The sequence below is a fragment of the Leucopleurus acutus genome (genome assembly GCF_964270905.1).
Source record: "Leucopleurus acutus genome assembly, chromosome: 6".
NCBI classification, from domain to species: Eukaryota; Metazoa; Chordata; class Mammalia; order Artiodactyla; family Delphinidae; genus Leucopleurus; species Leucopleurus acutus.
The window spans coordinates 118759804-118900149 of record NC_139149.1 but is presented as its reverse complement, the minus strand read 5'-3'; the positions used below and the strand labels follow the sequence as shown (position 1 = coordinate 118900149).

Sequence of the window (140346 nt, the reverse complement as noted above, 5' to 3'; positions counted from 1 at the left end):
GGCTGTCCTTAACAAAGGCCCTCAACTTATCTTTAACTGAGGCCCTGAAACTCTCCATAATTAAGGACTGAGACTGTCTCTAACTAAGGCCCTAAGTCTGTCTTTAACTAGTGGCCTCACTCTTTCCCTAACAAAGGTTCTGACACAGTTCCTAACTAAGACCCTGATATGGTCCCTATAACTTCAACTGTCCCTCATTAATGCCCTGATGCGGCCCATAAATGATGTACTGAAGACAGCACTAAGGTCCAGACAATGTCACTAATGACCCAAAATGTCTCTTACTAAGGCCCTCAAATTACCTCTAACTGAGGCCCTAATGATGTCCATAACTAAGTCCCTGACACTATCTCTACCTAAGACCCTCAAGTTATCTTTAACTGAGGCCATGACAGTGTCCCTAATGAAGAACCTGACACTGTCTCTAACTAAGGCCCTGAGTCTGTCTTTACCTAACAGCCTCACTCTTTCCCCAACTACTCCCTGACGCTGCCCCTACCCAAGGCCCTGATGGTGTGCCTAATTGCCTGAGCTGTCTTTCACTAATACCCTGACCCTGTCCATAACTAACGCCCTGATGATGTCCCTAACGAACAGCCTGAAGTGTCTCTTACTAAGGCCCTCAAGTTTTTCTCTGAGGCCCTGACACTCTCCCTAATTAAGGCCTTGACACTGTCCGTAAGTAATGGCCTGATGCAGCTCCTACCTGAGATGCTGATGCTCTCACTGAGACCTTGAAGTCTCTAGCTGAGAAGCTGACACTGTCTGTAACCAATTTCCTGACTTTTTCCTTAACTAACATCCTAATTTTGTCCCTAAATAATGCCCTGACACTGGTCCTAACTACGGCCCCGACGCTGACCATATCTAAGGCCCTGACAATGTCCCTAATACACTTAGATGTCCCTCACTGGGGTCCTGATCCTGTCCATTACTAAGGCCCTGAATATGTGCCTGAGGACGTCTCTGACCCTGTCCTAAGGCCCTGACCCTCTTTCTTACTAAGGGCCTTGATGCTGTCTCTACAGAAGGTCCTGACACTGCCCCTAAATAACAGCCTGACACTGGTCCCAAGTATGGACCTGATCCTGTCCATAACTAAGGCCCTGAAGATGTCCCTCATTAAGTCTCTGACACTGCCCTTAATAAGCCCCTGACACTGTCCCTAGCTAATGGCCTAAGCTATAACTTACAAAGTCCCTAACACTATCCCCAAGACGCTGACACCCTCCCTAACTTAGGCTTTGATGCTGTCCCTTAGTGCCTAAGCGGTCACAAAATAACACCCTGATTCTGTTCCTAAAGCCCTGAATATATCCCTAAGAAAGTCTCTGAAGTGTCCCTAACTAACAGCCTACACTGTCTCTTACAAAGGCCCTCAAGTGATCTCTGAGGGCCTGACAACACTGTCCCTAACTAAGGCCCTGTTGCTGGCCCTAACTAACATCCTGATGCTGAACCTAACTGAGGCCCTGATGCTCTTCCAAACTAAGGCCTTGATGCCGATTCTACCTGAGGCCCTAAAACTGTCTGTAACTAATGACCTGACTCTTTCCCTAACTAACACCCTAATTTTGTCCTTCATTAATTCCCTGACACTGGTCGACACTACAGCCCTGATGTTGGCCCAATCTAAGGTCTTGACAATGTCCCTAATAGCCTTAGAGGTCCCTCACTGTTGGCCTGACCCTGTCCCTCCCCAAGGACCTGACCCTCTTCCTAACTAAGGCTATGATGATGTCTCTACCTGAGGCACTGTCACTGTCTATAATAACGGTCGATTCTTTCCCTAACACCCTGATGCTGTCCCTAATAGCCTCATGTATCTCTCAATAACGCCCTGATCCTGTCCATAACTAAGGCCCTGAATATGTCCCTAAGTATGTCTCTGACGCTGTCCTTAACTAAGGCCCTGATGCTTTCTCTACCTAAGGCACTGACACTATCTATAATGGCCTGACTCTTTCTCTAACTAATACCCTGATGCTATCCCTAATTGAGGCCCTGAAGATGTCCCTAATATCCTTAGGTGTTCCTCTGTATCACCCTGATCCTGTCCATAACTAAGGCCCTGATGCTGTCCCTAGGTAAGTCTCTGACGCTGTCCCTAACTAAGGCCCTGATGCTGTCTCTACCTCAGAATCTGAAATTCTAATGTCCTGACTCTCCCTAACGAACATCCTAACGCTGCCCCTAAGTGAGGCCTCGACACCTTAACTAAGGACTTGCCGCTGTCCCTACCTAAAACCCTGACACTGTCTGTAACTAATGACCTGACTCTTTCCCTAACTAACACCCTAGTTTTGGCCCTAACTAACGCCCTGACACTGGTTCTAATTATGGCCATGATGCTGGCCTAAGGCCCTGAAGATATCCCTAAGTAACAGCCTGAACTGTGTCTAACTAAGGCTCTCACATTATCTCTAAGTGAAGCACTGACACTGTCCCTAACTTAGGCCCTGATGCTGTCCCTTATAGTCTAAGCTGTCACTAAATAATGCCCTGATCCTGTCCATAACTAAGGCCCTGAATATGTCCCTAAGTACATCTCTGATGATGTCCTTAACAGCCTGAACTCTCTTCAAGTTATCTCTGAGGCTCTGACACTGGCCCTTCCTAAGGCCTCACCCCAGGGTTGTCCCAGGCTGCTGGGCAGTTTTCTCTTGTCCGCATCTCTAGCTAGCTGCCTGCCATTGGCCACTCTAAGATTCTGCGATACAGTGGTCCCACGTGGGATGTGCCTGTGTAGGCTCACCTGCGGGAGGACAGTCATGGCCACTCCACCCTCCAGGGGACTGCGGCTCAGGGTAGGAATCTCTCAGCCAGTGTCTGGACACAGGGTTCTGTGTCCTTGTTTGTTCTAAATCCCTTGGAGTTACCTCTAACATTTTTTAAATGGATATCCCCCCCTCTGCATATTTATAATATAAATTATTTACCACACTAAAATCCAGGAATGACATTCTTAGAATGAGCAGGAGAACACTGGATGCCCCCTCCAATGATCTATAACTTGGAGGATTTAAAATTCTAATGAGAAAACACTCACTCTCCTCACCCTCTTGCGCATCAGCACAAGGCGGGAATCAGCTGCATCCTTTATTTATCCCTCTGATTTTCCAGGACCTTTCCTTCCAGGAGAAATCTCTGGGCTCTGCGGGAGCTGTGAGTGGTGGCCGTCAGGTAAACCTGAGACTGAAAAGCAAGAGGAAAAGAGACAGAGGAGGAGATGAGAATCGGTGACGGGGAGAAGCAGGGGCGTCCACGTTCAATCGCAGGCTGAGAGTCTGGGTTAGTCTCCAGCGAAGCTAAGGACCACCAGGTTCTGGCCCCACTGGCCTTGTCACCTGGGGTGGGGACTGGGGACAGCCAAACCCCCATGGCCACTCTCAGAGAAATCAGGGAGGTGGGAGGGCACCCCTGAGAGCCAGATGGAAAATGGCCATGCTGTGAAATAATAAGATGCCCTTTCAGAAAAGTGAAGATGGTTCTCTTGGTTCTCAAAGACTTGCAAATACTCTGTGTCCTTCTGGAGGCATGCTGAAGCCTTCAGCCTTTGAGGGCAGTAATGGGAGGGCATCTGGGCTCAAAACCATCCAGCACTCCCTCCCTGAGGGTGCTGAGGATGACCCGTGTCCACCCCTCGGGTGCTGTGGGGCCTGAAATCCCCTGATCACCGAGGACGGGAGGGACCGCACAGACACTCCACTGGACCACGGGGGGCTTGGCTGCTGGGCTACAGTCCTTTATCAGATACATGGTTTGCAAACATCTTGGGCCATTTTGGATGGTGGATTATCTTATTCCTTGCTCCTTTTATACACAACTGTTTTTCATTTTGAGGAAGTCCAATTCATCTATTTTGTCTTTTGTTGCTTGTGCTTTTGGTAGATCTATGAAATCATGACCAAATCCAAGGTCATATAGATTTACTCTCATGTTTTCTTCTACGAGTTTTATAATTTTCGTTCTTGCATCTAGGCCTTTGGTCCATTTTGCATTGATTTTGTATATGGGGTCGGGGGAGGTAAGGGTCCAACTTTACTCTTCTGCATGTGGGTATCCAGTTGTTCCAGAACCTGTGCTCACTGTTTGGGAGAAAATACCTGCAAATGATGCGACCAACAAGGGCTTAATTCTAAAATATACAAACAGCTCATACAACTCAAAAAAAAAAAATAGGCAGAAGGTCTAAATAGACATTTCTCCAAAGACATACAGATGGCTAATAGGCACCTGAAAAGACACTCCACATCACTAATTATTAGAGAATGCAAATCAAAACTACAGTGAGTTACCACCTCACAGTGGTCAGAATGGCCATCATTAAAATGTCTAGAAATAAATGCTGGAAGGGGTGTGGAGAAAAGGGAACCCTCCTACACTACTGGTGGGAATGTAAATTGATGCAGCCACTATGGGAAACAGTATGGAGGTTCCTCAAAAACTAAAAACAGAATTACCATATGAACCAGCAATCCCACTCCTGGGCACACATCCAGACAAAACTATAATTCTAAAAGATACGTGCACCCCAGCATTCACAGCAGCACTCTTCACGATAGCCAAGACACGGAAGCAACCTGAATGTCCCTCAACAGATGAATGGATATAGAAGATGTGGTACATATATACAATGGAATATTACTCAGCCATAAAACAGAATGAAATAATGCCATTTGCAGCTACATGGATGGACCTAGAGATTATCATACAAAGTGAAGTAAGTCAGACAGAGAACAACAAATACCATATGATATCACTTATATGTGGATTATAAAATGAGACCCAAATGAACCTATCTACAGGACAAAAACAGACTCACAAATATAGAAAACAGACTTGTGGTTGTCAAGGGGAAGACAGGGGAGAGGGATGGATTGGGAGTTTGGGATTAGTAGATGCAAATTATTATATATAGGATGGATAAACAAGGTCTTACTGTACAGCACAGGGAACTGTATTCAATACCCTGTAATTAGCCATAATGGAAAAGAATATGAAAAATATGTATATATGTGTGTATGTACATATGAATCACTTTGCTGTACAGTAGAAATTAACACAACATTGTAGGCCAACTATACTTCAGTATCAATTAGTTTGAAGGCACTTTTATAAATCAGGTCTTATTTCTCTTGTCCTTTCATCCTGGGACAAATGTATAACAGAAACTAACCTGGATTACTCCGGGATGAACTCATATCACGCAGAACTTTAATTGTTGAACAAACCATGAATACCAGTTACACCATGGGAGGTCCTGATCCAATATGAAATTTGTAAACCTTGTATCAAGCCTGCAGAATCCACTAAATTTGGAAATTCAAACTGAAATGAAGCCACCTATCCCATGACTTCTCCACAACTAGTTATACACCATCAAGTGGAAACCATATACAATCAAATGAATGTAGACAGAAACAACTATAGCCTTCCTGTTTATTCCTTTTAGATGGAGACGGTATTTAAGGTGATGTCTTGGGCCATTTCAGGGTGTTACTCAATTTCCTGGGCATCTGCCATGCACACAGGAGGTACACATGTTAGTTAACTTGCTTGTGCAACTATATGAAGGTAGTTAATACCACAAAACTGTATACGTAAAGTGAATTAAATGCTAAAGTCGTGTTTTGTATTTTTAATGACAATGAAAAAGAAGTGCAGCGCTGATATTTGTTACAAAAATGAACATTAAAAACATTCTTAGTGAAAAAAGCCATACAGAAAAGGCCACCTAGATCCCATATTCATCTTGTCTGCTTCAAATCTATCACGGTTGTCCAAATGAGGGAGAAACTCAGTAATGGGTCCAGAAAAAGAAAACCGGATCAGGATGGAAAAAGACATCTTCATACAGTTGGGACAGCAGGTGAAAGTTGAAGTGGGGCTGAGTATTAAATTATAATGTGGACATCAGGATTTCTTCATTTAGGGGTTATGTGCTGGTTCCTTGGGCAAAACACACTGAGCATTTTGTGTGAAGTGGCAAACGTGAGTACTTTTTGCCATTATTGCAACTTTTCGGTACATTTTAAATTACTGGAAACTAAATTACTTTTCTAGACAACCATGTCAGTATCATGCCAGAAAATCAGATAAGACAGACATCAAATTTTGTTATAGAGGACAAGACTTACCCAGACCACGTTCAACCAAAGTTGTGATACTTATTTCCCTTGTAGGAGTCCGCATGGTATGAAGAGGCACCATGGGAGGAGTATATTAGTAGCTACCATCTCTTGGGTCCTGTGGATTACCTGGAGTACAGTAGAAACTGTGAGATTTTAGTATTGCAATTTTTCACATTACTTCAAAAAATATGCTAAAAAATAAATTCAGTAAAGTTGCAAAATATGGAATCAATATACACAAATCACTTTTGTTTCTATACACTAATAATGAACCACCAGCAAGAAAAATTAAGAAAACAATCCCACTGACAATTCCATCGAAAAGAACGAACTATTTAGCAATAAATCTAACCAAGGACATCAAAGACCTATACTCAGAAAAATATAAAGCATTCATAAAGAAACTGAAGACACAATAGAAAACAATACTCCATGCTCATGCATCAGAAAAATTACTATTATTAAAGTGTTTGGGAGAGGGGGAAGATGGCGGAAGAGTAAGACGCGGAGATCACCTTCCTCCCGACAGATACACCAGAAATACATCTACACGTGGAACAGCTCCTACAGAACACCTACTGAACGCTGGCAGAAGACCTCAGACCTCCCAAAAGGCAAGGAACTCCCCATGTACCTGGGTAGGACAAAAAGTAAATAAATAAATAAACAGAGACAAAAGCATAGGGACGGGCCCTGCACCAGTGGGAGGGAGCTGTGAAGGAGGAAAGGTTTCCACACACTAGAAGCCCCTTCACGGGCGGAGACTGCAGGTGAGGGAGGCGGAAACTTCAGAGCCGAGGAGGAGAGCGCAGCCACAGGGGTGCGGAGGGCAAAGCGGAGAGATTCCCGCACAGAGGATCAGGGCCGACCGGCACTCATCAGCCCGAGAGGCTGTCTGCTCCCCCGCCAGGGTGGGCGGGGCAGGGAGCTGAGGCGAGCGCCGGGAGAGGACTGGGGGTGGCGGCGTGAACACAGCCTGCAGGGGGTTAGTGCGCCACGGCTAGCCAGGAGGGAGTCCGGGGAAAAGTCTGGAGCTGCCGAAGGGTCAAGAGGCTTTTTCTTCCCTCTTTGTTTCCTGGTGCGCGAGGAGAAGGGATTAAGAGCGCTGCTTAAAGGAGCTCCAGAGACGGGCGCGAGCCGCGGGTAAAAGCGCGGACCCCAGAGACAGACATGAGACGCTAAGGCTGCTGCTGCCGCCACCAAGAAGCCTGTGTGCGAGCACAGATCACTGTCCACACCCGCCTTCCGGGGAGCCTGTGCAGCCCGCCACAGCCAGGGTCCCGGGATCCAGGGACAACTTCCCTGGGAGAACGCACGGCGCACCTCAGGATGGTGCAACGTCACGCCGGCCTCTGCCGCCGCAGGCTCGCCCCGCATCCGTGCCCCTCCCTCCCCCCGGCCTCAGTGAGCCAGAGCCCCCGAATCAGCGGCTCCTTTAACCCCGTCCTGTCTGAGCAAAGAACAGACGCCCTCCGGCGACCTACATGCAGAGGCGGGGCCAAATCCAAAGCTGAGCCCTGGGAGCTGTGAGAACAAAGAAGAGAAAGGGAAATCTCTCCCAGCAGCCTCAGGAGTAGCGGATTAAAGCTCCACAATCAACTTGATGTACCTGCATCTGTGGAATACCGTAATAGACAACGAATCATCCCAAATTGGGGAGGTGGACTTTGAGAGCAAGATTTATGATTTTTTCCCCTTTTCCTCTTTTTGTGTGTATGTGTATGCTTCTGTGTGAGATTTTGTCTGCATAGCTTTGCTTCCACCATTTGTCCTAGGGCTCTATCCGTCCGGTTTTTTTTGTTTGTTTGTTTGTTTGGGGTTTTTTTTTTAAATTTTTTTCTTAATAATTATTTTTTATTTTAATAACTTTATTATATTTTATCTTACTTTATTTTATTTTACTTTATCTTCTTTCTTTGTTTCTTTTTTCCTTCCTTCCTTCCTCCCTCCCTCCCTCCTTTCTTTCCTTCTTTCTTTCTTTCTTTCTTTCTACTTCTACTAATTCTTTCTTTCTACTTTTTCTCCCTTTTATTCTGAGCCGTGTGGATGAAAGGCTCTTGGTGCTGCAGCCAGGAGTCAGTGCTGTGCCTCTGAGGTGGGAGAGCCAACTTCAGTACACTGGTCCACAAGAGACCTCCCAGCTCCACGTAATATGAAATGGCAAAAATCTCCCAGAGATCTCCATCTCAACACCAACACCCAGCTTCACTCAACGACCAGCAAGCTACAGTGCTGGACACCCTATGTCAAACAACTAGCAAGACAGGAACACAACCCCACCCATTAGCAGAGAGGCTGCCTAAAATCATAATAAGTCCACAGACACCCCAAAACACACCACCAGACGTGGACTTGCCCACCAGAAAGACAAGATCCAGCCTCATCCACCAGAACACAGGCACTAGTACCCTCTACCAGGAAGCCTACACAACCCACTGAACCAACCTTAGCCACGGGGGACAGACACCAAAAACAACGGGAACTATGAACCTGCAGCCTGCAAAAAGGAGACCCCACACACAGTAAGATAAGCAAAATGAGAAGACAAAAAAACACACAGCAGTTGAAGGAGCAAGATAAAAACCCACCAGACCTAACAAATGAAGAGGAAATAGGCAGTCTACCTGAAAAAGAATTCAGAATAATGATAATAAAGATGATCCAAAATCTTGGAAATAGAATAGAGAAAATGCAAGAAACATTTAACAAGGACCTAGAAGAACTAAAGATGAAACAAGCAATGATGAACAACACAATAAATGAAATTAAAAATACTCTAGAAGGGATCAATAGCAGAATAACTGAGGCAGAAGAACGGATAAGTGACCTGGAAGATAAAATAGTGGAAATAACTATTGCAGAGCAGAATAAAGGAAAAAGAATGAAAAGAACTGAGGACAGTCTCAGAGACCTCTGGGACAACATTAAATACACCAACATTCGAATTATAGGGGTTCCAGAAGAAGAAGAGAAAAAAGAAAGGGACTGAGAAAATATTTGAAGAGATTATAGTTGAAAACTTCCCTAATATGGGAAAGGAAATAGTTAATCAAGTCCAGGAAGCACAGAGAGTCCCATACAGGGTAAATCCAAGGAGAAACACGCCAAGACACATATTAATCAAACTGTCAAAAATTAAATACAAAGAAAACATATTAAAAGCAGCAAGGGGAAAACAACAAATAACACACAAGGGAATCCCCATAAGGTTAACAGCTGATCTTTCAGCAGAAACTCTGCAAGCCAGAATGGACTGGCAGGACATATTTAAAGTGATGAAGGAGAAAAACCTACAACCAAGATTACTGTACCCAGCAAGGATCTCATTCAGATTTGATGGAGAAATTAAAACCTTTACAGACAAGCAAAAGCTGAGAGAGTTCAGCACCACCAAACCAGCTTTACAACAAATGCTAAAGGATCTTCTCTAGGCAAGAAACACAAGAGAAGGAAAAGACCTATAATAACAAACCTAAAACAATTAAGAAAATGGGAATAGGAACATACGTATCGATAATTACCTTAAATGTAAATGGATTAAATGCTCCCACCAAAAGACACAGACTGGCTGAATGGATACAAAAACAAGACCCATATATATGCTGTCTACAAGAGACCCACTTCAGACCTAGAGACACATACAGACTGAAAGTGAGGGGATGGAAAAAGATATTCCATGCAAATGGAAACCAAAAGAAAGCTGGAGTAGCAATTCTCATATCAGACAAAATAGACCTCTTTAAAATAAAAACCATTAGAAGAGACAAAGCAGGACACTACATAATGATCAAGGGATAGATCCAAGAAGAAGATATAACAATTGTAAATATTTATGCACCCAACATAGGAGCACCTCAATACATAAGGCAAATACTAACAGCCATAAAAGGGGAAATCGACAGTAACACATTCATAGTAGGGGACTTTAACACCCCACTTTCGCCAATTGACAGATCATCCAAAATGAAAATAAATAAGGAAACACAAGCTTTAAATGATACATTAAACAAAATGGACTTAATTGATATTTATAGGACATTCTATCCAAAAACAACAGAATACACATTTTTCTCAAGTGCTCATGGAACATTCTCCAGGATAGATCATATCTTGGGTCAAAAATCAAGCCTTGGTAAATTTAAGAAAATTGAAATTGTATCAAGTATCTTTTCCGACCACAACGCTATGAGACTAGGTATCAATTACAGGAAAAATATCTGTAAAAAATACAAACACATGAAGGCTAAACAATACACTACTTAATAACGAAGTGATCACTGAAGAAGTCGAAGAGGAAATCAAAAAATACCTAGAAACAAATGACAATGGAGACACGACAACCCAAAACCTATGGGATGCAGCAAAACAGTTCTAAGAGGGAAGTTTATAACAATACAATCCTACCTTAAGAAACAGGAAACATCTCGAATAAACAACCTAACCTTGCACCTAAAGCAATTAAAGAAAGAAGAACAAAAAAACCCCAAAGTTAGCAGAAGGAAAGAAATCATAAAGATCAGATCAGAAATAAATGAAAAAGAAATGAAGGAAATGATAGCAAAGATCAATAAAACTAAAAGCTGGTTCTTTGAGAAGATAAACAAAATTGATAAACCATTAGCCAGACTCATCAAGAAAAAAAGGGAGAAGACTCAAATCAATAGAATTAGAAATGAAAAAGGAGAAGTAACAACTGACACTGCAGAAATACAAAAGATCATGAGAGATTACTACAAGCAACTCTGTGCCAATAAAATGGACAACCTGGAAGAAATAGACAAATTCTTAGAAATGCACAACCTGCCAAGACTGAATCAGGAAGAAATCGAAAATAAGAACAGACCAATCACAAGCACTGAAATTGAAACTGTGATTAAAAATCTTCCAACAAACAAAAGCCCAGGACCAGATGGCTTCACAGGCATATTCTACCAAACATTTAGAGAAGAGCTAACACCTATCCTTCTCAAACTCTTCCAAAATATAACAGAGGGAGGAACACTCCCAAACTCATTCTACGAGGCCACCATCACCCTGATATCAAAACCAGACAAGGATGTCACAAAGAAAGAAAACTACAGTCCAATATCACTGATGAACATAGATGCAAAAATCCTCAACAAAATACTAGCAAACAGGGCTTCCCTGGTGGCTCAGTGGTTGAGAGTCCGCCTGCCAATGCAGGGGACACAGGTTCAGGCCCCAGTCCAGGAAGATCCCACATGCCACGGAGTGGCTGGGCCCGTGAGCCATGGCCGCTGAGCCTGCGCATCCAGAGCCTTTGCTCCGCAATGGGAGAGGCCACAACAGTGAGAGGCCCACGTACCGCAAAAAAAAAAAAAAAGAAAGAAAAAATACTAGCAAACAGAATCCAACATCACATTAAAAGGATCATACACCATGATCAAGTGGGGTTTATTCCAGGAATGCAAGGATTCTTCAATATACGCAAATCAATCAATGTGATACACCATATTAACAAATTGCAGGAGAAAAACCATATGGTCATCTCAATGGATGCAGACAAATCTTTTGACAAAATTCAACACCGGTTTATGATAAAAAGCCTCCAGAAAGTAGTCATAGAGGGAACTTTCCTCAACATAATAAAGGCCATATATGACAAACCCACAGCCAACATCGTCCTCAATGGTGAAAAACTGAAAGCATTTCCACTAAGATCAGGAATAAGACAAGTTTGCCCACTCTCACCACTCTTATTCAACATAGTTTTGGAAGTTTTAGCCACAGCAATCAGAGAAGAAAATGAAATAAAAGGAATTCAAATCGGAAAAGAAGAAGTAAAGCTGTCACTGTTTGCAGATGACATGATACTATACATAGAGAATCTTAAAGATGCTACCAGAAAACTACTAGAGCTAATCAATGAATTTGGTAAAGTAGCAGGATACAAAATTAATGCACAGAAATCTCTGGCATTCCTATACACTAATGATGAAAAATCTGAAAGTGAAATCAAGAAAACACTCCCATTTACCATTGCAACAAAAAGAATAAAATATCTTGGAATAAACCTACCTAAGGAGACAAAAGACCTGTATGCAGAAAATTACAAGACACTGATGAAAGAAATTAAGGATGATACAAATAGATGGAGAGATATACCATGATCTTGGATTGGAAGAATCAACATTGTGAAAATGACTCTACTACCCAAAGCAATCTACAGATTCAATGCAATCCCTATCAAACTACCACTGGCATTTTTCACAGAACTAGAACAAAAAATTTCACAATTTGTATGGAAACACAAAAGACCCCGTATAGCCAAAGCAATCTTTAGAATGAAAAATGGAGCTGGAGGAATCAGGCTACCTGACTTCAGACTATACTACAAAGCTACAGTAATCAAGACAGTATGGTACTGGCACAAAAACAGAAAGATAGATCAATGGAACAGGATAGAAAGCCCAGAGATAAGCCCACGCACATATGGTCACCTTATCTTTGATAAAGGAGGCAGGAATGTACAGTGGAGAAAGGACATCCTCTTCAATTAGTGGTGCTGGGAAAACTGGACAGGTACATGTAAAAGTATGAGATTAGATCACTCCCTAACACCATACACAAAAATAAGCTCAAAATGGATTAAAGACCTAAATGTAAGGCCAGAAACTATCAAACTCTTAGAGGAAAACATAGGCAGAATACTCTATGACATAAATCACAGCAAGATCCTTTTTGACCCACCTCCTAGAGAAATGGAAATAAAAATAAACAAATGGGACCTAATGAAACTGCAAAGCTTTTGCACAGCAAAGGAAACCATAAACAAGACCAAAATACAACCCTCAGAATGCAAGAAAATATTTGCAAATGAAGCAACTGACAAAGGATTAATCTCCAAAATTTACAAGCAGCTCATGCAGCTCAATAACAAACAAACAAACAACCCAATCCAAAAATGGGCAGAAGACCTAAATAGACATTTCTCCAAAGAAGATATACAGACTGCCAACAAACACATGAAAGAATGCTCAACATCATTAATCATTAGAGAAATGCAAATCAAAACTACAATGAGATATCATCTCACACCAGTCAGAATGGCCATCATCAAAAAATCTAGAAACAATAAATGCTGGAGAGGGTGTGGAGAAATGGGAACCCTCTTGCACTGTTGGTGGGAATGTGAATTGGTACAGCCACTATGGAGAACAGTATGGAGGTTCCTTAAAAAACTACAAATAGAACTACCATTTGACCCAGCAATCCCACTACTGGGCACATACCCTAAGAAAACCATAATTCAAAAAGAGTCATGTACCAAAATGTTCATTGCAGCTCTATTTACAATAGCCCGGAGATGAAAACAACCTAAGTGTCCATCATTGGTTGAATGGATAAAGAAGATGTGGCACATATATACAATGGAATATTACTCAGCTATAAAAAGAAATGAAATTGAGCTATTTATAATGAGGTGGATGGACCTAGAGTCTGTCATACAGAGTGAAGTAAGTCAGAAAGAGAAAGACAAATACCGTATGCTAACACATATATATGGAATTTAAGGAAAAAAATGTCAAGAAGAACCTAGTGGTAAGACAGGAATAAAGACACAGACCTACTAGAGAATGGACTTGAGGATATGGGGAGGGGGAAGGGTAAGCTGGGACAGAGTGAGACAGTGGCATGGACATATAGACACTACCAAACGTAAAATAGATAGCTAGTGGGAAGCAGCCGCATAGCACAGGGAGATCAGCTCGGTGCTTTGTGACCACCTAGAGGGGTGGGATAGGGAGGGTGGGAGGGAGGGAGATGCAAGAGGGAAGAGAGATGGGAACATATGTATATGTATAACTGATTCACTTTGTTATAAAGCAGAAACTAACACACCATTGTAAAGCAATTATACTCCAATAAAGATGTTTAAAAAAAGAAATACGTGGTGCCTCATGGTCGTCAGACGTGGCAGAGCGAGGTCGGCATCCAGCCGCCTCACACATCTGGGGAGAGCCGGCCCCAGGAGATGGGCGCTTAGGAGGCTGAGGCAGCGGAGGGGTCAGTATTTCTGTGCTTCGAGGGCGGCCCCTGAATCTGCCTTGAGAACAACGTGACATCATCTGGCTTCGCGGAAGTTTACATTTTTCCCTAATATCCCCCAAGTCTGGATAAACAGTGTTTCTATTTCTTCCCTTAGAAAGCAGTTGATTTATTTACCTACAGCAATTAATTTCATTTAAGGGGGCTGATAGAAATACTTATGATGTATCAGGATGAAAAATTAATGGATGAAAAAATCAGAGTAGGGCTTCCCTGGTGGCGCAGTGGTTAAGAATCCACCTGCCAATGCAGGAGACACGGGTTCGAGCCCTGGTCCGGGGAGACCCCACAGGCCGCGGAGCAACTAAGCCCATGCGCCACAACTTCTGAGCCTGCGCTCTAGAGCCCGCGAGCCACAACTACTGAGCCTGCGTGCCACAACTACTGAAGCTTGCGTGCCTAGAGCCCGTGCTCCGCAACAAGAGAAGCCACTGCAATGAGAAGCCCGCGCAACACAACGAAGAGTAGCCCCCGCTCACCGCAACTAGAGAAAGCCCGCGTGCAGCAACAAAGACACAACGCAGCCAAAAATAAAATAAATAAATTTGTTTAAAAAAAATCAGGGCCAAAGGAAAATAAAGGCAGATCAGTTTGGAGAAGATGGCAGTCTGATTTGATTCGTGGATGAAATTCAGATTATTTAGAATGACGGTAATAGTCAGATTACTCCCAATAACGTTTTCGAAACACATGCCTCAGGGTGTTGATAGGGTTTCTAAAAAAATAGAGGAGGGTCCTGTTATCAAATACATTTGAGAAATGTAGAGTCAGACAGAAAAACAGGGGCCACCTGCCCCAGAACCCTTTTTCAGAGGATTCTCACACCCTTCATGCAATCTTCCTGAATAATGAGCATATTAAAACAATTAAAACAACAAGATCCACCATCACCACATGCAGAACCCCTGTTCATGTGCCACTCATATGTTCACTCAGACCCCTTTGTGCCCATTGCACAGATGGGAAACTGAGGCCAGAAACCCCTCCCCAGCCCCGGGTTCCAGGAACTCATCCTTGGTCAGAATTGGCCAGGAGAGTGTCAGCCACACCTTCTGACAAGAGCCCTGAGTGAGGGGTCTGTGCTCCTTCGTGGGGGGCAGCCCCCCTCAGAGTCAGCCCATTGAGGCTGGGACCAGGCCCTTTATCTCAAGAGGGGTTCCCAGGGTCCACTTCTCACCACGGCTGAGCTTGTGCACATCAGACCTGCCGGCCCCCTGCATCCTCTGGGCAGACAAGCAGCTAACCAGCAGAACACACTGGCAGGCTGGGCAGACTGAGGAGTCGGTACGTGGAGGGGAACATGTGCGTGCGTTTCCCTCATCAGGGCCTTTTGCCTGAGGGAAGTTTGCCCCATTCAGGTGGGCAAAACCTCAGGAGGAAAACCCACGTCCACTGGTGTGAAGACCCAGAAATGGCTGGGTGACCACAGCAGCTGGAGACCAAGGAGGAATCCCAGAAAGGGGAGATCTCACCCCAAATCTCCCACTGACCCCAACACATGTGCAGGACTCCAAGTGGCCATGAGAAAACCTGTCAGAGATGGCAGGGAGACAGAACTTGGGGTTTACCTGATTGACCTGATTAAACAAAAATCCAGACACTCATGGTGGGAGGCAGGATCTCCACAACGCATTGTCCAAGATGTGCAGGATGCAATCTAAACTTACTGGACATACAAACAGAGGGAAAACTGTGGCCTACCATCTGAACAGACCTCCAGCCCCAGTGACCAAGGTGACCCAGGTGATGAAGACAGCAGTCACGGACTTTAAGGGAGCCATTCAATGTGTGCTCAGGTAAAACGTGAAAGAACATGCTCACCTTGCATGAAAAAAAGGAAATGTCAGCAGTAATAAAAAAAAACTGTAGAACATAATCAAATAGAAACTCTAGAGCCAAGAAATACAGTATTCAAAATAAAAAAACTACTGTGCACAACAGCAGATTGGAGATGATAGAAGACAGAGCTGGTGAACTACAGAACAAATCAGCAGAATTTATCCAACCTGAAGAAGAGAGAAAAGGAAAAGAAGTGAGCAGAAGCCCACTGACCTGTGGGCCAAGAACCAAAGATCCCGCCTGTGTAATCAGAGTCCCGGAGGAGAGGAGAGAGGGGCTTGGGGGAAGCACTTAGAATAAACAGCAGCTGCATTTCCCGTCTTGGCGAGTTACATGCGTTTGCTGAGGCGCACAGAGTGGACAGAGCATCAGGGGACCTGGCTGCCCAGGGGTCCCAGCGGAGGCGCCAGAGGGGCTGGACCCTGATTACCCTGGGCTCAGAGCAGAGTCAGCCGGGCTGTGCCGGAGGTTAGCAAATGCTCCAAGTGGGCTCCCCAGGACGAAATGCACCTGGACATGCCTCCTGCACCATTTCCGTCTCGAGGCACCCTGCTGTCCGGGACCTACGAAGAGCATCCAGCCCAAGCTTCGAGGTGAGCCACTGTCCCCGGGGCCTGGCCGTCCACCCTCAGGGTTTCCCTGCCGGCCTGTCCTCTGCGAGGGGCACACGCCTCCCCCCAGGAGCCAAGAGCCGAGCCCGAATCTGGACCCGGCCCCGGCCCAGGAACTCTTGTCCCACCTCCCTCCCAGTCACTGCAGTGTCCACCTGGGGGTCCCCCTCCCGCCCTTCCCTGCCTCCTGCCCTGCAAAGGCCACCCCAGGAGGCACCTTATTTCCCTGGTGAAGGGCTCCTGGGGCCAATGTACACGACCACACTCAATATAAAATTCCCACGATGAGCTAAGAAATAAGAAAAATGTTACTTATGGCTGAGTAATAGTCCACTGTATACATGTGCCACATCTTCTTTATCCATGCCCCTGTGGATGGATATCTAGGTTGCTTCCATGTCCTGGCTATGTACATAGTGCTGCTGTGAACACTGGGTTGCATGTTTCTTTTCGAATTGTGTTTTTCTCCAGATGTATGCCCAGGAGTGGGACTGCTGGATCATATGACAGCTCTATTTTTAGTTTTTTAAGGAACCTCCATACTGTTCTCCACAGTTCACATTCCCACCAACAGTGTAGGAAAGTTTCCATTTTCTCTACACCCTCTCCAGCATTTGTTATTTGTAGACATTTTGGTGATGGCCATTCTGACCGATGTGAGGTGATACCTCATTGTAGTTTTGATCTGCACTTCTCTAATAATTAGTGATGCTGAACATCTTTTCATATGCTTGTGGACCATGTGTACGTCTTCTTTGGAGAAATTTCTATTTAGGTCCTCTGCCCATTGGGTTGTTTGGTTTTTTGGTATTGAGCCACATGAGCTGTTTGTATATTTTGGAGACTAATCCCTTGTGAGTCGCATCTTTGCAAATATTTTCTACCATTCTGTGGATGGTGTTTTCATTTAGTTTATGGTTTCCTTTGCTGTGCAAAAGCTTTTAAGTTTAATTGGTTCCATTTGCTTATTTTTGTTTCCTTTTCATTACTCTAGGAGGTGGATCCAAAAAGAATGAAATCATGCCATTTGCAGCAACACGGATGGACCTAGAGATGATCACACTAAGTGAAGTAAGTCAGACAAAGACAAACATCATATAATATCACCTATATGTAGAATCTTAAAAAATGATACAAATGAACTTATTTGCACAACAGAAACAGACTCACAGACATAGAGAACAGATTTGTGGTTACCAAAGTGGTAAGGGGGGAAGGGATAAATTAGGAGTTTGGAATTAACAGATACACACAACTATATATAAACTAGGTAACAAACAAGGACCTACTATTAGCACAGGGAACTCTACTCAATACTCTGTAATAACCTACATGGGAAAAGAGTCTGAAAAAGAATGGATATATGTATACGTATACCTGAATCACTTTGCTGAACACCTGAAACTAACACAACATTGTAAATCAACTGTACTCCAATATAAAAGAAAAATTTTTAAAGAACGCTATTTACAATACGGCTGCCTTACTATGAGCGTAATCATGTATTGTTTGGAGGCCTTCCTCTCATACATCTTAAGATAAAGGGGGTTTGATGCCAGCAGTTTTTTTTTTTAAACCTCAGCCTACGAGGCGTCTCAGGAGCAGCCCATCCGGAAGAGACGGCGGTGATTTTGGTAACACTATCTTGCCAGGAGCCAGCGAGCAGGGAAGACTCCCCGGGCTGCCCTCCGGTTTCTGGCCGAGCAGCCGAGGGACGCGTGCCTGCCAGGGCCTGCGGCGGGAGCCCATCGTGTCTCCAGGGGCCGCCAGACTGAAGGCAGCTCGTCTTTCCGGCCTCTGACCGGACGCCAGGCACGGTGTCACCAAGCCCGTATAAAAGCGAGGGGCAGGCACAGTCCAGGCGCGCTGGGGACACGGGAGGACACCTGCCTAAAGAAGCTGCGCCGACCGGCCTGGACAGACCTCAGAGTAAGCCTGGGTGATGCGACCAGGGGGCTGGGCCGTCCGCGGGGTGCGGGAGCCAGGGCCGCACACTGGCGTCTTCTGGGGATTTAACTTTGTTAGCAGCTTCTGCCATTCAGCCTTCCGGTGACAAAGCCCCGGATGGAGACCGAGCCGCCGGCCCCCTCCCCCTTCCTCCCACCCCCGCAGACTGCGGGGACTGTTTCCACTGTCCGCTGCTGGCTTTCTGGTGCCCCTTGGCTGGCTGGCTGGCTGGCTGGCTGGCTGTCCGTTGTTTCTGCTCCGTGAGGGTTTGAAGGGCTGCACTGCAGGGCTGGTCTTCCCGAGAGTAAAAGCTCTGATACCCCGTGTCTCTGGGAAGCCCCTCAAGGAGAACAGCCAACTCACCTTAAAATGTCAACTTTTCCCTCGGTCAGAAGGAGTCCAGTGCCAACCCCTGGTCCCTCCCAGAGGCAAAACCCTTGAGTGGATGCACCCCAGCCCCACACACACAGTCGCCCACGTTTTCACTCTTTTTTTTTTTTTTTTTTTTTTCGTTTTCACTCTTTTAGTTCACCGGCAGCACTGCCAGCAAGGATTTGGCCCCTGGGGGATAAACTGCGGCGTTTCTAAGTCCTCTGGTCTACGGGGGGCTCCCTGGGGGGATAGGAGGCTCTCCAAGATCAGCAAGGGGTCTGACCCAGGCTCCTTCAAATTACTGCCGCTGCCCTGGGTCTTGGAGTGCGTGAGATTTTGCCTTTAAGAGCAGAGTCTATTACCCACAGCCCTCTGGCTCTCTTGAAAGTAAGACTCGCTGGCCTTCAAAGCCAGACATTCTGGGGTTCATCTTCCTGGTGCAGGACCCCCAAGCTGGAGAGCTAACTGTGGGGCTCAGACCCCTTGCTCCTTGGGGAGAAACTCTATGATCGTGAAATCCCTCCCATTTGTGGGTTGCAGACCCAAGGGTGTGGGTCTTGACTATACTGTGTCTCCGCCCCTCCTACCTGGCTGGTGGTGGTTCCTTCCGTATATCCTCAGTTGTGGAAGGTCCTGCCAGTCTTCTGGTCACTCTCACTGACAGCTGCCCTGTGAGTAGTTAGAATTTGCACGTGCTCACAAGAGGAGGTGAGTTCAGGGTCTTCACCATCTTGACTCCTTCCCCATCATTGCTAATTTTGGAGTTAACAGCCTCCTTTCATGGAGTTCACTTATTTCTTTATTTGCTCTGCAAATATACGTGTGTATCCTGGTGCCACAGGGGGCCTGCGGTCACCTGGAGACACACCGAGGCCCATGGGACCCAGAGGAGGGGCCCTGCCTGATTGTCAGGGGAGGCTGGGGTCCTCAGAGTGTGGACATGACAGCGGAGTAGGGCTCATCCCTGGAGGCTGGGGAGGGGCTACATTCCAGGACGAGGGACAGACAGCCACGCAGTCACACAGAGTGAGGAGGGGTCTCCCCTCATGCCCTGGCATTCTGCAATTTCACTGTCACAGTAGACCCTGTCCCCAGCTGGGCTGCATTGCTCCCAGATCCAGCCTGTCCCCACCTCCTTGGTGAGAACATGGTGAAGACAGCCCAGCCCCACGTGCCAGGGTGAGGACCAAAATAAACGATGGCCCTGAAAGATGGGTTCATGGCAGGCTGTCCCATCCCTCGGGCTCCTGGCGTGGAGAGCAGTGACCAGGAGGAGGGTGGCTCACCCCGCGGCTCGGACAGGACAGCCCTCCCCGCCGTTTCCCCGCCTCCCCCGCCCTCCTGCCCAGACCCTCCCTGCCAGCTTCACCCTCCGCCCTTGAGGCCTGCAAGTGTCTTTTTTGTTTCTCCTTCCGAATCCACAGCAGGTGCAGGCTTGGCGCTCTGGGGTTAGTCACGCAGCCGCGTAAACCCCGACCCAACAAGCCAGCAGCCTCGGAGATTTAAAGTTGTTTTAAGGGATCTGCTGCCGGTCTCCAGGCTCTGTGGTTTCTTCTTTAGTTTTTGTAAGCATCCTGCACCTGAGATGTTTTTAGACTGTGAAGCGGGCGGCTCATCATTCTTCCTCTCTCCTCCCGGGCTCCTGCACCAGCGTCATCTCCTTCTCCCACACTGCGCCCTGGGTCCAGCTCTGGCCACAGATGTGAGCAGCTGTCCCTATGGCCAGCCCTCTGTCCCGAGGGTCAACCAGTGTCCAGAGCACGGAAGTTGCTCCCCAGTACTCACGCCCATGCACACAGGCACGTGTGCACACGTGCACACACATGCAGCATGTGTTGACAGGCTGGCACTGGACCCCTTCTTCACTAGAAGCTGTGGACTAGACGCCGTGCAGGTGGAGCAACAGAGGAGCCAGCGCTGTGGGGCTGAGGGCTGGGCCTCCCCCCCGCTGCCCCCACCCCGCTCCCCCTCTGCCAGCAGGGAGCAGCCTGGTTGGCCCTTCAGTGCACGGCCTGAGGTTTTAACAGCAGCCAACTCTACATGAAAAACAAAAGCTCATTCTGTCCCCAGAAACTTACCTTGATTTCGATTTCTAATTAAGCTGGAGGTGCCCTTCCAATGATCTCGGCTTGTTTCAGGGGTCCACTGGGGTCCTGGAATCTCCCACCGGGCTTCTCCTGACCCAGTGTCCACCTGTGTGTTCTGAAACATGGGGTCTTGATAGAACACGTGGGGTGCAGCCAGGCCAGCAGGTCAGGCTGTGACTGCCGTTGAACAGACAGTTTGTCACTCATGGTCCCCAGAGGAGGGGGCACGCCCCACACTGCATGGCCTCCCGGGGAGCGGCAGGGTCAGCTGGGGGGCAGGGAGAGAGGGGGCTGTGATTTCCATGGGAAGGCCCAGATGAGGCAGGGCAAGCTGAGGAATTCCAGTGGCCCGGGGTGCAGGGCTGTCCCTGGTTTCTGGTACCTGGTCCTGGGTGATGAGGGCAAGTGGATCGTGGCCCGGAGTGTGGCAGCCCACAGAGGGAGCCTCTGGATTGGTTGGGGTATGTTTGAAAAGGCACCCAGGAGACAGGAAGCCCAGGCACAGCACTGGGACGTCCAGAAGAAGGCGTGTCAGGGTCGTGTGTGCAGGGTAGACACTAGGGCCCCGAGCTTACAGAAGCTGGAAACCTGGTCATGCAATGAGGTGCTGGAAGGTACCACAGGCTGAAGCAACAGACACTGAACGTCTCCATCCTGGAGGCTGGACTCCAAGAGCCAGGCGTGGGCAGCGGGGTCCCCTGAGGCCTCACTCCTTGCCGTGTGGACGGCCGCCTTATCCCCGGGTCTTCATGGGGCGCCCCTCTGTGCGTGTCTGTGCCCTGACCTCCTCTTCCTACAAGGACCCCAGCTCTACTGGGTCAGGGCCACCCTAGTGACCTTTTCTAGCCTTAATTACCTCCATCACGTTCTGCAGTCCTGGGGGTTGGGACCACCTAGGACTTGGAGGACACGGTTCAGCGACAGCTCAGGGTGCTCAGGAAGGGACACCTGCCACGGGGAGCCATATGAATTGCTAGCCGTCCTCACCCAAGACCACCTGCATGAAACATCCAAAGACCCAAAATGGGATTTGCCATCAGCTGCTACTTCCTCTAATACAGGAAACAGTTCCAGAAGGTGGCAGGGCCGCTGGTCTTAGGCCATGAGGGGCTGACAGTCCAACTCCCCAAAAAGGTGTACAGGGTGCCTGGGAAATGTCTGGGGCCAAGCCAACTTCTTTGTTGTTAACAAGCTGGTTTCATGTGCTCTCGCACCAACACGGCAGAAAGTGACTGAGGTCCTGTAATTCTCCTTTATCCAGAAAATGAGTAAAAGCTACACCTTGAAGAATCCGGCAAGGGTGTCCTACGATGCTGGAGTGATAAAGATGTTTTGGGAGAAAAAAATCGAGCTTCACACTAAACAGCTGCAGAACGAGGACATGAGGATCCGCAGGAGTGCCCTGGACAGGTGAGCACAGTGCCAGCGACCTGGGGGCACAGAAACACACCTGCACCAGGGTTGCTCAGCCCTCAGGATGCAGACGTCCACAGACCCCACCACCACCACCCGCTTCCTCTCCCCAGATCAGTGTCACAGGAGAAATGGGTACAAAACACTGAACACCAGCCACGTTAACTCAGATTCAAAATCACATTATTGAATCACTAGTGGGAGAGAGGAACACCCCATCCCTCCCTCCCCCCATCCCACCATCACCCCATCCCTCCATCACCCCATCCCTCCTTCACCCCATCCCACCATCACCCCATCGCTCCTTCACCCCCTCCCTCCATCACCCCGTCCCACCATCACCCCGTCCCTCCATCACCCCGTCCCTCCTTCACCCCGTCCCACCATCACCCTGTCCCTCCTTCACCCCCTCCCTCCATCACCCCATCCCTCCATCACCCCGTCCCACCATCACCCCATCCCTCCTTCACGCCCTCCCTCCATCACCCCATCCCACCATCACTCCCTCCCTCCATCACCCCATCCCTCCTTCAGCCCCCCTCCATCACCCTGTCCCACCATCACCCCCTCCCTCCATCACCCCGTCCCACCATCACCCCATCCCTCCTTCACCCCATCCCTCCTTCACCCCCTCCCTCCATCACCCCGTCCCTCCTTCACCCCTCCCTCCCACCCCATCCCTCCATCATCCCATCCCTCCTTCACCCCCTCCCTCCGTCACCCCCTCCCTCCATCACTCCGTCCCACCATCACCCCCTCCCTCCATCACCCCGTCCCTCCTTCACCCCTCCCTCCCACCCCATCCCTCCATCATCCCATCCCTCCTTCACCCCCTCCCTCCATCACCCCCTCCCTCCATCACTCCGTCCCACCATCACCCCCTCCCTCCATCACCTTATCCCTCCTCACCCCGTCTCTCCATCACCCCGTCCGTTCATCCCCACTCTCCTGAGGGTCTTGTAGGAAGCTGTCGCCCAGGATTAGTCTGGCTTTGTCTGTTTTCTGACAGTTGTTCCCACTGAGTTCAGGATAAAACAACGTGTCCCTTCTACTCCTTCCTGCACATTTGCTTGACTTGCAGATACAAAGCCACCTCTTTCTTTACTGGGTGGACTCCAGGGGCCTGTGAGTGCTGAGGGCATCTCCCCGAGCTCAGGTGACCCTGAGCAGACCTGGGAGTGACCGCTCGTGGACAGCTAAGACGGCGTATTAGCACCTAGACAAGGATTCAAATGGCCAGAAAATTCCAAAGTGGGCGCAGCCTTAGCCCCCAGATAGCACCAGCAGCTGCCGCCCTGGAAGCTGGGCTGGAAAGGAGGATTCTTGGGGGCCGCGGCGGGACCAGGCTTGCACTGACCTTGTGAGCAGCCAGAGGTCTGGTTGGCGCGCTGGGCGCCCCCCACCCCCTGTCGTCCAAGGCTTCTGGCCACTCGGCACAGGCATGGGGGCCATGACATCTCCTGTCCTCACGGTGAAGGCCCCAGAGCTGGTCACTGCACCCACCTGGCCTCCGGGGGCAGGGGTCCTGCACGGAACCGTCACACGAATGGTTCCCCCCCACCCCAGGCTCCCTCCTGGGTCTCCGTGGCCTTGTCCCTGTCTTTCATGTGTCATCAGGCCCTGGGATGTTCTGGGTCTTTGGCCCATGGAGGCAGGTCCCAAGAGTGGGCCACGGGTCAGCACCGGCCCGGTTAGTCACCGAGGTCCTGGACTGCTAGGGGCCAGACTGGGGAAGGGGGTGACATCTTCGCCTCTCTGGAGAGAAGTGGCTGTTACGGAGCCTCGGACCCCTGCCAGCCCACACCTCACTCCTGGCCGGCAGCAGCTCTGGGCCACGTCCCCAGGGCCACCACAGCCTGGTAAAGGGCAGGAGCGTGGCCGAGGCGCGGGGCCCGGCTGTCCCAGCCTCTCCATGGGCTGCTGGGAGGCACCCTCCTCACCTAGGTCCCTGGGCACTGGGACAGGTGTCTGCGGGGACTCTCGTTACCAGTCTGCCCGCCAGCCCTGGAGGTCAGTCCGGGCCAGGCGCCCCCCAGCCTGCCTCCCTCCAAACCAAACCACATGCTCACATGTGGCCCACAGGCAGGTGTGACCCCTTGGCCAGGCCGTTCCCGCCCGGGGCACATCGTGTGTTGTGCTGTGGTCACCGCAACAGGCCACCTTCCCAGGAAGGGACCGCCCAAGGGGCCGGCGTGAGGGCGCATCCAGGCCTTGGGAGCACAGGTGACTGCAGTGATGGGCGCATCCCCAGGTGCGAGTCAGGACGCAGCTGGATCCCTGCTTTCCCTTCTGGGAGGAGCCCGAGTGAGACCCTCCGTGGCAGGCAAGGCCTGAAGCGCGGGCACCAGCTGGCAGGGAGGGGGCAGCTTAGCTCGCACGCGGCCAAGGTGCCAACACACGGGCCCAGCTGACCCCAGCCCTCCCTGAGCCCAAACGGTCGCCTGCCCCAGGCTCCGCAGCGAGTGGGCTCGGAAGCTGGAGAGGAGGAACCAGATGATGCTAAGCAGCCAGGAGGCGCCCCCGGGGCCCACCCCGCCCGGCACCCCCGACCAGCCCGCAGCCTGAGGCCCGACCTGCTTCCCCCGACGCTCCCGCCGTGGCCCCCGCGCCAGCAGAACCGCTTTGTGGTTTTGCGTCTCTAGCGTGACGCAAGCGCCCAATAAAATCTAAGATAAGTGGATGTTTTGTGCACATTTGTCTTTGTATCTGTAAAATGTACACAGATTAAAAGCGACAGTGATGCTACTAACTTACAACAAGCCACAGAGAGAAGCCACTGGGCTGCAGGGACTCGTGCAATTTAAACACAGTTTCACTCACCTTTGATCAAAATGTGTGCAGAAGCTCAGCCTCAGGATGATGCCTGACGTGAAGGTGTGTAGGGCATGTGCTTCCCCAGAATTCCTTCACACTCTTTACTCATTACCAGGAACATCTCAGGAAGCTAAGCAGTCCTGTCCTCACAGTCAGAAATTTCACTCGGGTCTGGAGGCACCAATCTCCTAAGTCCGCAGAGGCCATCCGAGCCGGGATTCGGTGCTTCGGGTTCAGTCGTGCCCCCCCCGAGCCCCCCAGCGGGGGCTGTGACCACCGCAAACGGGCAGGAGGACCGAGCATGCAGCAGAGGCGGGGCCGCAGCAGGAGGACCTGGTCTGTCTCATCTCCTGATGAGGCCCAGACACCAGCTGGTGCCTGACCCTCTCCGCCAGCCTGCCTGTGTGCGCCCAGCAGTGGCCACTGCGGCCCCTCGTTGGCGGTGCAGGACTGCCGGTATGGGGCTGGGGTCTAGCTCACGTCACCTCTCCAGATTGAGTAACAGGGAAGGACAAATCTGACTCGATATTGGGTCTGTTTCTTTAACTTTTGTATCTTATTGCTTTTGCTACAAGTTAATCACTGAAAGAGTGTTGCCTATAACCTGAAATATACAGGGTAGCCCATTCTCAAGGCTCTGACCTTTAAGGGTACAACACTTTTCATTCATATAAAGAGAAAAATTTGCAGGACAGAGAATACCACTTGTCTTGTTGGAGGTTTACAGGAACATCCTGACCTGACCTAGGTGGACAGCTGCAAGAACAAAAGATGCTGACACGAAGAAGTCTGCAACAACCAGCCACGCCCCTCCCCTTTTAGTATAAAAGAAGGCTGAATTCTGACTTGGGTGAGACAGTTCCCTGGGACATGCATCTACCATCTTCTCGGTCTGCCGGCTTTCCTAATAAAGTCCCTATTCCCTGCCCCAGCACCTGGTCTCTCAAGTTATTGGCCTGTCGTGCAGCCAGCAGTGCAAGCTCGGACTCAGTAACTATTGGGTTTGGATTCTGTTCTGTTCTGACCATCTGGTCCAGTTGGCAAGCAGAGGGGAAGGAGCATGGCTTCACCAGTTTTGGGAGCCTCTCCAGAGACTTAACCAGACAAAAAACGTTGACACCAATGGCCACGTGACACCCTGTGACATCCACGTGACATCCTGTGCTGAACACAGATGCCTTGTAGGGCGTTTCCAGAGCTGACCACACAGAGTGGAAAGGCAAGCGAAAGTCCAGCAGGAAAGGCCCAGAACCTGACACAAAGCGTGGATGCTTAGCTCCCCAAATGGCCCAGTGGAGAGAACCTAGCAAAGGTCCCTTATGACACCAACTTGCAAACACATGTTCCTTGGGTCACCTCGTGGGCTGTCCGTCATTGCTCGTGACTCAGGACATTCCATTGATAAACATGCTGGGAACGTGGTGATTAATTGCCCTAAAAATAGTTGGAGAACAAAAGTCCGTCACTAAGACTCACAAAGCCCCAGGCTGCTGGAAGGTAATTTCATCTGATGATGGGCTTAGAGCTCCAAGCTGTCAACACTGACAAACAGAGCCATCAGCTTGGACCGTTTGGGGTGGAAGGGCGTGTCGGTGCAGCAGCCCTAGTTGTGAGGCTGTGCGCAATCTCTGTCCTCACTGCCTGTCATGCTGTGGTCACTCTGCAGTGACCCAGTGACCTTCCCTTCGTGGCAAAAGCCAAAATGGCATGGAGACAAGGCTCTTCACCAACCGCATCTACTCTCTTTATCGTTGATCTTGGCCTCAGGCGAAGCCAAGCTAGACTCTGAGGTCAGAAGGCACTCGGTGAGGGAGAGGGTGCTGCAGCGAGGGCGGGCGGGCAGGACCCCAGCCCTAGGGGCCCACGTGAGGGCTCAGGACCGAGCTCTCCTCACACCTGGCTCTTTTGTAATTTTCCACGTGTGCAGAGCATGTTTAGGGGCTGAATTCCAACAGAATATCCACTCCTTCCTCTTCTGGAGGAGAATCTGAGACACAGAGAAGTGGGGATGGGGCCCCAGCCACGCAGCCCGGAGAAGAGAGCAAAGAGAGCCTTTCTCTTCTCTCCACAAGCCTTCGCCCCTTCCCGGCATCGGGAGTAACTGAGGGAAGGGCCGTGATGGCAGAGGGTGTGGGGTCACCCGGGCTGCCTGATGTGAGGGGCGCCCCTGAGCCCGAGGCACTCCCGCCCTCAGGTTGGGCACAGACACCTGCTCCCAGCGGGTCTGTGCAGGCACCTGCCGCTCTCGGACCCCCACGGGGCACCTGGGGTCCGTCCACTGTGCCCATCAGCTCTTCCCCAAAACAGCATTGCCGCTCAGGTCTGACGTTCATCCTAGCACAGCAGGATAACTCCCAGTGGCTAGTTGGGTTTTTTCCTGCTGTATCATGGAAGGGTTTCCGAAACTCACACCACGTTTTGCCGAACTCATTAAGGCCGAGCAGAGCCACGCGCTCTGAAGAGTAACTGTGACTCTGAGTCCACGGCTGCCCGTCCTCCAGAACCAAGCTGGGGTCAGGCAGTTAGGTGACGGTCCGGCAGAGCCTCGTAGGGCCGCCCGGGCCCCCAGCTTGCTGTGCTGTTCCTCACCCGTGAGTCCCTTGCTCCACCTGCATGGGACTCAGTCCCAGTTCTAGCAGGAGCCACAGCCCACAGCCCAGAAATTGCTGACACCTGTGGTCAAGCATCTTAATGTTTCTGCCGGGAAAACACAGGGAAGTTTCCTCTCAGTGTAATATGAGAGCGTCTGGCTGACAAGTGAGCTACAAAGAAAGCTTCTACTTTTCAGAGCTATTTGGACCTGGGCACTGCAGACAAGGGACAGAGGGGCTGTCATTGCGGGAAGTGAAGCCGCCCACGCAGGGCTGGCCTCCGAATTGGAGACCCCGTGGCTCGAGACCCCATGGGCGGCACCCATGGAGGCTCCCTGGAGGAGGGTCCCCCCTGCAGAGCAGTGATGCTGGGGCTTGCCAAACCAAGAACAGGGCTCATTAAACAAGGAAGTTAGTCATCCTTAGCGGTGGCTGGCCGTGTACCGTTTCTCTTTCCCTCAGCACACGTCTTGTAAGAATAAGAGCGTTTCTCAGCCTAGGCAAAATTAAGCTACTTAACAAAAATGTGTAAAGATTCCTTGACACCAGTTAATGCTGAGTCCTTTTTCGAATGCACCCAGTTACCCCCAAATTCCTGTGACAGGTTTGTGTGAACAAGACTCGCATTGAGCAGGTGACTCTACTTCCGGGGGGAGACCAGCATCCTGGGGACTGTCCCCCAACCCCGTCGTGAGGGGCCCCTTCCTCGTGGTGTCATTTGTCTGCTTCTCTATCCTCTTAAAGATGGAAATTCCCTCCAAGGGCTCAAGAGGCTCGAGCTAAACATCAGGGCTACGTCACCTCCCTCCCAAAGACCGGCACCTGGGCGTCCTGTGCATGAGGCTGAGTCTGAGTCTGCGTCCGGGAGACACGTGCCCCTCGTCTCTCTGACGCCAGGTAAGCCCAGGCCCCCAGCAGACACTCCTGAGGATGTGACCACAAATCCCCACCTTGTCCAACCGGTCACTTCTAGAAAGCTGACAAGGGGGACTTGCTCATCTGTCACCACTTTTATGTCCACTGGACAACATCCCTTTTTCAAGTGGGTTCTTCCTTGTGAGTGGCGTGGTTTGGTTAGACTGCCCCTCATGAGTGCAGAAAGCAGGATAATGTTTCATTTTCCCTTTGCCACCAATATTCAAAATGAAAAGTTGGCTTAATATCTACCTTGGATCTATTTCTCAGGCTTTCTATTGAGCGTCACCATGGATTCATGGATTTACATAGACTGGATGCAGTCAGTCAACTCTGAGCACCACTTTAGATGCTTGAATTGTCACAGATTTGACCAGTGGGGCCTTTCAAAGGATTTTCCACTCATCTTGAAAGTTCCCTTGCTTTCTGAAACAACAAAAGGTCCTAAGCTTGTGTATACCGCAGCTGCCCCAGAACAGAAAATGAATAAACAAATTGTGGTACATTCAGTAGTAAAATAATACGAATAAAAAGTAACAAACTGCGGATACGTGCACCGAAGTGGCACGTGTGGTAAAAGGAGATTGGCGTGTGATAAAAACATGCCCATCCTGCAGGTGACATCCCAGAAGGGGCAGAGAGAGTCAAGGTGAAAGCGGGACTCCGGTCCCCTCTGGGCAGGGAATCATCTCTGAGCAGCTCAGGGGCGGAGTGGGGGTGGAGATGCTGCAGAGCTCGTGCGGGTGGAGGTTACATGACACACAGTCCTCACGGCGCCTGGAGCTGACCCTTGGGTGGTGCACTTTACTGCATGGGAATTTCATCCCAGTAGAAAAGGTTTACAGTGAAGGCTCAGGTGCACCCCACCTCTGCTGCTGACCGGTGGCGGGGGGGCACATCCCATCTGAAGGGACGCGTTGCCCCCAGGGAGAGGCCACTCCACCCCCAGGGAGGGCGAGTGCTGGGCCCTGATGGGGGCGGGGGTGCTTATCCCACCCAGGGATCTCAGGTCCCCGGTCTCATGCGTTGCCCACCAGGATCCACTGTCCCTCTCCTCCCAGTCGGACCCTGACCTGGGCAGGTGCTCCTGGGACCGCTGAATGGCCCTTGGGTTCAGGATGGGGGAGGGGAGGGTCCTCCTGGCTTCACACGCGGCCTTTGACTGACGGCGCCTCGTCCAGCCTCGTTCTGTCCCTCTCCAGCCATCTCACTGCCCGCACACCATCCACCAGCCCTACTGTCCCTCCCTCGCCTGGTCTGCGCCCGTCAGCATTCACTTCCTGGACCCCAGCCCACGGCAAGCATTTGTGGGGTCCCCTGGTCCTGGGATGGAAATGCCACGAGGGGTGGGTCCTCACTGCCAGTCCCAGGGGCCTGGGCTGTGGGATCCCAGGGGCAGACAGGGGCCCCATTAGAGCAGGGTGAAGGCTGCTGCCAGGGGGCCCTGGAAGACGGGAGGTCGGCAGGGCTGTGCAGGGGAGACATGGGGCCGTGACCAGTCCCTGAGGGGCTCTGAAGACATGTCCAGGTGAGCAAGGGGCCGGGCCTTACACTCGTGCAGAGGGCGAGGTCCAGGCCAGGGCGGCAGTTGGAAAGGGACGACGGGGGAGGGGCAGCCCTGCACTGGCCCCACCCAGGGAGCAGTGCTTGACGGGGCTGGGCGTGCAGCCCAGTGGTCACTGCGTCCCTCATCAGCTGCTGCAGAGAAGGCCGGTGTGAGAAAGATTAATAACCCAGGCTAGAGCCAAACCAAGGGCTATAAATAGACTTTTCCCAACCTGGGGAAGACAGAGACTTTGTGCAGAGTACAGTGTTTTGTGAGCTGCTAACTGTTCAGGGCCATCTGACTCGTGCTGTTGTCAGCAGGACAATGCTGCCCCCGATATCCACGTCCAAATCCCCAGAACCTGTGCATTATGTGACCTTCATACAAAGCGACTTCTCAGATGTAATTAAGTTAGGGGTCTTGAGATGGGGGATTATCCTGGGTTATCCAGATGGACCAATGTCGTCACATGGGTCCTTATAAAAGGGAAGCTGAGGATGTGGGGGCAGGGGGTGGCGCTGGCCTGATTCCGGCTCCTGGATGCCTCTCTCCCTCGAGGTGCATCTGTGGGCCACGCATGGGCGCAGCTCATCCTTCAGGGGTAATCGACTTAGAAACACGTTTCAGAAAATCCATAAACAAAAGCAGTTATTCCTGCGCACAGAGGGGAGAAAATACAATGGGCCGTTTTCCCAGCTCTGCACAGAGACCTCCGGGCAGGTGGCCAAGCCTCCAGCGCACCCGCCCCTCGGATTCAGCCCAACCCCCTTCGCAGCACAAGCTCAGGGGACTCCTGTCCCGAGGACCTACCCGCCCCCCAGCGCCCCCAGAGATCCAACAGAGCCGTTCACCATGAGACCTGAGGACAGGTGATGTGGAAGAGCACGGAAGCTTGACCTTTATCAGGAAGAAGTGACAACACAGGGCTTGGGGCTCCGAAAGCCAGGCGTGAGGGTGTCTGTGAAAAGCCATAGCGCACCTCCCTGCTTGCATTGCAGGCCCCAGAACAGAGACCTGCCCTCCCTGCCAGGATCCTTCTTGGGTTAATCCCGATTCAGGTGAGAGGACCCGACTTCTAGTTCACGCGCTGGTAGGGGTGCTACCTAGGAAGGACCTCGAGGGAGCCGCTGAGCGTAGGAGCTCCCGCCCGGGACAGCCCCATCTGTGGATGAGAAGGCAGAGCACGCAGTGGCCGGGCTAGGGGACAGTGGCCCTAGGTCAAGACCGCCGGTGGTCACCAGGTGGACGGCCACCTGGGAAGCCTTGACTCCTCTTATCTCCCCGCGTGTGGGTTTATCGCCCTCTCCGAGGGTCTAGCCACCCAACACCAGCCCATGTGATTCACCCCCGACCACAGCCCTGCATGAACGCCCCGAGTGCCCCCCGCTGCAGCCCTGATCGTCTCGAATCCTTTGAAGCCCAGGTGCATGATTTCCTGCCCAGCACCCAGGCTGGGCAGCTCATGGCTGCAGCTTTGAAAGACACGCTCAGAACGATGCCTAAGAAAGTGGGGCATCGCCAGAGAGGCCCCCATGAAAGGTGCTGAGCTGGCCCAGGAGCCCAGAGGAGCCGTGACCTCACTGAGACCAGCACCAGCGTCCCGGCCTGCAGACACTCCTGGGAGCCGCAGCACAGGGCACGAACAAGAACCGCCACGCCCTGGAGCAAGGCCCACAAGGGGACGAAAATGGAACTAAAATGGACCCGACAAGCAGCAGACCAGCCTCCTCACCAGTCAGGGCAAAACTCAAGCTCCGAAGGAAGGCAGTGGATTCTCGGCCCCAAACCTGGCCACCATCAGCAGCGTCAGGACCCCAGGACGGGTCGCCAAGGAAACAGGGATATGTCAGTATTTTGACTGTTAAAAACTACACCCCAGGGCTTCCCTGGTGGCGCAGTGGTTGAGAGTCCGCCTGCCGATGCAGGGGACATGGGTTCGTGCCCCAGTTCGGGAAGGTCCCACATGCTGCGGAGCGGCTGGGCCTGTGAGCTGTGGCCGCTGAGCCTGCACGTCCGGAGCCTGTGCTCCGCAACGGGAGAGGCCACAGTAGTGAGAGCCCTGTGTACCGCAAAAAAAAAAAGAAAAATACTACACCCCAAATCCCATTTTGTCTTATCTAGAGAGAACTGCTGGATACTGCTGGATAACGCAGAAGAGAAACTTGAAAAAACTGCAGACGTCCCAGGAAGCAGTTCTTAACCTTCTGTCTCCGGGAGCTAGAATTTTTTGTTTACTTTCATAATGAAAATGGACCAAGTAGTTCAAATCACAAATACACAAATACTAATGGTATTAGTATTAATACTACAAATAGTAATGATATTAGTATTAATACTACAAATAGTAATGATATTAGTGGTTCAAATCACAAATACTAAGCGTGCAGTTCTTGCGAGGCCCCCGGAGCAGCAGCGCCTCCCAGAAGAAAGCCCACACCCCGTGTCTAGAGTCACATTTCCTGGGAAAGGAAGCAACATGGCCCTCTGTCCCACCCACTCCTCTCAAGGCCACGCGGGGGTCAGGGCACACTCACCAGCCCCTTTCTGACTAGAGCTGTATAACCAGCCCCTTTCTGACTAGAGCTGTATAACTTTCTAGAAGGGAATGCCCTAGCGGGTGAGAACATCTGGACTACAAAACAGATGTGTTTCCTAATTGACAATGAAAATTAATCAATAGTCAATCCAACAAAGAAATAGAAAATTTTACTCTAGCCAACCTCAGGATTATAACTGCAGAGAGTCTTTCAGAAAGCTCTGGGGAGTGCTCTGCCCATTAGAAATCAAAGCCCATTTACATAAGGTCTTGAGACAGTTATGCATCAAGTGACGTATTATTGACAGTTTACGTAATCCAGACCTGCACGTACAGAGTGAGTAGTGGGGCACAGGTCCTTGTGGGCCCTCACAGGATTAGGAAGGAAGGTTCCCTCCTAAGGAGGTCTGGTTGACGCAGACGCACAGCACACACTAAAGGGGAGGGAGGAGGCCCAAACGGGCAAGGAAAGGTTTTTGTTTAAAATTTTTCTCATCTTGCCGTAAAATATGAATTTTATTTCATCATAGTGAGAGTCAACAGTCTGCCGTCTAATCTTTCAACTAAGAGAACAGGTGATGAAAAGATGGGGCAGCTCACACCCGGTGCAGCCCAGCCGACCCCATCCCGACCCCATCCTCGGGAGGGGCACCAGCTAGTCAGGTTTGGCCAGATCAGGCCCCCTGCCCTGCGTGTGGTCTCCTGAACCTGCTCTGGAAACAGGCTGAGGAGAGGAGGGGTTTGTGTCCCCGACCATGACCCTATGGCCTCTCCCTAGAGGGCAAGAAATCAGGAAATCGTTCACACTTTAAGTACCCCATCCTTGCTTGAACTAATAGCAATTACATTTGAAAGGTGTCTGCCTTTAGTCCTCCTGGCCCAACGTGGTCACTCAGGCTGCACAGGGGCTGGGGCGCCGGCTGCCCTGGATTTGAGCCCCAGGCTCGCCCTTGGCGTTTTATCCAGTGTCCGCGAGCCTGAACTTCCCTTGACCGCGCACTCACATAGCCCGCACGCCTGAATGGGGGCGAGGGGGGGGGGGCCATGGGGGCGCACAGGTCAAGTGTGGGTATTGCTCTCGCTTTCATCGTATTCCTGAATCTTAATTCTGAATGAATTATTAAGTAATTAAATGAGTTTTAATTATTTATGAAACCGTGTGCTAGTAATGCTGACGATGGGTGGAGTTTGCTGGGTTTTAAGGAACCTTCTGATTAAACAGTAAACAGTTAAAACAGTTAAAACAGCGGCAGTCTTCCCGCCTCCCCCATCGCAGGGCTGCGCTTCCCGCCAGCGGCCACTCGGGGGCGCCGCAGGACAACGCGGGCGGCCGGGCGGGGGCTGGAGGAGGGGCCGGAGCTGGGGGCGGGGGCCTGGGGCGGCAGGAGACCGAGGGGCTGGGGAAGGGTGGGAGGGGTGGGGCTGGGCTGGGAGTTGGGGAGGAGACTGGGAGTGCCTACTGAGGACTCCCGGACCCGGAGGCGCTGCACCACCCCCCTTATGCCATCCGTGATGCCTCCCTCTGCCCACTCCCTATTTGGAGGACCCTAGCGCTCCCCACATTTTCTGCTTGCGGCTGGTGTGGGCCTTACTGAAGTCCCCGTGTGCTCACACCTAAGGGGACACCGCTCTTCGCAGGTTCCTAGGGCGAGGGGTGCTGAAGACCCAGAGGGGCCATACGGGAACCCGACCCTCCCTCTCCCTGCACGTGCGCGGGCCGGCGGGCCACGAGAGGGACAGAGATGAGGTCAAGGTGTGTGGCCAGCAGGGCCCGGGGAGGCACAGACCGTTACCGTGAGTCCAACAGGCCCAGGACCGCCCGCCGCACAGCGCTGGCCGGGGATGTTGGGGGAGGGGCAGGTTACCGTCCGCCCCCGGTGGCCCAGCTGACCACCAGGAGGTCCCAGAAGCCAGGAGCTGGTGCAGAGCCCACCCACACGGGAGGGAGGGGGTTGGGTGGTGGTGCTGGGGGCAGATTCCCCACACCTACCCCAGGGCCGGGGGTGACTCCGCCCTCTGAGCCGGTGTGGTCAGACTCCTGGACTGAACACCTGTTATGCACCCGCAGGAAGAGTGGCCAGCACTGAAATTCTCAGCTGTCACAGCATCCAGTTTAATCCACCCAGGCAAGCTTTGCATCTGGGAAATAATTTTAGTTTATCTACAAGTTGGAAACCATGGAGGTGACGCTGCAGTTTGGCCAAGGCTGGGGAGGGAGAGACCTGCGCCAGCAGAGGTTACACTGGAACCAGGAACAGAGGTGACGCCTCTATGGACAGCACAGCCTCCACGCAGCCATTTCCGGGCAAAGCCAGAGAGCCAGAGGCCGGGGGCCCCTGACACGTGGGGGCAGAGGGAGCCCACCCACTGTCCATGCTGAGCCCAGCGCAGGAACTGCCATCAGAACCCCCTTTCAGTCAGAACCCCCGATTCAGCAAAAGTGCTTTATGCACACTTAGCATATTATCAGTTAGAGAGGGGCAGGACTGAACCTCCGGGAAAAGAGACCTCAGAACTCGGAGTGCTCTCAGAGCCATGGCGGTTGGGCTTCTCAGTGTAGAGCCAGCAATTCGGCCCTGGGCTCTGTGGATGGTTAATGAGCCCAGGGATTCCAGTTATTAGAGTAATGATTTTCTGTTTTGGCGAGGGGAGAGGGGGGCGGGGTGTTTGGTTTGGGTCTTGGTTTTGTTTTTTTGACTGTGTTGGGTCTTTGTCGCTGTGTGCAGGTTTCTCTAGTTGCGGCGAGCGGGGGCTACTCTTCGTTGTGGTGTGCGGGCTTCTCATTGCAGTGGCTTCTCTTTGTTGCGGAGCACAGGCTCTAGGTGTGCAGGCTTTAGTAGTTGCAGCACGTGGGCTCAGTAGTTGTGGCTCGCGGGCTCTGGAGCGCAGACTCGATAGTTGTGGCGCGCGGGCTTAGTTGTTCTGCGGCATGTGAGATCTTCCCAGACCAGGGCTTGAACCCGTGTCCCCTGCATTGGCAGGCGGATTCTTAACCACTGTGCCACCGGGGAAGTCCCTAGAGTAATGTTCTACCTCTAGTGCCAGGTTGGCTAGCCATGGAGGACTTTAATTTGGGCATGAAATGGCCATGGTCTTACCAAGGAGGTGATCCAGAACTGTAGGTTAACAACCTAATCTGTGGTTTCCTCTGCTGTATCTTCAGGAAACACCATATCTCCTGGGGCTGGATTGAGATAGGCAGCCCAAAGCAGTGTACAGGAAGGACCTAATTCTTGGAAAACAGGTAGACAAGATTATGGGTAAGAAGACAATGCTGAAATCTAGTCTAAAAGCCAAGGCAGGGTTGAAAGTGGAAAGTGAACAATGAAGGCCGAAGTCAGGACAAGGGAGAACAGACAGAAGGAGGAAGCGACTGAAAAATAACTTCGTGCAAACGCTGAAGAAATAAAAGCCCCCTCGGCGCAAGAGTTCAAGGAGGTAATTGCCTCCGAGTATGTGACGTGGGGCTTAGAGACAGCTCCCTAAAGGAATTGTGCGGGGCCGAAGAGGACAGCTAGGCGGGGGAAAAGACTACCTGAAGCTAAAAGAAAACAGAATCAGAAAAGGTGGCCCCGGGAAGGGAGCTAAGAGTCAGATACTAATTGCAAGCAGAGGCCGATGGGATCCTGTGTTGTTTCGGATATGCATATTCTCCCCCGTCTCTGTCTCTGCTCTTTGCAGTGAACTGGAAACAATAACGCTGTCTCCTCTTACTCATTCTCAGCCCTTTGCACTCAAATTTCATCCCCCGCACTCCACTCATCATTGTGAAGGTGGTTTCCTAACTGAAGTGGCTTCCTAACTGAAAAATCCTATAGACTGACTTATTTTAATCCTCATTTTGCTACTTTTATTTCCATCAAGCCTCTTCTCAAAAGTCTCCTAATCAAAAGCCTTCTCTCAAAAGAGAGGCCTTTCCTGATTCCCCCAAATAAAACAGAGCTTATGTCATAAAAAAATAAAAAATAGGGGCTTCCCTGGTGGCGCAGTGGTTGAGAGTCAGCCTGCCGATGCAGGGGACGCGGACTCGTGCCCCGGTCCAGGAGGATCCCACATGCCGCGGAGCGGCTGGGCCCGTGAGCCATGGCCGCTGAGCCTGCGCGTCCGGAGCCTGTGCTCCGCAACGGGAGAGGCCACAGCAGTGAGAGGCCCGCGTACCGTAAAAAAATAAATAAATAAAAGTAAATTAGAACCCCAACCACCACAGACACCACCCAGCTAGGTCGTCACACCACAGTGTAGACGGGAAAACCAAGGTGGGAGGCTCAGTCCTGCTCTCAGGTGAGGGTTTCACCCAGTGTAGACAGACCACTGAAGGTGGGAAGGTGGTTTCTGTCCTAAGAGTGAGGGTCTCACCCAGTGCAGACACACCACTGAGGATGGGAAGGTGGTTTCTGTCCTAAGAGTGAGGGTCTCACCCAGTGTAGACAGACCACTGAAGGTGGGAAGGTGGCTTCTGTCCTAAGAGTGAGGGTCTCACCCAGTGCAGACACACCACTGAGGGTGGGAAGGTGGTTTCTGTCCTAAGAGTGAGGGTCTCACCCAGTGCAGACACACCACTGAGGGTGGAGGGTGGGTCTTGCACTAAGGGTGAGGTTAGCACATAGGCCACCTGGTGACCTGGCCTCGTGCCGTCTGGTGAGGCTCTGCTCAGGCTGGCTGAGGTGTACAGGCTCACGTCCCGTGCAGGTTTGGCCTTCCGTGTAGGGTGGAAGCTTCCGTGGCTCTGGTGTCATGTGGGGTCTCTGTGAGCAGGCCTGGGGAGGGCACATGCCACCCTGGTGCTGATGTAAAGCCCCCTCCTCCCCTGCCACCTCAGGCAGCCCTGTCTGTGCGGGAGCCCCACCCCGCCTTCCCCACTCACCCTGACGGCAGGCCTGAGGGCAGACTCTCCAGTGCCGCTGGATTCCGTCCACTCAGCCCTCCCCACAGGGCAGGCCTTCCCAAACTCTCATCCAGCCAGGGGATGCAAGTCTCAGACCTCGGGCTCTGCAGACAAACCCCCCCACCAGGGTCCTGGGGCCGGCTCTGCATGGGGGGCTACAGGGCGGCCTGACCCAGCTGCCCGCTGTCACGCCCCCAGCTGCCTGGGACCCACATGGCCCAACACCCCTGCCCCTTAGAACCGGACCTACGGCCTTTAAGATGGAAATCCAAGGTGTGCATACAAGTGACAGAACAGTTTTCTGACCTACAGCACAGATGGAGTTTCTTAAACCAAAACAGCGCTGTGGATATAAATGCTCCGGGGGAACCGTGAACAGAATCCGGCAAAGCGCTGGCTGGCCTCCTGCCCCTCCCGTGGGGAAGCTGCCTCCTCAGCTACTGGGGCCCTGGTGTGGGGGGGGGGGGGGGAGGCTTGCCAACCACACCTCAAGGGGCTTTCATCTTCGCAGAGTGGGTGGTGTAGGACCTCCTCCCCCCACCGCCCACCCCGCCCTGACAGCCTGTGCTGAACAGATCCGAGCGTCCCGTCCAGGGATCCAGGAGCCATCGAGGGAGGGAGACCCCGAGGGGACTGGGACCCAGGAGTCGGCCCATGTGCCCACCTCGCCCTCCCACCTCACACCTTCAGCTCAGCCCGAGTGCCGTGTGGCTGCTGCTTCCTAACTTTTATTTTATTGGAGTGTAACACACGTACAGAAAAGCGCCTGGAACACACACGGTCAGCGCGGGGGACGATCACGGCGTGAGCTTCCACGACACCACAACTCATGGCAGGAGACAGAACACGGAAGCAGGGGGCGGCCAAGGCGGCCGGGGGCTTGCTGGGGGGACAGGGAGGTCACTTGGCTCACTGGCTGCCCGGGCGGCCCTGCTGGGGGGTGAAGCGGGGACCGACGAGAGGCGCCACACTTCACACCCGTGGGGGGTGGTCAGGGCTGAACTTGTACAGGTACATTATCCAGAGGATGCGGACGGTCATGGAGACCCAGATCCAGACTTCTTCGTAGGGGTCGAAGCGGAAGCCTACGGCCCAGCAGAAGTCCTCCTCCCAGTAGCACCCAGGGCCGGACTTGCCCGCCCTGGGCCCCGGCTGCCTCTGCTTCTTGGAAAAGCCAGGGGTGGCAAGGCCATTGCTTTCAGGGCCACTGTCATCGCTGCTAGAGCCCTTGCTCTGAATGATACTGAGGACGGAGAAGGGGATAGTGACGGAGCCCTCGCTGATGGGGACAGGGCCACTGGCATTGGTCCCCGGAAGGGGCTCACGGCCAGTGGTGGCAGGGCCGCTGCCGCCATCCCCCTTCCCTTTGCCTTCAGTGACGCCAGCAGAGGACGCCCCGCCTTTGCCCTTGGTGGCGAAGATGAAAGGGAAGGTGAGGGAGCCGTAGATGAGGTCAAAGGGGTCCTCGCCTTCAAGGACCACATTGGTCAAGGAAGAGAGGAAGGTGACGGAGCCCTGCCCGTTGTGCCTGAGGCCGATGATGTAGGTCACTGGCCGCGGGCTGTTTCCATCAGTGACTTCAGTGATGGCACCGCTGCTGCTGAACGCGGGGCCCCAGCCATCGTCTGCATCTCATCTCCATCAGGGTCGGAGATGCAGCCGTGGCTTTTGTAGACAAAGCCTGTCATCTCCTTGGTGCCACTGAGGACGAGGCCTTTGCCGTGGAACACGGGGACTTTGATGTTCACCGGGAAGCGTTTGCCTTTGGATGTGGCCTTGGAGCTGGTGGGCAGGTAGGGGGAGCCCCTGCCAACAGTGAGCGGCCCGGTGGGGTCGGCCACGGGCCCCTTGTCCTCGCGCACAAGGGAGAAGGGGACAGTGACGATCTCCTCATCCTCTTGCCGAAGAAGTCCCTGCTCTCGGAGAGGGGGTTCTTGATGAAGTCGGCCACGGAGAGGGGGACCGTGGTGGAGTTGGGGTGTAGCCCCTGGAGCGGTCCACCATAAGCCTGCAGCCAAGCATGCGCAGCTGTTGGCTGGCGGTGGGGGCGTCCACGTTGCTGCCACCATACAGGGTGAACCTGCCCTTGCTGGTGCTGGGGCTCTTGACCTCGGGCCCCCAGGCGGGGTCCGGGGGCTTCTGGAAGAAGCAGACCCCCAGGTCGCAGGCGTCGCAGTGCTCGCCGAAGCAGATCTCGGGGCACTGGTCGGAGCCTGGGCCCTCCCCGTAGCACTTCTGCGCGATGAACTGCACCAGCTTGTTGAGGAAGAGCCGCACGCTGAGCAGGCTGACGTGGCAGGCGGCCCCGCCCGCGGGCACAGCCGGCACCGCTGGGCCCAGATGCGCACCTTCACCAGCCCCTGCTGGGCATCCTCGTCCCACTACAGGTGGAAGAGGATGTGCACGTGGGCCGAGGACCAGCCCCACTGGCAGCGGCCACACTGGAGCCTGGGGAGGAGAGAGGGGGTGAGCGGGGCCGGGGTGGCCCTCCCCCGGGCCCAGCGGAATTCATGACCCCAGCCCGTGTGTGCACATCCCTCGCTGCACCCACAACCTGAAAAGCCAAAGCCGGCGCCTTTCATCCATTCGGCACCAAGACGCTCTCAGCGGCAAAGCCGCGACTGAACGCGCAGGGCCGCCTCTGCGCCTGCTGCTGCCAGTCTGTCGCCTGCTGACCTGGGTCTCAGCTGCTCGAGGAGACGCCACCAGGACAGTGAGGAAAGGAAGAGCTCCTGTGATGCCCAGTGAGGGGGCGGAGGGCTGCAGAAAGGACCTGGGGAGCCCACCCCACGGGAGAGAGGCGATGGGGAGGCTGGGGGCGGGCAGAGGAGCGTGAGGAGAGCGGTGAGGGTGCCGCTCCGGAGGCTGAAGGCCCTGTGTCCTTCTGTTTCCAGACTGTCAGGTCACAGGTGAGTGACCCTCTGACCCTCACCGGAACTTCCCCTGATGGTGGGCTTGTCCCCACTGCGCCTCCGCATGCAGCCTCCAGCACACGTGGCCGGGGAGCACCTAGACACGGATGGTGCCCTGGGGACTGAACTTCCTCCTTTGTTAATTAATGAGTGCGTCATGGCTACACGTGGCCAGTGGCTGCACGTGGAGAGGTGGGTCTGCCCTAGTGACCATCCCACCAGCTGGCATTTCTGTCCGTGAAAACAGAAAACCAAGATGTAATCAGGGTCCTCGTCCCACCTGTGTAGAGCGGCTCCTCTGTGGGGCCGTGGGAACAGTACCGGGTTGGAAGGGGCCCCTCAGACGCGCCGAAGGCTGTTACTTCCTGACACCTGGGAAAGCCGGTATCCCAGCGCACACCTGACTCCAGGGATTTTGGACGCTGGGGAACTGGGGCGGGACTGGTCTGCGAGGCCCCCTCTCCCCCCAGCCCCCTCCCAGCTGGCCCCTGGGGGACCAGGCTGCCTGGCTGGGCAGGGCCCCTGCAGGTCTGGCCCGTCCTGGCTGCTCTGACGGCAGCTGGCATCACGAGGAAGAGCGAGGCTCACGTGGTGACCCATGGTCCCGGGGGCTCGTGACGCGGCCCGCACTCGGCCACAGCCCAGGGCGGGGACATCCTCCTTCCTCTGGGGCCCGTACCCCCTTCTTCCATCCCCTCAGGCCTCCCTGCAGTGCAGGGCTGAGCGGCGACCGGGTGCCTGCCCACACCCTGCTCCCGCTGTCAGCGCTGCCACAGAAACGAGGAGATGCTGCAGTGAACAAGCAAAGTCCTCCACGCAGGGGCAGCATCACCACGCCAGCTGCCCCTTGGCAGGGCCCCAACTGGCCTGGCAGTGCCGACACTGCCAGGCAGGGCCTCAGCTGGCCTGTGCTGAAAGGCAATGAACAGACTGCTCCCCCAACACCCCCACTTCCCGGAAGGGAGGAGCAACACCCGACCCACCCACCCACCTGTTGGGTGCCAAGGCCAGGCAGACACACGGACCCCCCCGCCGCCAGGCCAGGGCCAGGCCACACCCAGGCCAGGCCACACCCAGCCTAGCCAGTGGTTAAGTAGCCTCGGCCCCTCCCTCCCAGGACCCCACAGGAGACCCCCCCCCTCAGCCGCACCTCGAGAGCCCCCGCAGCCGGTACTGGAAACCGCTGCTGTCCAGGTGCCCTGAGGCCAGGTTCTCCTCGGGGACCAGCTCCCAGGTGTCCTGGGGCTTCCTCTTGGCCATCAGCTGGGCCAAGGTGGTGGCCCACACATCCACGCCGTCCATGCTGGCGCTGGGATCCCCAGTGCGGTCTGAGGGCTGCGCTGGCTGCGGTTCCTAGCGAGCGCCCACCCGCCTCCGGCACCGACCAATTGCCGCCTTGACAACCGTCTCGTCTCCATAGCAACCGGATTTGTCTCAGAGAAATGAGAAATAGGCCTTTTTTTCTGACCCTTTTGCGTATTTTTTATTACGCCAGCAGTGGATTTTCATTTTAGGAAAAATCAGAAACATAAAAAGGACAAACTACAATACGATAAAAATCGCCCATAGTCATCATTGTGGTGCTGACATCCACGTATTTTCGGTGCCTATGCACATATACATTTCCATAATTATTTTTCACAAATAGGAAATCTTACTGAACATATTATCCTAAGGCCTGCTTCTTTTACCCACAGCGTAGCATGGACGGTGATGCCCATTCTTCTAAATATCTGATATTTTCCAGTCTGTGGCTGGGGCATGATCTACCTGCCCGGCCTCTGTCCTTGACCACGGTGCTAAGTCTTTGCCATTACAAACAAAGCTTAAGGAACTTTACTGAACATGTATCGTTGCAAATTTTCCCATGACTTTTCTTTTTCTTTCTTTTATTTATTTTTTTTGGTGTTTGTTCAGCTGCGCCACGCACGCAGCTTACGGGGTCTTAGTTCCCCGAGCACGGATGGAACCCGCGTCCCCTGCAGTGGAAGCGTGGAGTCCTAACCACTGGAGCGCCAGGGAAGTCCCTCCCAAGTCTTTTCCTTTCTTCATACTTTTTATTGACTAGAAATGTACATTTACGTAAAAAATGCCTTAAAGGTAATGCACAGCTTCACAAATTACTCTAAAGTCTTAGCTCAGGACCTGAAGGAGCCGGCCCCCAAAGCTGTCTGCGTGCCCCATACCCGCCGCCAGCAATCCCCTCCCGGCAGGGGCACCGCCGCTGGGAGCCCTGGCCGCTCCACCCGAGATGCAGCCTGTTTGGGGGCTTTGCGCCTCCCCTGAGAGGAAGCTCCGCCCCGCGTCTTGTGCGCATGCGTCTGGCTCCTGCGCTGTCTGTGGGCCAGCTTCGCGCCCCCCCCCCCCGCCCCACCCCGTGTGTCCAGTACTTGGTGAAGGTGCGAGGGTGACATGGCTCGAGGAAAGAGCCAGCCGAGGCTCGAGGGTTGAGCAGAGCCGGGAGGGGCCTGAGCCCCGGGGCGGTGGGGGGAGGGCTCAAGCGAGCTCCCAGGGGAGGCGGCACCCAGCGCCCTGTCCCCTGGGCAGCGTGGCTCCGCCGAGGAGCTGGCCGGCCCAGTGCCACGGAAGCGGGTTTCTCCGTGGGTCCAAGGCTGTGAATCGGCGGCTCATGTTGACGAGAGGAAAAGCTCTGACCAAGTGAAACAGGGACATGGACTGTCGGGACGGTGCTCAGCAGCCAGCAAGTCCCCCAGCGCCGCGGCTGGCGGGAAAGGATGCTCCCCCAGGCCGTTCGGCAGCTCCCAGGCCAGAGCGGGCCTCATCCGGAGCACCCCGCCCGGAATGAGGGTCGTGGACCCTGCCCCTGGGCCTCTGGGCAAGCGGCAGTGCCCACAGCAGCGAGCTGCCTGCTCTGTGTCCCCTGCCGAGGGCTACGGCACCTGCCGGGCAGCCGGCTCCAGGTTCAAGAATCGCTGCATCCACCCCTGCTGGGAGCGGGCCTTGCGGACCTTTCCTGCAGCCTGTTCATGCCCAGAACCATCTAGAAATTCCAAGGCGCAGACTTAGCACAGCCTTCGCCCCCAGTGAATGCTCTGCCCATGGCCTGTTCACCTCCCTGTGGGCCTCCTCCCTATATCCACCTGTCTCGTGACTCTGCCTCTGTACCCTGCATGCTGAGCAGTTTCTTCTCATTTTTCTCCCAGTTCCTTGATTCTCTCCTCGTCTGTGTCCAGACTACAGCTGATCCTGTCAAGTGACTTGTTCATTTCTCAAACTTCCTTTTGGCTCTCTTTCAACTGGATGACATCTTTCTTCCTTGCAGCTAAGTGTGACAATGAGATAGAACAGGAAATTATTGGAATGTGCTTTGGGGAAGGTTCTGTAATATGGGACCAGGTAACCAGGGGAAGTCCAGCTTTTCCCATTCCACTTCCACCTTCTCTGTTCATCAGTGCAGAGGTGATGGCTGGCACTCCTGCAGCCACCTTAGACCATGAGGTGACCTTGCAGATGGAAACCACATGCTGAGACCCTGAATCCTTGAGGGCAGTTGGAGTCACGATACCACTTCAGGGTCGCCTACCTCTGGAGTTCTTCTTCAAGAGAGAAATAAACTTCTAGCAGCCATTTTCTGGGAGTTTTTTGGTTATCACCCAGCCAATCATAGCAATTCTAAGGTCCTGAATTTTGCTGGTCAGTCCGGGGCCATTGTGTGTATGTGGGCACCCATGCTGTCCTGTCACATGCCTGTGCAGGGGGCTGAGGGGATGGCTGTAGCCCTGGCCCAAGGAGCCCCCACCGAGCTCTCCCTCTCTGGTAGCACCTCCAGGCACAGCGGCCCTGGCTGTGCCTACACCGTGCTGGGTGTGGGCACCCTCGCTCTGCCCAGACCAGACCACAGCCCTGTACACCAGGCCACCCTGCAGGCCTCTCCGCTCCGAGACCACCAACTGTCTCTGACTCTGGGGGAGAGTCTTGGAATCATAACTCACCACCCCCTGCCCTGGAAAATAACCTTTGGGTGATGAGACGGACCCTTTCAAAATGGAAGGAGCCTGTCGCCTCCAACCTTTCTCAGGACCTCCTCAGTCTGGCCCAGAGCCTGATCCAAAGGCCCAGGTGCAGACCCCGGGGAAGTCAGCCTCCACGTACCTCTTTCCGTCTGCCCATTTATGTGCTCCCCAAACCCACGAGCCAAGCCCCCTGCAAAAACTACTTACAGGGTCAGCTAACAAATTCTTCAGGCATAAATATCGCCTCCTTTTCCTTTTGACCAGAGAAACGATGGGCGAAGCAAAACGCACGCACCACTCCGTACGTGATTCCTGGGTTGTGCGGCGTGTCCTGGAACCACGGGTCCGGCTGTGCGACTGTGCAGCCCGTAGGTGGGGTGGGAGAAGCCCTTCCTCGGAGCCGGTGCGAGGACGCTGGCACCGCTAAGGACAGGCTCTATGAACAAGGCTCGTAGCCACGCCCTCTGCCTCTACGCTGCCCTCCACCTTCTAACCTATGACAGCCTCCCTGGGGCACTGATGACCCCAGTCCGGGGTGGGGTATGGGTGGAGAACGGTGTCAGGAAACCAGGTACCATTTCTATACGATCGCCCCCCTGAGGGAGACGCCGAGGCCCCTCTCCCCATGGACACTCTCTGGCCTCCCCCCTCACACTCACTGCCCTGATCGGAGGGCAGGGGCAGTCCTCACACTGGGGGCTTCCAGGTGGAGCATGTGAAAGCAGACCTTCCGCAGCCCAGGTGAGACACGAGGACAGTCTCCTGCAGGAGTGTCTGTCACCCTCTTCGCCTGGCTGGCTCCCCTGAAGCCCCTCACTGCGACCCTGGACGAGGGAACTGCCCCATTTGGACCGGGGGTGGGGAGGGGGAGGGTGGCAGAGGCAGGACCGCACAGCAGGGAGGCCTCAAAGCTGGCAGCCAGGTCAGGGTCAAGGGGTCGCTGGGTCCAGCACGAGGCCAGCCAGCTGATTGGCTTTGCTCTGTCAACAGGGCCCCACCTTGTGTGTCTGGACAGGAGAGGTTGAGACAGACAGGCAGACAGACAGACAAGAAGAGAGACTTGGGCAGAAGCGTGGTGCTCAGCTCGTGCTGGGCTCACCTCAGCCCCCCAGACCTCAGCAGAGGGGGTGCAGCTTCAGGAACATGGGCCACTCCCTGAACCCCAGGTCGTGTGGCCCCCCGGGAGGCCCGAGCCCAAGCATGCCGTCGAGGTGTGTGTCCGGGGCCTGCAGGCAGCAGGAGGGGGTCCTGGCCAGCAGCCGGGACAGCAGCCCCCACCCAGCCGGTTCTGTTCCTAAAGGCGCTTCCCGCCATCCCAAGTTCCAGCGTCCAGCCCAGCTGCTGCTGAGCGAGGGGCCGGCACCTCCGCCAGGTCCCGGAAGGAGCCGTGGCATCGGGCAACAGAGGGGACGGACAAGGGACGCAGGCGAGGGGGCACCTTCGGGGTGAGCCGGCACAGGCTGGGCAGAGGGGACCCGGCCCTCCAAGTTGAGGACAGCCTGCCCAGAGGGCAGCAGCTCTTGCATGCCCACGGGGGCAGCTGCACGTCCACCCAGGTCAGTCTGGCACCGGAGCCCGCGGGGCAGCACCTCAGCTGCCTGGGCGACCAGCCAGCAAGAAGCGTGAATGACACCCAGTGGGAGAGGCCAGGGAAGTGTTCACACACGTGTACTACACACACATGAACACACACCCATAAAACACACATACCTATGCACACACAAACACACCACACACATATACACATATACAAATACCAACCCATGTATAAGCACATGCACACATGGGAACAGGTACCAGTGAACACACACCACACACAAAACACATAAACACATGAACACCTACACAGGCATGAACACACACCATACACATACCTGCACATGAATACACACACACGCCTACAAACCTACACACACACATACACATGAACACATACACCCAAACACACACTTTTGGAAATTTAAAATATAAATTTGCATTTAAACTCCCAACAGCATTCTAGAAAGTTTAGAAATGAGGGGGTAAGAAATCTGGGAACCCACCACCTTAGCAAACAAGCCAACTATTATTCTTGTGTACAATAAATGGTGAAAATATTTTGTCCCTATTTTTTAATTTGATTCTTAAATTGGGCAGATAAATTAGGCGCTCTTTTTTAACTTCTGGGAAATGCTTCAGAAACAGGATAGAGCAGAAAGTTTGTATTTGCAATCACTATTAACCATTTCCTGTTCCAACCTCAGACTAGCTGTGAATCCACCGCCCTCCCGGGCTGTGGGGCATCATTTCCACTGTGCTTCTCCCAGTCTGGGTCAGAGGTCACTGACACCACCACCCTCCAGCCCCTCGGAAGCAGTTTCAGGATGATCCTCCCACTTGCTGTGTTTCTCCTGTGAATGGAAATGTCCCTCCGGCTCTGGTGGTGCCTCAGGAGCACGGGAGCCCCCTCTCCCCCACTCTCCCTCCGCTCCTGTCCGGCTGTGCGTGTCACCTTGGCCGGCACACCTGGAAACTCTCGGGCCCCCCTTCTCAAGGTGGAAGGGTGGGTGGCCCAAGTAGGGAAATTTCCCCAGGCTCCTAAGAGCTAGACCCTGCGTCTTCAGTGCCCGCTTTGCTGAGAACCTTCTGGGCCGTTGGCTTCCTTCACTGCTGGTCCCTGGGCTTCTGCAGTTGGTCGGGCAGGAAGCAGCCGGCAGCCTGATGGACTGGGTAGAGGTGGGGTGCCCCACAGACACAGAACACACACCCCGCGGCACCTTGCACCCAGCCACCCACGGATCCCAGGACCAAAGCTGCTGCTCACCCAGGCCCTGCACATGGGATCCTCCCAGCGGGACCACCCCAAACTAGATCCACCCAGTGCACCTCAGCGGAGAAGAGCCAAGTGTGCCACCTGCCACGGAGCACATGCGGGCACAGCGACGATCCCAGTGGAGACAAACGCATGCGTGGACCACTGTCCATGGGATCATGCAGCATGAGAGCCCCACCCCGCGGGCCACTGCCGGGCCATCCCACTGTGTGCTTTGTGGAGACAAAAGTATATGCTGGAGGGTGGACCAGTGGATGCAGGGTGAGAGCGGAAGGGAGATGGGTGTGGCTCAGAGAGGCACAGGGTGTCCCGTGGTGACGGACCTTGGCATCATCTCAGAGGGCTGGATGCCAGGGCTGTCACATGGCTACATCGCACAGCACTAAACACACACAAGTCAGTGAACTAAAACAAGGCCCTCTGCACTCCTCTGCTGGGCCGTACCCATGGCAGCATCCTGGTTGTAATAGCAGATGGCAGTTGTGCAAAATGTTATCACAGAGAGAGACTCGGCCCCACGTGCAGAGCCAGCTCTGTTATCCTCACAACTGGGAGCACACCCGCAATCACCTCAATGACAACGACACACAGCTGTCGTCACTGGAAAGCCCACTGAACTGGGGGTCCCCTGTTGGCTCTGATGAACCCAGTCCAGCGCCTGGTCATGTGAGAGGGTAATAGGTGGGACCAGGGGAACGGAGGCCCTGGCTGGGACCCCGGCTGGAATCTCCCAAACCTGAAGGGGTGAAATAAGGATGCAGGACAAGGACAGGGCCAAACATCAGGGGACACAGAAAGGAGACAGATGGAGCCCTGACCTTCCCTCTTCCCTCCATCCAGGGAGCCTATTCTGTCCCTAATGAAGGATGGTGAGGGAGGGGGACAGGTGGGCACAGTGTGTGGGGTGGGCACGGTGTGTGTGGTGGGCACAGTGTGTGTGGGGGGACAGTGTGTGTGGGGGGGACGGTGTGTGTGTGGTGTGACAGCATGTGTTTGGATGGGGGTGTTTGGGGGAGAGTGAGCTGATAAGCACGGGGGAGCTGACTTTGGGGGGCCAGCACCCCGGAGGCTCTGGGGCTCCTACCCCATCCCTCACTTGCCTGCGTCCCTCCCTGGCTCTGACCCAGTTGCTCTGCTGGTCCTGCCGACCCCAGGCCATGTGCACCCCCTCCCCACCTCCACAGTCTCTGGGTCCCTTTCAGCCTCCTGAGTCTGGGTCCCCCCCGCCAGCCCACAGTCCCAGGGGTGTCAGCGGGGCAGGGGTTAAGAGGCCGGAGGGAGGGGAAAATCAGGAGGGGAGAGGAAGGGAAGGGGGGGGAGAGGAAGGGAATGGGGGGAGAGGAAGGGAATGGGGGGAGAGGAAGAGAATGGGGGGAGAGGAAGGGAATGGGGGGAGAGGAAAGGAAGGGGGGAGAGGAAGGGAAGTGGGGAGAGGAAGGGAAGGGGGGAGGAAGGGAATGGGGAGAGAGGAAGGGAATGGGGGTGAGAGGAAGAGAAGAGGGGAGAGGAAGGGAAGGGGGGAGAGGAAGGGAAGTGGGGAGAGGAAGGGAAGGGGGGAGAGGAAGGGAAGAGGGGGAGAGGAAGGGAAGGGGGGAGGAAGGGAATGGGGAGAGAGGAAGGGAATGGGGGTGAGAGGAAGAGAAGAGGGGAGAGGAAAGGAAGGGGGGAGAGGAAGGGAAGTGGGGAGAGGAAGGGAAGGGGGAGAGGAAGGGAAGGGGGGAGAGGAAGAGAATGGGGGGAGAGGAAGGGAAGGAAGGAGAGGAAGGGAAGTGGGGAGAGGAAGGGAAGGGGGGAGGAAGGGAATGGGGAGAGAGGAAGGGAATGGGGGTGAGAGGAAGAGAAGAGGGGAGAGGAAGGGAAGGGGGGAGAGGAAGGGAAGTGGGGAGAGGAAGGGAAGGGGGGAGAGGAAGGGAATGGGGGGAGAGGAAGAGAAGGGGGGAGAGGAAAGGAAGGGGGGAGAGGAAGGGAAGTGGGGAGAGGAAGGGAAGGGGGGAGAGGAAGGGAAGAGGGGGAGAGGAAGGGAAGGGGGGAGGAAGGGAATGGGGAGAGAGGAAGGGAATGGGGGTGAGAGGAAGGGAAGAGGGGAGAGGAAGAGAAGAGGGGAGAGGAAGGGAAGGGGGGAGAGGAAGGGAAGGGGGAGAGGAAGGGAAGGGGGGAGAGGAAGGGAAGGGGGAAGAGGAAGAGAATGGGGGGAGAGGAAGGGAAGGGGGAGAGGAAGAGAATGGGGGGAGAGGAAGGGAATGGGGAGGAGAGGAAGGGAAGGGGGGAGAGGAAGAGAATGGGGGCAGAGGAAGGGAAGGGGGGAGAGGAAGAGAATGGGGGAGAGGAAGGGAAGGGGAGAGAAGAAGGGAAGGGGGGAGAGGAAGAGAATGGGGGGGAGAGGAAGGGAAGGGGAGAGAAGAAGGGAAGGGGGGAGAGGAAGAGAATGGGGGGAGAGGAAGGGAAGGGGGAGAGGAAGAGAATGGGGGGAGAGGAAGGGAATGGGGGGAGAGGAAGGCAAGGGGGGAGAGGAAGGGAAAGGGGGAGAGGAAGGGAAGCGGGGAGAGGAAAGGAAGGGGGAGAAGGGGGAGGGACAGAGGGTGAGGGAGGGAGGTGGGCGGGTGAGGAAGGGCCTGCATCGCCCTTTGTGGACACAGTCTGAGCTCTCGCAGATGGAACTGAGGTGAGGGGTAGTGAGGAGACCCCCCCCAGGGTCAGACAACACCTCCCAGCTCAGAGCACACCCCCACCCTCCAGCCCAGCCTCGTCCAGCCCTGGTCCTCAGAGGAGAGCTGAGTCCCCCAGAACAGAGCCTCAGGGCCCCAGTGTGAGTGCCACATGCCTCACGGGGACAGGGTCAGCAGCGAGCAGAGTGCTGGGTGCCTGGAGGCCCTGGGCTGACAGGAGCCCCCCCCAGGGCTGCAGCCCCCCGAGGGGAGGCCAGGGGGGAGGGTTTGCCAGGAGATGCCTGTCGGCATGGGGTGTCACAGGGGTCAGCTGCGGCCACTCTCTCCCATACCAGCCACCTGAGCCAACTGGCCAGCTTGCCCCCCGACGCTCGACGCTCTCGGAGCGCACCTGGTCGGCAGGGACCCCTCCCACGCTCCAGGCCTCGCCGTGCTGGGGCCTCAGCAGCTGAGGCTTGGGGAGTGGCCCTCTGTTTGCCGCTGAAGTCTCCTCCGCCAGCGGCGCGCCCGAGACATCGTCTTTGATGCTCTTTTCCCACCGTTTCAGCTTTCTTTAATGTTTTCCCTTCACAGCGAACCCTGAGTGTCTCAGAGCCGGAGCTGAACAGCAGCTGTCGGGCGGTTTCAGTCTCTGTCATCTTAGCCGACGAGACCTACACATTGCGCCACTAATATCAGCAGTTTTATTTTTCCTGTTTTCCATTCATTAGAACAAAACGCTTAGAGCGAAATGCGGTGAATAATCCAATCACTTCACAAATGTTCCGGCTGTGCGGGGGCGGGGTGGGGGGGGAGGCGGGTCACGGACCCCAGGACCTCCCCCAGCCTGAGGCAAGTCAGTCCTGGAAGGTGAGGTCTGCATTACCCGTCAAGCCCCGGCACTGGAGGGGCTCAGGAAGCTGCTGATAGTGGAAAGATCTGGAAACGCGGCCGCCCCCAGCCCCGACGCCCCTCAGCACAGGGCTAGCAGGGTCACCATGGGGGCAGGGAGGGGCCCAGGACCCTGGGTAGGACAAAAGGGAAAGGGTCTTAGGTGGGCCTGGAGGAAAGGCCCCAGACCCTCACTGCCCACTGGGGGCAGCAGTGTGACCACTGCCCACAGCCCGCCGGGTGGCGGGGGCGGGCAGTAGAGGCCTGGTGGTGCCTGTGATGCTTCAAACACTGTGGCTCCAGGGACCTAAGCCCAGAGAGGGCAGAGGGACGGCTGGGGAAGGGGAGCAGAGAAGACCCTGCACCCCCTCCCAGCGGACCCACAGGCTCCGGAAGAGTCAACAACAAATACAGAGACAAGAATGCCCGGGATGGAGACGCCCCTCCCCCGCAGTGGGAGGAAGGGGGCCAAACCCACCTCCCCCTCCACCTGCCTCCGTCTCTCTGTTTCTCTCTCCCTCTCTCTCACCTCGTCTCTGTGCAGAGCATCTCTCTCCCTCCCACCAGCTCCCTGCCCAAGGGCAGGAGGAGGAAGGGGGGGGAAGGGGCTTGGGGCGTGGCCCTGCGACCTGACCCGGACACGTTCCTTTCCTCCTGCACTTCTGCAAGCAGTGGAGGAGACAGCATGCCGGGCGGGCTGGCGCTCCGGGCATGGGGACCCCGCGGGCACTGTGGCCACTCGTCTGGGCCGTGCTGCAGCTGGGCTGGCAGCCAGGATGGCTCCTAGGTATGTGGGTCGGGGCTGGGTGGCGGGGGGTCAGGCTGGGCAAAGACCTCCGGTTCTCAGTCTCTGGCGGGGGTGTGGGGGGAACCAGGCCCCTGAGGCCCAGCACGGCCCCTGGCAGGGCGCTGTGTGGCTTTGGGCAGGTGAAGGGCCCTCTCTGGGCTCTGGCTCCTAACCCACTCCCCTCACCTGGTGGTGAGTCCCTTCCTTGCTTGTGAGCAGGCAGGAGTATCCCAGCTCTTCCTGGGAGTCCCGAGGGACGGGCAAGCTCATGGCCCTCTCCGTAGGATGAAAGGGCTGGGCGGCCAGAGCCCCAGACCTCGGCCCCACTTGTGTTTCCCTGGGGGGAAGGGACTGACTGGTTCCATGAGGGCACAGGCTGGGTGGCCTGGAGATGTTTCTCCAATTATGTCAAAAGTGCAACAGTTCCAGTAAAGACCCATCCCGTCGTGGGCCTGGGATGAGCCCCACCTGGGCCTCTGGACGAGCTGCCCTGGAGCACAGTGCCCGGGCACATCTGGGAGCGCCCACAGCAGGTTCTGGAGCGGGTCCCGGCCCCAAGCCCCTCAGTGCGGGCTGTCCCCTAGGCAGGCCCTGCAGGCCCATGGCCAAAGCGGTGCTCAGGGAGAGGCCCCTCCTGGCTGCCCTGCCCTCAGCCACTGCGCCCGGTGCTGCCCTGATGGGAAGGGTTCCCCAGCCAGACCCAGGGCCTGTCCTCTAGACCTCGCTGGGCTCAGGGGCCAAGGGCCCTAGAAGGGCCAAGCCGAGGTGAGGCTGCCTGACCCCCACTGGCTGCCAGTCTTGGATTCTGTGCCCAGAGGCCCTCAGTTGTCTCTGCCTAGCCGGGCCTGCTCAGCACCTGCTCAGCGCCCAGGTCGCCCTGCTTTTTCCCCACACCTGGCCTCGCTCTCAGGATGGACGGAGGAAACTCACAGCTGCAGTCAGTGGTCCAAGAGCCTGTGGCCAAAAGGTGCCCTGTGCGGAGGCTTGCGGAGCCCAGGCACGGCATGCGGTGGAGACGGGGTGTGGGTGGAGACAGGGTGCGTGTCATCCCGGGAGGAGGAACCAAGGCCCGGGGGTTCGGGAGGCGCTGTGACTTGCCCTCGCCACCCACTCCCCACCAGGGCCCCTTCCCAAAGCAGGGGAAAATCAAAACGTGAAAGGGGCCGGCCTTGAGTTCCAGCTGAAGCCGACACTGGTGAGCTTTGTGCCCTCAGGCAGGTCCCTTAACCTCTCTGAGCTGCGGTTTTCCCACCTGCAGTTTGCTGATAATAATGCCTGCTTTATAGCGTCATGAGAATTCGATCTTATAAGAACTGTCTGGCCCAGCCTATGACACATTTTTTTAAGTCAGATATGTGTTATTTTTTTCAATGTACAAACTTGAAAAATATTTGAAAGATACAGAAAAGTTACCGAAACACAGCAGTGAACACCCTCACCCAGAGTCTTCAATTTGGTAACCCTGGCACATTGGCTTTCTGTGTTAGTTTGCTGGGGCTGCCGTAGCAAACTCCCACACCAGGCGGGCGGCTGGAACCACAGAAGCTTATGGGCCGGCGGTTCTGGAGGCTGGAAGTCGGACCTCGGTGTCACGGGGTCCCTTCCTCCCCAGGCTGCGAGTAAGACGTGGTTCCAGGTCTCTCCCAGCTGCAGGCGGTGGTGACGATGCTTGGTGTCCCTCGGCCTGTGGACACGTCACCCCAGCTCTGCTCTGTGTCACACGGCGTCCTCCCGTGTGTGGAGCTGTCCACGCATCCCCTTTTCCCCAGTAAGGACACGGTCGTGTCGGGTTAGGGGCCGCCAACCCCACACCTCATCTCAACGGATCACATCAGCAAAGACCCTGTTCCCAATAAGGTCACATTCCAGGGTGCTGCTGAACGCGGGTATTTGGGGGCCGGCGCAGCCCACAGCCCTCTCCATCCGTGCACTGCTGGTCACCTGAGCGTTAGTCACAGACTCTCCTAACGCCCGGGATGGTGGCTGACGCAGTCCCATAGATCAGATGCCCTTGCGTCCCGAGCCTGCCGTCTGGCTGGGCTCTTTCCCTGACGGAGCCGAGTCCAGACCCTCAGCTTCAGCCGGACGCCACTGTCCTCAGCCTCCTCTGACCTACAGCAGGCATTTTTGTTTGTTTGTTTGTTTTTAATCGAATCTCAATTTTATTTTAGATATGGAAATCCTTAGAATTAGGAGTTTTTGAGGTGTAATCGGCATAGCATTATATTAGTTTCAGGCATACAGTGTATTTGTATTTGTATATATTCCAAAATGATCACCTCAGTAGGCCCAGCTAATATCATCACCATATACAGTTACCAGATTTTTTTCTTGTGAAAAGAACTATCAAGATCCACTTTCCTAGCTACTTTCAAATACGCAACACAGAATTATTAACTCTAGTCACCCTGCCGCACATCACACCCCAAGGACTTATTTATTTTATGCCTGGAAGTTTGTACCTTTTGACCACCTTCACCCATTTCCCCAGCCCCTACCTCTGGAAACTGCCGATCTGTTCTGTATATCCATGAGCTCAGTTTTTGTCTCGTTTTGTTTTTTTGGGGTTTTTTTAGATTCCACATATAAGTGAAATCATACAGTATTTGTCTTTCTCTGCCTGACTTACTTCAGGCAGAGAAAGACAAATATTCTCTAGGTCCATCCAAGCTGTCTCAAGTGGCAAGATTTCATTCTCTTTTATGGCTGAGTAGTATTCCATTGTATATATACCACATCTTCTTTATCCATTCCTCTGTCGATGGGCACTGAGGTCGCTTCTGTATCTCGGCAATTGTAAATAGTGCTGCAGTGAACATTGGGGTGTATATATCTTTTAAATTAATGTTTTCATTTTCTTCAGACAATACTAAGAAGTGAAATTGCTGGGTCACATGGTAGTTCTGTGTTTAGTTTTTAAGGAACCTCCGTACTGTTCCAACAGCATCTGTGCCAGTTTCCATTCCCTTTTCTCCATGTCTTCTTCACCACTTGTTATCTCTAGACTTCTTTTTTTTTTTTTTTTTATCTCTAGACTTCTTGACGAGGCCATTCCGACGGGCGTGAGGTGATACCTCATTGTGGTTTTTACTTGCATTTCCCTGATGATCAGTGACGTTGAGCATCTCTCTTTTCATGTGTCTGTTGGCCATCAGCATGTCTTCTTTGGAAAAATGTCTCTTCAGGTCCTCTGCCCACATTTTAATCAGATTGTTTGTTTTTTTGCTATTAAGTTGTAAGAGTTTTTTATATACTTTGGATATCAACCCCTTATCAGATATCTGATTTGCAAGTATTTTCTCCCATTCACTATGCTGCCTTTTCATTTTTTGATGGTGTCCTTTGCTGTGCAGAAGCTTTTTAGCTTGACGTAGCCCCACCTGTCTGTTTCTGCTTTTGTTGCCGCTGCTGGCATTCCTGAAGGAGCCAGGCCAGGTGTGCAAGCACCTGCCACCTGGGAGGTCACAGACATGATGGTCCTTCTTGGGGCACCCATCGGAGACCCGTCATACAGGGTCGCTCCCTCTGGGTCCACTGCAAAGCACGGGGGGGGGGGGGAGGTGCTCTTCTCCCTTCGGGATGAATCAGAGACCTGAGGTAGGGACCCAGCAGTCCGCTGGGCAATGCTTTCAGCACCCACTGGTGGGTGTTGCCTAAATCAGGTGTTAGATGGTAGCTGTGAAATGTGGTCTCTAAGGCCGCCCTGAGCCCGTGCCAGGCCTCCCTCCACGGGAGCCGGGCCGGTGCCACCTTGGTGCTCACAGTGTGCCCCACACCCAGGCACCCCCCAGGGTCTCTCCCTCCTGACCCTGCTGAGGCTCAGCGGCTCTCTCCTCAACCCACTCCCCAAACAGAAAAACAAGCCTGGAGACCCCTCACTGACATTCCATTATTACATAAACAGACAACATTTAAATTTTCAATTACTCAAACAACATAAGAAAAGATGCACAGACATCCATCCTGCAGGGATAAAGGGGACCCCAGGACTCGGGAAGAAGCTCTGTTAGCATCCCAGGCCAAGGCTGATGTAGAGGGGTGGGGGTCACACAGGAGCCCAGGCCCCATCTGGCTCTCCCGCCTGTTCCCAGCGCCATCTCAGCCCTGAGGTCTCCAGCCCCACACTCCCTCTGCTCTGCTTCCCGTGATGCTTCTGGGCTCTCGTTCCAGGGAACCATCTTTCTCCATCTGGGGGGCCTCTGAGCGCCCCGTGAGGGTCCCCCCTGTGGCCCTGCACGCTGGCCGGGCCGCCGGGAGCCCCTTTGGGGAGGCGGCTGCTTCCTGGTCAGTGTTGGGTCCCGAGCGGCCCCGGGTGATGGGCTGTCCCCTCCCACACTACCCCATGGACACTGCCCTTGACCTGTGTCCCAGGCCGGCCCCCCAGCAGCTGCATCCAGCCCCTGCCTCTGCCCACACTGTGAGGGTCCGGGGGGGCGGGGGGGACAGGCGTCCAGGTAGGGCTGGGCTGGGGTAGGGGTCTGAGGGGCAGCAGGGGAGCCATGCAGAGAACCAGGCCAGGGACCTACGTAGCCCAGGGTCCCAGCTACTCAGGTCCAGATTCTGTGAGAGCCCCACAGAGAGCAAGCAGGTGGACAAGACACTCAAATGGCCACCAGTTCAGGCTGGCGAATGGGGGGGCGGCGAGGGCCTGCACTGAAGACGAGCGGCCCGTCCATGCGGGCTCGCCAGCAGAGGTCCCCACAGGCGCTCACGGGGGCCCTGATGGAGGGGCCTGTGCAGGAAGGGAGGCTCCCCAGGGGGCTCACTCGAGGCCTTGGCAGGTGGGAAAGGGGGGGTGGCGTGGACACAGGACGGCTGGGAGCACAGTCTGGGGGCACCACCCAGAACAGCGGCTCCTGGGGTACCTGTGAGGCGCCCTGGGTCTCCGGACCCAGAGGCGGGCTCGGTGCAGGTGGGAGCCCTGGGGTGGGGGGCGCCCAAGGGCCTTGTGCAGAGCAGGACTCTCGGATCCGGTGCACCATCACCCCCGCGCGACTTCGACCAAGTCTGTGTCCAGCAGGTACCGAAGCGGCGGCAGGGCGGTGGCAGGGGAGCAGATGCGGGCCCCGCGGGGCAGTGGGCCTGGCTGAGAGGGGAGGCCTGGCCGCCCTCAGGCCGCCCCGGCCTCCCCGCTGCCCCCGCCCCTCCTTGCCAGTGGGACGGGCCTCCACAGAGATGCGAAGACAACCGCCAGCCCTGCACAGAGCTGCCCCTCCACAGGGGCTGGGGGTGTCCCCCTCCCTGGAGGAGCGGGCAGGGGGCTGAGGGGGGCTGGGTCTTGGGGGGCAGCCTCAGGCCTGCCACTGTGTGCAAATCAGGGGCCACTGCGCAAGCTCCCAGCATGAGCCGTCCGCAGGGGCTAAAGCACCGGGTGTGGGTTTGGCCACATGTGGGTCCCAACCGGGGCCCCTCCCTGCGACCTGGGCCATCACGTCAGCCTGGACTCTGTGTGGGGTGCGGCTGGGCACCTCCTGGGAGGGGCTGCCCCACCCCCAACCCCCCAGCCAGCGAGCTGGGTGTGAGGGCATGCACACCCGTGCGTGCGCGTGCCAACGTGAGCTGCGTGTGTGTGTCGGCAAGGCGGGCCCCTGCACGTGGCGGGGCATCCCCAGGTGGGGCCTGCAGACAGAGCCCAGGCTCGTCCGCGCTGGCCTCTGGGCACCAGTCCGCAGTCGTGGCACGCCCAGTCAGCAGTGCCCACGGGGGGAGTGGAGGGGGCGCTCCCAGCTCTGAGCTGGTTCTGAGCTGGAGCCTGCCGGGGCTGGGTTCTCCGTGGGACGCCCCCACCAGCCCAGCCCGGCCTCCCAGTTACCCTCCCCCTCCCCCAGCGCAGGGAGCGTGGGGGTCAGGCCTGCGGGGACTGGCAACTGGGACTCAAGGAGGGAGAGGGTGAAGGCCCTTAAACCACCACTGCGGAGGGGGAAAAGCGAGGGCCTGGAGGTCAGAGCCAGATCGCAGCCTGGCCCCAGGTCTCAGTAGAGTCAAAGGACAAAGTCGCACCCCGGAGCGGCCCGTGAGAGGCGAGCACCCGTCCCCAGAAGCACTGCACAACCTTCCCATCGACAGGCCATGGGAGAGTGGGCGGGGAGGGTCTGGTGGGCGGGCTCCATACCCCTTCCGCACACCCGCCCACTGCTCCTCTCTCCACCCCTCAGATGCCCCCAGCAGGCCCTGGAGCCCCCTCACCTTCTCCCCGGCCCGGCTCACTGTGCCCGAGGGGGCGAACGCCACCTTCACCTGCAGCTTCTCCAGCAAGCCCGAGCACTTCGTCCTCAACTGGTACCGCATGAGCCCCAGCAACCAGACAGACAAGCTGGCCGCCTTCCCCGAGGACCGCAGCCAGCCTGGCCGGGACCGGCGCTTCCACGTCACGCCGCTGCCCGGCGGGCGACACTTCCACATGAGCATCATGGCCGCCCAGCGCAATGACAGCGGCGTCTACTTCTGTGGGGCCATCTACCTGCCCCCCAAGACGCAGATCAACGAGAGCCGGCCTGCGGAGCTCACGGTGACAGGTGAGGGCGTCGGCGACCCGAGGGCATGGGTGAGCAGGGCGGGGTCTGGGCAGCCAGCAGGAGCAGCCTCAGCCATGGGGCATCGCGGGCAGGGGTCGCCAGGCTCCATTCCAGGGCTGTCCCACACCCAGGACCACGGCGACCCACGGCCCTGGCTCTGCGTGCCTGGAAGCACCCCCAGACCCACTTGTCCTCGAGGAAGAGGCCGGTGGCAGGCGCCTCTCAGGATGAGCTCGTGCTCGGAAGCTGTGCCGGGGTGCAGGCCGGGGCGAGACTGGTCAGCGCAGGTCTAGGACTCGCAGAGGGCAGGGCCCTGCGTCCCCCGGCTCTGACTCCTGTCCTGTTGCCCCTGCAGAGGGAGTCCTGGAGCTGCCCACAGAGCGCCCCAGCCCCCCACCCAGGACCGAAGGCCAGTTACAGGGCCTGGTCGCCCGTGTCACAAGCGTCCTGCTGGGAGCTCTGCTGCTGGTGCTGCTGACCTGGGTCCTGGCAGCCGTCTTCCTCTGGGCCACTCGGGGTAAGGCCGCGCCAGTCTCCACAGGCGCAGCCCACAGTCTCCCTCCCTTCACCCCTCCCCTGCTCCTACCCCCTCCATGTCCCCCCACAGGGAGGGGCCAGACTGGGCTTCCCAGGGTCTGTGGTCCCCTCACAACCCCTGTGCCTGCTCTCAGGAGGGGTGTGAGGGAGGGGAGTGGGGAGGGCAGCCCCCCCGCAAGGCTGAGTCACCTCAGGCTGCACCTTAGGCTGCAGGACACTGAAAGCTCTTCTAACCGCTGGGCGCCCAAGGTGAAAGCCACAGCCACCTCAGGCCTGGAGACCGCTGAGGACACCCCACCCCTTGAGTGGGGTAGGGGTGCAGCCCAGCTGAGAGCAAAGCCCCTGTGGGAGGTCATCTCTCCAGGGAATCGCTCTTTCCGCCTTTAAATATTTTTGAGAACGTGCGGGGATCACTGATGATGCGCCCGCTGTGTGTGCTGCGCCAGCCGAGCGGGCGCTGCGCACTGGGCTGGGCCGCACGTGAGGCCTGGAAGCCAGGCGGGCCCTGGGGACCAGACAACCCAGGTCCCTTCCCAGGGACCCCTGAGACCCCCGCCACGACAGCAGGGCCTCGGGGCTCCCTGACTCCTGTGCTTCTCTGCAGAGGGCTGCGCGCGCAGGAGCGAAGATCAGCCTCCGGTGAGCGTCCTTCCCTTGGCAGTGCTGTTGCCGCGGCCGCACCTCCCGGGGGGGAGGGGGGGGGCGGCCTCAGAGCAGCCACGCCCCTCGCGCGCCACCGCTGCGTGTCCGAGGTTGGGTGGCCAGCCCTGCCCTGCTGTGCGCGCGCGTTTAAGAGAGAGAGAGAGAGAGAGAGAGAGAGAGAGAGAGAGAGAGAGAGAGAGAGAGTGTGTGTGTGTGTGTGTGTGTGTGTGTGTGTGTGTGTGTGTGTGTGTGTGTGTGTGTGTGTGTGTGTGTGTGTGTGTGTGTGTGCGCCCCTCGGAGACCGACGACCCGTCCCTTCTTCTCTCCCCAAGAAGGAGGGCTCCTCCACCGGGCCTGCGTGCACCGTGGACTACGGGGAGCTGGACTTCCAGTGGCGAGAGAAGACCCCGGAGCCCCCGGCCCCCTGTGTCCCGGAGCAGACCGAGTACGCCACCATCGTCTTCCCGGGCAGGCCGGGCTCCCCAAGCCGCAGGGCTTCCGCAGACAGCCCGCAGGGGCCCCGGCCACTGAGGACTGAGGACGGACACTGCTCCTGGCCCCTCTGACCGGCTTCCTCGGCTGGCCCGAGTCCTTCAGACCCTCCGCCAAGAGCCACGGGGGCACCTTCCCTGGAAGAGCACAGAGTGGTAGGGCAGCCCAGGAGGTGAGCCTGTCCAAGGGTGACCACGCCCACCCCTGCCAGCACCTGCCAGCCCTGCCCGGCTCCGTGGGCGGGGGAAGGAGCCTCACCCCGGACTCCAGACCCAGTCTCAGGCTGAGCTGGCCAGAGCCTCCCTCCTACACACGCCAGCTGCCTCCCAGGAGGGCCTGGTGCCTGGACATAGGGGCCCGCGGGTCCTGGTTGGAGACTCCGCCTTGGAGCAGGCCTGGTAGGTCCAGCACGGATCCCTCGTGGGGCGCACGGGGAAATGCACAAGGTCAGGGCTCCCCTGGGGCCTCGTGTTCCCCCAGGCCTGGAAGAGAGCTCCTGGCGGCGGTGGGGCCCCTCCACCCTCACGCGTGCCCAGGCCCGTCATGCAGCCCAGGAAACAGGCAATGAAGGGAGCTGGCGGAGCTGGAGTCACGCCGCCGAGGCCATCCTGGGGGCCCTGGTGTCCCCGTGTATCCCCACTTCTCCTTGGCGCCCATTCACAGTGCTACTTAAAGGGGCCTCCGCCGGGCCCCCTCCAGGGCACTGGGGCAGGTGCGGGGCCCCCTCGGCAGGGACCCCTCCGACGGAGCCGCCACTCCCTGTGGCCTGCACACAACGTCCGGGGCAGCTGGGTGTGGGGGACTCTGAGGCACGTGTCCCTTCTAGGGGTTCACGCACACTTCCTTGCTCTGTTACACTGTAATTAAAGAGTGATGAAAGCTCTAAGAAAGGCGCCGAGGGATTCCCTAGTGGCGCAGTGGTTGAGAGTCCGCCTGCCAATGCAGGGGACACAGGTTCGTGCCCCCAGGCCGGGAAGATACCACATGCCGTGGAGCGGCTGGGCCCGTGAGCCATGGCCGCTGAGCCTGCGCGTCCGGAGCCTGTGCTCCGTGGCGGGAGAGGCCACAACAGCGAGAGGCCCACGTACCGCAAAAAAAAAAAAAAAAATGGCGCCGAGTTTTCCTGCTCACTCATTGCACACCGGCCTGAAGAAGTAGGATGCGCCAGCCTGCCCAGCCTGGCCCTCACTATCCCAGAAACACACTGGCCCTTCAAGGCCCCTCCTCTCCGTCCCCACCACACTCACGCCCACAGCCTGAAACCCCTCCGTCTTCAGGGGGCCACCGGGCACCGCCCCCCAGAAGCCCTCTCCAGGCTCCACGTCCCTGGGTCCCGTAACCCCCTGCCCCCGAACCTGGCACAGGATGTCCCCAACTGAGCAGCTGTGCCTGAATGTCCTGCCCCAGCCCCACGTGTCCCCACACCAGGCCGGCGGGGGGATGGAGTGGGCAGGTGAGCGAGTGGGCTGCCGCAGGCTATGAGTGAGCAGGTGCCAGGCTGCTGGGGGGGCTGGCATCTGTGGGGAAACCCAGTCCCTTCCCCTCTACAAACTGGATGATGGTTCAGTCCCCCAGGGAGGGGATGCACTGCCACCACACAGGTCATCGGCTCTTGTCCCTGACTACCGTGACAGACACCCCCAACCTTGCCCCCCCCCCCCCCGCAGTGAGCCTCGTCCAAACCCGCAGGTGCCGGGAGCACAGCAGCCCCCACCAGCTCCTCAGCCCTCGAGCTCACACCCTGTGCCTGCCATCCTGGAGACTGACCCAGGCAGAGGGAGAGTCACCGGGTCTGGGACACTGGAGGGAGCACTGCTGGTGAATTTTGCAGACGACGCGGGCTTTTGTGCCTGGAAAACCCAGGAGGTTCTGTGGGGAAACTGCTATGGCAACAGGAAAATCTAGTCCAGGAGCAGCTGTAAGATTAACATCCCGAAATAAATGGCTTCCGTACATCCAACGGTAACCACTTAGAAGAAAAAGTGATAGCGAATATTCCGCCTATGACAGCAACAGAAAAGATTGTGTTCAAGGCGTAGATTCAGTGAGAAAAGCACGAACCCGCAGGAGAGCAGAGTACCGGCGTGGCCTGGTGATCTGGGGAGGATGCCTCGACGCCATCGAGACGTCAGTTCTTCCTAATTATACAAATTTAATACGATCCCTGTGAAAACCACATTTCTGCAACCGTAAAGTTCATCTGGAAAAATAAACAGGCAAGTAACAGCCAAGAAAACCAGGAAAGGAAAGTGAAAGAAGAGCAGCTTTATCAGATCTAATACTGATGATCATTAAAACAGTGGCGTTAGCACATGAAAAGGCAGGAAGAGAGCCAATGAGTGGGGAACCATAGACTTCCTAGGTGGTGCTGGGACAGCACAGCTATTTGGAAAGTATAGTATAGTAAGGTAGATGCATCCCTCCTACCCTGTGCTTGCATCAATCCCAACCCTATGAGACACAGGAGAAAAACCTACCAGACCTTCACAGGGATGCCGGCTCACCCTAGGTGCCATGGAAGAGAAGATGGGGAAATTCAGCTGTGTAAATTGGGGAAAACCCTGTAGCACATCAAAAACATCATCACGAGCAGACTGGGGAAGGAATTTGCAATATCACGCAGAAGGGTAACGCTCCAATTATAGAAAGGTCTAAAGTCGGGGAGACAGCAAGGTCAGAGTTGCAATGGAAAAGCGAGCCAGAGAAATGACGGACTGTTCACGCACATGCCTCCCACATGTTATGTGCACACATATCCCTTAAACAGGGAAAGGATGCTTATTTTCACTCAAAATAAGGAAACTGCAGATCACAGCCACACCTATTCACCAGCCAACTCGGAAAGCTTGACTACACCCTGGGCGAGGATGCTGGGAAGCCGCTGCTTAGCACTTAGTGGAGCATTTGCCCTTCACTCCTGAGCCCCACCTGTGCAACACCTCCCGGGGGTACCAGCAGAAACGGGAAGCACGCGGGGTTCACTGTGCTGGACCTGATGGCTGAAGGTAGGGAGGCCCCGGGGTGGCAGGAGAAGGGGCCCCGCCCGGACTCTGGGTGAACTGGCTCCTGGGCGGCCGCCAGCCCTCAGGTGTGTGCAGGAGGGATGGAGACACTCGGCCCCGGAGCACGGAACCAGGTTGGGGTCCGGTCAAGAGACAAGTGGGCAATCTGAGCATCAAAACTGCCAAAATTAACATAAAACATCTCATTGATTCGCACACTCTGAGCAAGTTTAAAAGCCCATGAGCTCATACTGATACTGGAAAAATTTTTTTAAGATGAAAGATCAGGGAGGGAAGGAAGTGGCCTCGGGTGTGCTGGCAGTGCCGGCCGCCCTGGCAGCCGCGCTCAGATAAGAAGTGAGACCGAGAGCGACACTCAGCACTTTGCATCCGCCTTCCCGTAAGGCGGCCCCTGCCACCTGCCGCCTGTCGCCTCTCACTTTTTCCGTTCCCCTGCTCTGCCCCAGCCGCGTGTGTCACCGGCCTGGGGGGGCATCGCGCCCACCCCCCGCCCACACCCGTTCCAGCGGGTCAGTCTCTGCATCAGCGCCTGTGCATGTCACGGAGCCACAGCGTCGGGGAAGGGGGAGAGGGGGAGGGCGGGTCTCAGGGCTCCCTGCTCCCAGCCTGAGACCCCGGCAGCGCACCAGTTTCCAGGTGCTCCCTAGCCGAGCCCCACCTGGCAGCCCCTCTGCCCAGCAGAACACCCCCTCGGGCCACCTGTGCCCTCCCGGTCCCTGGCTGCTGTGCGGGGAAGTGGGGGTGGCCAGACACCTCACCATAGGAGTCCGAGGTCCCACAAGGCCTGCGGGAAGGGAGGGGGGCGCTGTGGCCAAGGCCAAGGCCAAGGCCTCCTGGCAGCAGAGCTCAGGTCTCAAAGTGAGCCCAGCCTTGGGAACAGGGAAGCGGGCCTGCTGTGCGGCGCCTGGGCTCTCAGCCCTTGTGGGTTGGTGGTCTGATGTGGACGGATGTCCCTATGGTCTGAGTGAGGTTCCTGAGTGTTTGGAGACTTCAGAATGTGGGGACCCCCCTGTGAGTGACCAAGGCGGTGCAGGGGACCCTTCCCGGGGGTCCTGTACCTCGACCCGGTTGGGCTGCCCCATCCGCTGGGGGGTGGTCTGTGTTCCTGGCTCCTGAGCCCACGACTTGGGTGGGCAGGGGTGGCGGGGGCTCCCCACAGCCCTTGCCTCCCGCGGTTTGTGGTGCCATGGGCTTGCCGCAGGTCAGGGCCGCCTCTGAGAGCCACTTTAGGGGAAAGATGTGTCACCTCCCCATAGCCCTGCTTCTCGGGCCCCGTTATCTGAGCATCACAAGGCGCTCGGCTGCTGGGCCCTCGGGCGGGAAGAGACTCCGGGCCAAGGCACCCACACGTCCATGCAGATGGCGCCCAGCCTCACATCCGCCCCGAGGGGCGCCGGCCCCCGGTGGCCTGCCCAGTGGGCACAGAGCCACATCTAAGAGCCCCCCAGCCGTTTTGACTTCTCCCTGCCAGGGGTCCCAGTGGGGGTCGTAGCGCCTCTAGATTCAGCTCCTGTTGGTCCTTTGGGCAAAATGGGGTTGGCCCAAGGGCATGGCCTGAGGGCGGGGCCTGAGGGCGGGGGGCGGGGCCTCAGGCACGCGTGTACCAGCGTCCCACCGACCCACCGACCCACGGCGGCAAAATCCATGATTGTTTTTTGTTTTTATCTCGGTCTGAATTCCGAAAATATACTATCAAATGCTATTATTCAGCCATTTAAAACATTAACTAATTAATTTAAAAAATTCTGTCCATACACATTCATAGCAGCATTATTCACAGTAGCCACAAGATGGAAGCAACCCGCGTCCATCAACTGATGAAGGATAAACAGAATGTGGTCCGTCCATATGACAGAGTATTATTCAGCCTCAAAAAGGAAGGAAATTCTGAGTCATGCTACACTGCGAATGAACCTTAAGGACATGATGGTCAGTGAAATAAGCCAGACACAAGGGGATGGACACCTATGATTCCCTTATATGAGGTACTTAGGTAGTCAAATCATACAGAAAGTAGAATAGAGGGTGCCAACAGCTGGGGACGAGGGGTTGGGAAGTTAGTGTTCAGTGGGGACAGTGTCAGTTTAGGAAGATGAAAATGGGGCTGGGGTAGAGAATGGTCATTGCCACAGCTGTGGCAAGTCAGAGAGGCTGGAGAGCCGGGCGAGCTGATGCTGCGGCTGGAATCTGAGCTGTCAAGAGCAGAATCCCCTCTTCCTCAGGGAAGCTCAGCCTTTTCTCATAACGCCTTCAACTGGTTGGGGGAGGCCCCCACGTTATAAAGGATAACGTGCTTTACTCAAAGTCTGCAGATTTAAATGTTAATCTCATCTAAAAATAGCTCTGTGGGCAGCTTCCCTCCTTCCCACCTTCCAAACACTCTTGAGAGACGGCACAGGGTTTGCAGACTAAAGAAGACCACGGCCCCGCCCCACCCCACGTTCATCACGGTTTTATTCTCGGTGCCGCTCTGAGCGCACAGAACCTCTCCCTTCTTCCCTGTTACAGACACTGCCCGGGAAGGACCCCGGCCGCCAGCCCCCCCACGCCCGTCCCCTGTGGGTCCACATCAGGACAGATGCAAGCACAAGCTCACGGTCACCTGGGGAGGGCAGGACGGGCCGCCGTGCACCCATCAAACTGGAAAAACGAAAAAGGCAAACAGCGTGCAAGAAAACAGCCTTCTCACTTGTATGGATAGCTTGTGAATTACTACTCCTTTTAAGAAAATAGTCTGCTGTTGTCGACTAGAATAAAACACTGCAGAGAGTCTTGCTCAGTCACCCCACAGTTGAGAATCCATCCCGCAGAAATCGGTCTCGGTTTGTAAAGACAGATGTTAAAAGATGTGCACTGCAGCTTTGGTGGCAGTGCAATAATAATAATAATAATAGAAGCCATCTGAATGTCCCCAGCAAGGAAATGTTGGCTGGCCCATGTACACCGATGCTCTAGAACACATCATGCCGTTACTAAGAAAGCATGAGCTAGGATGTGAGTCTTGAAAGACATCTGTGTTGTTGTCTGGACTCCGCAGGAAATGGAGCCCAGGATGGAGGTTTGCAGCTGGGGGCATTGGGGTGAGGGAAGTGGCCGTGAGCCACACCAGACCACAGCCACGAGCCTCGCCCGCAGGGCATGCGGCCCGGCCAAGCACTGCTGCACTCGGGCGGTCAGCTGCAGGACCACAGTCATGCGACTATTTCACCCTGGTGCAAAGGGAAACACGTCCATGTATGTTCCCATTTATTTCCTCTTGTATGAACCGTGGGAGGGGAGCAGGCTGCTGTCACCTTTAGGGGCAGAATGGGGTGGGCCGAGACTCTGGGTTGACTAATTAAAACAAGCACTTGTGGCCACTGAAATTGTTTTAATGACACACAGCGGAAAACATTCAAAAGACTCAATGTGGGAGCCACCAAATGGACTGCAAGTTGGTCTCTACCCCGAACTGTGGGATCAGCACAGGCCGCTGAGCCTCAACTTCCACATCTGGGAAATGGACATAATACCTGCTTCACAGGGGCTTTGACTTATTAAAGGGAATGGAGTGCACAAAGCATGTGACACACAGGAGACCTTCTGTTAAGTATTTTGTCCTTTCCCCTCTGCGCACACACAGAAACGGAGCACAGTACTGAAGCAGAGAGAGGGACGGAGGAGAGAGACAGCGCGGAGGAGGGAGGGAGGGAGACCCAGAGAGACAGAGACAGAGAGAGATGGGGGAGGGAGGGAGGGAGGGAGGAAAAGCCAGATAGACAGACAGAAAAACAGAGACAGAGACAGAGAGACATGGGGGGAGGGAGGGAGGGAGGGAAAGCTAGACAGACAGAGAGAGACAGACAGAGAGACATAAAGACAGACAGAGACAGACAGAGACAGAGGAGGGAGGCGATGACTGCAGCCAATCAGTCACAGCAAAGACAGAATTAGTGAGCTGGAAGAAAAGTCTAAGAGTGAAGCACAGAGACAGAAAATGATGGAAAACACACGGAAGAGAGTAAGAAGCATCCAGTGAGAACGGTAGCGTTCAGGAACGCGGGTCCCAGAAACTCTGGAATGGGATTAGGCAGCCAGTGTCGCCTGTTGGCGTCTCCCGTGGCCACTGGAACTAACTTGCTGACAGCAGCACAAACTCATCCCCCTTCAGCTCTGAAATGGGTCTCACTGTGCTAAAGTCACGGTGTCCACGGGGCCGGTTCCTTTTGGAGGCCCCGGGGGAGAATCCGCTCGCTGCCTTTTCCAGATTCCAGGGGTCACTGCATCCCTTGGTTCCAGGCCCCTCACCTATCCTCAAGCCCAGCATCGTAACACCGGCTCTCCCCTCTGACCCTCTGTCCCCCTTCTAAGTGCCAGCCCACCCAGATAACCCAGGACAATCCACCATCACAAGACCCTTAACTTAATCACGGCTGCGAGGTCCCTTTCTCACGAAGATCACACACTCACAGGTTCCGGGGGTTAGGACGCCGACACCTTCGGGAGCCTGTATTCTGTCTACCAGACATCACGTCTGTTTCACATTTCCTTGGAGGTCCTGCCAGTCCAGTAAAACAAGGAAAGGAAACCAAAGGAACAGCATTGGAGAGGATACAACGCAACGGGCAGTCTGCACTAGACTGTTTGCAGTGCAATAATAGTAATAATTATTATTGTTAGAACCCCCAGCAAGGCCCGACCCGGCCTGGGGAAAGCACCACAGGCGCACGGCAGAGGCTGGGGAAATGCCCAGGGGCTGGTCCATCACGTTGGACCCGAGGAAGGAAGGAGGAGGCTGGGAGAGCCCAGGGCCATCCCAGAGGGCCTGGGGGGTCAGATCAGCCTGTGGGGCAGTGGGAGGAGGGGGCAGAGGAGCGGCTCCTGTGGGTCAGGCTGGGCCGCACCTGAGGACCAGTGGCCCCGGAGGCTGGACAGTGGGGCACTGCTCGAGGTACAGTCACCCAGGACCAGGGAAGCCAGGGCCACAGGCCCCAGCAAGGTTGACCCCTGCAGGCCAGCAGCTGGTTCCAGCCCCGGAGAGCGGGGAGGGCCTTCCCTAGCTCAGCTGCCCCCACAGCAGCAAGCACCAGGTGCCCTGAGCCCTCGGGGACCAGCCAGAGCAGGTGCAGGTGGCGACAGGCCTCAGGGGTGGGTGAGGACGGTTTTAGGAGGGGGCCCGAGCTGCCCTGAGCCCAGGGACTCTCCCCACAGCCTCCCTCCCTGCCTGGGGGTGGGTCACACCTGGGGAAGCCTTAACCCAGAGCCCTCAGCCGCGGCCTAGACCATGAGGAACCAGGATGGGGCCCCGAGGAAGCCACAGTTCTGGGATGGACCCAGTCACCGAAGGCCGGCTCTGCTCGCTTCGGAGACCTCACTCCACGGCTGGCCTGCGTGGGGTGCTCTATGGAGGGGACTCGCCCCGGCCCGCTGGGAGCCCCGTGGTGGGAGGAACCTGCCCAGGATGCAGGTGCAGGAGTGAGAGGCTGGCGCCTGCCTGCCGTGCCCACCAGGACTCCAGCCGGTGTCACAGTCCCCACACACGGACAGCCGGGACCTGCCCTGGTTGGCGCTGGCCCTCCCCCGGGGTGGGCCAGCAGCGCTTTCCCGAAGTTCCACAAACAGGGCAGCCTGAGTAACAGGTGTCTGTCCCCTCCCAGTTCTGGAGCCAGAAGCCCCACGTCAAGGAGTCCCAGGGCCGCGCTTCCTCCCCAGGATCCAGGGAGGGTCCTCCTGCCTCTTCCCTTCTGGGGGCTCCAGGTGTCCGTGGGCCTGTGGGCACGTCCCTCCAGTCCCGGGTTCCATCTTCACATGACTTCTCCCTGACGGCCCTTTTCTCTTATAAGGACACTCACTCCTGCCTGACTTAGAACCCAGCCTAACCCAGGATGGTCTCCTCTCAATCCTAACCTTAATTACATCTGCAAAGACCCTACTTCCAAACAGGTCACAATCTGAGGTTCCAGGTGGAATTCAGGGCACAATAATCACCCAGTCTGGAAGTGAGCACAGGACACTGCCGTACACACCTGTGACCTCTGGGCCTCTGGAAAGCCCCACCTGCCCGTCTTTGCTGGTTTCTGTGGCTTAAACCTGAAAACAGAAGAGCGGACTCAAGCCACTGCCCAAAAGCCCCAGGTAGAAGGGCTGTCCTTACGGGGGACTGAGGAGGCCTGGAGGTGGGGGGGGGTGCCTGGAGCCCAGTGGTGACCCCTGAAAGGTGGCCACCCCTGCAGGGACGGCTGGCAGTGAAGGAGAGCAATAAGGGGGGGGGGGGTGGTCTCCCGGCTCCCAGGGGACTGGCTGTTCTGAGTTCCCTGGGGACCCTTGGGCCTCCACTGCTCAGAGCCTTCCTGCACGTCCCCACCCTTGGGGAAGACCGTGTAAGCTGTCATGCTGTTCCGGAATCCAGGCTAAGGAGGTGATAGAAACTGGGGCCATCCAGGGACACCCCAGAGATGCTCATCCCGCATGACCAGCACCTGGGGAGACTGACCAGCCCCAGAAGGTCGCCCTGCAGGGTCCTCATCATGGAACACCGGGGCCGTCAACAGAGCTGCTGGGGAGGGTGATAACGTGCTAAAATGAAGTCATATGTTTTTAAAAAGAATTTCTTCAAGGAATCAGAAAGAAATGCCAAAAAGATCATCATATTTGTGGTGGGCAGAAGGATATGTGTGGGTCACTTTTTTCTTTATAGTTTTATACATTTCCCAAATTTTCTACAATGAACACATTTTATTTTTATAACCAGAAAGAAGATGTTACAAAGAAGAGGAAATAAGAAGGTGCTTCCACGAGGGCACAGAGGGCCGGTCCTGGGAGGTGACCCATCCAGGGAGGGGCAGCCACCGCGCTCCCCACCGGCCCCGCCGGCCGGCAGTGCAGACCAGGCACATCTGGGGCTGCCGCGCAGAGAAGGCTTTGCCTGTCCCCCTGCCCCATGGCTGGCAGCCCCCAGCACTGGAGAGTCTAGCTAAGGGGGGCAGACCCCACAGTGACGTGGCTAGAGCACTGGGGACCCTCTCCAGGCTTCGACGTGGAAAGAACTGAGGAGAGACAGCCCTGGACAGACACGCAGGATCCCTTTATTTCTTATTCATAAGCCAGAAAAAAGCCAGCAGAGCAAGAGGAAAGAGGAAAATGGTACAGGCGACCAAGCACTGCGGGCTAAGCAAAGGATCCCGGTGCCACGCTCCCACCGCCACATGCCCCAGCCCCTGCTGTCAGCCTTGGGAGGGGGCAGGGTGGGCCATGCAGGGCCAGCCGCCCGTCCACCCTGGGCCATCCAGGCCACCCTCCCTTCCGGCTGTACACCTCCTTCCTAAAGACCAGCCCTGCTTGGAGACTGTTACAACTGAGCTTCTGTGAAATTCAATGAGGTCCCACACAAACACTCACCCTCACGAACCTCCTTGGAGAAGCCAAGGAGCAAAGACGCCTCTCCAAGATGGAGCCCCATACAGGCCTGGGGTCACAGACGCCCCCACCCCGCCACCTCCCAGCATCCTCCGCCCCTGCTCCCCTCCCCGCTCCTCCTGGGCACCCGGGGCCAGGCCTGGCCAGAGGCCCATCAGGAGGGCCAGCAGCGCCCCAGAGGCTTGTCCCCAAGGCTGGGATGCCCAGTGCCCGCCCCAACGTTCCCCAGGACCTCCTGCAGGGAGAACATGCAGAAGGAGATCTCCTCATAGGAGACCCCGGTCCCACTCGCGTACAGACAGGCGAAGGTCAGGGCTCTCTCGGGGGTGGGCCTGATGGACGCCAGGTCAGAGTAGCCACTGGGGCCCTCGTGGATCGCCCAGGGCTCCGGGCAGCTGTGGGGGTCCAGGGGCGACTGGCTCAGGCAGATGCCCATGTGCAGCTGTGCCCTGCGCCCCACCAGGTGGGAATACAGCAGCCATGTGGGGCTCTGAGACAAGGCCGAGGCGGGACCGGGAGCTCGGGGGTCCAGGTCCCCCTGTTCCCCCCAAGCCCAGGCCCTGGGCCGGGCTCACCGGAGCCATCCCCACATCCCTCCGTCCCACCCAGCCCCCCGCCCCCTCGGGTATCTCCAGCACCCTCCTTCCTCTGGGGGTTCCTGGGGCCCAGGGCAGAGGTGTGGAGGGTGGAGGGTGTTCCTGGTACCCATGGTGCACCCCTCATTCTCCGGCCTGCTGGAGGGCGGGGCCGGAAAGCCCACAATGCTGCCCTGGCAGCCCCCGGTGGCCCCAGCCAGGGCGAGCACCAGCTCCCCAGGCAGGAAGGAGGCGCCCTCGTCTACACTGAGCACCTGCATGTGGCTGCCCAGAGGGCTCCAGGCACTGCAGTAGAGGATGCCACCAGCCTGCCCCCTGTCCCCCACCGCCAACTGGCCCTCGCCCGAGCGCAGGTTGGGCACGAGGCCCCCGTGGTGCCAGGTGCGGAGAAGGAGTGGGGGCCGGTCCCGCAGATCTCACCAAAGCACTCTCGCCGGTCCACGCGGTACATGTAGGCCGGCACCAGCAGGCGGCCCGAGCACAGCCGGATGCCATGGCTGGAGCCGACGGCAAACGTGGCCCAGTCTGCAGGGAGGAGGGGCTGCTGGTCCCCCCGATGGCAGCACCACCACCCTGGGGGACGGGGAAGACGGGGGCCAGCACCACCACCCTGGGGGACGGGGAGGACGGGGGCCAGTACCCGGGTTAGGGGACAGTTCAGGGGGCAGCCATCGGCTCACTGTGCCCCCACCGTCCACTCCTTCCGGCCACCCCCAGGCTGTACAAACCTCCTGGGTCATTAGCAGGAGCCACGAGCCCAGGCAGGCCGCTGGGCCAGGATCTCAGCGGGTGAGCGGAAGGCCAGCCCCCAAGTGTGCGTGCTGTCCAGGCAGAGGGGCAGCTGAGGGCGGGAGGGTCTGGGCAGCCCCTCCTGGCAATGGGCTCGAGTCCCCTGGGGTGGGGTCCACACCAGCAGATAGCTCTTTAGATCCACTGCGCCCTGTCTGGGTCTCAGAGCCTGCCCCACCCCTCTGTTTAGCTCCTACCTGCCAGGGCCTAGGTGACCCCTGGGTCAGCTTCCACATGCCAGGGTCGGAGTGGCCCCGAGGGCAGCTGGTGGTCAGGCCCTTGGGGAAGGGGCAGCGAGAGCAGAGGGAAAGCTCTGGTGTCAAGCCGACCTACCCAGCTGCAACCCTGGGCTGAGCGCCAGGGGAGGGGTGAGAAGGAAGAAGAGGAAGGGGTAAAAGAGGGGACCCACCGGGGGTTTGGGGCCAGAAGGGACCTCAGCGCTCAGAGACAGGTTCGGGAAGAAGACTGAGCCTGCTGGGCACGGGACTGAGGTCTTCCGGGGACAGGATGGGGGCGGCCCACCAAACGGCGTCGGTGGCGCTTAAGCTGCGTGCGGGGTGAGGCGGGAGCTCCAGCCAGTCCCCCCTCCGCCGCCAGGGTGCAGACCCCTCCGCGGTGCAGAATCCCATTCCCCGCCCCGGGAGACCCCCTCCCTGCTCGGACCCCGCTTCCCCCCACCCCACCCCCGCGCCCTGCAGAGCGGGCGCCCACCTACCCTGCTCGGCGCCGCCCACCGCCTCCGCCGTGAGGTCCCGCGCGCCACCCCAGCTGCGCCCCGCGTCCCGGCTGGTCACGCCGCAGAGGTGCGCGGCGTTCTCGCCCGCAGCGATCTGCGCGGCCTCGCGGGTGCGGCCGCGCACGGCGATGAAGAGTAAGACTGGCCGTGCGCGCCACGTGCACCGGGCAGGGGTCCCTGGAGCGGTGCTCGTCCAGGACCGCTGTCCCCAGCACGCCCGTGGTGCCGCACTGTGGGGAGGGGGCCAAGCCTCAGTCCCCAGCCCTTCCGCGCGGCGCGGGCCCCGCCGCCCACCCCGGGCTCACCCGCACGGAGCCCCCAGCCAGCATGCCGGTCCTCTGCATCAGGCGGTGGGCGTGGGCGTCGTCGGGGCTCAGCCGCTGCTCCGCGAAGGCCAGCAGGGTGGGCCCGGGGGGCACGGGCAGCAGTGAGGGCACGCGGTACGTCAGGCCGGCCCTCTCGCCCTGGAAGAGCACGGTCCACGCGGGGACACGCAGGGCCCCATGCTCTGCGGGCGCGGGCCCAGGACCCCAGAGTCAGCAGGGTCCCTCCAGATGGGCAAGGGTTTTCTGCGGGTGCAGGCGCCGTGCCCCTGCCCCGGCCCAGCCCGCCTTCCTGTGCCCACCCGGAGACCACCCTGTCCCAGGGCCCCTCACCCCCGTCCAGGGTGGTCCCTCCCCAACGGCTATTACACCTCAAATGTCTGGAATCTGCGCCTTGCGCCTCTCAGCATGGCCCACGGAGAGGGAACTGGTTGGTGACAGGAGCGGGGTAGCCTGGCCAGAGCCCCTCGACCCTGTGCACCCACGTACTGGGGACTTGCGGTCATCACAGAGCCTGCCCGGCAGGAGGCTGCCAGGGGACCCCAAGGCTCTGGACAAGGAGGGGTTCAGTGTCCCCAAGCAGGGGCCCCACAACCACAGGAGCCGTGCAAACAGACACGCAGAAAAGGACACAGAAAGACACGAAACACGGAAACATGGGAGACACAGAGGAAGACACGCTCACATGTGCTGCACGCAGATGCCAGGCTTCCGCTGCCATCACCCTCTCAGACCTGGGGTCCTGGGGGTGGCCAGGAGACGTTTAGAGGGTTGCCTGCTGACCCAAGGGGGGCCCAGCAGCTCTCCTGCAGATAAGGTCCTGAACTCCAGGCCCAGTGGGACATTTGCGAGGTGGGGGACCTGCCGCCCTGCCCCCCGGGCTCCTAAGCAAGGCTGGGGGACGTGGGGAAGCCCAGCAGAGCCACCCTACCTATGGGGTACCCCAAACAGTTCACACGTGTACCCCAAGAGAGCTAGGGGCGGTACAAGCCAGTGGGGCAACAAGAGGGACCCCAAGGAGGCCAGAGAGGTCACCGCCCTGCCGTCCAGCCCCTGCCCCTTCCAAGCAGAAAGGAACCAAGTGTGGGGTGGGGGGTTTAGTCTGCAGTAGGGGTTAGGGGTTTGAACTTGAAAAGCAGCGGCTCCCACACAGTGATGGGAGGAAGATGAGCGCCCTCCACGACGGAGCCCCCCAGAAGCGGGAGCACACACACGAGAGAAGTCAGGCTGGGGGACAGGGCATGGAGGCTGGGTGCGCTTCTCAGAGCTGAGAGCTAAGAGGGGAGGGGCGGGGGGAGACCACAAGCCAGGCACCAGGAGCGCCCCAGCAAGAGGGAGCGTCGCAGGGTTCAGCCACCATGAAGAAGGCCACAGCCCAGGCCCCACGAAGCCTGGCTCCCTAAACCTTGGCTGGTCGCCCTGCCCCCTCGCCCACAGGCCCAGGTTCCTGCAGGGGTGACAGAGCGTGGCCTGGGCGGCCTTTCTGGGGTGGGGTCACCTGAGGGAGGCTCAAAGGGTGGGGCCTCAGGTGTGGGTGCATTGGGGGCACACACAGTCTGCAATCCGCCGACCCCCTACCGGGGGTCCCGTTCTGATTCGCACAAAGGTGGGCTGGCCAAGCCCCTACCCAGGGATGGCAGTGAGTCTGCTCCCTGCAGCGCAGTGGGGTCCAGGGGCTGCGACCGGAACCGGAGGTGTCTGAGCAGCTGAGGGCCAGACGCGGCGGTAACCAGACAGGGTGCTGGGGGGAGGGGAGTCCCTGTACAGCGAGGCCGGCGCACATCAAAGGACACAGTCGGGATGGAGAGAGTGGGGTGACGGGAATGAATGCACACATACGCCTCCATGCCTGAGGTCCCCCAAACAGACAGACACAGCCACCTCTGCCCAGGACCGCCTTCTCCTGGGAGGCTCCCTGGGGCAATGCACTAGCCCCACCACGCTGCCCCCTGAGCCCAGCAGACCCCTGCCCAACGCCAGGTCCGCCCACCCTACCATGCCTCTGGGGCCTCTGAGAGCAGCTTCCCGTGTCCTGGAAGCCCTGGGCCCCCACTCCCGCTCTGCATCCAAAGAGCAATTGTGCCCAAGCAGGAAGCAGGTGCAGGTGCCTCATGTCCCTCCAGGCTGAATGGACACAAATGGGACACTCTCTGCATTTGGTTTGCTCTGCAGGGCCCAGGACCGCCAGCAGCTGGTGCCAGAAGCAGAAGGGGGCTCAGGTCCAGCCCCCACTGTGGGACGGGGCAGCAGGGATGGAGGCCTGCAGGATGCAGGAGGATGCAGCTAGCTGGGCTGTCTGCTCACTGCGCACAGTGGGACGGGCTGCCGGGTACTAAGAGCACCTGCGCCCGGGCCGGGCCCTGCTGCAGAGCCCCAGAGCCTCGGGGGGGCCCTCAATCTAAGAGGGAGAGCAGGCCTCCCAGGCTGCTGGCCCTGCCCAGCTGGGCCAGTGCAGCAGGTTCCAGGGCTTTGGCTCGACGAGGATGGCCGTAACCCAGCGTTCAGGGGAGTCAGCACCCGTAAGTCTCCATGCCCATCTACCCTCCCCAGCGTGGCCCTCCCCAGGTGATGCAACACAGAAGGGGAACCGAGTCCTGGAGAGGAGATGGGACCTCCAAGACAGTCTGGTCCCCTGGCCCTGGACCCAGGCAAGTTACTGGGGGTCATTCTGCCCCAGCAGGGGCCTGCCCCGAACTCCTGCAGCCGGTCCTGTCTGGGCTCCGCCCTGGAGCACGAGCCAGCCCAAGTCACCTGCCCCACACCCTCTGGGCCAGCACGTTTGTCCCGTGGGCCTGCTGGCGCTGGGCACACTCAGCCTGCGGGGCTATGAAACGCATGCATACGAAGGGCACAAGCCCTTTGCACACAAGATGGGCAGACTTGGCTGTGTCACCTCAGGATGGGTCTCCAGCCTAACCCGGGTGTCCTGTGCCCTGTCCAGGGCAAGGACTCAATTCAGACACTTCTGCCTGGTGAAGCGTCACCTATGGGCCCAAGTGCTCATGCTTGTTGGGGCGGGGCCCCGACACCCAGCCTACACCTACCCCATCCTCTAAATCTACCCCGAGGCCCTGCAGGAAGTCGTCCCATTGCGGGGGGCCCATGTGGCAACTCTGGCTGAGGGCCCTCCGTCCACAAGCCCATTGCCCTCAGGCCAAAGAGAGGTAGGTCCTGGCCCCCGAGGGCCGGGGATATAGGTGAGCAGGGAGGGGCCTCACCGGGCCCCGCAGAGCTGGCTGCAGGGCAGCTGCAGGAGTGCTTGCCTCTCCGACCCACTCACAGGCAGAGACAAGGGCCCACTCTGTGGCCGGGAGCTGCGAGCTGGCACAGCCCCAGGGCTGTGTCAGGATCCAGGACCGTCCCGCCAGCCGTGCGACTGTGGTGCAGCACAGAGAGGGGTAGGTGGTGAAGAAGGGCAGCCAGGAGGGGGCAGTGTCCAGACAGGGCCACACAGGGCTCCTCTCTGCTGGTCAACTGGCTCCACCCTGGGCCCTCACCCTCCAACAAGGTTGTGCTGGGGGTGGGCCACCACCAGGGGCCACAGCTGACCTCCGAGGGGGACATGGGCGTCAGCTGCCCCCAGAGATGCCTCCCATCGCGACTTGGGTGCCTACCTGCCGTTCCCTCAGCCCCCAAGATGCCAGCCCCTTTGGCCCTCATGGGCCCCACATCCTACCCCTGTGTCTGGGCCACCATCTCCTCCCCATGCCGGGGCCACACACCAGAGCCGGGCACCGGCAGGGCAAGGCGGGGCAGCGGTGGCACCGTGGCACCCACTCTATGGAGGTGGCCCAGATGTGGCACACATCACCTCTGCCCCCTCCAGGGGCCCCAGGACGTCTCCAGCCAGCAGCCCATGCCCACATAAAAGCTCAGGGGTCTGCCGTGAACGGAAAGGGGAAGGCAGTGTGAAGGAACGGCTCACACAGCCTCCCGCCTCTGGAGCCCCGTCCAAACCAGAAGGCAGGATCTACCTTCCTCCCCTGTCCCCCAAGTCCAAGCCAGGTGCCGTCTCACAGGCTGCCCGCTGAGAACTGGGGCCTCCAAGTCCCCGCAGCACCTGTTCGAAGCCCCCCAGCCAGAGCAGGGCTGCCTAATCAGGGTGCCCGGGGGCCACAGAAGGAGGCGGCCCGCACACACACACCTTGTTCCCTCTCTCAGGAGTTTTCACGTTTTAGTTAGATGCCAGCTGTTTTAAACCTAGAGACTTCACATAAAAACCTGTATTTCCAGCTTCTCTTGAAAAATCAGACGGTCTGTCTCCCCGGCTTCCCCCACTCCCATGGGCACTGCTAGCTGGGACATGCACACCCCATCCCAGTCACCCGCAACCCTGCTCACCAACCCTGACCCCAGCATCACAAGGCCTGGAGATGCCCCTCCAGAGAGGAGATTCACAGACTCTGCGCTCCCAGCTTTATTGGTTGTGTAGGACTTCGCGTTTTAAACAACTGAGTTTGTCTTGGATGGACACCCAGATTGTTTCTGAAGTTCTCTGTTACAAACCATGTACACTTTACGTTGTAATAAATACCCCCAATTTTCCCTCCAGAAAGACAGCGCCAGTTTACATTCCTGCCAACCTCAAAGGCAAGACCGCAATTGAATTTCTATGGTAACGTCGCGTTCTTGGTTACTGTGCCCCTGAGCACAGGCCCACGCCCACGGGCCCAGCACTGCTGGCAGCGGTGATGGCCTGACACCCACTCCCTTGAGACAGCCTGCTCTCTGTATTAAGCAGCAGCAGTACTTTCTGCTTATCCTGGACTCACTCGCTTGCCCCTGTCAGCTGAGTTGGGGTCTTGTTTGCTTTGGGGGTTAGCAGAGCTGCCTGATGCTCAGGGCAGTGAGTTGCTTTGAGTCTTTCTTTAAATCGGGGTCATTTTGCCCATTCTTTGCTTGGCTATAGGTTCTCATCTATGGCCCTTACTCTCCTTCCCAGACTCCTATCAGGTTGGCTCATCCTGGATCTGATTCCCCATCTCCACTCTCCCTTGGGATTTCCTTCTTTGCATTTTCCTCTGGGTGGAGGATGCAGGAGCCTCCAGAGGTTCTCCTGGCTGACCCTGGCTCTCTGCAGTGTCCATCTATCCTTCACGGTCTCTATTCCATTTTTTCAGAAGTCATTTTTTCTGTTTCCAAATATTCTCTTTTATTCTCAAGTATGCCGCAATAAGTCCTCTAATCTTACTGAAAATTCATTCTTCTTAAAGTCCCTCCATTAGGGGTTTCCATGGCGCAGTGGTTAAGAATCCGCCTGCCAATGTAGGGGACACGGGTCCGAGCCCTGGTCTGGGAAGATCCCACATGCCGCGGAGCAGCTAAGCCCACGCACCGCAACTACATCACGCCGTGGCCAGTCACCTCCACCTCCACCTCTCCGTGGGGTCAGCCCCCAGTCTTCCTCTGAGCTGGCAGGGCGGAGACTCTGCTCCCCTGCAGGCCTGGCAGGGCTGCCCACCCCCAGCCACATCCCATCCCTGGGGCTGAGGGGTGGGCGGCCTCCTTGCTCCCCCCGGCTCCCCGACAGCCTGCTTGCAGCCCTGTCTGGGGCTTTCCTCCCACCCCCGGGGCCCCTCCAGCCGCTCTCCGCGGCCTCCGCTCTGAGCGGTCCTCTTACGTAACCTCTTCTCACACTGCAGCAGCTTAGAGGTTTTAAGGTGAAAATCAGAAGCTTTTTCTTTTTCTTTTTAATAAATTTATTTTATTTACTTATTTTTGGCTGTGTTGGGTCTTTGTTGCTGCGCGTGGGCTTTCTCTAGTTGCGGCGAGCGGGGGCTACTCTTCGTTGCGGTGCGCGGGCTTCTCATTGCGGTGGCTTCTCTTGTTGCAGAGCACGGGCTCTAGGCACGTGGGCTCAGTAGTTGTGGCACGTGGGCTTCAGTAGCTGTGGTGCGTGGGCTCTAGAGTGCAGGCTCAGTAGTTGTGGCATGCGGGCTCAGTAGTTGTGGCTCGCGGGCTCTTGAGCGCAGGCTCAGTAGTTGTGGCGCACGGGCTTAGTTGCTCCGCGGCACGTGGTATCTTCCCGGACCAGGGCTGGAACCCGTGTCCACGCACTAGCAGATGGGCTCCTAACCGCTGCGCCACCAGGGAAGCCCCCCAAGAAGCTTTTTCTAAGCCAAACCCAACAGCACCCTCAGCCCCTCCCTCGCCACCTGCAGGCACATGTGGCGCCTGTCCTCGGGCAAGTGGCTGGTGAGGAGCTGCTTCGGGAGGTGGGAGGTGTCTCCCCACCCCCACCCCACCACGGGGTCCACTCCTGGTCCGAAGGCGCCTGCTGTTGGCGCCTGGCTGGCTCCCTCACTCTGCCTGTGACGTTTTGTGTGACCGCAGAGCCCGCAAGCCTCTGGATGGGTGAGCCTCCCCAGGCCCCGACTTGACACGCGCTCCGGGTGTCCTGCTGTCTGTGCCTGCGGCCCCGGGGAGGGCACGTGTTCTCCGCGGGCACAGCCCACACCCGGGCTCTGCAGTGTGGTCCACACGGCCCGTGTCCCCGCAGGTTCTGAGAGTCGCCTGCTGGATGCGACGGGGTTTCCTCTGCTCTTCCTGCTGTTCCAGCGGGTTTTTCTGGACGTGTGAAAACCCAAGACCTCCCTGTCCTTGGGGAGCCCACGTTTTAGCATCACATAAGCGGGGTCCGGCTGGCAGGCCTCCTTCCTGCGTTCCCTCCGCAGGCCGCGTTGTTTCACTGATTTCCAGGACACCATCCACCAAGACGGCACAAAGACCAGAGGACAGGGGGCCTCAGAGGCAGAAGGGAACCATTGCTGGTCAAGGGGGTGCAGAGGAAACGGCATGTCCCACCCCAGCTGCTGTGGGCCCTGAAACAAGGCCCCTGGCCCGTGGCACCGCACCCCAGGCCTCGTCACCGGCAGGAAATGCCTGGTGTGTGCCTGCCTTCTGTGACCCGCCACTGCCACCTCCTCCAGCCAGGGCGCTGGGCAGGGCAGCCCCGGCTCCGTCCCAGAAACAACTGGGAAATCACCAGCCTCGAACCTGGCTTCCAGAGGGTCAGAAGCTGAGCACCACAGGCCATCCGCTGACCTTGGAAGGATGGAGGACAGACAGGCGAGCCACCAGGGCTCTCGGGAGCTCCATCGTGCTGAGTGCCCAGCTGCGGATGACGGAAGAGGGGACAGAGCCAGCCATAGGGCCAGCGAGGCTGGAGGGACCCACTGCAGGGCCCCCCAGGCAGGCCCTGGAACCAGGCGAGGCCACAGGCAGCCGACAACGGGTGGGGAGGGGACCTGCATTTTAAATCCTGGCAGAGAGCAGGAAGGGTCAGTTGGAGGCAGTCACGGGTGTCCCGACATGCCCGCCCTGCTGGGCTGGCGTGGGGGCTGGAGATGGGCCCTGGCCCGGGCCCTGAAATCACGCTGGGGCCAAGACACCCCCAGGAGAACACCCACCTCCCCCAGGGTATGTCCCACCCGCAGCCAGAGGACCCTGGCCGGGCAGGTGGACCTGGGCCAGCCGCGTCAGCAGGGGCAGGGGCTTGTGTCCCCTTCGGAGCAGGCTCTGCTGGGGCTGCCCCTCTCCTGGGTGACAGAGGAGGGGACCGTGGATGCAGCCCATGCCCAGCCTCACCCATCCAGCCCAGCAGCAGCCACAGGACCTCTGAATCAGTTTGCGCCTGGCTTGTTCACGTTTTATGAGAGTGTACGTGCACTTGGCAAAAAAAAAAAAAAAAGGCAAAGCATCCCAAAAATATAGAAAATGATACCCCCTCCCCAACCAACCCGGCCTCCAGGCGCCCAGAGTGAGTCCCAGCTGCGGTCTTGACACGCAGGAAGGTTCTGTTTGAACCGGCTTCCAAGAGTCGACGGCCTTTCTCAGAAGCAGGAGGTGAGCTGCCCCCTCCGTCCCCTCCTCTGGCCGTCCCTCTGTCCAGGGGCCACAGAGGCACACACCCACCTCCTTCTCAACAGACACACGGCCAGCGACACGGCCACTGACTGACACCACCTGCAGACGGTGCTCCGTGCATGGCCTGGGGACACGCCAGCACGTTCATGTGTGCACGTGTGCCATTTGTGTGCAGGTGTGTGAGCGCGTGTGCACGCGCACAGGTGGACCCTGAGGGGCGAGCCCCAGGAGTAAACCGCAGGGCCAGTGGATGCCACTTCACTTTTTGACACTTTGGGGGCCAGCTTATCCTTCAAGGACATGGAGGGGTCCCCTGCCACCTGCTCCCTCCCACCCCCAGTCACTAGGCCACCTTCTCGAAGCCCTACCCTTACTCTAGCAGGAAATGCCTCAAAGTTTCAAGCCCTCTAATAATCCATGCATTACTTTAATTCTCCAAAAAAAACTTGCTTAGTCCTAAAACTTTTTATAGGAGGTATCCCTGCATCACAAAGCCCCTCACTGCACATTACCCACGTAAGACCACGCCTCAGTGGCCCGATGAGGCGGGGCTCCAAGCCACACAGTGGGGGACAGGGACGGGGGATGTGGCATGGGGATGGGAGACGGGGACAGGGATGCCCTGTCCCCACACACAGACTGCCAGGCCCCGGGTCGCTGACGCTGGGTGCTTGAGGAGCAGGGTACACGGGCACTTCACCTGGGCTTTTATGAGGTTGTTTTTCTAAGAACAGAAGGAAGGAGAGTATCGTGATTTATTCCCACTTTTACTGGAAGTTCAGGGCAGCCAGAAACAGAAAACGTGTCCGGCCTCCCAGACTGTCTGCACAGCCCGAGCAGCTGCCCCAAGGACCAAGGTCAATGGGGAGGACCCGGTCGGGGTGACTGAAGATGCTTGTGCCGGGCGGGGCTTCTCACCCGGCACTACTGACATTCGTGGTCAAAGCAGAACCGGAAGGACACATCACAGCAAACCACCAAGTGCAAGAAACCAATGCCTGTCTTCCAACAACGGTCTTGCCAACTCACGGGCCTTCTGGAAAACGGGGGAAATGACACCTTCCACGGTGGGGGGCATTCCTGTCACTGGCTCAAATGTGACTAAAAGTCATCTGTAAAGCGCCCGACGGCCCGGGCTCTGCTGGTCAGAGCTCCGCGTGGACCCACCTCACGGTGCTCTGCTGCCCACATGGAGTTCACCACCTCTGCCCAGGGCACCTTGGAGGCTCACGCTGTGTGGGGACCAGCGGAAGGACCACCCGTGCCCCCTCCCAGAGCTGCACCCCACAAGATGGAATCCCAGGGGCCACAGGCAAAGCAGGGGCGACCTGGTCTATTCTGATTGGGCAGAATGGCTCACCCACCTGGCCTGTCCAGGACCTGCAAAGGGACGGAGTGCCCGCCACGAGGATGGAGTGAGGACAGGGCAGCCCTCTCCACTCAGCCCACCCAACAGAACCGGCAGAGCACCCGGAGGAATCCTGCCGAGAGCCACGTGCCCCAGGCTCCACAGGGCCAGCTCCCCACCGCCAACCACGGGCCCGGGCACCCCGCCTGCCACTGGCTCCGTCGAATGGAGGCCCTGTGAGCCCACGCCAGGCCTGCGGGAGTGCCCCACAGGCAAAGCCAAGGATCGAGGCCCCCTCCCGAGTCTCCCGCTGACCGTAGCGGGCGTCAGGTGCGGGTGGGCAGCGTCTTGTAGGGGTTCAGGATGCCCTTGGGGTCCAGGAGGGCCTTGAGCTGCTGCATGAGCTGCAGGGCCTCGGGTGGCTTGCTGTAGCCAAGGACGTCCTTCTTCTTGAAGCCCAGGCCATGCTCGGCACTGACGCTGCCCCGCTGCCTGGCCGTCCACTCGTACACGTAGGGCTCCAGGGTGCCCAGCAGCGACGGGCTGAAGGCCTCTGCCGTCACGTTGAGGTGCAGGTTGCCGTCCCCTGGAGGGACGCGCAGGTCAGGCTGGGCCCCCCTTTCCCGAGAGCCCCCAGCCCCGCCCCTGCCCTGCCTGAAGGCCACCGGAGGAGTGCCGGCCCCACCCACCTCTGCCCTCACAGCCGGCTTCCAGACCTTCACGTCACTGGCCACTGACCTGCTGGTGACCACTCCCCTCCTCTGGGGGCTGCAGCTCCCTTGGCTTCACATACGTTTCTCTCCAAGTTCTCCCCAGCCCCCCATCTCCACCCGCACAGCCTAACCTCCAACCCCTCCCCGAGGGCTCCAGACTGAGAGGAACGAACACCCACCCAACCTGCGAGAGCCCCAGGCTGGACCACCGATGCCTCCACAGACCTGGGTCCCCAGTGCCCAGGAGGTCTCGGACCAGGTGACCTGGGGGCCTCTGACCCTGTGACCTGGGGCTTCTTAGACCCCCTCCCTCCATGTACATTTGTCAAATGCAGGGAGCAAACCAGGGATCCCTCTCCCACCAAAAGTGGTTCCCACTGATACCCTCAGGGTGAAGGCTCTGAAAACAAGGGTCTTTCCCAAGGGAAACACTGTGGGGGGCAGCGGGGGGGGAGATAAGCTTATCTCCACTGACACTCAGATATCCACACCAGCAGCCAGCCTGCATAGGCTTGCGGCACAGTTCACAGGGCCCCCGTGGCCCCAAGGCCATTCCTGGCTGCGGGCTGGGACCCAGCCCCACTCCCACCCTCCCCACCTTCTGCACAGGCAAATCACCCCAACTCGGCCTCAAATAATTCCCACAGATACAAGCCTAAGATACATGAGCCCCAAATTGCAAACACACAGAAAAGAAACCATGATGACCAAGACCTGCAAGGACCTGCGACCTGGTGATTTCCAGAAACGGAAATAAATGTTTCACGTGTTTAAAGAAATGAGAGAGAAAAAAATATAAGACACTGACCAGGGAAAGCTTTTAAATACCCAGGCTGATCTTCTAGAAATGAAAAATACGGTCACTGAAATGTCAACAAGCAAAGAGAGATTAATGAAATGGAAAACAAATCAAGCACACAGAGGATCAGAGCTACAGACAACAGGAAAGACAGACAGACGCGTGGGGACATCGTGAGCCCTCGACTGAAGCTCCAGAGAGAAGGGGCGGGCGGGGAGAGACGACATTTGCAGAGACCACAGGGGAGCCATTTCTAAAAGCCAAGCCCACCAGACCCCAGCAGGGCATGCCAACGCTCACCTAAACCAAGCAGAGTGAAGCCCAGGAACCCCAAGGAAAAGGGAAAGATCTTAAAAGGAACAAAAAGGAAAAAAATGGACTCCTTTCAATGGAACCACACTCGCTGACAGCTAACTTTGCAGCAACAGAAGTCAAGACGGCAGAATGATGTCTTCACTCTGCAGAGAACAGAACTGTCAACAGAGAATTTTGAAATCCATCGGAAAAAAAAACACCGAAAAACAAAATTCATACATTTTCAGGTAAATGAAACCCAAGACATGCTGTCACCTACTTTCCCACACTAGAGGCAATTCTAAAGGCAGGGCTGTAACCCCAGGTCAAAGAAGGACCAGAGGTGTGGGTGAGTCTAGACAAACACTGACCTCGTGGAGTAATAACAACAGCACTGCTGCTATCAGGGGCTAAAAAACACGATGGAACACACTCCAAAACACAGTGTGTGACCAGGAGCAGATGGTGACACCAAAATGACAGGGTCCCAAGTGCTGATCAGGGCTTTCAGGGAAACAGAACCAGTAGGACACCTGCAGATGCACGCAATGTACAGAGTGGGGGTTGGGGGGAGGGAGAGGGCTAGGAGGATGGAGGGACAGAGAGAGGTCAATTTTAAGGAACTGGCCCACGACTGTGGGGATGTGGGAGTCCAACCTGCAGGGCGGACCAGCATCTGGAGACCTGGGGACGAGCAGACGCTGCAGCTCGAGTCCAGAGGCTGTGGGGAGAATCCCCTCCCCGTCGGGGGACATCTGTATCTTCCTCTTCAGGCCTTCGACTGCTTAGATGAGGCCCACCCACATCATGGAGGGTAATCTGCTTTACTCAAAGTCTGCCAATTTAAATGTTCATTTCATCTTAAAAATACCTTCACAGCAACATCTAGATTGGTGTCGGACCAAGAATCGGGGCAACACAGCCCAGCCAGGCTGACACACAAGATGAACCACCACACTGTCTGGTAGGGGGATCATGATACTGATTAACTTCCAACCCTGCTAAGGTAGGGCCGCCCTGATAAGGCTACAATTCTAGGGCTACTGCCGAAAGAATAGATAGGCACAATTCCCTCATTAGTAAATGGAAACAAGTTATACGAGAAAAAACACCAACCAAAAGAAGGTAATAAATCAGAGAAAAAGAAATAGAAGAAATGAAGGACAAACAGAAGGCCCAAAGTCAGACGAATCCAGGTCACTGAGTAATTACAGTCTATGTAAATTACAAAATATGCCACCTCAAAACAGCCTGCTTTGGCATAAGGATTATTTTGAGCTGAAGGCAACTGAAAAGAAACAGGCACAAGAAAAGCTCTCTGCCCTCCGTCCACCTAAAAGCAGGACACGAGTGTGTAAAGGTGTCCCCACATTCCAGCAAGGTCAGGGTACCCACCTGAGACAGCTCTGGCCTTGGTCTACACAAGCCCCACGTCCATCAGCCTCCCTGTGTGTTTATGCACCTTCCCACAATTTGCTGCCTAGAAGTTCTGTCCTCTTTCTTCATCTGTACCATCTCCAAAGGTATACTGTTCTTTGCTAAGATGCCCTCTAAGTCCAAGTTCTAACTGAAACCAAGCAGGACCCTGTGGGGCTCCTGGGCAAGGGAGCCTCTCTGTTCTGCCTCCATGACCTTCCCTGAGCTCCAAAGGGCAGATTCGAACAGCTGCTAATCAGGGAAGGGAGGGGAGGCAGAGACAAGGGAGGGGCGGCCAGGAAACAACAGCGCAGCCTTGGGCCAGGGTCCTGGTCCCTCCTCAAGGGACACACAGAACAGTGTATTTGAGCTCTTTACAGAACTAAAACCCCCAACAAATGGAAGATGTCAGCATTCTTCATTCCAGAAAAGACCACCTGAGGCCAGATCAAAGGCGCGCAGGCCCTGCACACACAACCTAATCTCGTCAGCAACCCCACCCTTGAACCATGGCTATAAAACTCCTCACCAAAACCTCCCGGGTTGGGACCCACAGTTTTTCAGGGCACAAGCCCACTGTGTCCCCCTCTGCCTGGCAAAGCAATAAAGCTATTCTTTTCTACTTCACCCAAAACTCTGTCTCCGAGATTCCATTCGGCACCGGTCACCGATGCTGAGTTTTCGGCATCAAACTGACAGCCCGCATCCCCTATCTTCAGAATTAGCAGAGGCACCAGGAGAAGCAGAGGGGTCTATTGTCACAGCGAGAGCTCCTCTCGGCAGCCGACAGCCGAGCACGTTCCAGGAAAGGGGCGGCACAGAGTGCACACTTTACCTGGAGGGCCTGCAGGGAGCACACTCCTCTCAGGCACCCACCGAACAGACATGGAAACTGGCTGCACCCTGGGCCAGGGACACGCTGCAACTGAAGATGAGTTCCACCCAGCTCTCTGCCCACAGCACAGTCAACAAGCCCATGATCTTTAAAATGGCTAGAAAACTCCCATATGTTTGGAAATTTAAAGACACAATACTGCCTACCTCATGGGTCAAGGAAGCAATGACAATGGAAATGAGAAAATATTCAGACCCGAAAGATAATGACAGTGCCATCAGACAGGGGGGGACCTGGGGCTTCCCTGGTGGCGCAGCGGTTAAGAATCCGCCTGCAAATGCAGGGGGCACGGGTTCAAGCCCTGGTCCGAGAAGATCCCACATGTCGCGGATAAAACTAAGCCTGTGAGTCACAACCACTGAAGCCCGCACACCTAGAGCCCATGCTCCACAACTAGAGAAAGCCTACACGCAGCAATGAAGACCCGACGCAGCCAAAAAATTAATAAATAAATGTAAAAAAAAAAAAAAAGAAAAGAAAAGCACTAAAATCATTAACTTCAGCGGTCTGCTTTTCGTGATTAGCAGTAATATTTTGATATTCGACTACAAAAACTCCTCTATATCCTGGTTCCTCCTTTGCCTCTTTGACGCCGTCCCTCCAAACTATCTGACAGGTTGCCTCCCATCCTATGTCCTCAGTATGGTCCCCGAATAAAACTTAACTTACAACTTTTAGGTTGTGCATTTTTCTTCAGTCAACAGAGACAAGAAACAAACCAAATGAGCAGTTAAACAGCCCCCCTCCGCAAAGGCTGGACATGGCACAAAGGAAAAGAGGGATAATATGAACAAGGTAATGCCAATACACTCGAAGGCTTAGAAGAGATGGACTAACGCCCAGAAAAAAAATGACCACAACCAATTCTGAAGAAAAGGAAAGCTAGGAGAGCCCTCTAGTTGTTAAAGAAATTTCTCTGTAGTCAATCCCACTCCCCCGCAAAAAAATACCCACAAAAACCTTCAGGCCCAAATACCCTCATTTACAAGTTCTACCAAACATTCAGGGAGAAGGTAATTCCAACCCGACAGACTCTGCCAGAGACGACCCCCAAATCGTTTTAGGACTTTGAGACCAACATCCAGCCTGGACAGAAGAAAGAAGCCTTACAGGACAGGATGGAGAAAGCCCTACACGGGATAAGTAAACGAGATCAAACAAGACACAAAAAGGATTGTGGCCACGCTGGGCTTATCCTGGGACACAGGCCCACTTGCCCTCAGAGGTCTGGAGTGATGAGCCTTGTTGGCTGGTCAAAGGAAAACCAGCACTGGGCACCTGGGCAGACCCAGGAAAAGCATTTGACAAATCCAATGTTCCTCCTCAATTCTTGAAAGTGGAATCCCTCCACTCAAGCGTTCAGAGCGATGCTGGGCCAGGGCCAGGCCTCCACCGTGTGACCCTTACCGCACCTCTTCAGACCCTCACAAGCCCAGGAGGCACTGCTGAATCCCGCCCTGGAGATATGGATGGAGGCCCCAGCACACCTGCCCTGTGGACGGGGCTCTGAGACGCCCAGTTCCAAAGGCTGCCGGGAATGAAGGGGAATGAAACAGTTCCTTTCATTTTGCATGACTTTTCTGCAAAAAATCATTATCTGAACTGCTTTTAAGATCCTTCTGTCTGAGGAGGGAGGGGTGAGGCCCCTTCATCAAACCCCGAGACCCCCGCGTTCAGGGCCCGCCTCCCGCTGGCCCAGCCAAGCCCAGACCTTGCGCTCTGCCTCCGAGACGGCCCCAGAGACCGCGTGGCGAGGACGCGGGTCCTTCCCCCTCCTGGCAAAGGGTCTCCACCTGCACCGCGGGCCGCGCTCACCCAGGTGGCCGTAGCCCACCACGTGCTTGGCGTGCAAGCCGAGGCGGGCCCTCAGGTCGCTCACGAGGTCGTAGAGCCTATCCAGGGGCAGCGAGAGGTCGTACTTGTACACGTAGCCATCCCGGCTCAGGGCCTCGGTGATCCTCTCCCTCAGGGCCCACAGCATCTGGAAGTGAGGGGACGGGCACGGTCACCTGCGGCGGGCAGGGCAGCGATGCTGCGTTGCTGTGGGGTGACCGCGGGGTCGCGAGGCGAGGAAACCCTCTGGGTGACAGAAACGTTCTGCATCGTGACAGGTGTGTGGCTTCTGTCCCAGAGTCCACATGGGACAAGGTCCCCGAATGAGGCCACGGGCTGGCCCCCGGGACCCAGGCACCCAGGGCCCCTCTCGGGACAATCAGAACTGATCCCCCATGGGGCCCCAAGCGAGGGTCGGGGGAGAGCAGGTGCGGGAGGACCATGGCAGACAGGGGGACATCCTGGGCCTGGGCTGGGGGACACGGGGAAGGACTGAGGGAGCAGAGAGGCAGGGCGGCCTCATCATGGTCACGCTGTCCTTCGCGAGAACGCCTTCCCTGTCGCGTGAGAGAACAGAGGGCCTGGGAATGCCCGTCCCACTTGGGCCTCATCCCTGCCCTGCCCTGCCCTAAACCCCCCACTCCCCATTTCAGGAAACCTCTCGGCAAACCAACCTCCTCGGCAAGGCAAAAACTCCTTTCTCTTGCTTTTTTAACATACCCCCAGTGCAATGATCACCCCTGAAATAATAACAATAATTCCTCGCCACCGCGGAACATCCGGGCAGCATCCGGATCTCCCCGGCTCTCTCACAGACTTCTACAGCAGAGGGTCACTCAGCACCTGCTGCCCGCACACACCTGGAGTCCAGCCACATCCCTGCACGGCCGGCCTGAGCCGGCCGGTCCCGCCTGTCCCCTGTGCCCAGAGGCTCCTCGAGCCCCACTCATGTCCATCACGTCCTGGTGCAGCCCCAAGTCCTGCTGCCCCCTTGTCTGCCCACTCCCTCTCACTGTGCTCCAATCCCACCCTCTCCAGAAAGTTCTGTCTGGAACATGGCAGGCACCAGCCCCCTCAGGGCCTTTGTGCACTGCACAGGTAACTCACTCCCCACCCCGCATCCATCTGTGCTCAAAATATCCCTTCAGGGACTTCCTCCTGACCCCTCACCCACCCAGGAAGGATGCTGGCCCAGCCCCCTCCTGTGTCACCCAGCTGGGCCCCTGGCACCGACGTTTGAGAACGGGGCTGTGGAGCCAGCAGCCCAGACAGGGCAGGACCAGAGGGGCCACCGAGACAGGTGGCACCAACCCCCAGGGATGGGGCACCCAGCCCAGACAGATGGCCCGGCTGGGGACACATGCTCACGCTCAGCCACAACCCACAATCTAACTGCAGGCGTCACGGGAAGGACGAGGGCCTCAGCCTTCACACACCTTGATCCTCCTCTGATCGGTGGCCAGGGTCCCGTCGGTCACCAGCCCCGAGCCCAGCACCTGCTCCAGGAAGCCGCTCAGCTTCTCCGCATCGTGCCCCGCCCCGGAGCCCGAGGTCTCGATGAGGACGTAGAACGGACTTTCTGGAGGGGGCAGAGGGAAAGCGGAGGGGAAGGCGGTTGGCCAAGAGCTAGGACAGGTCTAGGCCAGCCGCAGCTCTGGTACCCCTGACGGCGCTCATGTTGCCCACAGAGCAGCCGCTGGCTACTCGGGTTGAATTTCAGACAGTTTAAAAATAGATCTTTCACTGTAAGAGAAGCCAGGCCCCCTGGAGACAGCACAAAGCTGTACTTTTGGTGCCTGGATGGGGTGGGGGCGCCCCAGGGACCCCTCTTACCAAACTGTGTGCTAAAGGGGAGGCCCAGCGCTTTGCAATGGCCGATAACACCCCAGGGGCCCTCCAACCATCCAGAGATCTTCTGTCCCTCCAGGGACCCTTCGCTCCCCACCCCCAGGGACCCTCCGTCTTTCCAACGGTCGTACATGTCTTATTTCTCTACCCTGGACAGGTGGTTTCCTATTTTATACGAAAACAAATGCCTCAGTAAAAACTTAAAGCATAAAGTTCTTTCCACACTTATGACTATTATGGACTGAACTGTGTAACCGCCCACCCCAAATTCCCACGGTGAAGCCCTAATCCACCTCTTATGCGACTGTATTTGGAAATTAGGCCTTTAGGGATGTAATTCAGGTTAAATGAGGTCCTAAGAGTGGGGCCCTGATCTTTCAGGTGCCCTCATGGGAATAGGAAGACACTCTAGAGGTCTCTCCCACACACACACAGAAGACGCCCCGTGAGGACTTTCACCAGAACCCAACCCTGATGGAACCCTGGTCTTGGACTTGCAGCCTCCAGAACCAGGGGAAATAAATTTCCTTCTTTAAGGCTGTAGTGTTCTGTTAGGGCAGCCTGGGGTAAGACAATGATCATTTCTTCCGGGTCGATTCCAGAAGTGAAAATACCAAGGTGTACAGCTGCACGGACTTAGCTTTACACAGAGCGTGGACTAAAGACCTGGGCATGACGAGCTCACTGGCAAAGCAGAACGAGCTGGCTGAGCTCCGAGGGCCAGCACTTCATGCGATGACACGTCTCCCAGTGCAGGAGCCGGGGGGGCGCCCCTGAGTGTGCATCTGGCTGTTCCAAAGACCCCAGGGCTACAGCACGACCGACAGCCTTTGACTGAACTCCGGGGGCGCACGTAAAACGAATTTCAGGGAGAATTCTGCTCTCAACAGCTACAGGGACGCCGGAACCGTGGCGACGCTCCCTGCCACCTCCTACTTCACGGACGGGACGGAGGCTCCGATCAGCCCACACATCAAACGGCACAATAGGGGCGGTGGGCGCTGCCAGTGGGCGGGGACAGTACCTTGCACGGGGCAGGCGAGATGGAGGTGGAGCCCGACCAGCTTCATGCACTCGGCGTCCATGAACTCGAATGCGGACAGGATCTCACCCAGCATGCCCCTGCAGGTGCAGAAGGTCTGCAAAACCTCAGCAAAGCCAGGACAGCCTGCAACAGACATGGAAAAAGGACAGTTGAGCTGGTCATGCAGAGGCAGGGCCTCACCTACGGGCCCACCTGAGCCCCCTTTCAAGCAGCAAAACCAACCCGTCTCCTGGCAACGGCGCTGCTGAGCTGGGCAGCCTCGCAGAGCGGGACAAGCCACCCGGGTCAGCCACCACGTCGTAGGTCACAGGCATCGAAGAGGAAGAGAAAAGGCTGCCTGAGAGCCCCGACGCTCAGGAAAGCCACTTGGAAAGTCCACAAACACAGGGCCAGCAACGGGCCGCCCCGGAAAACGGCTTAGCTGTGCGTCTCTGACAACACCCAGGGCCCAGCAAGTCATTCAAGGCACATGTACTGACCCCCGAGCTCCCCGTGGTGTCCCGGTGCCTGGAGCTGACCACCAAGCGGCCCAAGGCAGAGAGGGGACGTGGATATGTCAGCAGGCGGGGAGGGGTGGGCACACTTGGCCTTTCAGGGCAGGAATGGGAAGGCACTGAGAGGTCGTGTGGAGGTCAGGGAGGAGGGTCTGGAGAGAAGATCCCGCGAGTGAAGCTCAGGGGCTGAGGCCCAAGGGACACGTGCAGGACCCCCGGCTGGACGCAGGGCTGGACATGGCGGGTTTGGCGATACATGAACCCCAGCCGCAGGGAGCGTTAGTGAACTGGATACAGATCAGAAGAAACCTTCCAGAATGCATCACAGAGTGAGACAGGATGGAAACTCGGGTGCAGGGAAGACACAGGGAGGGTGGACAGATTGATAGGCTCTATCGTGCGTCTAATCGCAGTCCTGAGAGGGGAGCAAAACGGGGGCAACCACTGACGACGGGGGGTGGCAGGAAACTTATGGAAGTGGGAGAACCAAGCCATGGGTTTAAGAAGTTCAGGAAACCCAGAGAGAAAAAGAAACGTACTCTCACACACGACATACCGAGACCCATAAAACGCCAAAGGTAAAGAGAAAATCTTTAAATCGGCCAAAGAAAAAGAGAGAGAGTCCCTCAGAGCAGCGGCAGCAGAGGACGGCTGGCTGGCGTCACCAACAGCCACGGAGCCACGCGGAGGGGCGCCCTCAACAGGACGAAAGGGCACAGATGCCAGCCTGTGCTCGCCAGAGTGTCTTCCAAGAATGGGGTGAAAGGGAGATGGTTTGGGACAGACTCAAAGCGAGGACTCAGCAGCAGGCGTCCACGACAGGAAACAACGGAGGACGTGTTCACAAGGCACGTGGCCTCTGCAGGAAGGCCTGACGCAGGGGACGAAGAAAATGGCACGTGTGGAAAATAACAGTAAAAGGACCACCAGAGACCGGAGACTGATGGGCTCAAGACGAGAGCCCGCGCGTGGTGGGAGCCACTGGGGCCCCTGCATCCCGCCGCCGGGCAAGGTGCCGGGACCTCCCAGAGATGGGCCTCTGGACCAGCAGAGGAGCGGAGGCTGCAGTTAACCTAACGCAGCTGAACGACGGCGGGAAAGGAGATGCAAACAGGTGATGGAGGGATCAGAACAAAGTAGACGTGAGCCCGTTTTTCAAGCCTGCTCTGAAGGGAAGCAGAGAACGTGAACGGCCGGCGAGGGAAATGTCCCAACGCGTTCGCAGAGACAGGTGGTCCAAGACAGGGGAGGCCAGCGGCTGGCTTACAGAGGGGACTAATTACTGCCCCCCCAACCCTGTGATGAACAGACTCATGCCCTTGATCTCGCGCCAAACCACATCATTTCCCTGTGAATCTTACTGCATAAGCTGCCTAAGTAACAAACGCCAGGTGGATAAAACGGGCAAAGCCCCAGTTTTGTTACAGAATAGAGTGTGTGCTCTGCCCAGACCCCACCGTGGACACCAACGAGGCCAGGTCCCAGATCCTTTGGAAACAGCGAGAAGCCCAGAGAAACAGGAGGGACCGCACACGGCAGCTCAGCCTAAGAACCCGCTCGAGAGGCAGACGGAGGGCACCTACCGAGGAAAGCCACGTTCACAGCGCTGGGCTTGGGCGGACACAAGATGGACACAGCGGTGATGACCCCCAGGGTGCCCTCCGACCCGATGAAAAGCTGCTTCAGGTCATAGCCCGTGTTGTCCTTCCGCAGGGATGTGAGGCAGTTAAGGATGGTGCCGTCGGCCAGTACCTGGGAGGGAGCAGAGACGGGCACTCTTGCATCAGCCCACGGCCCCAACAGATGCCCTGGGGAGGCCGACCCAGCCCAGGGCACCCTGAGAAAGCTGAGCCAGTCATCAGCCCCCCGCCCCACTTTGGTCCAGGAACACAGGGGTCCCTAGGGTGGCACCAGGCCTGAAGTCACCCCAACAGGCTGAAAGAGGGGCTTCTCTTCCCCGGGTGCAGTGACGATCCCCACCCCCACCACGATCAGGAACCTCAGGGCCCAGTTCTCAAGGGAAGCTGGCCCAAAGCAGGGCACACCTGGGGTGCCGGAGGGCGCACCCGGGGAGGAGTAGGGCAGAGAGTGGCAGTGCATCAGGCCCCCCACCCCTGCACTGCTCATCCACAGGCCCCTCAGTCATGCTCTGTAGGCCCGTCCTGAGTCTTGCTTGGTTCATTTAGTCAGAAGCTTAGTGAAACAGCTTGTGAAAATGAGAAAGTGAGTTACAATAAAAAATAACCGGCGTCCAGAGGACAAAGCTACAGGAACCTCGTGATTTAGCAGATGCAAGTCGTTCCCTCCTTGGGTAAACGGAGGGCCCTTGCTTTAGAAAGCCCTGAGGTGTGCTTCACAGACTCAACAGCCCTAGGGGTGGTGACAGTGGCGCCACGGGGCTCGTCTGAGCACGAGCTACCAGGAAGCTGGAGGGCAGAATGCTGCTGGTCCGGGAAGCTGCTCGGGCTTCCCACGGCAGCTCCTCACAGGGACAGGAGGGCAGCGGACACGCCATCACCTCGTGGGAAGCCGGAAAGCGGGGTGCTTCGTGTAACCCCCAAGGCCCTGGTGGGACCGAGAGGAGACCGGGGCTGGTACAGTGGGAACCTGGATCTCCAGGCTGGGACGAGGCCCCATTCCCGAGGTGGCCTCGTGCACCTGCGCCACCCGGGGCCCAAGAGGGCAGCCCCCATGCTGGGCCTGCACCACCCCAGGTGTCTGCAGGGAGCAAGGGTGGACCTGACAGGGGGTCTCACCCAGAGACCTCGCATGCTGACCACTGGGGAAGTCAGCCACCCTGGGACCGACCTGGGGACCAGAGCGAGCCCAGCCAGGTGTCCCTGGAAGCAGGGCCAGCGCTGAGCTGCGACAGTGTCCCCAGCTCACCACTTCCAGGCCCAGGACCGTCCCCCGCAGCGAGCCGTATCGCAGCAACCGCAGGCCGCCTGCGTTGGTCGCCACGTTCCCCCCGATGTGGCAGCTGCCCTTCGCCCCGAGGTCCAGCGGCACGACAAAGCCCCGCTCCTCCACATACCGGCTCAGCTCCTCCAGGACGCAGCCCGCCTGGCAGACCAGGACCCCTGCCAAGCAACCAGAGCGCCCGCGGGGACTCTCAGCTCAGGACCCCCAGAAGCGGTGTCCACCCGGAACCCGGGCGAGGAGGAAAAGGGGCGTGTCCCCCCTCCCTCCCCAGAAGATGCCTTCATGAGAAAAGAGAGACAACAGTGAGGCAAACTGGAGGAGAAACACCTCACACACACCACTCACACCCACGCCCACGCCCACGCGCTTATTGAGCCAGGAGGCCGCGAGCGGAGGGCTGATTCTGCCCCTGGGGGCACGTGACAATCCTGGAGGCGATCTGGGCTGGAGGGGCCGCTGGCATCGAGTGGGTGGAGGCCAGGGTGCTGCTCGACACCGCCCAGTGTCCAGGTGCCCCTGCCAGACAGCACGATCCACCCGTATGTCCTGCCCGAGGCACCAACTCGCCGTTGCTGAGCCCCGAGCTTCATGAGCACGGAGCGCCTTAGACGCCTTGCACGCCCCGGGAAGGGCCGGCACGGCCAGGAAATGTCAATCTGAAGGGGCCGCAGGAACAGGTCAAGCCCAGGGGGTGAGTCATCCCAGTAACCAACTAAATAACAACCCCCCTCCAGACGCACCCGGGGGCCCGGCTCGGGTGGAGTGGTGGTGGCGTCTGGGCACCCCCCAGGCCCGGGTTCCCCACGGCCCAGCCCCGCAGCTGAGAGGGATGGTCCTGACGACAGCTGGCCTTACCAGACACGTTGTGGAAGCTGACGATCTGGTTCATGAGGGCGGTGGACACGATGATCTCATCAAAGACGGGGGTACTGCCCCCCACCATGCCCGTGTTGCCCCCCTGTGGGCTCACGGCCAGGTTCCTCTCGTGACAGTACCTGGGACACGCACAGGACCAGCGTCAGGGCCCCTTTCCCACACCACCGGCCCAGGGGGACACTCTCGGGGCCCTCCTGCCGCAGCCTCGAGGGGGTGCCTCCTCGGCCCCCACGCACAGTGGGAGTCTGACAGGACAAACGTCCATCACACAGCCACCTGGGGAGCTGGCGGCCAGCATCTTCCCAGAGCACGGCTGAGGCCCCGGCTGCCCTGCGATGCCAGTCCTCCAAGTACAGACAGTCCGAGCAACAGCTGCAGCCTGTTACCTGTTACCTGAAGAACCGCAGCCCCCAGGCACTCAGGGCTCCCTCCCACCTCCACGCCCCACGTCTCCTCTCTCCTTTAACCTTGGCCGCATGCCCTTCCCTTGCCCACCACCCTCCAGACCTACGTCAGACTCATCAGTAGCACCTCGTCCCCAACCAGGCTCCCCCTGTGCAAAGGCCTGAAGCGACAAGCGCCCCATTGGGTCAGGATTTGGGCAGCAGGGCACATGCCCCGAGAGGCAGGCTGCCCACGTGCGTCAAAAACGCCGCCTGCCGGGCTCCCCTGGTGGCACAGTGGTTGAGAGTCCGCCTGCCGATGCAGGGTACATGGGTTCATGCCCCGGTCTGGGAAGATCCCACATGCCGCGGAGCAGCTGGGCCCGTGAGCCATGGCCGCTGAGCCTGCGCATCCGGAGCCTGTGCTCCGCAACGGGAGAGGCCACAACAGTGAGAGGCCCACGTACCGCAAAAAAAAAAAAAAAAAAAAAAGCCACCTGCCACGCAGTCAGCCTCCAGCCGTGGCTCTGACAGAGAAGGCCGGGGCGCCCGCCCACCTGCCAGCTATTCTGAAGCACTGGACACACCTCAACGTGCCACCATGGGGACAAAGCACTCACAGGGCGCACACCTTCCATGCAATGACAGAGGCGTGGAAGAATAATTAGCAACAAGAAATGGGCACGGATATTGCCAAACGGAAGGGAAAAAAGACTCTGACACTGTAGATACAACGTGGTAACATTTAAAAACCCTCACCCCCGCGAGAAAGATGCTGAGCTAACACACCAAAATGTCACCGGTGGTTTTCTTTGAGGGGAAATTACTGGCTGCTTTCGCATTTTTTTTCTTTATGGTTTTGTACGTTTTCCAATTTTTCTATAATCAACACGAGAACGTATTGATACAAAACATCAAAGAACACATTTCTCAAGAAAAGGTCCGTCTCCTTCCCTGCCCTGCCCTTCGAGTCTGCAGCCGCTCCCCACCCAAGGCCCAGCTGGTACCCCAAGGGTCCAAGATTCCGGGCTCAGCCCTGCTCAGGCTGGCACTGCCCTCGCCACCTCCCCGGCCCCGGTCACTGTCCACTTCACGGGGTCTGCCTGTTCTGTGTCCTGTGCCTGTGAGGAAACCATGGGTGAGCAACGCAGGAGGGAGGGTGGGCAGGGCGTGTACCTGAGGATGTGCGCCACCTCCTGGGACGTCCGGGGCCTCAGCAGCACCTTGCTGGAGCCTGTAAGACAGAAGCCGCGCAGTCACCCCGCGGCAGGGCTGCGTCCCACCTCCTGGCGGAGCTGGCCCACAAACCTCAAGGACCAAAACCCGACGGCAGGAGCGGCCCATCTCCAGCTGGAGGGGGCGGAGGGCCAGCGGGTGGTGGTCTGTGGTCCTGAGCTGGGCCCTGGGAAGCAGGATGGCAGGGCCCCAGGGTAGGGGCGTCTGCCCGCCTTCCCCACTGAAGGTTACTGGGTTTCCCTTGTAATTTAATACGGGTCTCGCGCAGAGACACTTGAGGCTACATCGATACCCTGTCGCCCCGCAAACGGTCGCCTGTGAATCATCCTTACCTGAATCTGTTCTCAGGACAGGTACCAGAGGTGATGTTTCTAAATGCATCCATCCCCTTCCCTCTCATGTATTTGTGTCCTTGGCTATTTAATCACAGCCGGGCGGGCTCATGGGTTCTTAGGTTGTTCATTGGTTACAATTCTTTGCTGCCACGATTTATTTGATGTCCAGCGTGGCCTCATCTGTCGGCATTGCTGACCACTGTCTCCAAGACAATCAAGTGTCTTCCCACCCTTTCAATTTTGTGGGAAGTATCAGTACTTTAAGTGGCTAAGAGGTTGCAGGAGGGCAGCAGGGCATCTAGCAGGTGTTCCTGCTGGCCAGCGATTTCATGGAGCTCTGAGAGCGGGCTGTGGTTGCTACCTTACCCTTTTTATTCTGAAAGCCATTTCTCACTTGCTGTTCATCAAATGGACTGTGCCTGCCCAGGCAGCTGGCTGTTTGGCACCCAGATCCTTCAAGACAGCACAGTCCAGGGACCCTGGTCACCCCCGAGGCTCTGTCGGTTTCACTCACACACTGTTTCTCAGCAACACCTGAGCGCCCACCCTCTGTGCCCTGTGATGGGCACAGAGAATAAAAACAGACGAGTTCTCCCGCCCCTGGGAAGTTTACTTTCTCACGGGGGAAAGGATAAGAAAACGGTCCAACGTGTTAATAAGGGGAGCCTACAAAGAGAACGGAGCACAGAGCAGAGAATCATCAGAGGCAACTCGGGGGAACCGCCCAGGACTGGAGGGAAGGAGCGTCCAGCCCGGACAGGCCGGGACGCGCAGGCCAGTGAGGGGACAGGTGGAAAGCCCGGCTGCACAGGCTCCGGACACCACCCCGCTGCGGCCTTCCTCCCTCTCAGCACCCTCACAGTGCTCTGGGGCTGTCCCTGCAGGGGGACCGCCCTGGATCCAGGCTCGCTCAGCACCCCACCCACCACCTGCAGCATCCCAGCGTTTCCAGGTGCCTCACCCCCATCCGCTTTCCTGGCCTCCTGAGCGCCCCGGCCTCCTGGCGCAGCTGCTCCGGCACTCCCGCCTCTTGTCTCTGCTTCCCCTGCAGCCCTAGGGCACTGACCCCTCTCCCTCCCTCAGGATGCCTCCGGGCTTGGGGTGCCAGAGGAGCCCTCCTCCCCTGGGGCCTCGTCCAGGCGCCCTCCTCATGCACACAAACCTGGCGGCGCCCCGGGTTCTCGGTCTCCCAGCGAGTCCTGGGGATGTCAGTGCCCACCGACCTCAGGGTCAGCACAGCATGCCCAGCTGCCGCCCCCTGCATGTGTCGTATGTCGGGGCTGCTTGCACACGATGGGGCAGAGCTGAGGCCCAGGACCTCCTGCCCGCCCTCTGCAGGAGCCTGCTGGCCGGGCCATGGAGACTGTCAACAGCAGGACTGAGACCTGGCCTCGGGGCGTCCAGTGGCCCGCAGAACAGGCTGCCCCCGCTCCAGCATCCGCACAACCCCTGGGACTGTGGCCCCCCGACGCTTCCTCAAGGACGTCCCTCCTGTCCCTGTGTCATCCACGTTTCCCTCTCCACCTGCTCATCCCCGATGACACCACAAACCTGCTGAGACGGCGCTCTCATCCTAGAACTAAAGACGAAAAGTCCCTTCACTTGACCCCCGAGCCCTGCAAGCCTCACCCACTTCTCTGACCCTCCTGGCCCCTCACACCCCAGGACCGGCTCCAGGGGCGCATGCATCCCCTTCACACCATGGAGAACCTCCCACGTGTCCCCAAGGATGCCCATGTGGCCCGTCTCAGCCTGTCCGTGCGGCCGCATCTGACCCCACGACCCCACCTCCCTGCCTTTCTTCCCCCGGCCCCTGGTGCCACGCCCCTTCGGCGGGCCCCTCGCCCCTCCACTGGACACAGCGGTCATCAGCCTCCTCGGAAGGCCGTTGCTTCCCCGCCCTAGACCTCAGACTAGCTTGCTCCACGGCCCGACAGGCCCCCTTGCGTGGCCACAGGAACACGTCCAAACCCAAACTCCTGGTTCTCCCTGCACAGATCCACCCTCCTCCGGTCACTCTCCGCATCAACTCAGCAGACGGGTCCAGTTTTTGCTACTGCTCAGGCCAAATGTCCCTGTGTGCCTGCCGTCGTTCCCTCACACCCTCATCCAGCCGTCAGCCAACCTCCCTTCCAGACACACCTGAGCCAACCGTTACTCAGCGGCCAGCCCCCCGCCCGGGCACCCGGGCCCTCGCACACCCACTGCGGCCCCCTCCACCGTGGCCCTCCGGCCACACTCCCCATCAGAGGGCAGGAAAGGTCAGGACACACAGGGCCCTCGAGGCCTCGCTGACCCGCCCCTCCCCGACCTCCTCCCGCCAGCCATCCACTCGGGCCGCTCATGCGGTCTCAGGTCTCATGGCTCCTCCAAGGAGCCCAGTGCAGCCCTGCTCTGAGGCTTTGGCTGGCTGTCCCCGCTCTAGGCACGCCCTTCCAGAGGCTTTCCCAGGTCGGAGAAAACGGCCTGTGCTGGGGGGCCTCCAGGGCGCTCACGGCCATGTGGAGCGCAGCCCAGCCCCTGCTCCTGCTGCCACCCCCAGGTCAGCCTCCTGTCCCTCTGCACATCCAGGGCCCCAGCCTTTCACTCGGTGCAGGCGCAAAGTTTGTAGGGTTAACCCATGAGCGAGTGGTCTAAGTTTTGAAGGAAGAAATGTTCAATAAGCTTCCATTTCAAATAAAATCTCACTTTTTAAGAAAAATTAAAAGACCCTAATCAGCTTTTGCTAGCTTACATTTTCTACGTAACTCTGAGATTAAAATGATCAAAAATTTAGACAGGCTTTCTCTCCAAAAGAAAGCCGCATAAAGGGGTATTTAGACAAAAATTCACCAAGTACCCCAACAGACGCCCACTGAGCAGCCGTTGGGCCCTGAGCCCTTGGACTCACAGCTGAGCAGGCCCAGCGCGGCCCCCCGAACTCAAGGAGACAGGAAGCCCGCAGGGGTCCTCCACATGGGCACGCAGGGCAGGCTGCCCACTGCCCAGCCCCCAGGTAGGTGGCTGATGGGGAGGAAGGCCCCCAGGAGACTGCAGCCGCCGCCGGCTCAGGACACCCCAGAGCATGGGCACGCGGGCCTCGGGGACGAGCAGGTGGGGCGCCCTGCGTGGGGCTGGGCACTGAGGTCTGTCCGCCCAGACAGTAGCACCAAGGTGGGACCGCGACCGGCCTGGCGGAGCGGGGGCGGGCATCACCCTCTCCGGCCTCCAGGATCACTGCCTGCTGGGCGGGGCCTCTCAGCAGGGCAGTGCCGCCCCTGTGGGCAAGGCGGGGCTGGACGCCCTTCCACTCGAGGGCGCCCCAGCAGAGAAGTAGAGCCGAAGGTTGTCCAACGTCTCGGGCCTCCCACAGGGGCAGGACCGCCCCGTTATCTGCGCCTCCGCCCCAGTTCCACTCGCTCAAGACTCTGCACTGTGGTTTGGAACCTCACTCGGAGGTTTTCCCGCCGGCAGCACAGCCCTCAGAGTGTCCGAGTCTACAGCACAGCACACCCTCCACTACTCTTTTTCAGTCCCGAGTGCGCTGGATCCAGGCCCAGCCTGAGGACCTGGCCGCCCAGCGTGTCCTGGAATTACAGGTTTAAATATGCCCCCACGTTGTAAATTGCCTGTCTTCTAGCTCTCCTTAATATTGTAGCAAGAACATCACGGAAGTAGGTCACGTAATCTCTGAAATCATTTCAGAAGAGAACACAGGGTATTAGGAAATCTCTGTTATCAAGAGGGTGCGCTGGGTCCAGGAGGAGAAGCGCTGGTACAGTGGAGGAGAGGAAGCTGCACTGGGGAGAACAGGCCTCCCAGAAGATGCGTCCACCTCCCAGAAGATGCGTCCACCTCCCACCCCTCAGAACCCGCGAACGTGACCGTATTTGGATAAAGCGTCTTTACAGGTGTAATTAAGGATCTTTGAGATGAGATCATCCTGATTAGGGTGGGACCTCAATCCAAGGACAGGCATCCTCACAGGAGAATGGAGAGGGGACACAGGGGAGAGGCCATGTGAGGACAGAGGCAGAGACTGGAGTGATGCTGTCACGAGCCGAGGTCTCCTGGAGCCCCCGAGAGCTGGAAGAGGCAGCCTGCACACCCACCGCGGCCGGTCACAGCGCAGGCCCCCTGGAGGGAGCCCTGCCCACGCCTGGATCTCAGACCCTGGCCTTGAGAACGGAGAGGATAAATGTGTCGTTTTGAGCCTGGTTTGTGGTTCTTTGTTACACAGGTGGCCCCGGGAGACTAATGCAGGCGCTGAGGGGAAGTGAGCAGTAGTTAACACACACACACCCACCTCTGAGCAGCTGGCGGGGGGCGGGGGGAGGCGCTGTTTCATCTTTTAATGTGTAGACGTCGTGCATAAGAAAAGCGTTATGTGCCACCACCCAGAGCTCCTCACCGGCCTCACCTCAACTCACGCTGTTTCTCAAGCCCACCCACCCCGCCAAGTGTGAAGCATGAACAGACCCTTACTCACCCCGGACCGTCCTCAGCCAGTCCACATTGGGGGCCTCCAGCTCCTCTGGGTCTGTGATGACCCTGCCAGGGACGATGCGCTCCAGGGCAGCCAGGTCGTCCTCAGACACCACGGAGAAGGGCAGCCGCCGCACGGAGTAGCGCTCCCGGGTCAGCACCACCTCGGGAGCACAGGAGAATGCCGAGGAGCTGCCTCTTCGAACGAGGGGGCTGGTGCCCGTGGCCCCCCAAGAGCTGCCTGTCCCAGGGATCCTGGACGCCCCTGCCCATGTCCTCTGCTGTGCGGAGACTCCCTGAGGGCAGGCCGCCTGCCACCAGAAGAGCCACACAGGCCGCCTGGGTGCCAGACGGGACATCATCGCTCCTGCCCTGAAAAGCAAGTGACTGGACCTGGAACTCTGGAATACTACAGAGCAACGGAAAGGGAAGCACCTGCTGGGAAGAGACCTCGGCAGAGCCCAGGCCCAGGAAAGGTCCAGAAGCAGACAACACTTTCCACAGTGGTGGTGGCGGAGTGAGATTGGACCACCCGGGAGATGTGGGCTGGGGGGGGACAAGGGACACGAGGCCTTCACCCTGACGCAGTGTGCAGTCACCTCCTCACAAGTCACTGAGATGTACGCCCTTGGCTGAGGCCCCCCCTGGGTGTCAGCTTGTAACACCTGCAACAACCGTATCTCCCTTTCACCCCCCTTCCTTCAGAACAAACCAGGAGTTAAGGTGCTAAAAGGAAAGGGACAGATACCACTGAATTGTACACTTAAAAATGGTTAATATGATAAATCTTATGTTTCGTGGATATGTTACAAGTTTAAGAACCACGGAATCAAAGAAAGTGGGGGCGGGGGGAAGCTCCTCTGGCTGCCCACGGTGGGAGAGCCGGGATTCGCACAAACGCCACGCAGCCCTGCAGCCCCCCGGAGAGGCGGGAGGGGTGCAGCAGCCGTTTTCTGGATACTTCCACGTCACCTGATGCTCAGACAACCTGAGTCGGCACCGAGGGCAGCGTTCGCGCGTGGGTTCACACCCGCCGTGTGACCCTGAGAAAACGAACGAGCCTCTCTGTGCCTTGATGCAGCATGTGCCTCACCGGTGGGGATGAGGATTAAATGAACCACGGACGGTGACCCTCACCGTTAGGGGGTACGCAGTACAGGTGGGCGAGCTCAGGAAAGGAACTCTCTGGGACCCCCGACGGGGACCAGGAGCTTGGGGCCACGGCCGTCGGGCCAGCCCACAGGTGACCACCCGGGGCCAGGAGGGGCCGCCCCGGCTGGGAAGCAACGGCTAATCGCGGTGGCCCCGGCGCACCCGAGGGCGCTGAGTCACCCCGGCTCTTCCGGAGGAGCCGGGGCGCGCGGCCTGCGCGATCACATGACGGGACCAGCCCGGGCGGTCGGACCCAAGGACCCCGCGGGCGCCCGCCGCGCCGCAATTGCGCGCGCCCGCCGCCCCGGACCCGCGCCCCGCAGCCCCGCAGCCCCTCAGCCCGGACCCCGAGCGGCCGCGCGCACGCACTCACGTCCGCGTCCCCGCCGCAGGCCTCGCGCCGCCGCAGCCAGAGTGGGCTGGACGGGCGGGACTGCGCCTGCGCCAGAGGCCTCCCGCCCCGCCCCCGACCCCGGGCCCCGTCCCCGCCCCCGGGCCCCGCCCCTGATGCCTCCAGCCCCCTGCGCCCTGGTGCGCAGCTTGATCCAGCTTCCACGTGGGGTCAGCTGGCCTTGACCCGCGTTGGCACCGGCTAGTGGGGGTCCCAGCGCACCCTCCCACCCCTTCCACGAGGACTGGCCCCGGGTGAGAGCGTAACTGCTCACTCCTTCGTCCTACGGGCGGTCCCCAGGGGACTCTGGCTCACCCCCCTCCTCTGCCCCAGGGACGCCCTGGCCCCCACTCTGGCAGAAGGGCAGACATCTCTGCAGGTCAGGTACGCACTGCAGGCAGGCCGAACCCGAGGAGCTCCAGAAGCTGCCTGCCCAAGCATTCTTTAGTGATGGGGCCTCAGAGGAGCTGGGCTGGGTTGGTGACCCGGCCGCAGGAAGGCCTGAACCACACCAAGAGGGAAGAAGCCTCTCCGGCCTGCTGCCTCCTCCGGCCCCTTCAGGTTTGCACCTGCCCGGTGCTGGGCTGCCGTCTGCAGCTCCAGTGCATCCACCCACGGGGGACAAAGGGAGGGGGGAAGCTTCCGGGCTGAGGGATGTTCCTCACCCCAGCAGCACGGGTGCCAGTTCCCAGCCGCATCACGTTCCCTCAGGGGTGCCCCAGCTCCATGGGGCACCCCTTCCCGGGGCTCCTGAGGCCCAGGGCCACCCAAGTAACACCTGCTCTAGGTGGCCGTGAGGCCGGCCCTCCTCCGAGCTCTGAATCCTAATCAGCGCCCCTCCTCCAAGCAGCCAAACCCAGACTCCAACTTCCTCCCCCTACCCTGCCCCCGCCCCTCGCCGACTTAGGGATGGCAGCCGCTTCCTCCAGTGACTGTTACCTCAGTGCTCCCTTTTTGCTCTTTCAGCCCTGGAATACCCTCAATTACATTGTTACAATAACTAACACAGTCCCTAGTACCCAGAGTAGAGTTCTCTTCCCACCCTCTGGCCCCCACGTGTCCTACCAAGGCATCTCCAGTACGTGTCTGGCTCATCAGTCCCAGAGTTCTTGGTGAGGCAGACAGGAGGGATGTTCTGTGGGATGCTAGGATGACGACCCGTGGCCCGGGGACTGCAGAGAGCGAGCGTGTGTACGTGGCCCAAGGCAGGGCCGCGACGGTGTGCTGCCAGCTCGACCAAGTATCAACAGAACAAAGATTCCGGTGGTCCCTGCATATTGGCACTGGCCAGATCAACAACTACCTGCCACCTGCCAAGAGCGTACGTTCTGCTCTGGTAACCATGCCCTGCCAGGAACAGCAGCTGCAGCGGGGTCTCACCCACATCTTCAGTAAACCATACTCCTTAAGACCTGCCCACCTCTTCCCAGGTAAGTTAATGGGGTGCGCTAGGAACATCACCCCTGACTTTCCCGCGAGGAGACATCCTGCCTTTGGATTATGCCCTGGCAGGGAGAGGACACTCCAGGCCTTCCACCTGGCCCTTCCTACCGTGACGACCCTCACTCCACAGGTCAACGTGGCCATCCTGCCAGCCATTACGTCTATTTCAATGACATACTCAGGCACTGGGAAGATAACCACAGAGGGGCCTGTGGACCCATCCAGACAAACATTACCTAAGCACCTGATTGCCGTGGGCCCTCACTTTGACCAGACCAATGGCATCCTGGACCTCTGGGAATCAGCAACAGTGCAGATTAGCACCCCACCCCCAAAACAAAGAGCTGGTGCCTCCTTTTCCCAGGCAGGCAGCCCTGGTGTGCGTGGAGCAAGATGGTGCAGGGAGAGGAAAGTCACAGGCCTTCCTCCAGAGCCGAAGGCTCCCCTCCAGCCACGGACCCGAGTCTGTGAACCAGGCTTCATCTGGAAAATAGTTGCCTGGCGGTGCTCTCCCAACCCACTGTGACCAGGCTGGGTTTCTGGACCCTAACCGTTAGAACTCCGTCAAGGGAACATCCTAAGAGTTGTTTAGTTCCCACAGGGCCTTGGCGCCCAAGCAGGCCTAGAGGGTGAAACTTCTGTTCCAAAGGAAGCGCCTTAAGCCTCTAGAAAGCAACCCACAGCACTCTAACCACTTTATCTTTCCTGTGAGCTTGGGGACCAACTTGTGACGCCACGACACAGCTGAGGCCCAAGGCTGTCCACCAAGGTGCGGCCGGGGGTCCTGCCCAGGCTGGTGGCAGTGACACACCCCCTCTGGTCCACTGCACATCCCCTTCAAAATGCCACACAGGATGTACTTCTCATCTCCGGACACGATGAAGTTTTATTGTTTCCCGAAAGGATGCATTCTCAAATGTTCCAAAAAATACTTTATTCATTAAACAATATATCCATAATCTATAACATGATCCAAAAATACAGATATACATCTTTACATTATTTAATAAAAAGATTTACAATATTATCTTTCCTTTACAAAGAGAACATCAATAATTCCTTGAAAATACAATGTAACATTCATGTTAAAGCTGCATCATTTTGGATGAGATGTGGTATGATGAACACCACAGATACACACTAGGAAGGAACTTCACAGAACTCTCTCCTGAACGAGAACACTTTTCTTAGATGTCCTATTTTAAAATTCCTCTCGACACAGGTAATGAAGACCAACCACTGTTCACTGAAACTTGAGGAAAACCTGAAACCTTCCACGCCGTGACAAGTGTCCCAGCCCCGCACCAGGGCAGGCCCTGGCTGTGGCTACACGGGGAAGCTGCTCTTCAGACAGCGTTATTGCTCGAAGCGGTCCTCGCCAAGGGCTGCCAGCGATGGGTCAGGAGGCAGGACTGACACGCAGCTGGCCACTGTCCCCACACACCCCTGCAACTCCCTCACACCCACCCCGTCACTGCTGCCTGGGGCTGCGTCCGGCGTCTGCTGTCCTGGGCAGACGGGAAGCCACCCGGCTCACGTGGCCCTGCCAGCACCAGGTTCATGTCCACCTGCTCGGGGGCCCAGCCTCCAGTGGGGACAGTCACACAGGCCTCGGTGTATGCGTCCCAGCCACGAGCCCCACGAGCTTGGCCACAGGGGCGGGGGGGCTCAGTTTAACACCTGCTTTTATTGGTGCAGCACGAGTTCTCCTGCAGGAAAATGAGAGGATGTTTCTCCAACTGCCGACAGATAAGACAGCAGTGGAAACAAGGGAACGACTCTGCTTCTCCTCTGCACGAGAAACCTCTTCCCTCACAAGTAAGCCCCACGGCCACAGAGGGCCGGCACTCTCGCTCGCTCGCTCAGAAATGCTGCGACGCCCAGGGCAGCCTCCACCTAGGTGATGGTCGGGCGGGGCTCCAGAGCAGCCTCCAGCATCAGCCCCGGAGCCCGGCGAGCACCCTGATGAAGGCAGCAGGCCTCAGACGACACCGCAAGCGGCGTGGGCTCCAGCCGACCCCTCGGGCCAGGACGTTCCCGACCACATGGCCACCAAGTGTCTTCTGTCACGGGCAGCACTGGTGTTCGGGGAGGCCAGACAATGCTCCGGGGACTCTTTCTACTCTGCTCCTGTTTTCCTTTTTCTCCTAAGCTACGTGCATATTATTTTGGTGATATTATTGTAACCAGCAAAAAGTAAACACTAGAAACATACAAGCACAGAAACTTTAAAAAAAAAAAAAAAGGTCCACATGTGGGATGTTACACAGTGACAAGCAGGATGGTACCATCGGACTTTAAACAAAAGCTTAAGACAGAGAAGTCGGTCATCCTGCCTGGGAAACGACCGCGACCTCAGGAAACCAGGTGAGAATCCCAACTGAATCAGCCAGCAACCCACATCCACAAACACCATCGCTTTCCCGCAATAACAGCGGGTGTGAAGTGTTCACAGATGACGTGCAAATATTAAATTAGCTTCTAAAGAATCACCACAGCTTACTGTACTTACCTATCTTCTCCACAAAAACTGGTAAAAGGGGGAAGAAAAATTTTTTTTCCACATTTATTCCCCACAATCCTTAAACACCTGTATTAACAAAACCCTAAGTTATTAAATACCAACGCCCCTGGGTTTCTAGCCAATGCTGAGACTGAGGGTGCTGACAGCACTCGTCCGGACACGGCCCCCCTTCTCTGGGGCAGCAGAATGGCATCGGGTCTAGAAAGCCGTGTGGCTCCGGGATCCCCCAGGGACAAGCTGCAGCAGCGGCCGACCCCCTACTCCACCCCCGGCCTGAGACTGGACAGGCCACACGTGCTGAACCGACCTGCCCACGGTCATCTGGGATCAAGTGCCACTCCGTCAGCTCCCTCCAGAAAGGACAGAGTTGGACACGGGGCGCAGGCGAAGCCCCACTGGGAAGCTCAGACGCAGACCCCAGCCAGACCCCGCTTTCATCTGCTGAATATTAACTAATTCTGCGGGGAGTGGCCCCGTCTAGGACACAGCCTCACAGGTTCCCTTCTGCTTTCTTTCCTCTCCTTGGTGAATATTAGAAAATAGGAGGAGCATCTATAGTAACAAGGCCTCAGGAGGAAGCGGGTGTATCATTCCAGACGGCCTTCCTTATAAAGAAAACAAGGTTCGTCGAAATTGGGAATCTCAGCCCCAAGTTTGTCTCATGGACTTCTGGCCTGAACACAGAAGCAGGTTTCCCCTTCCGTAAATGCACGCCGGAGGCTCTCAAGTCCGAGGACACCTGCAGAAGTCACGCTTTCTGGACCATCATGACACACGGAATCAACACACCAAAGGTACGCAACCTCCCCCAAATGTTACCAAAAAGACGGTTCAAAGTCGGTTTGGTGAATGCTGTTTAAAGAGAAAGGACACTCTAGTTTCCTAGCTTCATCCAGAATTGCTATTGTGGCACAAGAAATTCACAAATCACATCACAAAATTGTCTCCTCGATCTAAGCTGCTCATCTGCTGTGCAAATGAACAGGTTTCAAATCAGCCCCTAGCGGCTTGGACTCACTCCATATTCACACAGACCACTATCTTCATGCTACCACGATAATTCATCTTCACAGTAAAAACGCCAGGAATTCCCAGGGAAACAGAACATCAGCCCGTCTGTTGGGCCGTCTCTTATCGTTCACTAATGGAGAGACGTTTACTCCAGAAAGTAAACCCCTCATGGAGGGAAGTGGGAGTCCAGACGAAAAGGCAGTGCACAGCGAAGCTGAGACCCCTGCCCACCCCGGGGAGAGCCGGCCCCTCCCAGGCTCGTCACCAGGCTCCACATGCACCGCTCTCAGTGAGGGTCAGAGGCGCCTGCAGTGGTGCCGGGCTCTCGGGGAGCAGCCCCGGGAAACCACAGACAGATGACCAGGGCTCACACCTCCAGCTGCAAAGCGATGGCAGTGTACCAGGCACGCACACCCCTCAAAGTCCTGGGGCCACTCGCTGTGACCGCCATGCTTGGGGCCAGGGGTCTCTACGAAAAGTCATGAGAATGGAGTCACTGTGGTAAGTCCCCTAGGGGCACTCCTCTGGGCAACAGGGCTCAGGTGGCTTCTTGTTTGTTTTAGGAAATATCCAGAATTACAACTGGCCATTGAGTTATTAAATATCATTGGAAACAAGGTCGTTTTAAAATGAAGATAAAATATTGCGACGTGAATGAAGGGATGTATTAACGTGCTCTTCGGGTCCGGGCATCCGCCTCTTCCTTACTTCTTCTTCCTCCTTTCCTGAACACACCGCGGACAGAACCTGTGATGAGAAAGGCACAGTGAGGGGCCCTTTGCACGTGGGCAGCCAGACCCCGTTTCCAGGATGGCTGGACGCTGCTGAAACGGCACCAGGACAGAGACCCACAAACGCAGAGAGCGCAGCCTTCCCATCGGGGAAAAGCCCCCACGCGGGCCATTCCATCCAGCACGTCTGTTCTAAAGTCGGTGGATAAGATTCGGGTCGGCGAGCAGCATGGTGCTTACACACGGGCATTCCTCTGGATCAAGCTCACGGGTCCTCCCTGTGCGATGACACCACCACTGGGACCGAACTGGAGGCGGGCAGTCGGGCGGGGCCCCTTAACCTGGCAGAGGAGCAGAGCCCCGCCCGCCCCACAGGGCTGAGCGGGCCCTGGTGGCCCTGGGCGAGCAGGTTCCAGAGCCAGAGACACAGGGGGCTGCTCTGGGTCCCTCCTGGGCCCTGGCAGCCCCGTAACAGAAGGGAAGCAGCTGATCCTGTGTGATGCAGCTGCCCCGGCCCCGGCCACCAGCACCTGGTCCAGGCCAGCGAGTGAGCCTGGCCCTGCCAGGCCCTGGGGTGGAGGGCAACGCTGCACCAGCGAGCACGGTGTGCAGACTCCCAGACACGGGCTCAGGTCTCAGACCTAGGCGGGAAGCAGCCTGCTCTCTGCCATCTCCCAGGGGAGCCCAGGGAAGTCGGGAGTTAGCAGCGGGCTGGGGCCGCGGCGCCCTGGCTTCCTGGCCGGCTCTGCGCGTCCCGCCCTGTTCCCAGCAAGTGGTGGGCAGACCCTCTCCTCCCAGAAGGAAATGATTTTCCAGTGCCTACTAGACTCTTCCACCCAGAAGTCCCACAAACAACTCAAACCCACCACGTCCCAGTCAAACTCAAATTGCCCTCCCCGCCTCCTGTTCCCGGGACTTCGCTTCAGCGCAGGTCAGCAAAACCAGATTTCTATGCACACTAAAGCTGCCGCTGCCCACTGAACACAGGACAGAATAGACGGCGCCATGACCCATGGCACGTCTTCTCGATGGAACGGAAAGCCCGCAGCACTAAGGGTGCCTGGCCTGCGCCTGGCCAAGACCTAGTTAACGTTCTTCGTCTTTCGTCAAAGCTCCCCGGGGAAGAACTCCTCATTCTCTGTTTGCATCTGTAATCATCTCTGCCTCACTCAACAGTCAGAATGGCCGTGGTTTGGGGGAACAGGAAGTGCAGGTCACCTTCGATCAAGGCAGGGGTTGGAGCGCCGACTCTTTGCACAGTCGACTTACAGTCGGCCGTCCATACCTGCAGTTCCTCCACACCGCAGATCCAACCCACTGGGAATCACGGAGCACAGCAGTATTTACCATTGAAAAATATCTGCATCTAAGCAGTTCAAACCCATGTTGCTCACGGGTCCCTACATTATGCAAACGTAATAAAAGCCACAACCCCGCGTGAGGCGGGTGGGTGTCCCCTGCAGCTCGGCCCCGGGGACCACGACCAGTGGCGGCAGGCAGGCCCCCAGCCCAGCCGCTCACCCAGTTCTCCAGGAAAGCCGGCGCCCATACTGACCATTTTCCTTTAGGCTTTGTGGTCAGGTCCACACAGGCGAAGTGAAACCACTCGATGGGGCACTGCAAGGCGAAGGAGGTGGTGGTCAGCCCCGCACTCCGGGTGCCACCCGGGCGCCACCCGCCCCAAGGACACCGCCCCAGGCCTCAGTGAGGCCCCACTCACATCCGGGTTGTCACAGCCGATCATCTCCCCGTAGGACACCTGGTGGCACAGGCAGTAGGTGGGTTCGTTTGGGTCCACGGGCATGTCCAGCACGTCAGAGGGATGCACCGACAGGATGGTATCGGTGAACTCCGACCTGCGCGGAAACAACAGTGGTGAGTGGGGGGGTAGAGGGACGAGCTGCCCCGGATGGCGCCAGACAAGGCCGTGCACGAAGGCGTGGGAGGGTGTCGGGGGGGAGGCGCTCACTACTCAGTGTCCAGACCAGTCCCCCCAGGGACAGGAACCATGCCCAGCCCCGGCCCCCCGCCCGATGGGGCCTGCTCCCCAAGCTCCTCCCCCAGCCTGGGTCAGCCCCCGCAGCATCCCGCGGCCTCTCCCCGGCCGGGGCAGGCACACGCCACCACCACCAGCGGACACCTGGCAATATCCGAGAACCCACCTGAGCCCATCCAGGCAGCCCAGGTGTCTGAGCAGCCCTGGCTCCGCCAGCTCGCCCGGCACCTCCCCCACAAGAAGGGCCACCGCCTCGCCGCGAGAGCCACAGGAGCCCCTGCCCCCCTCGCCCTGCCCTGGCCCTGACCCCCAGGAGCCCACCACCACCCACCCAGCTGCCCACTGTCAGCAGGGCCGCCCTCACCTACCCACGCCAGGGAAGCGGCCTGTCGCCCTGCACTCCCCAGCTGCCCTCTGGGCTCCACCCACAGCCCAGCCAGACCCCTGCACTGTCCACACCGCCCTCCGATCTGCTGCCTGCGGCTCTGCAGCGCACACAGGGAAGGGCTCGTGGAATCGACTCTCATGTGTTTCGTTATTTAAAACAAAACCCGTGAGCTCAGGCTGGTGTAGACAAACAGTATGTTCCCACCAGTACAGAAAGAAAACCCTCCCTCCCCCACCCCCACCCCCAAAATAAAAAGTACAGGCGCAGATTCAAATGCGCACTTGCTAACCAAACACAGCAAGTCACACGAGGAACACGGCAAAAGGAAAGCTAGGACGTGGCGGCCGCCGGGCCATCTGAATACACTGACCCGGAAGGAAACGAAGAAAATCTGGTCCCCAAAGGGATTCACTGCTCACGTGCTCCCTGTGCACCAGAGTCTAGAAACACGCTGTGCCTTTGCGACCTGCCTCCCGGCCCAGCGAGGTGCCCTGGCCGCACACCGTCCCTGACACAAGTATGCTCGGTGCCCATGCAGCTGCCATCCAGGGCCCTCCCTCTGTGTGGGCTCTGCTCTCCGTCTCTGGAAACGTCACGGAAACGCGTCCCGGCCCCTGTGCTTTCAAACTGCTTCAGGCACAGCCACGAGCAGGCCTTCGGGCTGGGGCGCTGTGTCACCGCCCGCAGGGTCCTGTCCTGCCGCCAGGGGCCTCCCTCCCAGGCGCCCCCCGGGGAATCCGTGCAAACCCCCGCGGCAGCCACCCACCAGCAGACTCAGGCCTCTCCTGCGGTGCTTCCCACCTCCGGCACAGACCTTGCCTCGTCTGCTCCGTGCGTTCTACTTGAGGCTCGACCACGCTGCACAGTTCCAGCTGCCGTGGCAGTAGGAGAGGCTGCAGGGCTTGTGGGGACCCCCCAGCGAGGACACCTCCAGCCAGCAAGCAGGCCTGGGACCCCGCACCACCGCTCCTCCAGTCTGACCTGGAGGGGGCTCCGGGGTGGGAGGGTGGAGGGAAGCGGCCAGGAGGTCACGGGGGCTGAGCCCACGAGGGCCCTTCTTGTTGGCCGAGCCCATCCCTGGGGCAGGCCAGGGCGACCCCTCAGGCAGCAGTGCTGCCCCTCGCTCCGGACCCCGGGACGTGGTGGGCACCCTTCACCAGCCACCCCAGGGAGCCCCACACGCTTCGCCCCCCACGCGCGTCCCAGGCGCTTCAGGACACGCCCCCCGACAGGCACGGCTACTCATCCTCAGGAGGAACGGCCCCCGCGTCCGCACGCAGATCCTGCCTGGCTCACGGGCTGTACAGACGGCAAGGACGTACCCGAGGTCTGGCGCTCGCCATTCGGGTGGCCCCCCTGCCTGGCCCCGCAGGGTGACAGGACCTGCCTCTGACCCTGGAACCGCATCACCCCAAGGCAGGCCGTGAAGCCACAGCACCGGCAGACGGGGTACATTGGCCCGCACCCGGCCCGTGGGTGTCCTGTCCTCTCCAGACACCGTCCCGGCCCCGTCCTGCCCCAATGGCCCCCGGGGACAGGGTGCCCCCGGTCACACAGCAGAGCGGGCCTTCAGGGCGGGCCTCAGCACCCCCGGCCCCCTCTGTCTGTAAACTGGGGCAGTCATGGCACCACCGCCCGGGGTGGCCGTGGAGAGGAAACGGTTCGCGCAGAAGCGCCGGGTCCAGCCTGACTTACCGAGGGCTCTGCCAACGTTGCCACCCCTGACTACCCCTTCTCACCTGCCGCTGCTGCGGCCAGCGCTACGAACAGCAGCCAGCGACATGCACGCCAGCCCCCTCAGTGAGGGGCAGCTGCGGGCCCGGCCGGCTCCAGTGCGTCCGCAGAGACGGGGTGAGACACCCGGGTCATCCCCGAGGTCTGAGCCACGGCCAGGCACGCACTCGTCAGGGAGCCTCCCACTGCACCAGGGAGCCAGGGTCTTGTCCCTCCAAGGGGGCTCATGGAGAGGAAAGGACACAGGAGAACACCTGCTCATCCCCAGAGGAGGCCGGCACGCCCCCAAGCCCTAAGCAGAAAGGAGCAGAAAGGCGCGGAACACTGCTGCCACCACGAGGTGGAAGACAAACCCGACAGTGAGGTCACACTTCAAAGACACTGGACAGCTGTGCAGTGACACAGGCAAGATGCCCTAGGGCTGAGGAAGAGGCAGCAGCCGAGGGAGCAGGCCATCCATCTCCCGTGCTCAGCCGAGGCCCGGAGGCCCACTGGGGACCACACCGACTCTGCAGCACCCCGGACACACGGCCGTGACCCTACAGTCCACTTACTGACCCTGGGGCCATGCAGAGGCTGCAGAGTGACATCCCTGGTCTCTGAGCAGCCAGCCTCCTCCTCCAGGCCTCCGCAGGAAGGAAAGCCAAGCACCGCCCACAGACAGCCACTGTGGCAGCAAAACAGACACTCTGGCTTCTCCGTCAGGAGCCGGGAGGCCCCCTGCCACCTTCGCCACCCCGCCCCAAGCCTGCTCCATCTGCCTGGACCAAAGAAGGGCAAGCCCTCTCCACGTGCCTCCAAGGCCAGACAACGAGACAAGTACATGACGTGAAAAAGCAGGAGTGGTAACCACAGGGAAGTGGGCAGACAGAAGCAGATGCAGAGACGACCCAGATGTTAAAATTAGCAGAGAAGGGCTTTAAACACACATTAGGAAGAAAACGTAAGTAACAGGGATGCAAATATGGAGACTTTTCAAAAAGGAACTAAAATCCGTAAAAAAGGAATCAAATGGGGGCTCCAGAATGAAGACTACAGTATATGCGGACTTACGGCAGGCCCTTGACCAAGGCGGGCCTGGAGTGCGTGAGCCCACTTACACACAGGTTTTCTTCAGTGAGTACACGCTACAGCGCTACGTGACCCGTGGTCGGATGAACCCTCGGATGTGGCACCTCAGACTCAGAGGGCTGCCTGTAAGGTGATACACGGACTTCCAACTGCATGGAGGGCTGGTGCCCCCAGCCCCACACTGTTCAAGGGTCACCTGTAACGTTTATGGCCTCATCCGTCTGCAACGGACACAGCCTAACTGTTCCCACACAGTCAACAAACATCCCCCATAAGGCAGATGCTTTCAATCACCTCTGACACAGGTCTCATGGCCCAGCATTAAATGTCCTGCCAGATCTACAAAACCGGCTTCAGTAAGAACACACACAGGTCAGTGCATTCCCCAGGATCCCCCTGCAGAGCAGACAAGAAGGAGACGCACCGTCTAAATGCTCAACAAAGAGGCTCTTGCGAGGGTTCACATCTCATCAGCAACATCCAGACTCTGGAGAACGCTACAAGCCAAACAGCGCAGGTCCTTCAAGAAGGAAAATTATGAAGAAAAGAAAGGGATGGAGAAAAACTTACGCATTAAAGAAACTTTACCTAAACAAAGACCCTGACGAAATAACAGGTACTGAACTGCCCTCCTACTATGAACAAGTAGAAAACTGGACAAGACACCTGAAGTAGGAGTTACCAGACACTACACAGAAGGCAGCACAGGACAGCGATCCTGAGAAGGTAAACGAGCCAGGTGAGACCTATGACCTTCTCAGCTTTCTGCCCGGAGGTACTTTCCACACGCCAGTCCTTAGAGAGGAGCAAAAGCCTGCATGTCTAGGAGGGAAAAACCAAAGCTCAGGGAGGGTGGGGCTGCTGGAACTTGGGGGCAGGGTGCTGGAAAGGAGGAAGCTAGAGGAAGTGCACTCCGGAAATCTGCAAACAGATCCATTCGAGTTTTTAGCTAAAGATTAAGCTGCCCGTGCACGGACTGACAATCCACAAGGCCAGGCAGAGAATACCAGGGACCCGTGAGCTGAACAATTCCCAGAGCTCACACGCAGCCTGGGCAACATTCAAGTTCCAACCAGCCAGCATGGAGAGACCTCGTCAAACACCAAATACATTCAGAGGAGAACACAGAAGGGTCACACCTTAGCAGGAGGGTCTAACCAACCCTAGAGTAAAGGCTGCTCTAACCTAGGGGTTGGCAAAATACAGCCTGCAGCTGGCTGCCTTTTCTACAATAAAGTGTTAATGAAACACAGTCCCATCATTCATCTACACACTTTCTGTGGATGCTTTCAATATTAAACAGCAGAGTTGAGTGGTCACAACAGAGACAATATGGCCCACAAGCCTAAAATATTTACTATCTGGCATATTAAGAAAAAGGCTTTTTTTAACCAACGTTAAAAATGTGCCTACAAAGGATCAAGCTGCTCCACAGGTGATTAAACTAGTGACAAAAATTTAAATGAATTTTTAAAATTCAACACCCGTTAAACGAAGACAACAAAATCCTGATATTCAACCACATAACACTGACACTGTCTTAACAATGAGTCAAAACTTACTAGATGGGGGCTTCCCTGGTGTTGCAGTTGTTAAGAATCTGCCTGCCAATGCAGGGGACACGGATTTGAGCCCTGGTCCGGGAAGATCCCACATGCCGCGGAGCAACTAAGCGCGTGCACCACAACTACTGAGCCTGCGCTCTAGAACCTGTGAGCCACAACTACTGAAGCCCGCATGCCTAGTGCCTGTGCTCTGCAACAAGAGAAGCCACCGCAATGAGAAGCCCACGTACCACAACAAAGAGTAGCCCCCGCTCGCAGCAACTAGAGAAAGCCCACACGCAGCAACAAAGACCCAATGCAGCCAAAAGTAAAATAAATTAAATAAATAAAAATTTAAAAAAATGCTAGATGGACTTCCCTGGTGGCACAGTGGTTAAGAATCTGCCTGCCAATGCAGGGGACATGGCTTCAAGCCCTGGTCCGGGAAGATCCCACATGCTGCAGAGCAACTAAGCCCATGCGCCACAACTACTGAGCCTGTGCACCACAACTACTGAAGCTCGTGCGCCTAGAGCCCATGCTCCGCAACAAGAGAAGCCACCACAATGAGAAGCCCGTGCACTGCAACAAAGAGTAGCCCCTGCTCGCCGCAACCAGAGAAAGCCCATGTGAAGCAACGAAGACCCAATGCAGCCAAAAATAAATTTTAAAAAAATTACTAGACATGTGAAGGAGGAGGAAAATGTGATTTACAACCAGAGAAAAAGCAGTCAACAGAAACAGACCTGCCAAACTCATCAAAATGTATGCATTAAATATATACTGTTCTTTATATATCAATCATACCTTAATAAAGCAGCTTTAAAACAACAACAAAAAGAAATAGACCTGGAAATGACAGAATCAGAAGAGAAAGTTTTTTAAAAAGCTGTTGTAAAATGATATATTCAAAGATATAAAGGAAAATATATGTGTAATAACAGAAATGGCAAGTATATAAAAAAAGAAACAGAACTTCCTGATAAGAAAATTTCTTAAATCAAAGATTCACTAAAGGAGATTAAGATTAAATTAGACAACAAGGAAGAAAAGACTTGAAGATAAAGTAATAGAAACTATCCAAATGGAAGTGTAGAAAGAAAATTTCTGACAAAATAATAAGCAGAGCCTCAGTGATCTGTAGGAAAATATCAAGCTAACACACATATATGATTGGAGTCCCATAAAAAGGACAAAAAAGAGCAGAAAAAAAATTTGAAAAACTGGCTGAAAAATTACAAATTTGATGCAAACTATAAACTAACAGTTCCCAGAAGCTCAATGAGCTCCAAACAGCAAACACACAAAAAACACACACGAGGACACATCATAATTAAGTTGTTAAAAATCAAGTTGCTGTGGACTTCCCTGGTGGAGCAGTGGTTGAGAATCTGCCTGCCAATGCAGGGGACACGGGTTGGAGCCCTGGTCCAGGAAGATCCCACATGCCGTGAAACAACTAAGCCCTGCACCACAACTACTGAGCCTGCGCTCCGGAGCCTGTGAGCCACAACTACTGAGCCTGCATGCTGTAACTACTGAAGCCCGTGCACCTAGTGCCCATGCTCCACAACAAGAGAAGCCACCACAGTAATAAGCTGCGTACCGCAACGAAGAGCAGCCCCCGCTCGCCACAATTAGAGAAAGCCCGCGTGCAGCAATGAAGACCCAACACAGCCAAAAATAAATAAATAAAACAAATAAATTTTTTAAAAAATCAAGTTGCTAAATGGAAACCTTAGAAGCAGCAAAAATAAACAAAGCCACTTATATACAGAAGAACAAAGATAAGAATTACCACTAATTTCTCATCAGAATCAATGCAAGATGGAAAACAACAGGACATCTTTAGTGATGAAAGAAAAAAAGAAGTCAACCTGAAACTTTATATCCAACAAGAATATCCTTCAAAGATGGAAGTGAAATAAAGATATTTTCAAAGAAACAAAAACAGAAAATTCATCACCATCAGCAAACCTGCACTGTAAAAAATGTTAAAGAGGGCTTCCCTGGTGGCGCAGTGGTTGAGAGTCCACCTGCCGATGCAGGGGACACGGGTTCGTGCCCTGGTCCTGGAAGATCCCACATGCCGCAGAGCAGCTGGGCCCGTGAGCCATGGCCACTGAGCCTGCACGTCCGGAGCCTGTGCTCCGCAAAGGGAGAGGCCACAACAGTGAGAGGCCCGTGTACCGCAAAAAAAAAAAAAAAAAAAAAATGTTAAAGAAAGTTCTTCAGGCAGAAGAGAAATGATACCAGATGGAAATCTGCATCTACATAAAGTGAAGGGCATTGGAAATGGTAAATATATGGACTAACTATAAAACTTTTTCTCATATTTTAAAATGTTTAAGATAAGCAATGATTTAGACCTAAAACAATAACAACAATATATTCAGAGACTTATGTCATACGTAGAAGTAAAATTTTTGATAATAGCACAAAGGACAGGAGGCAGAAAACAAAAGAATACTCACGTAGGCTCTTACATTAAACATGAAATAGTACAATATTATTTGAAATTCTTTGTGATAAGTTAATGAAACAGGGTATACACACTTGAATAGTCCTTAAAATGGAATACTGAAGAAATTCCCTGGTGGTCCAATGGTTAGGACACAACACTTGCACTGTCAGGGACCTGGTTAGATCAGGGAACTAAGATCCCACAAGCCATGCTGTGCAGCCAAAAAACAAAAAACAAAAAAATAAATAAAATGAAAACTAAGACTTCTTTGAGATACCATTGACACCCACTTAAAAAAAGTGGAATACTGAAAAAATACATGATTAATCCAAAAGAAGACAGGAAAAGAACAGATGGGACAAGGAGACAACTAATAGCAAGATAGTAAATTTAAATCCAACCATATCACTAATTACATTAAATCTGAATAGTCTAAACAGTGCAATGAAAAGAAGGAAATTTTCAGACTAGATAAAAAAGCAACACTCAATTATTTGCTGCTTTCAAGAAACTCACTCTAAATACAAAAACACAAATGTGGTGAAAGTAAAAGAATGAAAAAGGGAAAAAACACACCATGTAAAAACTCACTGTAAGACACTTGGAATGGCTATAGTAATATTAGACAAAACAGACTTCAAAACAAAGAAGGACAACAAAATAAATAATGATAAAGGAGCCCATTATTTTTAAAAAACCTAAATGTGTATGTACCTCCAAGTAACAGAGCTTCAAAATATATGAAGCAGAAACTCACAAAGCAGGGGGAGAAATAGACAAGTCCATGTCTAGAGTTGGCGACCTCAACACTCTTCTCTCAGTAATTTATACAAGTAAACAGAGTATCTGTCAGGATACATAAAACTTGAACAGTGCTGTCAACCAAGTTATATAATTGACATCCACCCAACAACAGTAAGATACACATTGCTTTCAAGTATATATGGAACATTCAGAAAAACAGACCATAAACCATAACCTAAAACTTAATCACTTTCAGATAATTTCAATTACAGAAGTTCTCTGATCACAGCAAAATTAAATTAGAAATTGAAATTAGAAAGTTACCTGGAAAATCTCAAATTATTTGGGAGCTGAGAAACATACTTCTATATAAGCTACGGGTCAAAGAAAAATCACAAAAGAAAATTTTAAATATTCTGAATGGAATAAAAACAAAAACATAACATATCAAAATTTGTGTGACGCAGCTAAAACAGTAATTAGAAGAAAGTTTATAGCTTTAAATATTTATATTAGAAAAGAAGGGAAGTATGAAAATCATACTAAGCTACTAAGCTACTTCTACCATAAAAAGCTGGAAAAAGAAAAGCAAAATAAATCCAGGCTAAGTAGGGGGACAGAAAGAATAAAGATATTAGCAGAAGTAAGCGCAATAGAAGACAAACAGTAGAGAAAAAAACTCAATGAAACCAAAAGCTAGTTTTCTGAAAAGATCAAGGCAAAATGAGAGAAGACATAAATCATCAATTTCAGGTCTAAAAGAGTGAGCATCAGCACAGAACCTACAACATCAGAAGAATAATAAAGGAATATTATGAATAACTTGATGTCAGTAAGTGTGACAACTTACACGAAACAACAAATTCCTTGAAAGATGTAGATTACCAAAACTGACTCAAGAAGAAATAGAAAGGTTGACTAGTTCTATAACTTTAAAGAAGTTGAATACAGCATCAGACTGTATACTTAAAATGAAAACATTTTATTGTTATGTAAATTATTCCTTAATGAAGTTAATCTAAAAGGTTAAAAAAAAAAAGCAACAAGACTAAACTATAGGGTCCAGGAGTGCACTGTGTCAGGGACAAAACTACAAAGACAGAATGGAAGTGAACACCCTGTCTGTGTGGGTCGTGTGTGTCTGGAGCTGAGGAAGTGGTGATTCTGAAGGGGCACAGGGAAGGGCCCCCCAGGGAGCGTTAGTCACCGGCCAGGCAATGATTACAAGGAGGTGCCTCTTACAGTAATTCGTTAAACCACACGTTTGTTGTGTGGTCTTCTGCATCTGTGCATTACTTTACAATACAAAGACACTATTTGGGGTTTGTTTTTTTTTAAAGATAAAAGTTTAAACACTAGGTTTAAGAACCAAAACTTTTCTTTTGTCGAAAACTAACTCTTCTGAACTCTCCCCATAACTGTCAGAATCATCTCCACAGAAGCCACTTGGCATTTTAGCATCTCCTATGAAGCAATGTTACACTATCTTGGAGGATGAAGCATCCCATTCATATTCTATGAAGCTATCTTGGCGGGTAGGGGGTAGCGAGTGAGAGAGTACTTTAAATGAAATATTCTGAAGTTCAAGTTAAATGACATGGATATTTAATAAATGCAGTCACACAATTTAAAAATGAATACATCTAAAACATGTATTTATATATAAAATGATCAACAGATGTGTATTCAACTACTAGGAAGTGGCTTAGCTTGAACCGCACCAAACATCACCGTGTCTCTTAAGAGGCAGGGCACGCAGTGGCTAAGAGAATGGGTTCTGGAGTCAGACCGCCTGGTGCAAACCCAGGAGCTCTGAAGCCTCGGTCTCCACGACTGCAACACTGCTCCCTCAAGTTGCCGTGAGGACCAACTGACCCGACACGGGCAAAGCAGGAAGAGCTGCAGCACACCTGGCACGGGCAAAGCAGGAAGAACTACAGCACACCTGGCATGGGTAAAGCAAAAAGCTACAGCACACCTCGCACAGGTAAGCACTTCCTCAGCCTTAGCAGTCACCGGTGTTTCCATCCTGAGCAAATACCAATGGTGTTCTTCAGGGAAAAAGAGAAAAAAAGCACCTCTCACCCTCCTTTATGCTTCTTCTTCTTTGGGGTGTCTTCTTCTGAGGTCCTCCTGCCACGACCCCGGGAGCCCCTCTTTTCTTTCTGACCTCGACCTTCTGAAACAATAAAGACCACAACTTTGTTCACAGATTTCAGTGAAGCAGGACAAGATTTACCCAAATATGATATTTACCATAATGTTCCTAATACACTTATCAGACAAAATTCTTCAGAACTCCATAGTTAACAATAACAAAATGAAGAAAAATTAACAGACTTGCTTTTTAGCCCCCGTCCTCCAGAGCTTTCGAAGTCGCTGCCCTCCATCTTGTCCTTCAGGTCCGCCTCGAAGCGAGCCAGGTCCGCATCAAGCCTCCGGATGTGCTTATCCACCTACACAGAAGGATGCTCACACATTCCGTTCGAAACTCAGAGCAAAACGCCTCAGGGTCACAAATGCTCCTGACATCAAGCAGAAAGCACTGTCTGGCCCTTAAATTGAGTCTAGAAGTAACAACACTCTGCTAGAACAAGGCCTGCTATTTCCAACTTGATGCAAGGGTCTTTTTTCCCCACATTCTGTTCCCCATTAACAGAATAAATCCTACTCAGGGAAAAAACCTTGAAGGCAGGCAACAATGAGAAACAGAGCCGTAAGATGCAATGAAGTAAAGGGCTGAGGACCTTGGATACTAGATCCTGACGTAAAATGTGAAGAGCTATAGGTTCGTCAACAGAAAATGACATTTGAAGATGGAGTTCAGGACGGAGCTGGAAGGAAGGACCGCACAGAACTGCCCGTGACAGAGGGGATGCTCCTGTAGCTAAAAGGACGTCACAGCACCAGCTGGCTGGTGACAGCCGTCCAACACCGTCCATCACGGCCCCCGACTGGAAATGAACCACAGTCCTAAGCTTCATTACACGTCAGAGAGAAAACGGACTGTCTTAAGGACGTTGATCACACCTAACTCCTTGGAAGACAGGCTGATTACTCAAAGGATTTAGCACTTTGGAGCATCGAAGTCCCAAACATAAGCATTAAGGTCTCCTCCTAGAGGATTCTTTCTCAAACACAACTAATTTCAGGCTTTAAAAAAATCACTGTTTAGGGCTTCCCTGGTGGTGCAGTGGTTGAGAGTCCGCCTGCCGATGCAGGGGACACGGGTTCGTGCCCCAGTCCGGGAAGATCCCACATGCCGTAGAGCGGCTAGGCACGTGAGCCATGGCCACTGAGCCTGCGCGTCCGGAGCCTGTGCTCCACAATGGCAGAGGCAACGGCAGTGAGAGGCCCGCGTACCGCAAAAATAAATAAATAAATCACTGTTTAGGGCTTCCCTGGTGGTGCAGTGGTTGAGAGTCCGCCTGCCGATGCAGGGGACACGGGTTCATGCCCCGGTCCAGGAAGATCCCACACGCCGTGGAGTGGCTGGGCCCGTGAGCCATGGCCGCTGAGCCTGCGCGTCCTGAGCCTGTGCTCCGCAACGGGAGAGGCCACAACAGTGAGAGGCCCGCGTACCGCAAAAAAAAAAAAAAAAAAAAAAAAACCACTGTTTTATTGGGGGAGGCAAGGACGGGAGCCTCACTACACGACCTCATGTGCGTCGCAGAACGGCTTTGTGCCACCTTGCAAACCCCAAGAGAAGCGGAATTGAAAGGAAATTGGACAAACCAATTCTAGGACTTTACCTAAAGCTGACAAAAACAAGCATTAAAAGTACATATAAATGAACAAGCAAAACGGGCACAGGACACAAGACCACAGAAATGGTCCCAGGACGAGGACTCCTCCAACGTGCACTTTCTCTAGCGGCATCGCTCTATCGCTGCCCGGCCTCCACCTCGACGCCCCTCGACGCCCCGTTTCCCGAGCAGCCTCCCCCTTGCTGCGTGAAAGCGAGGAGCGCGTCAGAGGGGAGGCCCCGCCCCCGCCCCGCCCCCCCCCTCACCATCTCGTAGGTCTGCATGGCCAGCTGCACCTTGTCGTCGCTGTACTCCCTGCACTTGCTGTAGGCGCTCTGGATCCTCTGCAGGTGCTCCACGCGCTGACCCGGAGACAGAGTCTTCACCGTGGAGATATACTCTGCAGCCAGGATGTCGATCTCGGCTTTCTTGTCTGATAGAGTAATGGGCGAAAAGCCAGGACACGCTCACCAGACTGGCAACCAATAAAGCCTGACAACGACAAGTGCCAGCAAAGAAGTGGCTGGCCCACTGGCCGCCGGTGGCGGGCACCGCCTTCCCAAACACTCTGGATCAGCGAGACAAGCAGACACCCCGACCAGGGCAGTGCGCCCACGACAGTCCCAACGTATGACGCTGCCCCAGCAAGGGTTCATCGTGCCCTCTTGGACTCTCAAGTTTGAAGAGTCCATTTATTATTGTTTGAATAATAAATGATGTGCTCACCTTACCTATGACCCGGCAGGCTACTCTCAGGTACATACCCTAAAGATTTAGAGGCCAGGGCACACATGGGAAAACATTCATGACTGCAGATAACAGAAAACAACCCAAACGTCCAATCTACAGTAAAACAGATAAATAAGCTGTGGTCCGTTCACACAACAGAACGCTACCCAGCAACAAAAAACCAAACAACATCGGTTAATCCCACAAAAGGTGGCACTGAGCGAGAAAAGCAAGACACAAAGGAAAACACACTGTATGATTCCATTGATGTTAAAGGCAAAGACAGACGCAACTCTTAACTCTTTGGTTTAGAGAGGTGAGAAAACCATTCTTGCAGGTGAAAACTCAGGGTGTACCCCTGGGGAAGGGGGGCCCGCTCATGAGGATCACACGGGCCCCCAGGCACTAGAGGCTCCATTTCTCCATCTGCAGAGAGGTTCTCCGCGTGCTATTTGCTAAGCAATCTACAAATGTTTATGCTTATTTCTGAATACAAATGCTTTATCTCACCATAAAAGAAACCTCTGCATTCACTAGTCAGGAAGCTGTTCCTTAGTGAAAAACCACAGCTATTCCAATCTTGCAAACATGTGCCCAGCACGATGAGTGAAAAAGTGCCCATACCCAAGCACACCACCATGAAATGTAAAACCTCAGGGATAAAGAGAAAAGCCTAAAAGCTTCTAAACAGGAAAGGAAAAAAAAGATCACATATTCAAAGGATGAGAAACCCAAATGACATCAGACTTCTCAACAGCAACACAGAAGCTAGGAGACAATGCAGCAACGCCTGCCACATTCTGGGGGAAATGCCTGTCAATCTGGAATTCTATACCCAGCCAAACCATTCACTGCTGCATTTTCAGACATGCAATGGTATAAGAAATTTACCCTGCCGTAAATTTCTTTCTGGAAGCTCCCAGAGAAAACGCTCCTCTGAAACAAATGGGCAAATCAAGAAGTAGTATGTTTACAGCCTAGGAAACAGGGCTCCATGCCGAAGAGGAGCAAAGGGAGAGCCTAGGAAGACCTAGGGCAAGGCGTGCGCGGCAGGCCCGGAAACTGTCGGCCCGGACGGGACCGCAGGACAGAGGCTCCAGGAGAGGTCTCCATGCAGAGCACACACAGAACTGGCAGGTAACCTGGTGCAGCAGGCACCCTGAAAACGAGGAAAACAAAACCAACAAGAAAAGCAATTAAGAACTCCAAGAAAAAGACAGTTACTCCAAACAGGGCATGCGAGCATAGCATATGGTAAACTACCGACACAGCAGCCCAGGAAAGAAACAGCATCACTGGACAGCACAGCATCACCACAGTTCAAATTCTAGTCCATTACACCCAGGAGACAGGGGGAGGGAGCTGTGTGCGCATGAACCGAGCAGGGCACAACTGGAGACGTAAGTCTTCACTTTTTGTAATAACTGAATAGATAAAGTCTAAAACCAAAAGGAAATAAAGTAAGAAATAGCAGCAAAAATGAACTGTTTAGAAATAGGGAGTTAAATACCAAAAGATCTAAAAGGACTAACTGTTTAAAATAGGTACACAGTTTGAAAATAGAAAATCTTTTAAAGGAAAGAAAAGGTAACAAATATTTTGACTGCGGGAGGGGATGACGATTATAAAGATGTGACATGGAGATGTGTAGGGACACAAGGGACTAAGTTTACTTTAAAGACCCAGCACTAGGGGCTTCCCTGGTGGTGCAGTGGTTAGGAATCCACCTGCCAGTGCAGGCGACAGAGGTTTGAGCCCTGGTGCAGGAAGATCCCACACGCCACGGAGCAACAAAGCCCATGTGCCACAACTACTAAGCCTGCGCTCTAGAGCCTGTGAGCCACAACTACTGAGCCCACAAGCCACAACTACTGAAGCCCGTGTGCCTAGAGCCCGTGCTCCACAAGAGAAGCCACCGCAATGAGAAGCCCACACACCGCAACGAAGAGCAGCCCCTGCTCTCCACAACTAGAGAGAAGCCCGCGCGCAGCAACAAAGACCCAACGCAGCCAAAAAAAAAAAGAGACTCAGCACTCTCTCTGACATACTACCCAACACCTGCGGCCCAGGCTGGACAGCAGCCCCACTGCCCCAGGTCCCTGGAAGACCAGTACACTACCCCCTGGATCCCGGTGCTCCGCTCCTGGACTTGGGGAGCTGCTCCCCACACCCTGGCTCTTCTGAAAGGTCTGAACCCACCTTCTGTCCTCTGGTCCAGCTCTCGCATCAGCTGGAAGTTCCTCTGAAGCTCACAGGGTAGGTTCTCAATACCTGAAACACAGACACATGCTTCTCAACAGCAGGACAAAACCCCACCTTCCAAGCTTCATACTTCAAGGCTACAAACAATAAGCCCACTCCGGCTTCTGTTTCTCTTAGAGTTTGGAGAGCAGAAGAATCAAGGTATCTTTTTTCAGGGACACGAGTCCAACATTAAAGACAGTGGGGAATCCAGCCCTCCCCTATTTCACACTGGTAATCGGCTGACGTGCTTCAGAACTTGTCAGAAACTCGAGAAGCTAGAGGCGAACAGAGGGCAGAGGGAGGAAGGTGCCTGTGCGACTCTCCCACCGCAGACCCCAGGCCGCTCCTCCCGGGCAGACGCCCCACAACAGAGAACAAGCCCAAACCCCGGGGTCCTCCTTGCTCTCCTCCCACTCTACTCTGAACTCAGGGCATTGGGCGGTGCCCACCAGGGCTGTGCGGTAGAACTTTATGCCAAGACAGAGCCTCCCGACACAGCACGCACTGGCCACACGGGGCTACTGAGCACCTGACATGGGGCCAGTACAACTGAGGGACTGAACTTCTCATTTTACTTGAGTTTATTTAAAATCAAACAGACCGTGCGGGACAGCAGAGGTAAGGACCCTGCCCTACACTGCTCTCCTGTCCGCACGGCCGGGCTCCTGGTCCAGGCCAAGCTCCCCACCTGCCCGCAGCCAGGACGGGCCCCCTCCACAGATGACCGCTCCAAGAGCTCTGACTGTACAAAGCTGCTGCGTAAGCCCCAGGGCTTCCCAGCTCACACAGAGAGCGGGACAGACCCACCCATGGCCTCCCCGTGGGCTCCCCTGCTGTCCTACCAGGGCTCTCAAGACAGTGCCACCCCTGCACTCTCAGACCTGCTGGGCTCCTTTGTGACCTTTAAACTTTTGTGAACTTTTAAAAACTCTATCTCTCCCATTTGAGAGCCAGTTCCAGGAAAACAGGGATCATGTCTGCTTTCTTGGCACACAGCAGGTGCTCAGGGAGTGAGCAGGGGCCTCCGTCCGCAAGCCTTCACATGGGTGTCCCTCACAGGACAGGAATCGTGTTCCTCAGACCCTCCTCCTGGGGCCCCCTGGGCAGGCACCGGGTCAGAGGAGGGCAAGCCACAGCACCCAGAACAGGCACCTGGGTGTAGGTCTCTCCAGTGACGATGGTGGGGAAGCCCCTCCCTCCACGGTGCTCTCCGGCCCAGGACGCTGTGCTCAGGTTGGGCCATGCCTGGGAGACCCCCTTGGGGAGGGCTGGATCCCCACTGCCTTCCCCGGAGCCGGGGTTCACTCCCTACTCTCAGCAACCTCGGTTGGGGGTCTGGGCGCCCAGGCCCGGATGAGTGAAAATCCCCAGTGCAGCACAAGGCTCCAGAGTTACCAGGCAAAATCCCCACCAGCCCGCATCCCCAGGCTATGCCCCCGCCAGTGCCAGACTGGAGTCGGACCGCAGAGCTCAAACGTGGGATCGCCACTCTCCAGTGAGTGACCTTGACAAGCTACTTAGCCTCTGACGCAGCATCACCCACGCTGTGAAATGCGGCAAATAACCACCTGCTCAGGAGTCCTCCAGAGGGTGCAACCTGTGGCACGCCTCGGGACGTTGGCCCACTCTGATGACCACTGCCTTGAACATCCTACCCACACGTCTAAGTACCGCCCCCAACCCCCTGCGCAAAGACAGGTGCCCTCAGAGACCCTCCGCGCCATCATGCCTTGCAGATGCACGAACTGAGGCTTGGAAGCGGACTCCCAGGTCACAGCACAAACAGGCACAGAACCCAGAACCCTCAGGCCCTGGGCCCCCCAAACCCGGCCCAGAGTCCCAAGGGACTGAGACTCGACCACCTTAGTGGGTCACCGCGGTGGGGGCGGGTCCGGGAATGGGCGGGACGGGACTCGGAGGGGCGGGGCCTAGACAGAGAGGGCGGGGCCAGGGCGGAGAGGGCGGGCCCGACGACGAAGTTGGCGGGGCCTAGTGAATGAGGGGCGGGGCCCAGCCAAGGAAGACGGGTCCTAGGGACGAGAGAATGGGGCCTATGGCGAAAGTGGGCGGGGCTGAGCCTGGGAGGGTGGGGCCGAGCCGCGTTGGCCCCGCCCAGCACCCGCCGGCCCCCGCCCCGCCGTGACGCACCTGGAATTGGCGCGGCCGTGACGGCGGGACCCCGCGCCGCACCCCCAGTGCCCCTCCCACGTGGGCCCTCCCGCCCCGCGCGTGCCTCAGCCCCTCCCGCCGCCTCCGGGCCGTCCCGCCGCCCCCACGTGCCCCGGGGTCCGCACGTGGAGCCTAGTGCGCGGGGCGAGGGGGGACGCGGCGGGGGCGGCCCGGCCAGGGCGGTGGGCCTAGGGGGCGCGGGGGCCGCTTACTGTCCAGGTAGTGCTCCAAGTACATGGCGGTCGCCATCTTCGTCCGCGGCCGCGCTCTGGGTCTGCGCGGGCGGTGGCCCCGCGAGAGGCGGAGGCGGGGCCGGCGTGGTCACTATTAATGAGCCCCGCGCGCTGATTGGTCGCCTTCAGGGGCGGGGCGCCGTCTGAGCCCGCCCCACGGCTTCCGGTCGGGGCCGCGCGAGGTGTCGCGCGGGAGCTGGGCGGTCCCGGCGGGGCGGGTGGAGCAGGTGTCTGGTAGCGGGGAGGTGGAGCGCGTCCCGACCCCGAGGAGGAGCGGCCTCCGGGGCCCCGCGGACCCAGACTCCTGCTATTCCGGGGGTCAGCGGGGGCAGTCGTTCATCACTGAAAATGCACGTTTAAAGGTACACCCTCCTCCGTGAACTCTTCACTAAACCCCAGGCAGATATTTAAGAGTGGAAACACGTTCATTGTTTTGCCAATTTTATCTTCATTGTAGAAATTCAAACTGTACAGGAATTTACAGTTTCCCAACCTCCCGAAGTTAAAGGACTGTGATTATCTTGCTCACCTTTCAATCTAAATGATAGCAGTTTCGGTGCAACCTTTCTGGCCCCATTTAATGCTTGATGTGAAAATGCACACACGCGCGCTCGCGTACATAATTGCACACTACCCACCTTTTTATTGTTTTAAGTAGATAAGTGTTTTTATTAATAGACTTTAGAGCAGTTTTTGGTTTTCAGAAAAATCGAGAAGCAAATACAGAGTTCTTATACACCCCCTCCACACATACACACGGTTTCCTTTATTATAAACATTTTCCATGGGTGGGGTACATTTATTAAAATTGATGAAGCAATACTGATACATTATTATTAACTAAATTCCATGGTTTACATTACGAATGATTCTGTGTTGTACAATTATGTTAAGTATCCACCATTACAGTATCATACAGAATAGCTGCACTGCCCTAAAAATCGTCTGCTTCTCCTATTCATCCCTCTCCCTGCCCCCGAACCCCTGGCAAATACTGATCTTTTCACTGTCTTTAGTTCTGCATTTTCCAGAATGTCATATAGTTGAAATCATACAGTATGTAGCCCTTTCAGATTGACTTCTTTCACTTAGTAATAGGCATTTTAAGTTTCCTCCATTCCTTTTCGTGGCTGGATGGCTCATTTCTTCTTAACGCTAAAGAATATTTCATTGTCTATATGTTCCACAATTTATCCATTCACCTATTATTTAGTTACCTATTTTTGGCCATGCCGCGCAGCACACGGGATCTTAGTTCCCCACCCAGGGTTTGAACCCGCACCCCCTACGGTGGAAGCACAGAGTCTTAACCACTGGACCACCAGGGAAGTCCCTCCATTAACCTACTGAAGACATGTTGGTTGCATCCAAGTTTTGTCAATTATGAATAAAGCTGCTATAATCATTCGTGTTTTGGTTTTCGTGTGGACATTTTTTTAAACTCCTTTGGGTAAATACCAAGAACTGTAATTGCTGGGTCACACTGTAAGAAACTGCCAAACTGGGATTTCCCTGGTGGTGCAATGGTTAAGAATCCGCCTGCCAAGGCAGGGGACACGGGTTCGAGCCCTGGTCCAGGAAGATCCCACATGCCGCGGAGCAACTATGCCCCTGCGCCACAACTACTGAGCCTGCGCTCTAGGGCCCGCGAGCCACAACTACTGAAGCCTGCTCACCTAGAGCCCATGATCCGCAACGAGAAGCCACCGCAATGAGAAGCCCGTGCACCACAACAAAGAGTAGCCCCCGCTTGCCACAACTAGAGAAAAGCCCAAGCATAGCAACAAAGACCCAATGCAGCCAAAAATAAAAATTATTTTTAAAAAAGAAAGAACCCACCAAACTGTCTTCCAGAATGAGCTGTACTATTTTGCATTTCCACCAGCAATGAATAAGAGTTCCTGTTGCTCCACATCCTTGCTCCACATCCTTGCCAGCATTTCGTGTTGTCAGTGTTTTGGATTTTGGCCATGCTAATAGACGTGTAGAGGTATCTCATCTTATTTCCAATTCCCTAATGACAAGTGATGTTGGGCACCTTTTCACATGCATATTTGCTACCTGTACATCTCTTTGGTGAGGTGTCTGTTCAGAACTTTTGCCCAGTTTTTAAATTGAGCTGTTGGTTTTCTTAATTGGTGTCACACTATCCACTTTTCTACCATTGACATTTTTAACAATACTCTTCACAAATTCTGGCCATGTTTTACTCAATTTTATGTCATTCTGTTTATTCGATATATTTCACAGTGTTAGCGTACCATACTTTAACAGACTCCTAATAGATGAACAATATTTTGATTGTTCCCAGTCTTTCATTACCATAAATAGTGCTCTGGTGAACATTTGTTCATACACCTGTATGTATATGTTCCAGTTATCTACTGCTGCATAATAAAATACCTGAAAACTCTGTGGTTTAAAAGAAGCATTTTATTAGAGCTCACAATTTTTGTAGGTCAGGCATTCTAGCAAGGCTCAGTTAGATGATTCTTCTGTGTGATACAGTAGAGATCACTGGTGTGGCTGGAAGGCTGCATTCAACTGGTACCAGGGACCAGAGCACCTACACATTGCCTCTCCAGCCCAGTTGTGCTTCTTATGTGGCTGCTCAGGGCTTCTGGAGATTTCCAGGAGGCCCTGGTGGAAGCTGCCAGGCTCTTGTGACCTCACCTTGGTCATCCCAGGACATCACCTCACCACATTCCATTGGTTGAGTCTGGGGCCAACCCAGACTCAAGGGTAGGGGAAGTAGACCCCCAACTCTCAATCAGAGGAGCAGCGCAGTTGTGGCCATCTTAATCTACCACATTGTCTTATTAGTTCTTTTTTTTTTTTAATATTTATTTATTTGGCTGCGCTGGTTCTTAGTTGAGGCATGCAGGTTCTTTGTTGCAGCGTGCAGGATCTAGTTTCCTGACCAGGGATTGAACCCGGGACCCCTGCATTGGGAGCGTGGAGTCTTAACCACTGCACCACCAGGAAAGTCCCGTCTTATTAGTTCTTCAAGATAGATTCTTAGAAATTGTATTGCTGGCTCAAAGGGCGTGTTCTAAGTGCTGCTATTTCCAAATGCATTGCCCGAGGGGAAGGTTATACTGACACTCCATTGCGTATGTTTCTACTTTTGTTAACCCTAGATTTCACCAGGCTTTATTATCTTTGCTTAACATGATAGGGGGAAAAAAACCCTCAGTGTTTTGTGTTTCTTTGATTTCAAGTGAGGCTAAACAGATTTTCACACATTTGTTGGCTGTTTGTAGTTCTTCTGTCATTTTATGTCCTTTACTGTTATCTATGGGGAAATTGGTCTTCATGCCTTTCATCTAAAAAAAAAAATTCTTTATTTTGAAGGGTAGTGGTCTTCCTGTATCATATAATGAAAATAACTCCTCCCAGATATTGATGAATTCTCTTACAAAGACCGTTTTAGAAACTGCAAAAATGAGAGATGATTCCCTAACTATTGTCGACTGAAAAAAAATGCACAACCTAAAAGTTGAGAATTCAGCTTTATTTGTCAGACTTTCTGAGCAACTGCTCTGAGGAGGTAAGAGAGGAGCCAGGATCTATGAGAGTTTTTGCAACAAAAACGGCGCAGTCGGAACATCAAGAGTACTGTTAATTAAAGAAAACAGACACCTCAAGTTAATGGAGTTAACACTTTTCTATGTATGGGAAAATTCAAGAGTCTGGGTCACTGAAATCATTCCTCTGATGTGCACCTTAACTATCTAGGGCCAGGATCCCGCTTCTCTCCCTCCTGAATCCCCTCAGGGTGCACCATCAGGGGTGTCTGCAGTAGCTGCCGGCTTGATAGCTGCAACATCCTTTGTTTACTGATACGGCAGAGAGTATTTTTCATCCATGCTTTTTCTTTCAGTATGTTGCAATACTTTAGATAAATCTTTGATAACAAATTTCAACCTTGGGACTACTGACAGTTTGGGACCAATAAGTCTTTGCTGGGGGGAGGGGGGCGCCTCTCCTGTGCTTGTAGGATGGCCAGCAACAACCCTGGCCTCCCCCACTAGCTGCTCTTAGACCCCACCCCAAGCTGTGACTGTCAAAATGTCCCCCAGTCAAGAGCCAGTGCTTTGGGGGAAGGCTAAGCTACTCTAACAAAGAAACCCAACCAAAATCCACTAGCACAGAAGGAATTTTATTTCTTATCTAACAGTCCAGGGGCCAGGCAGCCATGCTCGGCGGGGTTACTCAGGGACCCAGATTCCTTCCAGCGTGGCGTCTGCCCCCAAAGGGCCTCGCCATTGTCTTCATGGTCAAGGGTGGATTGCAAGAAGGTCAGGGGGTTGGGGGAGAGGGAGAATGCTCCGCCCACCGTCTGAAGGGGCACACACCACTGCTGCTCACGTCTCATTGGCAGTAACTTAGCCACCTGGCCCCATCTACCTGCAGGGAGGGCTGAGCGATGGCATCTAACAGGGCAGTGATGTGCCCAGCACAATCTTATTCTTCTGGAAGTAGATGAGTGCTATGGACTGAATATTCCCCCCCAAAAGTCATAGGCTGAATCCCTAAACCACAATGTAACTGTATTTGAGAGATCATTAAGAGGAAGAGAAACCAGACCTCTCTCTCTCTGTCCACAGCTGTACAGTGTGAAGGCCATGTGAGGACACAGTGAGAAGGTGGCCACCTGCAACCCAGAGGGCGAACATCAACCCTCCTGGCACCGTGAACTTGGACCTCCAGCCTCCAAAACTGTGAGGAAGATGTTCTGCTGTTTAAGCCACTCAGCCTGTGGCATTTTGCTCTTGCAACCCAGCTAAAACAGGGAGAAAGTCTTTGATGGATAGTAGCAAAGTCTGACCAATTCCTGTGATGGAAGGTGCAATAGGACAGTAAGAGCTATGGGGCCTCTTTTTTAATGCAAAGTCTCAAACTCACAAAAGCCGAGAGGACCTAACAAACTCCACATCCCATCAGCCAGCTTCAGCAATTCCGGCCAGCTTCTGGCCCTTCCCTCGCCCCAAGTACACTCAGGCCCAGCGCCCTATCTGGCATTTCCTCCGTGAAGTAGATGCCCTTGTGCCCGCTACCAGGCCTCCGTGGCAGGGGAGACTCGCACTGCTCAAGGCAGACTGCGGAGATGGTTCTCAGTGTAGCAAGCACAGAGACGGACGCAAGGACTCTCCTGTACCTGCGTTAGGGATGTGAGGTCACGACTGCATGCATGGAGGTGCTGCAGTCACCCTGTGACCACGAGGGACAAGCTATGAGAACTGGTAAGTTGTTGACCCAACATCTGACATCACTGAGTAGCAGAAACAGTTCTTGGCTGCCTAACTCTGGACTTTGTGTTATGTGAGATGATTAGACATCCTGGTGATTTAAGCCAGTTAGGCTGGCATTCTGGTACCTGCAGTCAAAGGCATGTTGGAAGAGGTGGAAGCAAAATTGCTTCCTGTATCTTAATAAGAAATTTCACTGTACTTGTGCCAGTTTAGCAACTTCTGCCATCAAAAGGGCATCCCCTGCATACAAGGACCCAGCAGCCAGGCTCCCCACATTTCCATGGGTGACCAGGAAGGCTGTGCGGTCACAAGCTGATGTATTGCACGTGTTCCTGCCTGTCTGCCTGGTAAGTTCATCCTACAGATGTGGTACAAGGCTGTCCTGGGACTTGCCCAACCCCAGGAGGGTTCTCTTGTGTACTGTAATCCCTAATCCCCTCATCCTTTTGAGGGCAAGGAGATGAAAATTTCAGAACAAGACTCATAATTCAAAGGCAGTGTTAAGTACTAGTGTTTGTATCAACGACCTTTCACTAGGTTGTGCCGCAGTAACAAAGGACCCCAAAGTCTCGGTGGACTCGGCATCACAACTGTATTTCTTGCTGGTGCCACGTATCAGCTGCAATGGCTGTGGCTTGGCTGTGGCTGTTTGTTCATTCCAGGGTCCAGGGTGAAAAAGCAGCCCTAATCGTGCACATGCTGTTCTCACACTGGCGGCAGGAAGGGGAGGGGTGACCCGCACAACAGCTTTTAAAGTTTCTTCCTGAAAGTCAGCTCTGGTTACTTTACAGATGCCCTGGAAGTCACAGGGCCAAACCCAACATCAAGGAAGAAAGCCAACAATTGGGAATGATAGAATCTACCACCTTTCCGGAACCCACAACCAAATCAAGCAACGGTCCATCAGGAAAACGTCAAGCGACCATAGGTGTCTGGGGTCACGGGAAATCAGGGGCTTGAACCAAATGAGGTGGGGTAGGAAAGTCAGGCAAACTGTTGCCACGACCTCAGCCCAAGCACCGAGGTGGACGGTCTAGAGCTCGCGGGGGTCCGCTGCCGTCCCCAGCCCTGGAGAGCCCTCGCCCGTCTCTTGTCTGCAGCAGGGGAGCAGGTGCTTCACGAAGGCTCCCTGGAGAGCAGTCCTGAAGTTCACGGCCACACTTCCCGCTGCCTCCGGATTTCTCCTCGGCAAACTCGAACGTTCCAGAGGCAGTTCTGGGAAACACGGCTCTCAGCTTGGCACGGGCCGAACGGTGGTGTCCGCCCCAACCCCCTAGGTTGAGGTCTGACCCCACCGTGACGGTACCTGGGGACAGGCCTCCGGGGCCACGAGGCCCGAGGGCGGGACCCCTCGACGAGAAGGCGGCCGACGCGGTCTCACCTGCAACCGCCCCTAAGACGACAGCGGCCAACCTCACTGAGCGCTTCCCGGTGCCGGGGCGCGCGCCCTCAAGGTCCCCGCCGTCGGGGAGTCGGCGGCGGGCGGGCCCCGAGGCCGCAGCCCCGAACTTTAGGAGGAGGGACGACCGCCCGCGCCCACGACAGCGGCCCGCGCCCACGACAGCGGCCCGCGCCCACGACAGCGGCCCGCGCGCGGAACGAGGCGCGCCCGGCTTCCGGCCCGGAAGAGGCGGTGCGACCGAGGCCCCGTCGGGCCAGTCGCGCCGCTTCCGCCGGACTAGTCCCAGCCAATCCGGCTCATCTGAGCCAATCCCGGCGCGCGCCGCGGGCGCCGGCCCATTGCAGCCAATGGGAGGTCCGGGCGGCCCGGCTACGCTGGGGGTGGTGGCGGAGGCGGGAAACGCGGCGATGGCGGGCAGGCGCGGCGCTCTCATCGTGCTGGAGGGTGTGGACCGTGCGGGGAAGAGCACGCAGAGCCGCAAGCTGGTGGACGCGCTTTGCGCCGCGGGCCACTGCGCCGAGCTGCTGCGCTTCCCGGGTGGGCGCGGCGGGCGCGGGGTTCCGGGATGCCGGGGGCCGGGGAGGGGACCCAGGGGCCACGGAGGCCTCGCCGGCTCCTGAGGACGAGAAGCGAAGGCCTCCTGCGCTGAACTCGCTCTCGTTTGTCCGCGGGTCGGAGCGCGGGGACCACCCTTGTGGTCCCCGAGCCTCAGTGGTCTGTGGTTCTGTTTTTGCGCAGCTGCCCCGCGGCTGATGTGCGGTAAAGTCACGTGTTTAGTGAGTCTTGGCACATGTACACCCAGGAAAGCGTCTTCACGACCAAGAGAATGAGTGTATCTGTGACCCCTAAAAGTTTCCAGGTGCTGCTTTGTAATCCAAGTCTCCGTTTTATCTTGGGTTTCCCGCCCCCTGTCCTTGCATGGCTGTTTACCCTGTGAAGGGTTTTGTGTCATATTTTTAATTTTTTAAGGTAAAACATTGATCTTGAAAACCAGGGGTAGGGAGATGGGGGGGGGAATGCTTTTTAAAATTTTCTTGTTTTTTTTTCTTTTGGCCACACTGTGTGGCATGTGGAACTTCACTGACCAGGGAATGAACCCGTGCCCCCTGCGAGTCTCAACCACCGGGGAAGTCCGAAAGTGCTTTTTTTGAATATTTATCATTTTAATCTTTAAGCCAACCAGTCTACAAATCTTATACAGTTGATCCTTGAACAACATGGGTTTGAACTGCAGTGGTCCACTTATATGCATATTTTTTTCAATAAACATACAGTACTATGAAGTCTTGTGTTGGTGGAATGCAAAAATGCAGAACCTCAGATGTGGAGGGCCGACTTTGGTAGTTGAATATCCTTCTCTTGGTATCGAGGTAGCTCCTGGTACCAGTTCCCCTTGGTTGGCAGTTCCTTTGCAGTTGCTGCCTCCTACCTGAGTTCCTTCTTCCTAAAGCATTTTTCATTGCAGTGTGTCTGCACACTGCTGCCCTTTCTCAGGAAAAGGTCTGAACCTGTCTAAAGTTGTTGTAAAATAAAACTCAAAGTTAGACTTGGGTCAGGGCCTAGAAATTTGGCACAAACTACGAATGTAGATGGAGAGCCTGTCCTCACTTTTGTGTGTTGTTCTCTTTTATTTTAGAAAGATCAACTGAGATTGGCAAGCTTCTGAGTTCCTACTTGGAAAAGAAAAGCGAGGTGGAAGATCACTCGGTGCACCTGCTGTTCTCTGCGAACCGCTGGGAACACGTGTAAACACCCCTGTCCTTCTGCCGCTCCCCCTGCTTCTGTGCCTGCCCCCAAGGCTGAATGCGGCTCTTGTTTCTGAGTGGTTGAGAGTCATGCTGGAGGCTGTACCTTTACAAGGTTCTTTAGGTCACGGATCCCAAAGAGCACTAGTTAATGCTTTTTTTCTTCTCCCCACCCCCCGTTCCCAGCTTTTTGTAATTAATAGACTTTAGGTAGTTTTAGGTACACAGAAAAGAGCCCCCCCCAATGCCCCCGTCCCTTCCTCCCCGCCCAGAGATGCTCTTATTTATGTCTTTGATGAACCAGTGTTGATACATCATTAAGTGAAGTTGAGTTTATGTTGGGGTGTGCCCTCTCACGCCCTCTTTTTGACTTACATCATCTTGGTGGATTCCCTCTTCACCCTGCACAACTGTTGACGAAGTGCCTGTGGGGTCCGCTCTCAGGTGCTTCTGTTTCCATTTACACACGTATGTAGGTAACACACATGTCATCGGAGGTGTTTTGTTTTAATGTGAATGAATGGGACCCTACCGTACAGATTACCTCACGGCTGGCTTCCTGAGGCCGCCTCCCGATCTGCACTCTTCCTCTTCTCTCCCGTCCCAGCGGCCTGCTCTCCGGAAAGGCTGCCCCACCTTGGACTGAGGGATGCCAGTGGACGGACGTTCAGGTGGTTGTGCCTTGTTCCCTCTCACAGGCAAGCTGGCACTGCTCTCCTCTGGCTTTGGCTTCGCCGGTGGTCTTGTCTGGAAAGGCCTCCCCCTCCGTGTATTAGATGAGAATGAGGGCAGGTTTACAGTCTTTAACACATCTGGAGTTTATTGACATAAATGTTGTGATTTTCGCTTTTTGCGGATTTCTAGAAAAGTAATGTCAGAGCAGCTGAAAATGAGAAAGAGGTCTGACTCCGTTCCCTAATTGCTGTCTGCTTCCAGGACACAGGCCTGCAAGTCTCTGGGCCATTCGTTCTGCCACAGCTCCCCCTTCTGATTATTCCAGCCACTGCCATCAGATTAGGTTTGCTGACACTTGGAAGTCCTTGGCTGACAGGTCGGATGCCGGGCAGCGCTGTGGCCCCTAGTACCCCTCAGGTCTCGTGTGCAGGGCGGGCCTGGGAATGGGTGCTCAGTTAACCTAGGCTGTTTTGAGTTCACCCTGGTGCTTGGAGCACTTTCTGAGAGGACTCTGGTTACTTCCTCAGCCCCTGGTTTTCTGCCCTTTTGCTGTGCTGCGTCTTTACCGGGCCAGTTGCTGGTCGTGGAAGTCATCTCCCCTCCCAGCTGCTGCGCGGTTTCCCTGGCACCGATTGCGGTAACAGCCTCCACTTCCCTCCCCGGCTGTTTGTCAAAACCTACTGATCCTCTAGGGCCATCCAGGAATTAAATTCCTGGAAATGAGCAATCTCTCTTACTTTCCGTAGCAATTTAGCGATGTTCTTCTCTACCTGTTTTTAAACTTTTTATTCTGGAATAGTTGCAATCAGTCAGGAAGTCTGCGCCAAGAACCCCCGGGTGCCCTTCCCCAGGCTTCCCCGGTTAGTAACATTTTGCCACATTTGCTTTACCATTTGCTCACTCTTTTTAAAAATCAAGGGCTATTTTATGAAATGCTGGGTTTACCTGATGTTTCCTCATGAGTAGATTTGGGTTTGCATTTTTGATAGGAAGACCCCAGAAGTGACATTGGGTCCTCTTGAGGGCATCGTGGCGGGATGCGAGGCCACTTGGGTTTCCCCTGATTAGTGAGGGGGCTGCTGGCCAGGCTCTTCCACTAAGTGACTCTCTTTCCTGTTGTAAATAGTCAAAAGGGGAACTCATAAAATCAAAAATATCCCCTTTCTATGAAACCTCCTAGTTTGTGTTGGTTAGTCATCCTGCTGGAGTCTGTTATTGTGATTTTCTGATTCTGTCATTTCCGCAACACTGATCAGCTGGCATTCTGTGTAAGGAAGAGCTTTCCTGCCTTCCGTGTCCGTCCATCCGTCCGTCCATCATCAGTGGGTCATAAGCGCTACTGTTAGTCGTTTCGCTGTTCAGATTGTCCCAGCCTTGGCCTGTGGGAACCCCTTCAGGCTGGCTCCTTCGTCCCTTGGACGTGTTTCTGGCCTGACAAGGTATTGCGGCTTTCCGTGCCTCCTGCTTTAGCCGGGGCCAGCTGTTCTCTGCTCTTTGTGGAGGGTGGACTTCAGAGACCGACATCTGCTCAGCTTCTGCATGTGTTCACGTCCCCTGCATCTGTCTGACCCCTGCCATCTCATCCAGCACCCGGGCTCATCTGCCCCATCCTGCCCTCCACGGGCTGGTCTTAGGATCACTGCCCTCACCTACGTAAAGCCTGCCTGGGGCTCACGGGTGGTTGCAGCTCTGTTAGAATGGGGGCACACGGTGCTGTGTCCAAACATCTCAGGCACGCCTTTGCCCTTCCACTGTGTTCATTTGGGATACGGGTAGGTTCATTTGACTTTGTATACAATTTTAGGTTTTTCTTTTTTTTTTCCCATTCTTGTTGATTTCAGTTTTCAAATATGTAAAACATGAAATGGTTCTAAGAGTCAGAATCATACAGAAAGGTCACTGCCCTGCCCACCCCCTTTCCATCCAAGCCCTGCCTTCCGCTTTCGGTAAGCAGGCCCATTCACTTCTAAACGAAATCAGCAGATGCCTGTTGTCTTGACTCACCTTCTGTCTGATATAAAGGCAGCCGCCTGTGTGCCCAATGTGCTTTGCTTTGTTAGCAACGTGTCAGGAGGGTGTTTATGGGGCATCTTTCTCGCTGTCTGTACAGTTGCATCTTCTGTGCTCATGCCATATTCTACCAGTGTTCTGTTCACAAGATTAGGTAGTTTTAAGTGTTGATAATTTGCACTTAGGAATGACGCTGTGATGGGAATGGCGTCTCACTGTTGGAGGTGCCCCCCGCTGTGCTGTTCTGCGAGCTTCTCACCGTAACTCTTGTTCCCCAAAGTGCAAGCAGTGCTTCTGGCCCATGCCAAGCCTCTGCACCCATCCTGCTAAGGTCTCGGGGCCGGAGGGTGGTGGGGACCTGCTGCCTCCTGCTGGAGGGTGTCCTGGCTCCCAGGCGGATGCAGGAGCATCCTTCATCACCTCCGGGCCACGTCCAGCCTTCCCTCCTGTTGGCCTGGCCCCTCCTCTCCCCGCAGGGCCTGGCCCTTCCACTCCCGGACAGCCGAGCTGCCTCTGGACAGCTGCCGATGCCAGTTGTATTTATCCCCTTTAGTGGAGTTGTCTTTTCGTGCTGGGCTTTGCTGGGAGCGAAGATTCAGAGCCTTGGGGGATGAAAGTCAGGCTACAGATTGCTGCCTGCGCGTGATCCCTTCATGTTGGCTTCTGAATTGAATTGTGTCCTCAGGGTGATTTGAGCATGAGACTCAGGGCCTATGAAGCCAGGACCAGGGCTCACAGGATCCTCTTTTTTGTAGGCCGCTAATTAAGGAGAAGCTGAGCCAGGGCATCACCCTGGTCGTGGACAGGTACGCCTTTTCTGGGGTCGCCTTCACCAGCGCCAAGGAGGTGAGTGCCGCTCCGGCCCCAGCGCGTGGTTTGTGCCTGGTGTGGACTCAGTGTGGTCCCCATGGGCACAGAGCAGTCGCAGCGCGAGTCTCTTCATGTCACTGCCTCTAGCGGTTTGAGATCCCCGTGTTCGCCAGGTCAATTTGGTCTTTGTCGACAAGAAGAGAAACCTTTTTTGTAGCTACAGGTTTTCATAGATACAACTGCATTTTTCATTTGGCCGACACATTTCACATCATACATTTACACATATGGTCCATCGGCAGGCCTGTTTCATCCAGCGTCTTGTTTGCGGAAAAGATGGTGAGAGTGTCTGGGGTGCTTTCGTGCTGTGTTCCTGACCCCCTGTTCCAGGGAGCTGCTGTTTCACAGGCATAATGGCAGTGACTACACTGCCCTTTTTTCCTGCTTTTTATTTAAAAATTTTCAAACATATACCAGCAGAGAAAATAAGCCACCCAGCACCGTCACCTGCCTCAGAAGCTTCTGGTCTCTGTGACCCC

The 140346-nt window shown here is 55.8% G+C and overlaps 7 protein-coding genes across 8 annotated transcripts in view; 3 read left to right on the top strand and 4 right to left on the bottom strand.

Moving 5' to 3' along the window:
* Positions 1 to 18535: 18535 nt before the first annotated feature.
* On the top strand, positions 18536 to 25038 carry FAM240C (family with sequence similarity 240 member C; the record flags this gene model as incomplete). The annotated part of the gene is made up of 3 exons (XM_082841144.1): positions 18536 to 18583; positions 22322 to 22470; positions 24924 to 25038. Exons 2-3 carry the CDS (start codon positions 22325 to 22327, stop codon positions 25036 to 25038), a joined length of 261 nt encoding a protein of 86 aa, XP_082697270.1. The 5' UTR covers positions 18536 to 18583; positions 22322 to 22324.
* Positions 25039 to 38732: 13694 nt separating this feature from the next.
* RTP5 (receptor transporter protein 5 (putative)) lies at positions 38733 to 41974 on the bottom strand (the record flags this gene model as incomplete). Its single annotated transcript, XM_082841620.1, is given in 7 exon segments — positions 38733 to 39229; positions 39367 to 39661; positions 39664 to 39740; positions 39743 to 40072; positions 40075 to 40141; positions 40145 to 40208; positions 41823 to 41974. Coding segments are annotated over 7 exon segments (1482 nt in total).
* Positions 41975 to 51705: 9731 nt separating this feature from the next.
* PDCD1 (programmed cell death 1) lies at positions 51706 to 60041 on the top strand (the record flags this gene model as incomplete). Its single annotated transcript, XM_082841065.1, has 5 exons — positions 51706 to 51781; positions 57937 to 58296; positions 58652 to 58813; positions 59438 to 59472; positions 59808 to 60041. The coding sequence occupies 5 exons, from the start codon at positions 51706 to 51708 to the stop codon at positions 60039 to 60041; spliced, it is 867 nt and encodes a 288-aa protein (XP_082697191.1).
* A 10498-nt stretch (positions 60042 to 70539) lies between these two features.
* NEU4 (neuraminidase 4) lies at positions 70540 to 75666 on the bottom strand (the record flags this gene model as incomplete). Its single annotated transcript, XM_082841619.1, is given in 9 exon segments — positions 70540 to 70919; positions 70922 to 71030; positions 71032 to 71369; positions 71372 to 71506; positions 72486 to 72649; positions 72651 to 72736; positions 72812 to 73014; positions 74457 to 74535; positions 75592 to 75666. Coding segments are annotated over 9 exon segments (1569 nt in total).
* A 5795-nt stretch (positions 75667 to 81461) lies between these two features.
* On the bottom strand, positions 81462 to 103145 carry D2HGDH (D-2-hydroxyglutarate dehydrogenase). The gene is made up of 10 exons (XM_082840686.1): positions 103122 to 103145; positions 101601 to 101968; positions 96738 to 96795; positions 95158 to 95297; positions 94267 to 94460; positions 92964 to 93132; positions 90866 to 91009; positions 89430 to 89572; positions 87976 to 88141; positions 81462 to 82629 (listed from the first exon to the last, which is right to left on the bottom strand). The coding sequence occupies exons 2-10, from the start codon at positions 101956 to 101958 to the stop codon at positions 82370 to 82372; spliced, it is 1632 nt and encodes a 543-aa protein (XP_082696812.1). The 5' UTR covers positions 101959 to 101968; positions 103122 to 103145; the 3' UTR covers positions 81462 to 82369.
* Positions 103146 to 107630: 4485 nt separating this feature from the next.
* Positions 107631 to 127960, bottom strand: ING5 (inhibitor of growth family member 5). Its single transcript, XM_082841064.1, has 8 exons — positions 127890 to 127960; positions 125464 to 125535; positions 122802 to 122968; positions 121134 to 121245; positions 120875 to 120968; positions 110569 to 110704; positions 110404 to 110465; positions 107631 to 108864 (listed from the first exon to the last, which is right to left on the bottom strand). Exons 1-8 carry the CDS (start codon positions 127924 to 127926, stop codon positions 108822 to 108824), a joined length of 723 nt encoding a protein of 240 aa, XP_082697190.1. The 5' UTR covers positions 127927 to 127960; the 3' UTR covers positions 107631 to 108821.
* A 7008-nt stretch (positions 127961 to 134968) lies between these two features.
* The window catches only part of DTYMK (deoxythymidylate kinase), a 9422-nt gene continuing 4044 nt past the window's right edge, over positions 134969 to 140346 (top strand). For both annotated transcript variants that reach the window (XM_082840616.1, XM_082840615.1), the window contains exons 1-3: positions 134969 to 135104; positions 136204 to 136312; positions 139753 to 139843. In XM_082840616.1, the coding sequence (XP_082696742.1) occupies positions 134975 to 135104; positions 136204 to 136312; positions 139753 to 139843 (330 nt within the window). In that variant the 5' untranslated portion in view covers positions 134969 to 134974. The remainder of the gene's footprint in view (positions 135105 to 136203; positions 136313 to 139752; positions 139844 to 140346) is intronic.

What these genes read in the sequence shown, in the direction of transcription:
- ING5 (XM_082841064.1), bottom strand. Translation starts at nt 127,926, where the DNA reads ATGGCGACCGCCATGTACTTGGAGCACTACCTGGACA. An exon ending in CTTGGAGCACTACCTGGACA is followed by an intron (nt 125,536 to 127,889) that starts GTAAGCGGCCCC and finishes TCTGTGTTTCAG; the next exon opens with GTATTGAGAACCTACCCTGT. An exon ending in ACAAAGCCTAAAGGAAAATG is followed by an intron (nt 108,865 to 110,403) that starts GTCAGTATGGGC and finishes TTCTCATCACAG; the next exon opens with GTTCTGTCCGCGGTGTGTTC.
- D2HGDH (XM_082840686.1), bottom strand. Translation starts at nt 101,958, where the DNA reads ATGATGTCCCGTCTGGCACCCAGGCGGCCTGTGTGGCTCTTCTGGTGG. An exon ending in CTGGCTGAGGACGGTCCGGG is followed by an intron (nt 96,796 to 101,600) that starts GTGAGTAAGGGT and finishes TCTGTCTTACAG; the next exon opens with GCTCCAGCAAGGTGCTGCTG. An exon ending in GAGGTGGCGCACATCCTCAG is followed by an intron (nt 95,298 to 96,737) that starts GTACACGCCCTG and finishes TGCGTGTCCCAG; the next exon opens with GTACTGTCACGAGAGGAACC.